Source organism: Botryllus schlosseri, chromosome 13 (genome assembly GCF_051294905.1).
Source record: "Botryllus schlosseri isolate E-star chromosome 13, Bs_hap1, whole genome shotgun sequence".
In the NCBI taxonomy this organism is placed as follows: domain Eukaryota; kingdom Metazoa; phylum Chordata; class Ascidiacea; order Stolidobranchia; family Styelidae; genus Botryllus; species Botryllus schlosseri.
Window position 1 is genome coordinate 18589432 of NC_137248.1, and position 144179 is coordinate 18733610.

General features: G+C 40.2%; 2 protein-coding genes and 4 long non-coding RNA genes across 12 annotated transcripts; 4 read left to right on the top strand and 2 right to left on the bottom strand.

The window, feature by feature from the left end:
* Positions 1-222: 222 nt before the first annotated feature.
* LOC145453466 (uncharacterized) lies at positions 223-8776 on the top strand. 6 transcript variants are annotated; one of them, XR_013919772.1, is made up of 11 exons: positions 223-453; positions 906-1004; positions 2466-2621; positions 2679-2752; positions 3306-3452; positions 3870-3948; positions 4782-4896; positions 5698-5773; positions 6305-6378; positions 7122-7531; positions 8657-8776. XR_013919772.1 is itself a non-coding variant. In XM_080331451.1 (11 exons), the coding sequence occupies exons 6-11, from the start codon at positions 3392-3394 to the stop codon at positions 7197-7199; spliced, it is 483 nt and encodes a 160-aa protein (XP_080187577.1). In that variant the 5' UTR covers positions 223-453; positions 906-1004; positions 1489-1550; positions 2466-2621; positions 2679-2752; positions 3306-3391; the 3' UTR covers positions 7200-7483. The 6 variants fall into 6 exon arrangements, 3 of the variants coding, with proteins under 3 accessions (XP_080187577.1, XP_080187579.1, XP_080187578.1); XR_013919774.1 differs by lacking the exon at positions 8657-8776 and having other exon boundaries at positions 7122-7320; positions 7395-7483; XM_080331451.1 differs by lacking the exon at positions 8657-8776 and adding an exon at positions 1489-1550 and having other exon boundaries at positions 7122-7483.
* LOC145453479 (uncharacterized) lies at positions 4125-6310 on the bottom strand. Its single transcript, XR_013919793.1, has 2 exons — positions 5904-6310; positions 4125-5302 (listed from the first exon to the last, which is right to left on the bottom strand). It is a non-coding gene; the product is annotated as an uncharacterized LOC145453479 (long non-coding RNA).
* Positions 8777-17644: 8868 nt separating the features above from the next.
* On the top strand, positions 17645-84648 carry LOC145453383 (uncharacterized). The gene is made up of 21 exons (XM_080331349.1): positions 17645-17893; positions 30729-30877; positions 35266-35301; positions 38879-39037; positions 39107-39191; positions 42059-42105; positions 45090-45128; positions 48881-48977; positions 61151-61183; positions 64747-64833; positions 67864-67924; positions 68937-69038; positions 72674-72803; positions 76415-76563; positions 76626-76807; positions 77415-77540; positions 78736-78840; positions 78910-79131; positions 79266-79420; positions 84200-84367; positions 84431-84648. The coding sequence occupies exons 1-21, from the start codon at positions 17844-17846 to the stop codon at positions 84508-84510; spliced, it is 2262 nt and encodes a 753-aa protein (XP_080187475.1). The 5' UTR covers positions 17645-17843; the 3' UTR covers positions 84511-84648.
* LOC145453384 (uncharacterized) lies at positions 22568-26670 on the top strand. The gene is made up of 4 exons (XR_013919747.1): positions 22568-23654; positions 24538-24957; positions 25340-25471; positions 26458-26670. It is a non-coding gene; the product is annotated as an uncharacterized LOC145453384 (long non-coding RNA).
* An 8146-nt stretch (positions 84649-92794) lies between the features above and the next one.
* Positions 92795-95799, bottom strand: LOC145453551 (uncharacterized). The gene is made up of 3 exons (XR_013919816.1): positions 94150-95799; positions 93520-93630; positions 92795-93171 (listed from the first exon to the last, which is right to left on the bottom strand). It is a non-coding gene; the product is annotated as an uncharacterized LOC145453551 (long non-coding RNA).
* A 10303-nt stretch (positions 95800-106102) lies between these two features.
* Positions 106103-124888, top strand: LOC145453827 (uncharacterized). 2 transcript variants are annotated; one of them, XR_013919926.1, is made up of 4 exons: positions 106103-106237; positions 107543-107669; positions 112986-113096; positions 124697-124888. It is a non-coding gene; the product is annotated as an uncharacterized LOC145453827 (long non-coding RNA). The 2 variants fall into 2 exon arrangements; XR_013919927.1 differs by lacking the exon at positions 106103-106237 and having other exon boundaries at positions 106598-107669.
* The last annotated feature ends 19291 nt before the right edge of the window (positions 124889-144179 follow it).

The following is a 144179-nucleotide window of genomic DNA, read 5'->3' on the forward strand; positions in this document are numbered from 1 at the left end:
GACTCGTGTCAAAGCTGCATCGGGGAGAGGCAATATGCGATTCACATTGTTTCCCATTATTACTTAGGGTAGTGACACGATGTCTGTGCAATTATACTTGGAGACAAACAAAGTACTGAATAAACATACCATTTCAAAAACGATTGTTCCATTGTTCACAAATTTTTATTCTGATCTGTCCGTTAGTGCATGTTATACTTTATAGCATCACCGTTCGGTCGAGAGTCCTCGACAAGGTCACAATCTTATTGAGATATTCCGTGGTATTAATTTCAGAGTTATAATGCTTTCCTACGATTGAATCCAGTTGATTGTCTATCTCACATAACTAGAATAAATTCGAATCTAGCAAAATTACCAATTCTAACCTTTAGATTAAACCTTCAAGGTAAAGTCATAGTGCACAGAGTATCAGTGGAGATAAACGGAGGGGTGGAATATCATATACAGCAAGTAAGGGGCTCTAAGCTTTCTTTAGGGTTATTGATGGTGAATTCCCCTCTCCAGCTAGTAAACCAACTACAATGTAGTGTATACTATGTATCGCCAATAGCTGTCTTTCTCTCCATTATCTATGTAGGCCCACAAATACTAACACTCTCTCCCCCTCAAAAATATGGAGCCTGTCCTTCGCAGGCAACGTTTTTCCGCCATTAAACTGTTTTGCCCATAAATTATACTAACCCTTTCGAATATGGTTAACGACTAACGAGGTAGTCTAATTAGTAATAGACTACAGCATGCTATTTCAGAATCTAGAGTGGAATATGGTGACAACACCACACAAGATTCTCTGTTTAGTTATTTCATTATTCTTCGCAGAAAGAAACGGACCGAGATTCCATAGGGTTCAGAAAGGTAGCTGTTGAGTGGAAACTTTTTAACACCTTCTTCTCTTTTTTTAGCTGTCTGCTGCATTTTATAGAGTAGAGGCCGTCAACGTGCCTATTGGAATATGTTACCCCACCGAATAGTGACCGAGTTGGACTACGCCAGACTTCATGGTAGGCAAGTTATTGTTGAGTCGGCGACACTACCAATAACTCCGTCAAAAAAAAAATCCGACAGAACCTTCAGGGGTCACTTCTAGGGTCCCTAGACTCAGTATTCACCCTAGTCCAACCGAATCTGCTTTGGTACAGGAGATATTAGATTTTTTACAAAATTTTTTGGAAAGATGACTCTACATTAGCACAACAAAAATGGTTATTTTTAGTCAACTTAAAAGCTTCAAACCTAGCCCCTACAGTGAAAACATGAGATTTTAGTCATAATAGCCTGTGGGTTGTCTTGAAAAAGTATAGCCAACCTGAGAAACCCAGGGTCATACTTGGAGACAGGACTTATCAAAACCAGTCTCACCTGTCCGACCAAAATATGTGCTGGCTAGTACAAGCTACCATCCTATACTGGGTTAGACACTAAATCTGGATGCTGGCAATCCTTGAATACAACCCTTTTTTTGGTCTGATTATGTTGTTTCTTTAGAGATATCAACCCCAGCAAAGTCAATCCATGAAAATCTACTTGCTTGGAAAACAGGGATTCAGGTAAATAATAATCATCACGGTTTTTAGTTGGTTAACTATTTAAGCATCATCCCGTGGTTGATACCCGGTGAGTTTCATATTGGTTTGGTATACCATTCAAGCAATTCCTATTTGACGTCCCAATGATGTGGACATTATCACCCAGACATACATAGTTGCCTACTTCGATTCGTAATTACCTAGCAGTGTTCTTGCTTGAAGTTGCAAGGTGCATTTTTAAACTATTGCAAAGTGACATAGCATTATACAGCTTTAATTAATGAAAATATCCAAAAATTATAACCACCTTTCGCACAATAACAATGTAATTTACCTAGGTGATCTAGGATATAAACTACTCGGTCCAGTTGTTGTTGTGTAAGGGCTCAGACTGACAGGTGATATATTGTAGAGTTTCGTACCGTGGTTTTTATAATAAAACCCGAATCTTGCCAGTTGCGATTTCGAAATAGGTGCGAATGTTGGCCCCCAAAGCCACCAGTATTCAAATGTTCGAATTGGAACACAAAGTATGTCACATCATTCATCAGGCAACTGTTGCGCATTGCAAAGTTCCTCTCAACTGACACCAAGTCAACCGCCGAATGATAGGCTACCGCTTTTGGCTGCTGAAATATGTGTTCATTTATTGAATGCCACAGCCATTGCGCCTGTATAAACGGCTGCCAGCCACGTCTGAGACTGTTAGTGAAAGTTGTCCAATGTTATGACCGAAACCCCATGCCAATACTTCATCTATCTTTTCATGGAGGCCAGTTAATCACCCCTATTGTCATTGTAAATTAGGATAAGTGGAGTTTTCCATGATTAGTGGCATCAGTGAACTGGTGTTATACGTATATTGATATTCTTGTATGCATATATATATATATATATGCACATACATTCCACAACTCATGTAAGCCTTTCGTTCAGACGTTCACCTGGCCGCAGTACAGAACCCCTTGACGAAGGGTGAACAGGTGGCCCCCCTTTGACAACTAAGAGTCAGACTTGGAAGGAGACTACCGGAGTGTTTCATCTATCCATCTACAATCCAGTGCCTTAAAAAAAAATCTTTTTGTACTCCTGGTAAGTTTGGAAATAGCTCTCCCTATGCTTGTACAAAACAATGCTTTTACTTTTTAGGAAAGGCTAGTTGGGGCAGCTTATGATGATAGTGATGGCCTTCTGACTATACATACATCTCATGCCGAACCGAGGTAATCCTGTAACTCAAACAAATCTTTATAACTGGTCACCCTTTTTGAATAGGTAGGGACATAACGGCAGCAAAATCATCACTAGTTGGCCTGCAATTACCGCCATACTAATAATGTTGTTCATCCAACAGTAAGCATATTGTCTTTTTCGCTTGTGACCTAACATTTGTAGATACAGTGAATCCCGCCTACTGCTCTTTCATCTACTGGCATATAGGCACAGAAAAAGGTTCAACACTTCCGGAAGTTTGAATTTCAGCGGCAGTCAAACATGGAGTAGACTTAATTTTCGAAACTTCATGCTAATTAGGTCATGGTTAGTGATGTTATTGACGGTACAAAATGTCTCTATAAGCTACTCCTTGTTCTGAATGCATTATCTAATGGTATAATGAAACCATGTTTGGAATTTGAGTCAGTTTCCATACTTGAAATATTAGAGCCCAGTACTGATTAGAAGCAATCAATCAATCCTGACTCAGTTTCAGCGTAAATTTAACCTGTCTCAGTACTTAATCAATACTTAACGGAATATAACTACGTGACTTTGCAGGTTTTCAAAGGGACGGAATCGCCAAGTGGTTATACTGGACAAAGTTCACCAAGTGTGAGATATCAGTATAGATCGCTGTTGCAGAGATGTTGCCTGGATTGCGCAGAATCCTTATGATGTCTACTGGACTGGCAGAAAGGAATTCAGGTAAATTCAAACCTAAAAATTTCCAGTGGCTTAACTATTTGGTAGTGACCACTCTTGAGATTGAGAGCTGCGTCATTAGACTAATTCCAAAAAAAATTTAACAGAAAACGTTGCAGTTTCAATCGTTCAAGAAATTATCGATGGCTACCTTATACAACACTTGTGCGATTTTTAACTAAAATGACGTAATGCCATAGCTAATATTATGCCAACACTATAACATCTATCCAGAAAGATTAGAAATTGCTTTGTTGTTGAATCTCCTTGGGTGTTATTTCCGAAATCAGTTCTAGTTTTATAGATCGTTACCATTGTGGGCAACCACAACCTTCTATGCTCTGTGCCCAAAGCAGACCAGCTGGTGTCTATTTACCTATCCCTGTCATCCTAAAACACCGCATGTAATTTATCATTCAGGCGTTGGCAAGACCTCGGCCCCGATCTACACCTACTCTCGAACTAGCCTTGATGTGGGAAAGATGTGGTCATACGACATGTAAGTCGCAAGCTACGATCATATAAAAATTACATTTCCAACTCAGACAGTTGCGCTTGATTATAACTATTGTATCTTAGTGGTAACATCCCAAACTGTAAGGAAAACCCACTACTGGAATCTCATCCATCCACTGGTACTTGCAGCTGAAAAAGTGACCAAAAGCTGTCAAAATGAGGTAGATCAGTATATTTCAAATACAAACAGTGCTAACACCACGGCTTCAATAGTGGGATTCACAAGGCGACAACCAGAAACTTAGCAGTTGGAACAATTACATAACACAGACATACAAAAACACGACAAGCCGTCCTTACAATATAGGCAAATGGCATTTGTTTTAGTCACCATATGAATCAGGCCTTCTGAGGTAGGTTTACACATGACAAAATTTTTTATTATTTTTTATAAGGCCACTAGTAATTCTAAGTGGACGAAAACTTTATCAATTGGCAACCTGGTTTACCAATCCAAGTCCATTGACTGGCCATTCTCTGTAGGTTGCCATTCTGAATCACTGTATGACCAACTAGAGTTACTGTCCGAATTTGCAGACAATACCCCTTCAAATTCATTTTCAGTTTCGCTAAATATTTCAGAGTTCATGCCGGACTCTTCATCAGAGTCACTAATAACTATTGGTTGGGATAGGTTCGAGTCCAGGTCCCAATTGTCTGGGCCCGACTCTGTGCCTTCGAATTCCTCATCAGAGCTAATAACTATTGGTTGTGACAGGTTCGATTCCCCGTCCCAGTCAGAGTCTGAATCACAGGCCGAGCCATAACTGGCTGAGTCTGAGTCTTCTAAATCGCTGATTGTACTATCGCTTTCAGTGGGATCGTCACGTTCGAACTCTCCAGGCTGCTCAATCAAGATTTCTGGATGGAACCAAAAATTTCTTCCAATAAGGACTCCACATCTACCTTGAGCTCGTCCTTGTCGGATTCGGTAAGTTCAGTCTGATGTTGTAGGCTCTCTGGGTCATCGGCCTTTGCCACTTTATAGAATGATTCATGGCTCGCCTCAATTCGTTCGACCTCCACTTGCCATTGTCCATAAATGATTTGATCCAGGGCAGATGCCGTAATAGTGGTTTCAGTATTTTCCATTATATTATGATGTAATATTCAATTATAGTACCTTAATTTAACAACACACAGATTAATACTCATGCCTCATACCCCAACAGTACGTGAGAAAGAAAATCAGAAAAGGCTTTCTTTTAATAGTGTCGGGCAATTAGAAACCATTTTGTACTCGTACGGGAGTAAACCGCTGTATACACTTGAACTCACCATCAGAGAGTAAGTTACACAGCGCGACCACAACTCAATCAACCGAATTAGCCCACATTCTGTTTAGGCACTCTCATAATTCTAGCCCACAAGGGTAAGTGATGCAGCATCTATGGTATTAATACAGATCGCCAGTGATACAGCAAAAAAAAACATATTAAGGACTGTTATTGCAATTATGTTTGGCTTTCACTGTTGACCTCAGATGTTAGTACAGAAGTGTTATCCCAATAAAGTAGAGTAGACAGACTCAAAAGGTACACTTGATTCAGAATCACAAAACTTAGTCGCGTGATAGTTATTTTTTAACTTATACCTATAATGAACAATTAGCGACTAATGAACTAATTCCCTCGAAAACATCCCCAATTGTGACAAATTCATCGACCATACCCCCTGAGGGAGTTCTTTAGGACACCCTGTTTCCTGTTAACCAGGTATTGTTTTTTTACAGGACCTCAAGCTTCCATTCGAGGTTGCCCCTCCCATACGGTACTTCAGCTCTCCTTCCGAACCTGCCATCCAGAGAGGTATCACCAGCTCTGACTTTTTTTGTTATAGGTTACATTTCTAGTTTGGATAAATTGTGCTCCCAAATCAAATCAACATGCCCTACCGAGTAGTTCATATACTTAAACGAATGGTATGATTCCGATAAACTTACCATCATAGATGCATGTGGTACCATGTGCAACCCTAATTACTGGGAAATACCTACAATTCTCAGGCCTCTGAATCCCTTCACTTGCAGGATGACCAGAACATTCCAACCTTCAGTGTGTCTATAAACAAATCATAGAAGCCACAATTTTTGGCTGCCTTTTTTTTTTTTTTTTGAAATGTAAACATTATGCCAATCAACTTAGCCTTCCCGGCACCGGGACACTTTCCCCACAGGTAAAAATTTTGGCCTTAACTTGGATTTGAAGTTTTCTTAGTTGAGAAGCCAGAAGGCCAAGATCCATTTACCCAGATGTCGCTGACATCAAGATAATCAAACTGTCCAATAGCCTATACATGCATGCTGTACTATCCCTGTTTGACCTATACTACGTTTTCAGACACGGCCCCAGATCCACCAGACTCAGAAAGACGCTTCCTGTCCAACGCACAGGCATTACCAAAAAAAACACAGGTAAAGTAGCTAGGTAAATAAACTTTTTTACACCTACGAAATTCATTAGAAGTTATTTACTATGGCACTCCCCCTAGGTAACTTTCATTCTGATATTAATTTTTAATGTGTTATTATTTACGTGCGGATTAGGCCAGCAGTTCAACCGTAAGAGCATCACTGAATTCTCAACCAGGCCTGGCCAACCAGAAAATTTTCATCTTTTCAGATTAGGTTAGAATTAGAATTAGGGCATCGCAGTTTTTACCAGATTAGATCAAAATCAGAACTACCGAATTCGCAGAACTTGGAATTTGAAATTAAATACAGTAAATACCAAGCTTGATTGATTTCAAACTACTGTGTATTCCCATGAGCATGAGATTGGTTAACGTCCGGACACCTAGCTGTGATTGCTTTGCACTCACCTGTTCGCATGCCTTACTATTTTATTCCACACTAGCAGAAAACCCGAAACGGCTTCGGCGTTGTACTAACATATGGTTATTATTCACAATTACCACCCTGATCGCACGGACGACGTAACGTTAAAGTAATGCGGTAGCAGTTGGCAACAGATTTCCTTATGCAAGAGGGACATTCTTGTTGACTTGGCGCAAAAGTGCTGCAGGCAAAGCATTTTCAGCAAAATAATAAATTAGATCAGAATTAGATCACTTGCATTTTACTCTAATTCAGTGAAATTAGACCACTAGAATTACCCAGTTATCCAAGTCTGTTCCCAACCATGCGCTCTTTACTAGATATCTCAGAACTGGACAGAGCCTCCTGCTGACCCAACACCGCCAGATAGGCGTGGCCTCAATCCGGGAATTCTGTAACGCACTCACGATTTCAATGCTGAAAAAATCTGGAGCACCAGGAACCTAGCGAAGAATCATCAACCCATCATTAGGGCTATTGCGCACTCTCGCTGATTCCAGGCCTCACAAGACGGGAATGGTGAACCTTGAATACATTTGCCGATCTCACAAACCCGAGCGATGTGAATGGGCACCTTCTCCCTGTTATTTTAGTCCTGGATAACTTCGAGGAACATTTTGTTGTGTCAAACGCCAGTATTTCTTCGTACGTGGCGTGGAAACAAAACCCAATTGATCGTGAACGTCTTCAATATTACAGAGAGTGGCGTTCCCTCCAAACCACAGATAAGGTATGTGGAGTATGGTTCCTATCATGCATGGCCCCACCTATTACTTAGCTAGGCCGCCCCTATTGTATGATTCAGATACCAGCTATCCTATTTATTTATTGTTATCCCCACTAATATCCACTAGCTAAGGCTGGGCAAAATTGAAAACCTGTGGGATTTAATTCAGAATCATGCATTATGTTCAAGTCGAACGAGCGTTTGAACATCACTCATTGTAATGTCACAGTAAAATGTACTGTTAAATATAATCAGTCTCGAGTACCTGAATCATGGTGCCCAGCCCCAATAATAGCATGTCTTAAATACAACAAAGGCCCCCCGTCAGCAATATAAACTTAATGTTTAGTGTTCAGAATGCCATTCTAACTTCGGGCATAGCTTCGCCCTAACACCATAAGTAAGCCCGTATAGCTATCTTTCATCCTGCCCTCGTAGATACTCCAGCGTACTGTTGTGACAACGCCACAGTCGGTGGTCTTATATAGAGGTTTTTCAAAGTAGATGTTAAATCAATTATTCCCTTTTTATTTTTTAAAGGCAAGGCTTTCTAATTTTAATTTTGGATTTCCTATGAATAATTTACTGGTAATGGATGTTTTACCAACGGCCATTAATGGGAATCTGTCACGAGTAAAAAAAAATCACAACACATTCACATTAGTCCTAGGCCTCATTTGAATTTTCAATCATACCTGTCATCTGAAAAAAACTCTCAACACATTATCCACATTAATCTTAGGACGCATCTGAATTTTCAATCACTCACTGGCATCAAAAAGCTCCCCTAAAAGGCTTTTAGCGGTTTTAATGTAATTTAGACATTAAACTGAGCCATGTAATGAGTTTTGTTTTGATTTTTTACACCAAACGCCAATAATTCCGTCTCCAAACATTCCTTTTAAAGCAATTTCCACCATTTGAGTCGCGAAGCACCCCTGCCAACTAAGCCCATTGCTCCCACCCTGCATAGTATGCCAGAGGTCCCCGTTTGCATGCAACAACAGGTCACGTGAAAGTAGAACCAACACACCTTGTCAATATTGTTTGCCGCACACAGTTTCCAACTACCGTCGGGCAATGGAATTAGTTATCATATCAGACACGTAATTCCTGTTGTTTTAACAGATTTATTGTCGGGACTTTGTCGCATGTTTCACGGGGAGCAGCACGTAGAATGTGACGTCATCAAAGGTGTCTCTTTAGCAATGCCTGCTGAATTTCTTGTAATGATAATTTCTTTCGGCATTGTGTTATTTATTGGAGGTCAGTTTACAAGTCTCCAAGGTCTTTCGTGGTAAAGTCACAGTCGCTACTGGAGTAGAAGTAACGTCGGGCCCTTTACTCAAGTAGAAATAAGAGTGGTGTCCAGAGAAAGTAGTCACTGCACGCCTTTTCCTGCCCCCAAACAACAACTCTCTAAGTCCGATGCATCATGAAAACGTGATCGGTTTGTAGGACAGGAGTATGTCGAAGTGGTTCGGGAATCAGACTCCCACCTCGGCCTAGACAATGCACACTGAATTAGGGTAAATAAGATAGTACAGGACAAAAAGCGACTATATATATATGTCATGGGGAGCGAGATTGATTGAATAGGTCAGTCGTGGTCCTGCAATATTGGGCACGGACTGCATTCAGTTGCCCGTATTTCGACTTGAACGCGGACAATGGACATGCTCGCCGACCGTCGGACGGCAAGTAAGAAGTGAACGGAAACCTTTAATGGCGCGATTACCAGACAGGCAGAAAGCTGTCCGAAAATCTTCTAGTTAGCCCACCATTACGCTATAGGGCTTCTACTGTATTAGCGTGGTCACCCAACCGGATGTCCCATATACCATGGTGTGTAAAAATCACATTTAGCTCTTGACGTACACCCCCCATTCTCGATGCTGCAAGTGACAATTCACCTAACAGATGCCGATGATTTTGTTCCTTTGGGAGTAGAGCATGGGAACAACGGCATCCGCTCGGGCTGCAACATCTGCTCAGAATACGGCGTCTGTCCAGCAATACACTAACGGAAACCGAGGATTGTCGTATGTCTGATATCAAAAACTGCATTAATCAAGCAAGAAATTATTTTACTTCGAAGCATGTTCGTTAACGCGACAAGACTGAGCCGTCCGCGCACCAAAATAATGGTAACGCTTTTGGCGAGGTTTGAGCTGCCTTGGAGTAAAAAATCATTCACCATTCCCATATAGTTCAGTTCAAACCTTCCGGTTGGTATCGTAACATTTTTTTTTATTGTAAGGATGGTTGTCAATTCAAGTAGTGGTACATTTCCGTAATCGAGTGGATTAGTCCTTATAATTACTGTGCGTCTTATTATATCGATTATTATCATAGGCGGTCAACTCAGTCAAGAAGGCCAATCTAGCAGAAATAGAACTAGCGACGAACACATCTACTCAAGTACGAGTAGACGTACTCCAATAATCCAAATATTAACCGGTAATATCATACTGGCAATTCCGCATTCACCACGCGCGATGCGCGACGAAAATTTTCGGCTTTCCTCAACTCTTATGAGATGCTCCGAAATCTTCCGGGCTATCCTGCCGATTGGGAGATTGAACTACATCTACCTGACAAGCTGAAAATAGCGAAAAGCAAGGTAGTAGCGAAATTCAGGTTCACCTAAGTAAGCACTTGAAGTAGAGGAACTACTTGAGTACTCCGGAATATTAGAAGTACTCCGCTATTGACCATAATCCACACAGTAATACCGGTCATGCCAACAAAACTACAAATACTGATGCAGGAAGAACTGAAACCTCGGGCCTGGATCATTCACACACTAAGGACGGGAACAATTCCATCCTTTAGGCCATTTGCCGATCACACTGTCGAATTTGAGGGTTAGTTAGAGACTGGTCGCATTAAGAAACCCAAGAGGGAGAGGTTCAGAAACGCTGCGGCCTCCGCCGAGCATGAATGGTTTTTTCTATTTTAAACCGCGACACCGTTCAATAATAAATAAGAAAATAGGCGTTTAACTATTGTATATCCTGCCCGTGCACCAACATTGTCTTATTGATTCCTGAGAACACGTCCATTGGACAGTAAAATGTAAAACCCCAATACTCGGCTTTATATATATAATTGAGGCTGGACATAGACTCCAATAGTTCCTATCCCAATATTTTGTGGATGATTACCCCCGCGATTTTACTGCATAACAAGCCTGCGAGAACGTTTTGTTTCTCAACCTTTTTTCTATCGCACACCACATGGGTTATTCGAGTGCATTTTACCATATGGCAAGTCACCATGTCATTTTGGCTCCAGATGGCACGAAGACTGAGGGTCCCCCGCTGGGACTCAGCCATCTGCCATGTGGGTATATATATGATCAAAATGTTGCCAATGCAGTAACCCGACCGAACTGGATAGACTTTGGAACCATGGTGGTTTCTTATGTGGTCAAGGGTGTACGAGTTTTGAACAAGGCTCCATCCAAAAGGTGTGCTGAGACGAAGATAAGAAGTTGGAGAATTCTGGTCTAGCGTAAGATCCTGATAATTCTCCAAGATTCTCACTCCAACCGCACACTTCATCGTTAAAATAAAACCTGCACACCCACGATGGCTTAGGCCTACTGGGATTCTCGTCATTATGTCCTGCATTTAAGGTGCCACAATATTAGATAGGACCATATATTTCGAAAGAATTTCAATTTGAAAAGGTAGTGATGGACTCGCCGTTGCCAAATATTGTCGAACACTTCAAAGTGCCCATGCGGGCCACAAAATATGCTTGCGGGCCACGTTCCTGAGATCCCTGGAATAGAGTGAAGTTGCCATATTCATATCGAATAGATGTCATTAGGTGTAGCTCAACATCTAGTTCTTTTTTTGTGGATTTAGCTTAAACTTGCTAAGCGCGGTTAGGTTCAAATCAGTCTGTGGATCCTTTTCAGGTGTCGCTGCGTCAGGGCTCCACAAGCTTCTGGAAATTCAAAGCTCATTCCATTGGTGGAATCTCTCCCCAGAAAACCATCTCATGCACCAAGGACTCGTGTTATAGGGCGCCGGTGAGTCGTTTAATGCATGCATACCAACTCACATACTAAAAAAGGTTTTTAAAGCGCAGAATACCACGGTATGGTGCCACCCGAACTTGTGCACAAACCACAGTCACTCCCTAATTCATGTAAACGTACTACATTTAGCTATTAATTGTACAAAAAACTATCCTATAGGCTGGAAATTGTAGAATTTAAAAGCCTCCAGGAATTTTGGGGAACATACTCCGTAATCAGCGTGAGTAGGCTATATAAGTGTAGGGCTTATATAAAGAAAATTTCGACCATTACTGTGAAGAGTACATTCATCAATTATTCAGGGCGTTCTGCTGATAGCAAGCGACAAATACAAGGCTACCCTCAATCCAATGCACAACCGGGAATTAGCCAACACTATCTTGCAGCACGACGATCGTCACAATCGATACTGCGAGCGAAACGTCCACAAACCATCCATAGTGATATCCAGTAGTAAAAAATTACAGGAAACAAAAGATCATCGACACACAACTTTGGCTTGCGTGATTTCGGGCTATAATTCTAACAAATAGTTGCAATTTTAGTTCAATTCCCAGAATATGAGTCGACAGATAAGGCCAACCGTCTTTTATTTTTCCGCCGCAAATGGTTATTATTATGACAAAAAATCATGCAACCTTTTCTGCCCAACCCTTTATGACGGTCAATTTTCATGGACCGAGGCCCAATGCAATTGATCTGCCCATCTCTATGCCGAACGCCTCCGCCAGAATGATTTAACTAATTGGCCCCTTGGTTTTACCGTTGTAGATGTTTCTGCGAGCACAAACGCAAAGTCGTACACCGGACGATGATTCTCGTTAACCTCACGAACAGCAAGAAATGTTAGCCTGCTACGCAAGGAGCGGAAAAAGGTTTTTAATTTTGATTAATGTTCCACTTGGTTTTCGCAATGTGCGAAGGCGTGTAAAAAATTTAGTGTCTGATCCTTGGGGCTGTCAACGCGTTGAACCCAGATTAACCTATTCCCGGAACAAAATCCGAGGTTATTCTGCGGCCTACCACGGTTACTGATGTTTTTTTTTTATTAGGACATCCGGGGTTTGTGACATTTTCCGTGAGCCTGTTAGCAACGACCCAATAGTACCTAGAGAATCCCTAGTTCGCTTGCGATCAATAAAATCCTCAATTATCAACCCGTGCAGTTTTACTAGGAATTTAACGATCCTCGCGGTGCCACAGTGCACGTTTTTTTTTTTATCAATTATTCATAGTAGACGTCAGTCGCGAGCGAGTTGGACCAAAAAAGTTCATACTAGCTACAGCTTCCCCATTTTAGAGGTTTCAAACTCGAACGTGTTTGCGGGTTAACCTACCATTTTGTTATGTACGCTTGGCAGGGAAAAAGAACCACTTCTCAAAACAACCAAATAATATTGGTTCTGCACCAAACATAATTTTGCTTATTTTAATGGGCATATGGCACTTGAATATAAGCACTCTCGCGGGCCGTATGCTAGAGGTCCATGCCCTATATCAGAGGTCTCAAACTTAAATGTGCTCGCGGGCCATTTTCCTAATTGTTATGGCGCCGCGGGTCGCAGTATCAATAATAGGGAAATCCAATGCATTTTCAAGTAGGCCCCATTTTACGGGACCCCGCAAACTGACATTCCACACGCATCGCAAAAATGTGATTTATTATTGTAAATTCACACCCGGCACGACAAAATAAGATTTTTAGATGTCTAGATAAAATTGTTGTTGCACCCGGCATAGTTTGTCAAAAATAATTGTAGACACCACGCCGGAGTACAAATGCATTAGGCATCGTAAAAGCCGCTACCTATAATTTCGCAGATAGCGGAATCTTGACGTGACACGATTATATGGAGAATTTTAACCTTTTTTAACACGATTAGAGCAGCCCCTTTCAAAACTCCCAATTTAGGTTATTTTCGTTCAGGCGACCTATATATCACCTCGCGAATTCAATATACCCAGTTCGAAATTTTGGATTACACCATACGTTAACTGATCTAGGAAAATAGCCGACACGGCGACGTCCACAAACGACAACGCAGTTATCACACCTATATACACATCGACTGTCTGATCTACGGCGCGAAATGAACTGCTGCAGAAATGTCGTTCACAATTACAAACAATGTCATAATTACAACGTTCTCGACTCCGTGACGCGATTACGCAGTGGTTGTGATCCACGGCCGCAACACCAACGGGCTGAGGGCTCAAGTCCGACCGGGGTCGACTCCAGAACCCCCGCCTATGCGTTGGAGGTTTCTCCAAGCTATTTGTCGACATGTGACCCGCGTAAGCGATGTCTTTTAGAAAAAAACCTAGTGGCGCACCACACTACAATCGGCGGTCACGGAATAAAAAAACAAGAAATATCAGCCAGGTGCGAATGACCGACCCTTGTGACCAACAACAATCATGATTTTACCACTGGTGACGCTAGGGTTTACCGAATCGCAAACGTCGATAATGCAATTCTTTTCGTTTTGACTAACATACGCCTAAGTTTCACTCTCGTCGTGCTGCCCTGTACGTGCCCACACTCGTAGAATAATATACAGACACTATTATTTAACGTAGGAAGCAGTTTGTGGGGAATCCCGGCAGACTGGGGCCGCGAGCCTTATTATTACTGGCTACACATTAAGTCGAAATCAATCCTCTTTCATCTCCGAACCTGACCTTACACGAAATGAAATCACTGTCGCCAACTTCCTGTTATCATTTCGTCGTACAATTGACCTAGAATATCTTGTAAATTTGTGTTTGCGGTAATAATGCGTACAGAAAATTATTATTACCAGTATTAGTATAATATTTATCATAATAGCCATTAGGAGGTGTCTGGTTCGGGTATCTAAATCAGATAAATTAATTTCTCTCACCGTATAAGCGCTTTCCATTATCCAGAGTGCGTGCAGCAGATGGGTATAGTTGCTTTCATTCTGGTTGCTTGTGAGCTTGGCCTTCCCATGGTGATTAGTTGATGATCCCGCACGGCTCTTTTCATCGTTCGTACTTGTTAAGTCGCCTTCTGCTGGTATTTCTGATGGTATGCTTAGCCTTACCTGAGGTCGGGTGTTGGTGATTTTCTGTATCGTCCTCGTTACTTTGTAATTGATTAATCTAGTTCTAGTGATTTGATCATTCGTGTGACTCTGTGATTTAGTTATAGGTCCGCGATTATTTCGTACCATGGCAGAAGTGGCTGTTAGTATGCTGTGCCCAGTCCGTCGTTGTCCAGTTGTAATTCGCCGATTTGGTTTATAACTTAAATCCCTCGCCCCAACGCGGGTATAGATACGTCTCGTAGTGTATCGTTCTATGGTAGTACTCGTACTAGTTAGTGTGCTACTTTTTACTTGTAACGTGGGCCGATTGGAATTCCAATTGTCAGCAAAATCAGTCACATTCCCGGTCTGCCTGTTTTCAGCTGATACCAGCTCGCGATTTCCACTTTCGGCAGTAACGTCACCTTTTTTTGGCGCGAACGTGGTTAGTTCTAGTGCCGTTGAATTTATGGCGGAAGTTCTGTTTATAGAGACTGTGAGCGTGGCTTTTTGTGTATTTTGAGAATACAATTCGCCCATCGTTACCCTTGTTATACTTATAACCGGTTCTGTCGCTTGAGTGAGTAAGCGAGACGCCATGGAAGATGCCGTGGCGGCCTGTTTTCCTTGTGTTCGAAGGGTCGGCGGCATGATCGTCGTTGCAGGCCCCAATTGTACCTTCGTACTATAAATTAATCCTACCTGAGATTCTTTGGCGGCGGCTTGTTCAGATCTGACGCTCAAGGCCTCCATAATCTGGTTTTTACTTACTGGGTCAGGCGTGGCCATTTTGTTTTCGGTCGCATGCATGCCATGCGTAAATGCTGTGAATAAAACTGACCGAGTTAATCCATCGTATACTGCCGGATCCGTTTCAGCGTTAGCAGTCGATATTTTTTGTTGAGTAACTGGCGAAGCCGGCATAGTCGTTAATTCGTGCCACGTTGAAATTAGCGGTGTCACTGTGCTGGTAGCAATATCTGCAATCGGTTCATCTGTGGTGCTACTCGAAACGGTTGTCGGCCGACTTCTTGTCGTTGTAACAAAATCAATCGTAGTTCTGGGCTCAGGAGTACTTACGACACCGACGATCGACCGAGAGCCAATCGTCACTTGATTTAATGAAGATACTTCAATAGGAACTGCTGGCAGTCTGGCCTTAACTTCCGGTAGGTCCAAGGGAACAATTCCCTGATGGGTTGTTGCTTCAAGATCGGCAAGTGGACCCCGATTCGTTGCTAGCGGTGTTCCGGTATTGCTTTCAGTTGAAGCGTTTGGTTCAGTATCCGGAATATCTCTTGATTCATGTACTGTAGTGAGGCCACTGATTATCAAGGCAGTGGTGGAGTCTTTCAGATTTCTTGAAAAAATAGAAGATAAACCCGCACCCGTTGAAGTATTTGTCAATGCACTATGGCTCGTTGACCTTGAACTGTTATTCTCCACCCGAGCATATGGTCTAAAATTCAACATGCCATCACATATCGTAGCCAAATAAACCCATTTGTGATGAAACAGGTTTAGGTCATTCAATTCCGCATTTCTTAGCTCTAGGGTTGCCATATACTTTAGAAACTGTAGGTTCACCTCATTAACAAGGCGCGTAGCTTTTATGGAACGACGTGTATGCTCTAGCTCACGTTTTAAACTCGCAAGTTCTTCTGGCGATATCGATCGTCCCGTCCTAGTCATAGTCAATCCAGTCGTGGTTATGCGGGTCATAGCCTGGGACAGTTGCCTAGTTGATTCATTCAAATAACGAGCTCCAAGACGAGAGAGCCAATCCTTAATTCCCTTGTTTTTCATTGATCCGGGCCCTCCTTGTGAAGCTGGTATTAGAAAAGTCTTCGAATCTTCGGGCTGTAAGCATAACGCTGTACCATTGGGAAATATTTTACTCGGACCCGATTCACCTGGCGGCAATATCGCATTCATTAGACCGTATCTGTAATCAGCGAAGACAGGCATATTTTCGATCAGGTCATAAATTACTCCCTTGAAAGCTAACGCTGTATTAATGTCACCCACGGGATTGTGACAATACCCTTTTAGCCTCTTCTTCAGGCATTGGGGACTATCATACAGCAGTGTTGGAAATGTTACCTGTCCACCAGCCAGCTCTCGCCCACGCATTTTAACCTTGCGGGCAAAATTTCCGTCTTGATACCGCCCATCGAAATTTACGTTTTCCTCGGTCATACTCGTTTCATTTCTGGCCTGCAGCCAGACTAAGTGTTCGTCCAATATAGGTGGGGCTTTGCCGACTGGCCATAAATTATAAGAAAATGTACCTCGCTCGCCCCCAGACAATTCTCCGACGCTTGGGTCTATCATCTGTATCACAAAATCGCGAGAGAAAATATTCTCAACCGGGTCCATCCCAGTAAACGTACAATTTATACAAAGTGTCGTGAATGGCTTTCTTCCGGGCAAAGTGCAGTGATTGAATCCTTTGTTCCCCAGTATATACCCCTTAGTCCCGCCAGTATAATATCGGCAGTCTGATATCACCGTCGCAAATCGGGTCAGCATATTAATAACTGTCACTTTATATACCGTCAACAAACGTGCTTGTCCCATAGGTAGATTTGGTGCATTTGTGTAGAATGTTTTGGCATAATAGGACAAGTGATTTGGGGGAGTATCCCGATCTGGAGAGTAGTTCCAGGTGTGAACCAGCTCGAGACTTTTATTGCGGCGATAGGTTATATTTTTCACAAGTGCGGCCACTTCCAGATCAGGCATTATTCTCGAAACCACCCTATCACAAGTACATTGTCGTTCAAAATCTCTAGTAATATTCCAATATCGAGTTTCATTATCGACAGGGCCCACTAACTTATATAATCTCTGCTTTGCAGCTTGCAGATAGCCGAAAACAGTAGATTGGGCATGTATTGGGAATATTCGTTGTGCCGTGTCCGTTCCAGGCCAGTCTTGCGCCAATAAAAATAGCTGATCGAGTGGGACGCTGCGCCAATCGGTGTTATTCTGAATTATAATTCCGGTCATCAAGCCAGGTTCGATACTATTTGAGGTAGGCCCACTTTGTATTTAGAACAACAGTGCGACTATCACTGATTTCATCAATAATACCAAAACCTGTCAATTGTGCTTGCGTTTGTGTTAAATCATTGCTATATGTCGACTTCTATTTATACAATTTTTTTCAGACCGCAACTGTCCAAACGGAACGTTTCGATGTAACGATGGGATGACGTGTATTAGTAAGAACAGGTTCTGTGACGGATATGAACACTGCAGGTGATATAACGAGTCGGCGGTCATTTGCGCCTTTTGTAACATAATTCATCCAGTTAGTCTTCAAGTTGGTGGTTCGCGGATATGTACGTTGGGAAACCGATAATAATAATCGACAGTATATCATTAAAAAGCCACCATATCCGCTATGAATAGAAGCGACAGTAAAAAAAACTGTTGGTTTTACATTATTAAATCAGGTATCTAGGCAGAAATCTATGTAGCCTGACGTCTGCGCAATAGCCCTAATTTTCTTTTTATAAATACGTCAGAAAGCAATCATATGCTAACAGTAGATCAAGAACTTTAGCGCGAAACCTTCATTATGAATTTGTCATTCCTGTCGTGATTATACTCGCACCGAATCATGTACAAATGTACCGCTGACTCAACATATTCGTGCAAGACAACCCCATGCGGTGAGTATGGACGTATTTATACTTGTTCGGAGTACTCACGCACTTACAGAAATGATCATGTAACTAGACCTGGGGTTCACAAATTATAGTGGTCGTGACCCGCCATGGGATCGTTTGTCTATTCTCTCGGCTCGCGGTGACGAAAATTAAATACCAATGCCAACTAAGAGGGTGCTATCAGCGAGTCATTTACAAGTATTTTGGTTCATTTCTTCAAAATATAAGAGAACACGACATCTGAGGAATGGGGTCCCGAAAAATAACGTCGGTCGAAGCGTCATTTTAAAGCTCTATTAACTATATCTAAAGGCTGGTGTCACGCCATCACTGTAATATGGTGACTAAAGCAGTGTTTCTCAACCGCTAGTCCGTGGCCAGTTTCCTGCCGGCCCGCCAAATATATTTGAATTTTATACCGTAATTTCAGAAATCACGAAGTTGTGCGCTAGCACCAGATAATAAAACATCAAATTGTAACCGTATTCAGGATTTAGGAACATTTTTATTTGTATGATGTCGCAAATGAGAGTTCATGGTCTACTTTGGGCGTGTGTCACAATGGTGCAAGTGACATATGAAGTTGTTTAAGAGTAGCCTACATCTCGTTTCGGACAAGTTATATGCGAAAGCTATTTTCAAACAAACTTCGGTAAAATTCGACTGTGCAAATAAGCGACATTTGGCAGTATATTGATGGCTATAGTACAGGGGTCGGGAACCTTTTTCGGTCTAAGAGCCATATTAACCCAATATTTTTAATTGTGACTCCGAAAGAGCCATACATGTCATTTACCTGTTGCGGCATAAAATCCGTGACGTATTGATAACAACATGGGATTCGTCGTGTGCGCCATATTTTTTCTGCACATATTGAGACAAACATAATGACTACGGCAGACATACCCTTTCTTTACCCACTGCAAGGTGTGACAGCCTACGTCAGTGACGTGGGGTCTACGGAGGTATGTGTGGCAGTGCTTCACATGTCGTCAGGGATGAGTGAAGGAAAATTGTGAAATCGGTAATGATTATTTTTGGGTATTTTCTATCGATGTTTATGGAGGACTATATTTTGATTATTTTCACTCCCAAAATCATGGAATTTTCATATTTACAGTTCGAAAATATAGCTCGAAAGTAACGCTAAGGCACAGGTTAGACACAGACAGGCCACGCCTCACCCTCATTATAAATAGCTCAAAATTAATATTCACTGATATTAATCGAATTGAATTGTCGCACTGATTCCCAAAATCTAAATATTGATAATCTTCTCAAGTATATTCGGCGTCACATAAATTGCGCTACACACCTACATTTAGGTCAGTGCTAGAAAGCTACCTACCAGTCGAGAACATGTCGGGTAGATCGAATTCGTGAGTGGTGTTAGTCGCCGGCACGACAACAACTTAAATCTGAGAATTTTGAAAATGGGGTATGAGCGTTTAACCTTGGTCACCCCACTGTCTTGACCTCTCAAAGACATGTTTATGCTGCCACGAGTGCACTTAATCTAGCCGTTATGAAAATTAATCAATATTGCAGCAACTCGTTAGTAAATTAGGTTCAAAATCACGAATTTGTCAAAGAAGGCATATCTTATACCCAAAAGAGTCATATATTGCTCGCGAGTCATAGATTCCCGACCCCTGCTATAGTAAATAAAATACTTGCCTTTTTTCCAAGGATGCCGAACAATCACAATCAGCAAACCTCGCCTTGCAGAAACTTCAAGAGAACCACATATTAGTATCTCGTATCAAAAAGACACCATCAAATGAAGTTACCAATGTTGCATTAAAGTTGCAGGCATTTATCATGATGAAATTTAGAGTCAATTTTGCTTTCCGAAAGTTCACCGGTTGTTTTGAAGTTTTCCTGGTCCCCGAGGTCAAAAAGGTTGAGAATCACCGGACTAAAGTGTCGGGAGCTTTATTTATATTGAGTGAGACGGTCATTTTTCTATACATGAAAATTACGCGTGACCGGTAGAGTTGTGTGTTAACAGTATAATACATAGTCACATGCTCGGCGCGAGCGAATGACTTGTATAATACAGATCAGTGCTTTTCAACCTTTTTGAGCTTCATTCGCACTTTCTTGGGAAACTAAATTTCATTCGCACAAGCCAACCGAAAATTGCTATACAAAAAGAAGATGAAGATACATAAGAACATTCTGTTCAGATGTGCAACAAATTGGCTGCTATAGTTTTTGGGCCATGAAGTGTCTCAATAAAATGTCAACTCTTTTCCCGCGTTTTGACTGCAACTATTTCACTAAAACGCTTCTCGGTCAAACAAGTTGTTGGATTTTGTACAATAACGCACACCATAGTGCTTGGATGGCCAGGTCTTAAGGACTCCTCTGCACTCATATCCAAAATACAGCGTATTTTCCGCGAGTGAAAAATGCTTTCAGGCAGGAATCGGTTTTAAGAGATGACACAAAGGTCCCGGAGGATCCAGTGCTCCGGTGATCCAAATGCTTGTGTTGGTTGAGGCTTGTGCCTGACGTCTTGGAAAATCAGGTCAAAATCATTATCATCAGGTAGAGTAGGCACATTAGAGCTCGCTACCTTATGATACGTTGCTCCAACTTGAGTTCTCTATTTTTTTCGATTTCCCATTTTTTGTCTCGCGAGTATACATGAGAAGAGGCAATGAAGTCATGATACGGTTTGTTCGGCTCTTCAGCTCAATCTAATTTGAAAAATCATATTAACCTTAAAGTAGCATTTTAGAATATAGGCCTACCACCAAAATCTGAATATTTGTTGGATCTCCCGACGCGAGCCTCGCCCATGAAAAGGAATTCATTTTTAGCATTACAGTAGTATATGCTACGATTTTACGGACATGTATGACGAACAGAACGTGCACACCACAATTCTACCCAACACAGCTCTATAAAAGATGTCTGACGCACGCAATTTCAAATTAGGGTGAAGAAAATTCCTCCGCGTGTCGCATTTGTCCTACTGTCTAATGAGATTACAAGAACGGGACTATTCCGTGCCGACAACGGAACATATCCATATAGAAAGGTTTGGCCATCCAGCGACAGTCATTTTTGGCCAAGGTTTTGTCGCCGCTGATGTTTTTGGCATCGTATCTTATCAGCGGCACCGTATTTTATCAGCGGTATGTTAACCAAAACGCAGACGGGGTTGGCCTCGAAATGAATGAGTCTCATAGGCCTGGTCTCGCTCGTTGCACAGCACACCTACACCAGTTCGTTCCAACGGTCCTCGTTCATGTTTCCCAGAGAAAACATTCGGACAAATCTTATCATGAATTCAAAATAAAGGTCGTCTGATTCTCATGATCAAGCCATATTTCTGCGTGGCTCGCTTATTAACTACAGTACCCAACACAGTGACCTTGGAGATGTAAAAACTATCGCAGGATTTTTTTGCAATAAATTCAACAAATATTACATAGATACATATTAACAGCTAGCTCTCGCACCGTGTCGACCCCAAATCATACCCATGCGGTCCATACTTAATAACCCTTGAAAAGGTGAAATTTGCGTTACAGTAACTTGCGAATGTGAGTCTGTAATCATGGTATTTACTACTATCCTCGTGCCTCACGCTAATCGAACAGTTATTATGAAAATATGATGATTGTTTGGCGAGAGAAAGCAGAAAATCAATCTTTCCAGCCTGCCGCTGGCTCAGATGGGCTGATATACTGTGTGTCTGCAACTACACCAGATTCCAAACCAGGGTTTTGATTACGTAAGAATTATATAGTGCGAAAACATTAATTTACGAAGGCTTGTGAGAGCTACGACTAGTGGTGCGTCCATTTAAACAATTTTTTACATTTGCGTCTCAACTACAACAGTTACACTGCGCTTGAATTTCCTATAAGGTCTATTTGAATTATTCTACGTCAGAAAAATGAACGATTATTCAGGATTTTTATTCGCACTCATCCGGATTTTTCATTCGCACTATTCGCACCACTTCCGTCATTAGCACTGCAATTTTTTTTATTCGCACCAGTGCGAACCGTCACGCAGGTTGAAAACCACTGATACAGATCGCTGTCTTTATTTCGCGTGACGCATATTTCACGTAGGAGTACTTGACTATATTTTGACTTGATGTAGATCAGCGGTTTTCTACCTTTTTGGACATGCACCCCCCTTGACGATGATCAAAAAAATTGCGCCCCCCTGAACCCCCTGCACTTATCGTCATGTCAAAAAGAGCACAACATTTAATACAGAGGTAGGCAACCTTTTTCATAATCACGGCCGCATTTCGATTACTTATGTAGCCTGCGGCCGCATTCCATGGCATAGCTGTAATGAATTAACTGGACGCAAAATACCTATGTTAATCTGACCAGTCCATATCCATTCCCGGTGAACTCAGGACTATTCTACTTTTCACAACGGCCTGTTGTACGCACCGAAATCGCGAGTGTCGATGTTATGAATAACTGCTGGGATTGCATATTGTTCAGATTTACGAATGAATTCCATAATTAATAGTAGCAGTATCACATATTTATTTCAAATATTTATCCTTTCTCAGCCGATTTGATTAGATTCGCCGGTCGGGTTCATGGAGGGAGTGCTTCCAAAAATTTAGTGCAAGTAATAAATAATAATGCATCTTCGGGTAGGTCGAATGTTATTAGTCACTTTGTTGCATGCTGTTATTCCTTCACCCCCCATCAGGATTGTCGATTGTACCGGTAGTGGAAATATATTGAAATCGTCCAAATATACACTGTAAAAAATCTGGTAGATTTACTGGTAAATCTCTGTAAATTTTGCAACGAATTACCGGTAGCTGCCAATAACTGTGCCTAGCTTGTAATTTTACATTTTGATATGTAATATTACCTCAATTTAGCTCTAAAGTCAAGTTACCAGAATTTCTTCGCAAAATTACTGACAGTTACTCGTTACTGAAGTTTACCAGGCTACTGGCAAAATTGATTAGCTTGAAAATCTCTGCAGACAATGTATATACGTGGAACTGAATGCTACTGATATCATTCTCGTGGTGATTTGACGTGATTCAACCTCGTTCGCGAGTCTGGGGTCTATCATACGGAAATTGCTGTTGGTCCTAGTACCAATTTCAGTATAGTACAATAGTAGGGTAAAAGAAACAACTGACAATCGTAGATACCCACTATATTATATTATAAGGCTATGGCTATACGGCCGGTCTCACTGGTTACATTCATTGTCACGGATAGGACTGATGAGTTAGAACATCAGTTTAGGATGTATAATATTGTTCGGGAAACTAGAAACATCAGCACCGCATGCCAAGTTGACCATTTGTTAATGGCGAACCAGGCGACCTGTAATAGGTTATAAGTAGGGCGGTTTTTTTTTGACATGTTAAAATTTGTCAAAATTTTGTCAAAATTGTAGCGTTAGGTCAAAATTTGTCAAAATTTTTCAGAAAATGAAGAAAAAATTGACGTCTGCATTTTGTTTGTATCGTTGATTTAGCACTGTCGGTGAACTTATAATTTGATATTTTACCGCTTTTAGCCTATTTTATAGGCCTACCGCTGTAAACGGCTAATCGTCTGCTCATTGTGAATCATAAACGGTAAAAAAAAAACTAATAGGTAGACATGGTGTTATGGTCAACGTGCCGCAATATCCTAACTGAAGGAAGACTTCTTGTGCATTGCATCATTCTTATATTAAGAAGCGCATGATGAAAAATTGTGATGTAGACAACATTGTCAGAATGAAGCAACACGGTGTGTCACCAACACCAGCAGTGTACGCACAACTTGAGTGTTGTCGGCCAACAACTGCTGCTGTTGAACGTCCTTGACAAGCTTCTTAGTAAGGACATGCACTTTCTACCCAAGAATGTAGGAAAGCATCTCTCGTTGTACTACAAAATATTTTAATTATTTCTACCATAACCACAGGAATTCTTCATAGGGTCAGATTTCGTTAAAATATTGTTTTTTTTTCATGTAAAAACATGCCCGTTTCTAAGCCAAAAACGTTTTTCAGGTCAAACTACTTCGTTAGAACGGCCAGTTCAAACCAGGAATGAAGATAAGTGGTGCAATTTTAACATTGTGTGGGAAAACACCTAATTTGCATACGTTAGGTCAAAATTTAGTCACAATTCAGATTTTTTAGGTAAAAAAAAGTCAAAATTTTGATTTTTTAGGTCAAAATTTTATTTTTTTTAGGTAAAAAAAAAACTGCCCTAGTTATAAGGTTACATTAGGTTACCGTTACGCGTTACGAAAAACAACCAACGCACAACTGTGACATCACAAGCAGCGTCTGGTTAAGTAAGTACGGTAAGTATAAGTAGTGACAACACATTGAATAAATATCCATTTATACGCAATTCAATAGAAAAGAAAGGGGCTAGAAGTAATGATACCTGTTTCTGTACGAAAAAAACTACCTAAATCAAACATTATAACGCAGTGGCCAGTAAATATTATTGGTGGCATGTCAGCGGATGAATACCACTTATTTCGAAATCGTGAGAGTGTCGTATCGTCGTCTGGCCATTATTGAGAATTGAGATTTGAGCAAAGGGCTGGGCGAAGCTTGTTGTGCTTGAAGAAAGTGGACACGATCGTTGAAGATTCCTAGGAATGCTGATTGGGATACGCATCGTACAAGGTACATTACTACATAGTATTCGTTACCGTGAATATCTACGACTGTGCACACCACCGGGATGACTTTGATTTCATGATTGAAATATTTCATAAGCCGCATTCTCTGTTCTATTTTGGGATGTTAGTCGACTTATATACTGACCTGTGACACCACATACTCTGCCGCGGAGTAGTTGAAACTGTTGGCATGTTAATGTCATTTTGGGGCTATAGCATAGAGATGTTTCCATTCACTGCAGGATTTGTTTGGCACACATGCCACCTCAAATGAGGAACCTTTTGCTTCAATACATAAGATCAGTGGTTCTCAACCTGGGGAACGCGAGAAATTGACTAAGTGTTTATTAAATCTGACTAAACATGTGTTTCGCAACCATTTTCAGAAGACGATTGTTGAAGAAGAAACTTATTTCGTATTCAAGAAACCTCGCCAAATTCAAACTCCAGCAGTCGCGCTCAACTTCATTTAAGCAAATTTTTGATATTCTTTGAAGATTTTAGAGGAATTACCACATGTAAGTCATTCATTACTTCATAGCTTTGGCAGTAGCCTAAAGCTCGTTGCGCTGGGTAGCTGTTGTTAATAGCTGGCGAACTGCACTGCGTAAGACAGACATAGATGCAATATAGCTTGCTCGGTTTCGCCCTCAATTAAGCTACCCTATATCAACACAATTCAATTCAATTCCAAAACTGATCTAATTGAGCATGGCAGTACAGAACGACGCCTTGTTCACTGTAGTCACCACCAGCATTAGGATTAGTCTCAGTGCAACCTATCTTGAAACAAATTGATCTCCTGTCCGATGTTTTTTTGCTATTTTCAAACAAGTTTGGGGAAATTTGTCAAAAATGTTAAAGACTGGAATGCGGATTCAAACTTGGCGTAAGACATACCATATGTATACTATTACATCAGGGATGGGCAACCTGCTGTCTTAGATGGGAATTTGTGTGGCTGTCAACACCTAATTCAATTAGTATGTGTTAGCATCCGTCGACATGCAAATTGAAATTACCCAATTTTTTTAGAGATTCTAATTATTTTTGAAATTTTCTTCGCGCTCCACGCAATTCAACATAACTTAATTTTTCGGTTCTAATATAGTAGCGCCCTTCTAAATCTGAGCAGGAATCAGAATCGTGTGCTCCTCACGAAAGAAATTTTTTTATGGTGCGCTAGGGCGATTTCAATATATTTCCACTACCGATACGATGGACGGGGGTCAAGAAATAACAGCATGCAATAAAGTGCATGACTAATAATAATTGGCCCACACGAAGATGCATTATCATTTATAACTTGCCCGCTGCATTTGATAAAGTAAGTCATGAATCTCTGCTATATCATGTAAACGGCGGAGCCGTCACCACAATATGTACCAGTACCAGTACTTCAAGAATTGTTATATTTTTGTTACCCTATTTGTCTTAGTAGTCTTTATAATGTCATATCTAGGTTAGGGACTTTGCTTAATATAGCGACTTGAATTCTTTTTAGTGGAACTGCAAGATACTAGCTACACAGAAGGAATGAGGTCGAAAAAAAGAAACAATTGGAAGTTTGGCCAATGGTTGGAGACCACTCGTGTTACTGCATGTCTCCTAAAGAAGAATTAGACCTCAAGCAGCAATACTTCCATCGATAATCTTCTCAACGTGAATCATGAATGAATATACAGTTTGTTCCAATGTCGTTTTGGGGTGTGAAGAAGCTTTTGCGATATTTTAGCATAGGGTTGCTTTGCGATAGGCATGGGATGTACGTGAATTTACAAGCTGGTATGTATGTAATCCTGATTTACACAGACAGCATGTATGTGGGTAGGCGGTAAAATTACAGTCTGAGTGGCAAATATACAGGGTAAAATGCAGATTGGATATACCAGAGGTGACTGTAACATTACAGTCTGGCGTGCAAAGTGAGATTACCGGACGAGTGTAAGTTAAATTTACATTGACTAACGGTAATGTTAAATTACCGCGAAATGTCTGGCTACCGTGCTTCCAAACATTTCGCGGTAAATCGAGGTTTTTTTTTACAGTGTACCATAAACAAATTTCTTTCGTGAGGAGCATACGATCCCGATTCCGCATCAGATTGAGAAGGGCGCTACTATGTTAAAATCGAAAAATGAAGCTATGTTTAATTACGCGGAGCGCGAAGTAAATTTCAAAATTAATTGAAATCTCTCAAAATTTTGGGCGCGAATTCGTAATTTCAATTTGCATGTCGACGGCCGCCAACTCATACTAATTGAGTTTCCTTCTACGGCCGCAGGTTACCAATCTCTGATCTAATATTATAAGCAGGGTTGCCATCGACATGGACCCAAAAATAAGGACAGTCGAAAAATTAGATTAGCATGAAAAAGCATTTTTGTACATACTTTGTATTTATACGAGGCGTGGCATATCACATGCTATACTTTTCGCCAGAAACAATCTGCTCCAGCAACTCCGTGTTATTAGAAAGTGCTTCATGGATCTCACGACAGCTCAGGTCTAGGTTTACCTATACTCAGGGCCGAACAGCACTTCGTCAGCCCCCCTATCCCCCAAAAAAAGAACCTTGGTCTTTCCCACTTAGGATGATAAACCAAACTCCTTCACCTCGTGATTAGAGTGGTCAACCAAGATGGAAAGAGGCCGTACACCAAGTTTAGACAAAACCATTTTTGAGCGTATGGAGCAAGAACTCCAGTAACAATAATGCTTGTAGTCTTGATCCTGGCCGAAGAAAACTTATTTGCGATGTTGGAATATTGCTTTGAACAATTGCGATGTGCAATCGTTCGTGAGGAATGATTGTTGGTATTTGACAGTATGGAATGCCCAGGTGCCCTCTGCAGCAGCTGCCTTGTAGTCTGTGGTCGTTGGTGCTGATCGACTTGTGGAACAATTATTCATCGACTGGCTCAAATTAATCATTATGACACACTTCTTGTATTTTGCGGTATCAATGTGAGTTGAAATTGCGGTCTTTCCTATGGAGTCCAGGTTAATGTCACAATTGCAGATATTGCAATGTGCGAAACACTCGCCCTTTAAGCTTCGTTAGATACCTTTGAATTCTCTCTCATAATCGCCACGAAAAACGTTTTTACGCCTGCTCATTTTAGCTAATCAGATTTAGCCTTATTAGTAGCTAAAACTATATGCGCAAGTGCAACATAATTTAGATAAATTTACCAATGATTTATAGCTTAACTACTTTTCAACCGATGTGTCGACTGCACTGCGTCTTTTTTCACTACTCAATATATGTTGCCTTCCCCGGAGCTTGAGCTTATTCTGCTGTAGACCAAACAGCAGGAACCTGGTACTGCTGTTTACTGCTAAAATGACGTCCGCTGCGGTAGCTTGGTACAGACTAAACTGCTATACCACCCACTGCCTTAGCTATCTCACCACTTAGAAGTCAAATCTTATTGTGTGTACGTCACGAGAGTTCCTTTCATTTATGATGTCATAAAATCTCGACGCAAAAGCATAATTTTAGAATATTATGCAACAGAGATACCAGAGGAAAACGATCGAAGTTCTGTAGTGGTTGGAAATAAGACAAAATAAGGACGCAAGTCGAAAATAAGGACATTTCTTAGAAATAAGGACAGTCGAGTTTTCTAAGACGTGGCCCTTCAAAATAAGGACAAATCTTAGAAATAAGGACGGTATGGCAACCCTGATTATAAGTATGGTATGTCTCACGCCAAGTTTGAATCCACATTTCCGTTGCTGAGTCATTAACATTTCTGACAAATTTTCCTAAACTTGTTTGAAAATAGCAAAAAAAACAACAACATAGAACAGGTCACAAATTAATTTCAAGGTAGGTTGCACCGAGACTAATGCTAATGCTGGTAGTGAATACAGAGAGCATCGCGTCGTTCTGTACTGCCATGCTAGATTTGATCAGTAGGGCAACTTTTTGCAACTTTTGCAACTTTTTTTTACAGCTTCCGGCAGCTTCCTAAATACTCGTAAGATATGTAGAATGCTGTTTTAGGCTGTTTGAAAAAATCTTACGGTGCAACTTTTGTCTATTTTTTTCATGCAACTTTTAGCAACATTTTGCAACTTTCTCGATTTTTCATGAAAGTATTTTTGATTTTGGTGAAATACACGGCCAAATTCGACTGAAACACCGTAAATCAGCACCGAAGTAACGCTTTTACGGGTATTTCGAGAGCTGAGCCGGAAATGTAACTTTCCACGGATTTCACTGCAACAAAAACTTGCCCTAGGCTGATCAGTTTTGGAATTGAATTAAATTGTATTGATTTAAAGCAGCCCAATTGAGTGCAAAACCGGTCAATCTATATTGCATCTAAGTCTGTCTTAGGCAGTGCAGTTTGCCAGCTGTTAAGAACAGCTACTCAGCGCACCGAGCTTTAGGCTACTGCCAAAGCTATGGAGTAATGAATGACTTACACGTGGGAATTGCTGTAAATCTTCAAAGAATATCAAAAACTTGCTCAAATGAATTTGAAAGCATCCTATACTCCGTTGAGCGCTACTGCTGGAGTTTGAATTTGGCGAGCTTTCTTGAATACGAAATAAGTTTCATCTTCAACAATCGTCTTCTCAGAATGGTTGTGATACACATGTTTAGTCAGAATTCATACAGACCTAGTCAATTTCTTGCGCTTCCTGAGAGCCTCCCGCCTCCTCCAGGTTGAGAACCGCTGATGTAGATAGAAATCGTTGCAAAAGACCGATATACGTTGCTATAGTCTTGATTGAGTTTCTTGGTCTTAGAACGGAGGTTAACGAGTTCATAATTGCTATTACTCTGCACATATAGCTGTCAGCGTCACACACAGCTCGTGAGTATAGGTTTGGGTGAAGGTGCTGACCATTATTTTAGTAACCAGCACGCCAAATTGAGAGGTGGGGTTGCGAAAGATTTTCAAATCGAAATGTGGGGTCACGGCCATAAATAGTCTGGGGACCCCTGATTTAGACTTTCCCATCTGCGACAGTAATAGTTTGTGAAAGTAAACTTCGTTGTTTTGTATTTTCTGACTGTCAAATAGAATGGGGTACTTGGAAGGAGTTGCTTCATTTTTATGGGTGGAAGAGTCAAATAGTCCTACGCTGAAAAAATGTTAAAAGAGCGTGGATAAGATTTGCTTGACGCTGATGATTACAATTTATTGTTTTTTTCGTTACTTGCCTTATGGCTGTTGGTAAAACGTGCTTGTTGTAATCAGGATATAGTTGTATTGGATACGTAACCACGGATATCAAAAACGCGATCTTTGCGATGTCTTTTTGATTTGGCTTGTTGCACAATGCACATGCTTATAATATGTAATTTTCTAGTTTATTAGAAACGTATCCTTTTCCAAACTGTGAATATTCAGATTTATATCACCTGTAATTGCGATCGCTATATAGCAAACGATCAAATGTGTCTCGCTCCCATTAAGTTCTGATATTTTTTCGTTCCAACTTAAGTGATAACTCTAACCGACGCATTCCCTGTTTGCATCAATTTCGTTCTCTTCGAGGTACACGCCAGGAAGGCACGATTCATGATAGCTGCAGATCTGAGAGAGGTAGCGATATTAGGCTACGGCATAATAAAATGTACGAGGTTACATGTAATAGAAAGTTAGTTATGATTGCTTATCGATATTTTCGATATTGGATTGTCAATAACGGATGACAACGTTTGTGAAGGTTTCACGCCACATGCTCATAGGATCCATGTTGGATAAGACAATAATTCCGAAATCTTCATTTCTTCCGATTAAATATTTTCAGTGATGGAAGCGACGAAATCACATCCTTAGCAGCAGAAAATTGGGGAGATCGAGCTTGTTTTGGAATAAGTACTGACGCACGGGGCTCGCATCGCCTATGTCAACTGAAGAGACAATTCTTCTGTGATAGCAAACCAATATGTGCTGATGGTAATATTATTACTGTTACCCGTGTAACATAATAATTCGAAGTACAATATTCATTTTAAGAAAATTGAAATGTTAGCTACCGTACGCTTTGAAATTGAAGATGTCATATTTGGGAGGGGATAGGTAATTCGCCACGCTTTTTATAGCGATTATTATGTTGTCAAGTTGTAAAGCGTAACAATCAGCGTATAGTTTCATTTTCGTCTGGTGTCTCTCATGGAGGGAGAGGGCTGCTACCACGGATCAGTGATCCGCCTTATATTTCTGAGTTTCATTTCTCGGTTGGAAGAACATTTAGGTAATTGATCAATCTTATTACCTAAATCACTGAATTATCGTTATTAATCAGTTGCCTTAATATATATATACAAGTCCATTGACTCAGCTTGGGTGAATTGAATACACACAGCAAATGGAGCATACAAAAACCTCGCCCGGTACTCGGACTCAAAACATTGCTCTGTTTCTGCTAATTCAAATATATTCGTAATGTTGTGCGGAAATATTTTCCCTCAGTTCACGAGCCGATTCTGCCGAGGGAATCTTGCAGCCTATAGGGACAGTTTTGCACCGACGGACCCAAAAATGAGGATATTCGAGTTATAACTAAGACTAAAAACAGTAAAATAAACAAGACAAAATTTTCAGTCCGATCGTATCCCACAAATGAGGTTAATGGGAGGTGGTGTAAATTTTGCTATTCATGAAGAATATGTCCGGAATATATTTGAATTTGGATCAAACCAGATGCTTGAATATGTGACTAGCGGTACTAAACTTGAATATTGCCTTCAGAACTACATTCATTGCATTATAATTTAATATCTCGCAGGCACTTCTGAATATGCCAATATATGGAAAATCAGCTACAGACTGACTTTACAACATTGCTTAGGTAGTACGGACACCTCATGGGAGAGTGGTTCCCGATATTTCAAAGTATCGCTGTGAGACACGGGAAACGTACATCATATTGAGCGCTGGGCAAAATGGAGTTCCACTCATTATGAAGTCATAACAGAATGTAATATATCAAAGTTCTAACATGTACCTTTTATGCAACCACAAAGAATATGATGCCTTTTATCAATCACATTAGATACTCTGGTATCTTTTCGACCATACCGATTTCATTGCACTTTGTGACAATTTCAAAGTTGCGTAATTGCTATTGGTTTAGCCCAGGGGCGGGCAACTTCTCCAGTCGGCGGGCCGGATATAGGAAAATTAAGTACTTGGCGGGCCGGATTGCTGAATCGATACATTATTCGCCCACTTATCCACATACACAAGGAATAAATCGTGTTTAATGAATGTATTTTAACGACAGCAATGTCACGTCAAAGCCATTTCTCGCCGATAATGACGAGATTATAATGTGGATTTGAGAACAGCATTGTCATACAGGCGCCACCATGTCTGCTTCTCTCTGATCATAGTGTTCTATATGGTGCCGACACAAGCAATTCTCACGGCTCAGTGAAATTGGTCTACGTCACACTTTCCATTTGGTCAAGGGTAATTTGACGATAGTTTTCGACCGACTTGCCGAATTATAAATTTGAATAAACGAGTATCAATCGAAACCTACCGCGGTGCTGGTTGCGAAAATAAAAATTCTATTCTGCTACAGGTCCCGGACCCCCCCCCCCCAATCAGCCTTAAATGTAGCATTGTAACGGAGTTTGGTATTGTGATACAGCCATACCGTCTGAGCAGCTCAGGAGCTAGCGCGCACGCACGAGAGTAAGAGTGTGAATGCTCAATATGTTGGGCAACAAGGGCCAATACGCTTGCGGTTTACTCTGCTCCGCACCTGCTCCCAGACGGCCTGGTTGCGTCACAATACCAAACTCTGTTACAATGCAACATTCGAAGCTGATTTTGGTGGGTTCCAGGACCACGAGTAGAATATAATTTATATTTTCGCAATCAGTACCGCGGTAGCTTTCGATTGATACCCGTTTTATCAAATTTATTGATCGACAAGCCGGTCAAAAATTACCGTCAAATTGCCTTTCACCAAAGGGAAAGTGTGACGTAGACCAATTTCACTGAGCCGTGAGATTTGCTTGTGCACACACCATATAGGACCATAGTGTTCTAAGGACCATAGTGTTCTAAAGACCATAATGTGGACACTATGATAGGACACTATGCTGTGATCAATCAACTCACCGTGCAATCCTTAATTAATATTTCAAGGCGTTCGGTAAGCCCGGTACCCCAAGTTTACCAATATATCAATTCATTAGAGCTGAGTAGGTGATGAGATAGCATCGTTGTTCATCTGTGTGTCCTATTTTATCTCGATATTAAATTCATGCGGACCGCGGCATCTACGAAATTTGAAAAGTGGCCTGCGACCCGTTTTGAGTTGGCGACCCCTGGCACAAACGGTGTCTGACAAAAGCCTACAAGTGTGCCGTGCTACGTGTCGGCGGTTACGGAATCAAAAATTAGAAATATCGGTCTGGTGTAAATGACCATTTTAGTCTACAAACACCATGATTACCATAAATGATAATAGGGTTGGGACATCGTAAATGCCGATAATGCAAGTCTTCTCGCTTCGACGGACTTACGCGCAAACTCCACTCGCACGCTGCGCAAAGTGCGCATACATGTATAAAATAACATACAGTCACTAAAATTTGATGTAGTAAGTAAGTAAGTAGCGGGGTATCTCGGCAGACTATAGCCGTGGGCCACATTATCATATAAGACGGAAAAATGTCCGCGGGCCGGACAAAATCCCTTCGCGGGCCGGATCCGGCCCGCGGGCCGTATGTTGCTCGCCCCTGCTTTAGCCGGTGACCCGAGGGCTGAAATTTATTTTAACTGATCTTAATCGAAATCTAGTGTCGCACTGATTGAGAAAATACAAATTAAAATCTTGGCAGGGCAATAGATCCACCCCGCAACCAGGGCTTTGGAGCCGGAGCCCGGAGCCGGAGCTGGAGCCCGTTATTTGAGGAGTAGCTCCGGCTCCGACATATTTCATAAGATGCTATTATATATGCAACAACCACATCTGCTGATTTATCATCATTGAACACCAGGCGTGAATTTTAATGCTATGCACACTTGCACAGCAATGGCACGGAGTAAATTGCGTTCTAGTGCAACTATGATGTTGTCGACAATTGACAAGTATCCAGTATGAAGTCACAAGCCGGCACGGCGGCACCTATATGTATTTGTTGCTACATCGGATGTTACTGACGGCTGACGGACTCTAGGTTAGTAGATTAGTAATCTATATAGACCAGGAATGGCCAACCTCTTCTGCTAAAGGGGCATATGCAATTGACGAACGAGTGCGCGGTTCACTAGCCACGCCAAGCGGGTAAAATTTTCTAAGTTTATAAATAAACTAGGTGAGTATTGCGGGTCTATTGTATACCACCCGCTAGGCTCAATTTGCAAGGACACGACTATTCGGCGTCTGGACACATCGATATCTAAGGTCTCCGATAATATGCGACACTCATTTTGTGCCTACATTTCACCGTCGACAATTTTTATGCGATCTCAAACGCGAAAAGACTTTCTTCCGTAATTGCGAATAGACTCAATCGGGCAAATTAGGCGTTTTTTCATTTTCAGTAGGGGGTAGGCTACCAAGCAAGAAATCGTGTGACAATTAAACACGCGAAGCATGAAGAAAATTTTCGCTACTATTTTAGTTTATTGTAATGTACGACGATTTACTGAAAATGTGACCGGACCCTGGATCTGCCAATGCGTCGGAACTGATATTTTAGTCATCAACATCCCAAGTGTCGCAGCCAGAATTGTAATTTTTGGTTGGCATTGCAAGCTCACAATCTGGGCAATTCATTTTCCATAATATAATAAGACATTAGCCTGCGGGCCACGCAAAACCCTCTCCCGGGCAACATTTGCGGCCCACCCCTGATATAGACAGGACCGTTCGATAATTTCAGAGGCGGAGCCGGAGCTGGAGCCGGAGCAGTGGTTATAATGCGGCTCCGGAGCTGGAGCCGGAGCTAATGTATGATAAAAGAGAGCTCCGGAGCCGGAGCTGGAGCAGTTTAAATTTACGGCTGCTCCAAAGCCCTGCCCGCAACAGTCAGAAAATCGGCATTGTTTCAACAATGGCAACGCCGCAGCACAATGAACATAAAAATTGCCAATTTCGTCAAGCGATTGTTTGGAACAATGCCAACTCGAACAATTAAAATTAAAACTCGATACAGATACGAGTACTTGAATCACTGTGCCCGGCTCTAATCATATTCCCAAAGTCTGCATCGAAGTATTATGCGTGAATTTTTATGCGCATAAATCCTAGATGAGTAAATAAGTACTACCCCAGGCCTATAATGCATTCAACAAATAACACGCACTCTTTCTGTTAACAGCTGCGGATGAACGCTTTTGTGGAGAAAGATTCAGCGGTAATACAAATTTTGGTAAACGTGTCGGTAGCCAATCTGTTACACTTAGAGAAGCTTGGAGTGGACGGTAGACTGCAACGAGCGTGAAGTTGTATCTCTTGATGTGAAATATTGATTGCTTCGCCAAACAATGACTGTGTCGGGTCTAACGGAACTAAAATCAATTCACAATTTATTTTGAAATAATGGCTGACAAAGTAAATTTGCCATTGGGTAGAAAGAAAACCATGAAAAGGTACAATTCATCAACTGTAAGTCAGGAAGTTTTTTCAAAAGTACTCTCGTAACATAATATAATGGTGTGAGACTCGTTTCTCCTGGAACGCCTATATTTATCAGAGAAATAAATTTACGAGGCATAGTCGGAAGCAGTGGTGGCTCTATACCAGTGCTTTTCAACCTGTGTGACGGTTCGCACTTGTGCGAATGAAAAAATTTGCAGTGCGGATGACGAACATGGTGCGAACGGTGCGAATGAAAATCCCGGATGAGTGCGAATGACGAAGGTGGAGCGAACGGTGCGAATGAAAATTCCGGATGAGTGCGAATGAAAATCGTGAATAATAATTGCTTTTCAAATAAACATAATACGAAATTCAAGGGCAGTGTAACTTTAGTTGTTGCGACGCAATTGTAAAAACTTGTTTAACTTACGACGCACCACTAGTCGTAGCTCTCACAAGCCGTAGTGACTTGATATTTTCGCACTATAATTATTACGTAACAAAAACCCTGGTTTGGAAGCTGGTGTAGTGACAGACATATAGCAGCCCGTCAGAGGCTGGGAAAATGGCGTTAAATTCACTTTCAGCTTACTTTCGCTAAACAATGATCAATGCTTCCGTAATACCTGTTCGATTAGTGCTAGGCACGAGGACAGTAGTAAATACTATCATTACAGACTGCCATTTGCAAGTTACAGTAACGCAAATTTTGCCCTTTCATGGGTTATTAAAGTATAGACCGCAAAGAGTATAATTTTGGGTCGACACGGTGCCAGGACTATCTGTCTGTTCGGCCTAGCCAGCCGAAAAAAGGGGATTTAGTAATTTACAGGGCCGTAACAGCACTTCGTCAGCCTTACAAAACGTTGGTCCTGGGCCCCCATATGGTGATAAACCGAACTTCAGTGAGCCAGCGCCAAGCGCGAAAATTTTCTATAATCCATGATAAAATCGGTCAATAAGATCGGGAATTGCATATATATTGCTATCAATGTCTTGTCCTCTCTGCTCACGTAATGAGTTTTACCGGTAGAGCTGAGTGAGGTGTCTTTGAAACTGTACAGTCCGTAAATAATGATTGAACATCTTCGGGCGGGTGGACCCGTTGATATGACTTCGTTACATGATGTTATTTCCTGACCTCCTGTCTGCTATATCAAAAATATAGAATCGCTCAAACGTACTAGACTGAAAGATCATACGGTTTCGGATTGGTATTTCTTCAATGGCCTATAATTTTTTCCTGCAGGATGGTATGGCCTAAAACGTTATATGTCTTTGTGCTTCGTGCCGCGGTAATGGCCAATTGGCCAACGCCGATATGCCCATTTCTATAAATCTTGCGTAGTTTTTCTTGGGGGAAGAGCACCCAATAATCAAGATATTTCGCGACTTGAAATTGCGCCTAGCGCGAAATATGTTTGAAAATATTGCATAAATTGGGTTTGGGGTGCGGCAGTTACGGCCCTTGTAATATAGCATCAATTCATTAGGGTTAAGTACATGGGTAAATAACGATTATGCAACATCCTCGTGTTGACGATTAAATGCGTATGATAAGCTTGTCGACGAGTCCGAAAGAGCTGTTAATTAGCGACTCCCTGATCTGTCGTGAACAATTGAATACCCGCCGTTATCAAGACATCGAACAATAAAATACGCGCGCTGACGAATGCGTCTTACGTACCCCGGCCAAAGTACGGTAGGCCCAAGACGCGGTAGTTAGGCTAGCGATATCTTTCGTATACTAGGCCTATTGCAGATGCGATTGTGCAGGCCAGCGATGATATCGTGCGCACCAAGCCAATGCAGATGCGATTGTGTAGACCAGCGATGATATCGTGCACACACGGCCAATTGCAGATGTGATTATTCAAGCCAGCGGAACTAGGCTTGTTGGAGACGCGATAAATCAGGCTAGCAACGATTGCCGAGCGCGCGGCAATAAATGACCTGATTTCGCAATTATCTCAGCGGGACGAATCTCGCTAAATGGTGAACTGATTTCGCAATTATCTCAGCGGGACGAATCTCGCTAGTTGGTATCACGCATTTCGTTATTTGGCCGCGCGCAACACTGATAATACGACTTATTGAATTGCAACCGAGTATTAGGGTCTGAAGGGCCATTTCAAATGGATGGGGTTTCACGTTTAAGGAGGGGGTTTCGCGTTTCTAAAGGGAGAATAGCACATTTTGAACAACGTCGACAATATTTTTAAACAGAAATGAATTTCAGTACTGGGCGTTCTTCTGAAAACAGATCCCGGACCGCAAAATATGACATCGCGGGCCTCATGCGACCCACGGGCCGCGTGTTGGTGACCCCTGCTTTAGGACCTGACCATCCAAGCACTAGTTAACTAGTAAAAGGGTGTTAGTGAAATAGCTGAAATCAAAACGAGCGAAAATAATAGCATTTTTCATGAGACACTTGATAGCTTAAGATACATAGTAGCCAATTTGTTGCACATCTGAGCAAATAAATGTTGTATTTTCATCTTTTTTTTGTATATCGATATTCGGTTAGTTTGTGCGATTGAAATTTATTTTACAAAAAAAGTTCGAATGAAGCTCAAAAAGGTTGAAAAGCACTGCTCTATACGATTTGAGGGGGGCTGGGCGAGACTTTTGGGGACCCCCTATCAGTATGTAATCGCAGTTTCGGGGGGGGGGAGGCTGCGTCCCCGTTTGCTCCTATCATAACCAACTTAATATCAGTGCGCCATATCAAACGGAATTATGTGATGTGTATATTACACTATAACACGGCCTTGGACCACGTCTGAATAGGATAGCGATACAACTTCTGCAGGCTATATAGATCACATAAATCTGGAAAGCTATCGGCTGACATTAGTAATATGCCAGCACAGCACGTCAAGGTTTGAGCCAGGCGCTGGATCATGTCATATCTATTATTGCATGGTCGCAACTTGCAAGGATTGACTAAATCAAAACTAAATACATCTGCAACATGCAGAGACTTGATTATTATCGGGATATGGGACTTTTCTAACAAATGCAGAGAATTGATGATTGGTTCATCTGTACGGAATCATCTTCTCGATTGGTACACGCATTTACACGTCTATTCGCTATATTCATTTAAAAAAGCGCATAAACCAAAGATTGGGGGCATTCGATCAGGCCTGGGCCTGGGCGAGCGCCCACCTCGCCCACCTCAAAAGTCACCACTGTTCGGAAGCAATCTAGACGTATACAAACGGTATCCTACAATACCATATCTGTAAAAATTTGAAAACTCAAACTGAAACAACGAAATTCTGAATTCTCGAAGCAAACCCCACCTAGTTAACGATCGTAGGCTTATTCAATGAAATTCATTCAAGATCATCTTGACAACGTTTGGTTTCGCTGCTTTGGATATCCAGGGGCAATCGTCCCTATCATTAAAGTTTGCGATGGAAAGTTTGATTGTCCTGATCTCACTGACGAATGCCTTTGCCAGTCTACTGCGCGACCCAAAATTTGTGAAAGACTGGAATGGGGTAATGAATATAATATTATTGAGTTGAAAAATACGGTTTGTTCTAATCCAGATATATTTAACATCTCAGAAGAACAAAAACCGTATCTTCGGTGCAAGGAATCGAACAATTCAAAACGGGTTGATGTCATTGCAGCACAGGTCTGCAACAAGACGTGGGTACTGTAGGTCAGCATATTACTGTATATTGTCTTTCCGGAAGGGTGACTGCAATGATATTTTCGTAACACCACTCCGTTGATTTTCAGTTATTCCTGGAATCCGTTGAATCCGCTTCATTTTACTCGAAAATAAGGCAATGAGTTTTCTTTACAGTACACTGTAGAAACCCAGGCCCACAAGTTGTGAGATCGTTGCGGTAATCATTGTGCTAAGACTGCGCGGCTATCAACAACAAGGCGTAATCAAATTATCCCCAATCCAGTATTTGAAATAAAAGAATGATATAATACGATGGTATCAATTTTACCATTGAAGTCAATCGGCTCGACGGTTGTTTATTCGTGGTAATCATGGTATTTGTCGACAACTATGGCCATTAACACCAAGCAATATTCTTCATTTTTATTCCGTAATTGCCACCTTGTAGCACATCCCACTTTTAGGCATTTTGTAAGACACCTCCTGAGCCATTGGTTCTCAAACTTTTAAGGACATCCCATCTTTATGATAGTGGAAAGTTTCGCGTCCCCCTCATTGTGATATCACAAAATATTAAAAATAGCAAACAGAATGATAGCAACTCCAAAGGTTAGTTTGATGGCATGGAAGGTTATGGCTGTTGAGACGCCCCCAAAGTTTGAAAACCACTGGCCAAAACGGATGAGATGGCGTGGAGGAGCCCAGATAAACCTCCTACACTTAAGTAGGAATTCTGCAGTTGACCTCGGTCGGACTCGAGCCCGCGATCCATTGGTGTTGCAGCTGTGGATTATACCACTACTCTACCTCGCCACCTCGAATCGACGTAATATAGGTCCTGTTTCAGAATTTGGACCTATTTTTATTTATGACAACTAGATATTCTACGTCGACAACCGTACCTACATATATACAGGACCGTAACTGCCGCATTTGGGGAAGGGGGGCACGACTCCCAAGCTTGAAGGGGCCCAAAATTCTTTCATGAATAAATATATAATAGAGAGCATATATTTCAAAATTTATTCAACTTTATTCAATTTGTTTGGCGCTACGCTACGCTTGATTTAATGTTACCAGATATCTTGATTATAGGGTACCTTCCCCAAAAATACACACGCAGTATTTATAGACATTAGCAGTTAGAGGTCGGCGATTGCTGCACCACGACGCACCAACACATATGAAGTTGAACGCCATGTAACTTTCGCATTCGAGAAGTGTGCCAGACCATCGGCACCCGGAAAACATTGGCCGGGAAAGACAGCCCTTATGCTGACCAAAAACTTCGATAGATATACCTGTTTGGTTGTCAGTAGGCGCCTTAATGACTGGCGTCGAATGTTCCTGTCCTGGCAATCTGAACCCAAAACAAGACAAAGTGCTGTTTCAGCCCTGCATATATTAGGGTTGTTCATGATTGACCAAGTCTCGGGAACCCTGGTTTTGAGTCAGTTCCTCTTAGGAAATTTTCACCTACTACTACTTAGTAAATATTGACAAATCTTAAAAAACGAACCAATTTCACCCAATGTGACTGACAACCCAATTAATTATCCGCAACTTAACAGATATGGTGAAACTATATGGCATTTACTCCGGAGTCCTGAACACGACTTTGGTAACCAGGAATAAACAATTGGTGTACTAACGTAAACGTCTCTTAGATGTAAACGAACATAGTGAAGGAGTTGCCAAGTACTTAATTTATTGATACTAGATTGGTCATAAAGAAGGGAGTGTCTTTAATTTTCGATATTTGCGGAGCTCCTCATATTTCCGAGCTTATATGGATTAACGCGTCGCTACAAAATGTGATTTGCTGATTTTTGGTCTACAAACCTAAAAATGGATGACATTTTTTCAACAATTCGTATATTCCGTCATGGAGTGGCGCAGACAGTTGTTGATCTAAGTCGTATGGCAGTGGTCGGGAACCTATGGCTCTTTTGGGAATAAGATATGGCTCTTTGACATTTTTAATTTAGTACTTCATTTTATTGATATTGCAGAAACTTGTAAGTAAATATACTTAACGGCCAGAATAATTATTCTCGTGGCAGCATAAACATGTATTTAAGAGGCAGTGGCATATCCATGGTTAATGGCTCGGACCCTTTTACAAAATCCTTAAATTTAGGTTGCTGTAGCGCCAGCGACCAATATCCCTCGCGAATGCGATGTAGGCCTACCCAGCATCGCGCGCTACGTAATCTTGAATTGCACATTGCGTTGGTTGATCAAGAGAATCGAAGACACGAGGACGCCTGTATGACAATCTAGTTTTCAAATACACTTTGTCTTCCTTATCTACGCCGAGAAATGAACTGCCTTGGAAGTAACATTCCAATTACAAATCCAAATTACAAACAACGCTTCGCTATCCACATCCAAATTGATAAGTAGGTTTCTAGTACTGCCGTTGAAATGTAGGTGCGTAGTGCAACGTTAATGTTACCGCCGAATTGAGAAGTCGATCAATATTTATTTTCGGAATCGTTCCTATATGTATATTAGGTTAATAACCGTTATTATGAATTCTGAGCTATTTACGATGAATTGTGCTATCACAGGATGATTATTAGCCTACGAGTTTTCACTGAGAAAATATGGCGCCCACGACCTATCCCATGTAGCGAGTTCGATTTATTACTACCATGACGTCACGAATTTTCAATTGTGATGTGGCAATTGATTTTCATGTATGGCTCTTTGGGAGGAAAAATGGAAAATATCGGGCGTACATGGCTCTTCAGACGAAAAAGGTTCCCGACCACTGTCGTATGGGATGTGTGTTATTTTAGATGTCCACTCATTCACGAATGCAAATCCAAATTAGTTTTTTCGCAGTAGCATGAAAAATACGTTTTTTTGTTATCAGCTCTGACTGCTCATTCGTTGAAAATCTAAAGCATTGTGAAGATGAAGGTGAGAGAATGAATTCGTCGTCAACAAACTAAACGTGTTACGGCAGACCACCTTACAGGCGAACTACTCACTCGCTCAGACATTAATTTATACTCGTCAGCTGATCCAGACGATAAATAGGTCTTTACAACTCGAAATATGTATGGTATAGAGAGCTACCATTTCCGCTCGGTCAGCGAACTTCGAAAGTTCAGAAGTTCGCATAGAGCAGGGGTGTTTAACCCTTTTGTTATTCACGGCCGCATTTTGATTACATTGATAGCGTACGGCGTCAATACAGCGAACATTTGTAATGGTAGGCTTACAATATTTTGGAAATCTAAAAAGAGGACACTTTTTCAGAAATTTGAGCCTTGCAAAACCGGAGAAGAATTCTGAAAAATCGGTGAATTTTTCCCACTTTGTGATCGGTTGACTAAAAAAAAAGGTCAATTTTTCGCTCAGAGCTTAGATCACCGTTTTTCACTCAGAAATACCCGCCGGAGCGTCACTTCTGTGCTAATTTATGGCATATCACTCGCATTTTGCTCTAAATGTGACCTAAATTTTCAAAAAAAGGACAAAATCTCAAAAAAGAGGACAAAAGGGTGTCCTCCGCGGACACTTTCAAAAAAGTAAAAAAAGAGGACAAATCCTCTTAGAAGAGGACGTATGGTAACCCTACGTAATGGCCCATCTGGTCGTAGCTACTGGGGACACATGCAAGCACTATTTATATTAATTTCATTGTTGTAAATAACAAATTGATTGACTAAGCACAATTCACTGACTTACTACATGTAGGGTGTTTCGTTCTTGCTGTTGTGTAATTACGACCAAAGCTGATAGCGTCATGCGGAGAGTTTAAATGCAAAGAATTACAACCAAAGACGTTATAATGACGTGAAGAATTGTATTACATGAAAAAGGTTCACAGTGCAGAACCCACCAAGGTTCGTTTGTGAACGCGGACCTCCAAATCCCAGAGGTTCACACACAGAACAAGAACGTGAACCTCACGTTCATACCATCCCTACTCTTTACGTACCGAAATCGCGTGCATTAATGTTATGAAAAATTATTACGATCTACTGTTTACCGTCACTCAGAGCGCGAAAATATTTTCAACTTCAACCGGTGAAGCTGATGGAAATTTAGTATGGCATGGCAAGTCATGACTCGAGTCATCCCAACACTGCTACCTATGCAGCTAATGTTCGACAAAACTCACTTGACTAGTACTAAAGTAACAAAATAGTACTCTAAATGCAAGTAAATTGATTGATTTCTTCGGCTTCAACAAAGGTGAATCTGTTTAATTTTCTATTTTAAGAGGATTTCTATGCGTTTTGAGAAGAGACGGTTTCAAAATCTAGCAGAATGAGAAATAAATCCCCACGTAATTGCAGCATTTTCAAATATTGTTTTGGAAATTGATCAAATCGAATTTCTGTCTATGTCATATATCTACTGCATGAAGACTCTTTTAACCCTTTGTAACCGGCCGGCCTACTGACAAAAATTTTACTGCATCCACAAAAAATAACGATAAAATGTCATCCATATGGCTTAAATCGACGCCCAATATATTGCCGTAAACCTGAAGTAGCCGCCTAGCGGTCTGAGATACTCTCACGGCTCAGACGCTAGAGGGAATAACGTTATGCGAGAAAATGTTTGTGATTTTATTGAAAATAAAATATAATTTTGTTCTTCTATATCTCCTGACGTCATACCTAGGCCCTCTTTTGGTATATGGCCACCTGATTGCCTTCCGCATGAATCTCTACGTTCCAATGATACATTACACGCTACTATAGCGCTTCATAGCCCAGCGCTACGATCTTGGAAAGGTAGGGATGATAAGCACAATCACGCGGCCGCCACCGATGAGTAATCGATTACGTAATCTCGTATTCTCGCTGAAGGCAACGCGCGTGCAGCTCTACATAACACAGTAACTGCCTGCGCAATTTTCCCTTAGATCGTATATATCTCCATGCTATTGAAGTGTTATCCAACCCCAGTTGCTTGTTATATGTAACTTGCAACTGCATAAGGGATCCGTAAGTATACACATATTGCCTTATTCGGCACTGCCCAGCTCCCACATACGCTCGAAAAGTCATTTCACGTTATACAATATTGCTTTATTTCACATCAATTTGAACTGTATTCTACACGGCTAGTGTTCCATGTATGATCAACAGTATTCATAGAAGCCAACAGTAACTTCGTGTGTCATCTAAGACTGATATATAACTGCCTCTATATGATGTTGTTATTACAGGCTCGGGTACCAAAATAGCCTAACTCGCACGCTTATTTGTGTAGTGTTGGGGCTGGTGTTGGCTTTCTTATACAAAACTAAGCTTCATGATAGGGATATTGATGAATATGTCAGGATAATGGCTAACCATACGTACAATTTGCTATTGCATGAAGCAATTGTACATCTGTTTGAAACTGCAGCGAGTCGGGTGATCTTACGCAGCCATGATTTTCACGTAATAAGCTATGCTTCTTTCACGTCAATTTGAAACATCTTCTACGTGCTAATCTTCGATATAAGGACTTTCATAGAATAGTATGACCAACAACAAGTCATAGAAGATAATTGTAATTGGTTATATCACGTCTAGAACGGAAGATACAATGGTTTATATTTCAGGCGGTCATTCACGCGAACATCATTATAAATTCAATTTTGCGGGAAACGTTTTTGCGTGTTTTATCTGCATTTCAAGCAGGATATACATTGCAATAATAGGTTATACATAGTCTGATGTATGCGTATTTATAAGAGCTATCCATACAAACCGATTGCAATAGTTTATGACCAATACAGGTCTAGCTATCTTCGATTAAATACCGACTCTTCTGTGTTAAACAGTCGCGGTCTAGTATACTAGACCGCCGGTCGCAAAGGGTTAATATTCATGGAAACTTTTTTCTACGCTCAACGCATCATACTAAATTGATTAATGTATTTTGTTTGCGTTCAGAGTCATCATTCTCTTCGTGCCGTATTACCGAACCTGTTGGTAAGTAAATAAACTCAGATTTCTTAATCATATTGCTTCATACCGAGCTAGTCTTCTTGAGGCTCTCATTGACTCCTGAAAATCCCACAAAACTATCACAGACAGCCATGGACAATAGGGTTGTCCATAATTTGGAAAATCTCCAAATTTATGCGTATCCATCTCTCATAGTCGAAAAACGTCAATAGACCTGCAATAAGCTCACGGGAAAGTCGTTAGCATTTGTCTAAATGCCTTTGAAAGTAGCTGCCGTAGAGTGGGCGTGTCAGCGACCATAGAACGGCAAGCAGACTAGTAATCACTAAATCACAGCGTTTGATTGGCTAATATGCTATGCTTCAATGATCACGACGTTGGCGGCTTGTTGATCTGCTGGTCAAGGAGTCGGCTCATGGCGGTGATTCTGTAAGCGCATTGTAGATTGGTCCGTACATAATGATTTAGGATTAATTCAGAACATGTTGAGTTACGAAATACATGATGAACAAAGAACAGCTGCTTCACAATATCTTTAAATATATGACTGGATGGCTTATTGTGAAGGTAACCGTTGTGGCCTGTATGCCTTGATTTCATTCATGGAAAGCGGAAAAATATTGCAAAGGCGCTTATGCAAGTGGCAACCGAATTTCTAGTTTCAGAGGGGATGTACCATCATTGAATACAAATATAAAACTTCACATTGACACTACTTTGTCTGATCTTATTAGGCTGTTGTCGTGGTATATAATTCAAGTCTTGAATGCTGTAAGGGTTGGATGAATCTGTCATTTATGCTTGGCACTTGTCAGATTACTGCAGCATAATGAATCATACCATCATGTGCTTTCAAAGTCCTCAATGATGCCGCGCATGAGGTCTAAAGACGAGCACAGACTATGCTGGTAGGACCAGCAAAAAGACAGTTTGCTTACATTGCCTAGCATGTCCTTAATGAGTCTTAGATTATTACCGGCTGCATCACGACTAATGCTTGAATCAAACCAGACATGGACATAAAAAAGATTGTATTGAAGCGGTGTGGTAGCTACTCTTCTTCATAAATCCAATGTAAAAGCTACCTGGTCGGCCCACATATCTTCTGAGCATACAGGATTGTGTCCATCTCACATGGTATGCTGCACCAGTTTGGTGATGTCTAGTATGCCTTAACTGCACCCAGAAAAACAGGACCTACTTGGCGTAATCTCAAGCATATCAGATAGGTATTTCTGGGATCTATACTTAGTTCTAGAAGTTCACAATCATTCGCTGTTTCACCTCTGTCATGCCTGCAAGAGGCTGTGGTTGCTCTAAACCTATCGGTACCTAGTTTTAACATTAAAACATTTAATGATCAGATGTCTCATTTTATTATCAAATCATCAACGTACAATAATGCGCTTACAGAATCATTGCCGTTAGCGGACTTCTAGAACTGGTAGAATCACATAGAACTAGTAGAATCACGTAATCAGCCAGCCGCTGTGGTAGTGATCATTCAAGTATAGCTGATTAACAAATCAAGAGACGTGATTTCGTGATTACTAGTCTTCTCGCCGTTCTATGGTCGCTGATACACCCACTCTACGGCATCTACTTTCAAACGCATTTAGACAAATTTTAACGACTTTTCTGTGATCTTATTGCAGGTTCATTGACGTTTTTTATCAATAATCTATAGAATGAGACATGGATACGCATCTTTTTTGAGATTTTCCAAATTATGGACAACCCTATTGGACAATTATAGTTATAGTTGGGTATGTGAACAGTTCTCGTCCATATATGTAGGCCTACCCTGTACAAAAATGAAATGAAGGATATCATCTCTATCCCGCTTCAGAAAACCTGGAAGAGAATTCCTGCGAACGCTGAGTTTGATATCATTGATAAGTAATCTCATTGTGTCGTTTATGTTCTTTATTATTTTAGCGCAGATAGAATCATTACTTTATATAATATAGGCTGTTCTCTACAATAAATTGCACCATTTATCTTCAAATTCGAAAAGTAGAAAAATCAGTTAAAGTTGCTGATCTATTCAAAGTTAGAGCCCATTTGCAAAAACAAGTAGAGTTTTTGATACTTTTTGCATTTTGTTGTTGGACATAAACCGACAAATTTTGACCGTCCATGATAGATGCGAGCCGAGCCAGGTCAGGTCGGGCGGCGCCTCCTGGTTTAGAATTTGTTGGGGTTTTATAGGGTCTTTTCATTCAATGTACAGTATTACAATACACATATGTATGTGCCTCTTATTTCCGATTTCGTTCATCATTATATGTAGCAGTAATCTCGTGAACTCCTGTTACCACTATATGAGGATATATTTTCATTTTGAAATGCGTAATTGTGGTCAAAACGATGTCACTCACTGTGGGCGTGGAGTTTTTCACCCTTGACCCTCTATCCGCCCTTACGAGCCACCCCGAAATTCGTAGTACCGTTTTGATTACTCGGACACTAGAAAACTATAGATCAGTGGTTCCAAACCTTTTTGTCTCCATTCCCCACTTCAGATTTATTCCGAGCCTTCATTCCCCACCAGGACCGTAACAGCACTTCGTCAGCCCTCCCCCCCCCCGAAAAAAACGTTGGTCTTGGGTCCCTCACATGGTGATAAACCCTTTCAGCCCCTGAGTGTGTACGCTTTCCCCCGTTATTTATCAGCTTCATTGGGTCTAATGTTCAGTGCGTCGCCTTATTTCGACTAAACGCGCGAGGCGCGAAAAAATAATATAGTCCACATTTGAATCGGTCAATATGATCTGAAATTGCATATATATTTGCTATCAATTTTTTATCCCCTCTCTGCTCACGTAATCAGATTTACCGGTAGAGCTGAGTGAGGTGTGTTGGAAAAGGTAAAACCCCTCAATAAGTATTAAACATCTTCGGGCGGACCCGTTCGTATATTGACTTCGTTACATTATGCTACTTCATGACCTCCTATATCTGATATGTCAAAAGATATGGACATCGCCAAAACTAAAAGCCACAAACGATTTCAAATTGGTATTGCTTTACTGGCAAATAATTTGATAAATTTGAAAAAGTAGCAAAAATTTCTAAAAAAATACTCTATAATTTATGTTAATTCACGAAATAATTTTGGGCCCCTTTGAGCTCGCCCCTCATATTGGTGGGTTCGAGGTGGGGCAGTTACGATCCTGTTCCCCACTACCCAACACTTTTGTCATCAAAGAGCAGCTATTTGCTGATTTGACTAGACAAGACACACAATCATACCAGTACGCAAGACAATCGCCTATAACTCCAACATAAAACGTATTGTGAACGTGAACCGATACCAGTAACGGTCAAAATATCACGAAAGCGTTATTTCACGTCAAACTAGTCGTCCTGGATGCGTTTGTGACGCCATCATTGGCCATCCAGAGTTAAAAATGAGGTTTTGTGAACAACGCGCAATATAATTTTCGATACATACATTGCAGAGCCGTTAACTGGTAACGGTAATTGCGCATGTAGACACCCCTGCATATAATTTTGAACAAAAGCGTCTATTCCCCACCAGAAACCATTGAATGTCCCACCATTTGGGAACCACTGCTTGTGATCGTCATAAAGGCTGCTTAGAGAATAGAATCAATGAGATTGAATTAAAACATTGATGCCATGCTTCATCGGTTTCGTAATTTATCACACCTACTTGAAATTGGTCCCAGGAAATATAGATGAATTCTCCCCACCGCATTCCTCATAAACAGCAACATAAAAATGTTTATTTCTTGTCATGTTCTTCTCAGGGATGAGGGCCTGCGACTATTACACAAGACACTCGAAATCATTTGCTACGTGCCTCCGTGACATGGTACATTGCAAAGTTTTTATGGACGAAAAGCCGTGAGTATCGCTTGAGTTGACATGAATGACTGTTGCGAGTTATATCCGTAACGCAATAAAACAAAAAGAGTTACGTTTGTTTATCATAGGGTTGCCATGAGTCCGGAATTTCCCGGACATGTCCGGAATTTCCCTGCTTAAATTGCGTCCAGGAGGAAATGCTGAAATATGCCTAAATGTCCGGAATTTTGAATGCTTGAAGGAAGCTGAAAATATTTTCGCAAATTAACATAAACAATATCTGATTTTTGGGTAATATTTATGTTACTTGAAATTTTTCTTCGCGCTGCGCTGCTACTAGTATTAGTTTTAGTGTGGGTACACCTGTCATTGCAAAAACTGCCATTAAAGATAAATTAGAATAACCATCATGTACTGATTGCAGACTGGTCATTCTAGGCTGAACTGCCATCTGCCTGGAGTTTTTCGTTGATATATCTCGGATTATCCTTGATTGGTGGATAATCGGCGATTTATCAACGAAAAACTCACATAACTCCGCTTCTAGTGGTCGGAATTGAGTCAAATTTGTTTTGCAACGTCTTTGAAGACAGCTCAACAATTTCATGGGATTGGCAGAAAAATTGGGAATTTTTTTTTTTTAATTTTCCTGTTTAAATTAAAAAATTCAATTGGATCTGCGGAGCCCCATACTTGTTAGAATTGAACCAAATTTGGTGTGCAGCGTTTTTTAGGGTAACCTGACGATTTAAGAGGTGACCGGCTTCAATTGAAAAAAAAAAAGTTATTTTTGAACAGCCCTAATCTATATGCATCGACACTCGACGGGAATGTCAAAAGTGTTTTCAATTGAACTTCTAACTCAAAGGCGTCTGAAGTAGTTTAGATTGCAATGGGTCGCCGTACCTGTGATTGGGATACAGACCGAGGTGGTCAAAGTAGTCAAGAAAGCTACTCAAGTAGAAGTAGAAGTAGCGACGAAAAACATCTACTCAAGTACGAGTAGAAGTACTTCTTCCATAGTCAACCGAAAATTACTTGAAGTAGAAGTAGAATCGACTGACTTTAAATCTACTCAAGTAAGTAAGTAGTTGTGAAAACGATCGTGATTCGTTCGTATGGATTGTAAATAAGTGTCAAGTGAGCTATGCGAAAGGTGCAGAGCTTGATTCATTTTGATGCATACAGGGAGATATCCAATTTTCGACAGCATAAGCATTCGTCCGCATGATGGTATTGATATTGAAATGCGATAATAATGCTCTGGTTACTCGAACAGCACGTTTTATAAAATATCATGGTATGGCGCATTCCCCCATATTATAAGGCCCGCAGTTTAGTCGAAGAGCAATACGGAGAAGTTGTATATGATAAGGTGTAAACACTTTGCGCGATTAGTAAACGTTAATAAAAAATATGGTGGATCGTAAAACTGCCATATTGTGTAGCTTTAGTTCCGGAAATTAAAGGCATTACTAAACTTGTTTTTATACTTCAACGTGTATGCTGTGTGATGTGATGTGATGTGTTCTATATGTCCAGACAAAGGAACTGATATTAATTTGAACTGAAAGTACATGATACTGATAATTAAGTGAAAGCGAAATATAAATGCTACTTCTAGAAGCGGAAAATATATTCCATGTCTTTAGTACAGAAAGTTTCAAAGGCGGTATGCTAAATCAGCTCGAAAACTGACGAGAAAGTCTGAGTCCACTCTTCCGGATTAGGACAAGCCATGGACTGCTAGATTACGACATGATAAGTTAATGCTAGATTGGGAAACGTCAGTTTTAAACGTTATGATGAGCCATATATACTGTGATGAAATATCTCATATGGGTGAAGGCCTGAAGGGCGTCAATGCGGTGTGAACGGAACCACGCCAACCTGCTACCTAAATTATATTCACCGATACTTTCGTGAATTCATACTGACTACTCCGTATCCACTGCGCGCGATGCGCGACCAAAATTCTGCACTTTACTCAACTTTTATGAAAATTAAATGTTGATACTCCGTGAAAACAGCCCCGAAATTCCTCAGGCTATCAACCTGAATGGATGATTAAACCAGGGTTGTAACCAAGTCACAAGGCTCTGAGTCACAAGTCAATCACACTTTTATAGTTTTGACTCGAGTCAAGTCGAGTCATTTCAATTCACCACCGAGTCAAGTCCGAGTCCAAATCAGCGAGCAGAGGGTCGAGTCCGAGTCATGGAAATATGACTCGAGTCCGAGTCCAAGTCATCGTGTTCACTGCTCAGTTTCCAGGTAAAGTCTTGGTAAACTCACTTAATATAACTCTGTTTGGTGATATCGAACGGTTCGCATTTAAAATATACCAATTTTCCTCACTCTTAGCAGTTTCTGGTCGCATTTTCAAGTACCAGTACCAACAGACAAAATCTCAATAGTGTGTTGGCTTCGGAATTACAATGAAATGTCGGTCTTGGCCGTCTGAGAGTCTCGAGTCAATGACTTGGTTCGAGTCATGCGGAATGACTCGAGTCCAAGTCGAGTCAATACACAGATTGACTCGAGTCGAGTCGAGTCATTTCCGTATTTTGAAAAAAAAAGACTCGAGTCGGGGCCTACGATATTCACGGCCTTATCTGGTACATTACGCTTGCAAGAGCTAACAGGCCGATGCTCACAAAACAGAAATTCGCGATTATGCGCGATTTCGCTTCTCGCTACCAGACGCCTCGCCTCAGATAAGCTGTATGTATTCGTACAACAGGTCAAATTAGTACCTTACCGTCAGAAAGTGACAAGAGACGCAGTTATCCACCGATTGCAGAAGTAGGCTAAGTAGTGAGAAAACACCGACATACTCATGTAAACCATTTTATTGCATGGTAAAATCAAGTCAAGCACGTGAAGAAGAATTGGTACACATGTCATATTAGAAACTCCTTGCAATAACCAACTTGTATCAAAAACAAACTTGCAGCATACAAGCTACGACCACAAGTACCGGTAATGAGAACGAAATGCATCACCGAAGTATGCCAGCTGCGTCTTGCTCAACTGTCGTTGTTTTAAAGTCCGTTTTTAAAGCATTTTTCTGACAGAGACATTAACTAGCTTCTGCTTGTTATTGAAATATATATATTCGCAATGATTTTGTCGCCAATTTCAAATCTTGATCTCGATGATCATAACATGCAAAGTGCAAAGCCCCCAAAAATAAAAAACGAAACGACGCAAAACTTATTCACTGCGACTTAGGGTGAGGGCAGATGATTTTATCAGAACAGTCTAGGATCAAAAATCTGTATGAAACAAACTCGGCAAGTGGTTCTGAGGGAGTAAGCAGTCCCCCACGATCTCGAGTAAGTCGAAATAGCGTGAACTTGCTTTCCAAGTTACCCAGTCAACTACAGACACCTTCTCACTGTAAGGAGATAGAAATGATTCGGTAATTTCAATAGCCACTTCTTCAATGACTTTTTTGAAATGGTAAAAATTAGTTAAGCTTGATGTCATATTTTAGGATGGAACAGAGCAGAATTATCTTTTCAGAATCGGTAACTTCTGTTGAACTAACCAGAAACCTCCCCCCCCACACATTTGCCTATAGCATGAGAATCGTCAACCAAGCATTAATCAGGTTCAAGAATGAAGCCATATATCTTCCGTGAGAGGCAAGTAACTTTTCCAAGCTTCAATAGTCGACTCATAGAATGGAGCAAGAGCTAAGTTGACATTCTGCTTGGATGTAGTAACGAGGCATATCACTTTTGGCGCTTTCCACAAATTTGAATCATTATCATGACATTCCCTGATTTTGTGAAGATTGCTCCATGCAATAAATCCGCTGGGTGATGATACACCTGAACAATCAACTGCGAATGAGAATGGAGGAAAGACAAATTTCCTGGCTCGAAAAGTTCTTCCAGTAAATCGTGCTCGGATTGTCTCGCTCGGATTTGTCTCATACATTTTTGAGATATTTCGGGAAGTTGAATAATGTGCCACGTCACATGCACCTAGTCATCATTGAATTCCATACCGTGGAAAATTACACATTGATTACCCTCTTTTGTACATGGCATAGCTTTCTGTAGTGTGGGACTCGGTCAAATCTTATAAACTGCTCATTTTATCAGACAGCTCAAAATCTTTTAACTGATCATTCTGAAATATCCTTCTCTTCGGTGGTTTTCTGCAGGGGGTCATAGTCGGAATCAATGAAGGCCGTTGCAGGTCATGATCCGATCGGATGGTATGAACTGGTTTTCTATCCAAGAGCAGTTATTTTTTCGAAAGCCACAGTCTTTAATGTACTTTGCTTCGAAGTGCAACGCACAAATCACATAATTCTTCGTTGGCTTCCAATCACGTCCATTCACGAAAGATATCCATTTTTTGTAACTCCAAATCCTCAAATGGAAATTGAAACGTTTTGTTTAGTTATCAAATATCCAGCCATGCAACCATAAGCACAGCATTTATTGACCATTATCAATTATTTTACCTTACCCTAAACCTGAGTCATCAAGTATATACAACCAGTCAAAATTAACTGGAAGAAAGGCCACATGAAGCTCACCACCAATTCTTCACCATATACATAATACGCACCATAAAGAATTATTAAACCACTGCATAGCGGTATCCTACGTCACGCTGTAAGCCGGTCAAAACAACAGCTAAACGTTTTCCACTATATACGGAATATCGTCCCTGGAGCATTTATCTAGCTCAAAGCTCAAAAACATCAACTCAAACTTGAGGGGTCAGCTACAGAGTATTTAAATCGCATTACTGTAGCCTGTCTAATAGTATAAGACGGTAAATTGACATCTTAAAACATAGCTATCAACCTTCAACTCGAAAACTCGCTTCAAAATGCGAAGAGTCCGGTATGAGAAGCGAAATCGAAACAATCGCCGATTGTCACGCTGAGAGTAATCGTCCTATCAAAACTTTCGCCCATTATTACGTCAAGAGTAATCGCGAATTTCTGTTTCGTGAGCATCGGCCTGTTAGCTCTTGCAAGTGAAATGTACCAGACAAGGCCGTAAATATCGTAGGCCCCGCTCGAGTCAAGTCGAGTCATCAGAAAATCGTGACTCGAGTCGGACTCGAGTCATTACAACCCTGGATTAAACTACTTGACAAACTGAAAATAGCGAAAAGTAAGTAAGTAGATCACAAAATATTATGAAGTAGAAGCGGAAGCAGCGAAAATCAGAGCTACCTGAGTAAGTATCAGAAGTAGAGGAAAACTACTTGTGTACTTCGAAAAAGTAGAAGTACTTTGTTACTGACCACCTCTTGATACATATAATCGAGATTTGGTTTTCTTCATGATGTTTACCAATCTCACTGGATCCTGCTGTAATCCTAATCTTATAGCCCGGTTCCGAAGTAATCGTCATCGTCATGCAGTCGAATATATTGATGTTACCATGACGTGGACGCAGCGAGACTGGACAGCTCACTGCATTTGGGCTACGTCATGCTTTCCATCCGACTTAGGACAACTTTACGGCCATTTTGACCGGCTTGCCCAGCGCTAAATTTAATAAAACGGATATCAATGGAAAACTGCTTATGTACTGATGACGAAAATTTAAATTACATTCTGCTCATGGTCCTGGAACCCCCAAAATCAGTCTAGAATTTTGCATTGTGATATAGTTTGGCGTTGTGGTGCTGGATTACTTTTAATCGTGGTATGACATGTGGTCATAGATGTATATTTCAGCTACGGGAACATCTCGGTGCACGACGTCTAGAAATCTCATTGTTAACTTGGTTGGGCAGCAGCAGTGTTCTTGATGATGCTATACATTTCGTCTATTCTCATCTTTATCAGATTTAAGTACGAAATATAGTGGCGATTATTAAAGTCAGAAATATAGGGATCCATATAATTATGAAGAATGAACTTCCCGAGAGCTATATCTATAAAATCAACCAGACCCACGGATCAATATCTAAGCTTAATACCTGAGGGCAGTGCTGGGAAGACTATAGCCATGACTTGACTCGAGTCACTTTTGAAAAATGACTTCCCTTGATATGACTCGGAGCTTCCAAAATGGGCATGACTCGTGACACGGAGCAAAATTTACGAGTCAATTTCAAGTCATCAAGTAAACGGTGTCGAATAAATCACTGCATCACGTGTACGCTCGAATTGTTCGAGATACGCCGTTGTCACTTGTGAGAGCAGCCAATCATTCACTGATTGTATATGTTACACTGATCCTCCATTGCTAGATCACAAATAAATTGACCACAAACTAAACGTTCACAGCTTACGTTGTCATAGTAATAGTACATAATTAATCTAAATAGCAATGCGTCTCTGTTTCTTAGACGGCCCTGTGCTTACGTTACGCAGTGCTCACCTTTACCAACCCTCTTGTATGATTTATATCGGAAAATATAGTTTGTGAGTTTATATTCTCACGACTGTGTAAAGGGATAGTGTAGGCTATTGTACCATATCAATTTGTTTCAACTTCTCTATCCTTCGTATTGAGTCAGTGGTTCTCAACCTTTTTGTGTTCGCGGACCCCTTATGCACCGTCATGGTCCTCCGTGGACCCCCCCCCAAGTTTTAATACAAATTTAGCTCAATTATCGTACAATCGTCATCTGTCTCGTGCAAATTTTTACTGTAGGTTAGTTATAGACAGCAATAAAATGACTTTTCTTGAAATTAACATCATACTATTTATGTGGAAAATGGCAAAACTTTTATTATTTTAAAGCGAATTATGCAGCTGCATTTTTTGAAATACGCGGTCGAGTCTTAAAAATATGTGTCGCCCATTTAATATGAACGAGTGCCAAAAATCCATTCCCACAAAGATGGTGGCGAATGTAGTAATAATAACGCGTAACGCTTCCGACGACACTCTCGGGTATGACCGCAAGTCGCTACATGTATGGCACCTAGGGTTGCCATACGTCCGGAATTTCCCGGACATGTCCGGAATTTCACTGTTCAAACTAGCGTCCGGAAGGAATTTCTAAAATATGCCAAATGTCCGGAATTTTGAAGATTTGACGACGCAGGCTCATCATTTTTTCGTAAATCAATATAAAAACCTTATTTTGGGGAATATTTATGCTGATGCATGATATTTTTCTTCGCGCTGCGCGCGATTTACTATCACATTTATTGATTTTAAGATGAAGACTACCACACCCTCGCAAAAACTGCAATAAAATATCAATAAAAACAACCTTCATTTTCTGGAATAACCCCAATTGTAATCGCAATTATAGGAGAACGGTATATTCATAGAGATCATTAAGGCCGTTTAATTGCTTTATTCAAAGATAGTGGTGCAAAACGTGGGGGTCGTTTGCCTTTATTCTGGGGTTCGCGAATATGTTGAACGTAATCAGCTTCCAATATAGCTCGTGAGTAAGTCCGGGCAAAGGTGCTGACTTATTTTAGTAATTAGCTCGTCAAATTTTGATCTGGACCACGGAACATTTTCAAATTGGAGATGGAGTCGCGACCATATAAGGTTGGAAACCACTGGATGTGGGGTGATTATAAAGCTCCGTGATGCGCACCGGCATAAGACTGATAAACGATCTTATCGGTTGGGCATGAACATGACTTAACGATGTACAATTACGCTCCCTGTATTTTCGAACTCATCGTCCTTTACAGCTAACTCTGATCGTGTGGGCGGAGAGTAGTAACTATCTATAGTAATATATGGAACAACCGAACAACCAATATTATTGACAGAATTCATTTAAATAATTTAAAAACCAGATGCATATAGAAACCAGATTCATATAGGCTATGGTGGGCTCAAAATCATTGTTGATTTGGGCGGGACGGGGCTGAAAACATGTGCTTTCGGTCCCGGTTACACAACACACAGCCACATACTCCTGAACCGGATCGTGACCACCTCTGGTCTATGAGCAAAAGCTTTGCTAGTGTGACGTCATACCTCATTTTAAAATCCACTAGTGGGCGATAAAGGGTGTCCGGAATTTGGGTCACAGAAATATGGTAACCCTAATGGCACCAAAATTAAGAAACAGATTCCTAATGAACATATACCGTCTAGCCCAGAGATCTCAAACTCAAATGTTCTCGCGGGCCAATTTCCAAGTTTTGAAGATGCCGCGGGCCGCAGAATCAATAATAGGGATATGCAATGTATAATTTCCAAGTATTTAAGGGGACCTGTCAGAGAGGCATTCCACAAACATCGTGGAAATGTAAGTTACTGTTGTACTATTCACGCTTGACACGGGAAAAAATCACAATTTCAAATATTTGAATAAAATTGTTTTTGTGCCGGGCATAATTTTTATACTTACCGAGTTATCGACATCATGCGAGAAGATGCATCATAAAACTGTCGGGTATTAATATTATGTAGAATAATTGAAAATCTACTGAAGATTTATCTGATATCAGAGCATTTGAGTGGTGTAGCCTAATCCTGGTTTTGACATAGTCGTGACAAGTATCGGCAATTTTTACTGTCATTGTCAAAGTCAAAATAAATCAGCGTTTGATTTTGCCCTCGATTATTATTGGAAGATATCAATAACAACTTAAATAAAATCAATATTGAGCCATAGTAATAGCATTGCTTCTTAACCTTTTTAGCGATCGTACCCCTTGTGCTTCAAATAAGATTTCTCGTAGCCCCTGTCCATTTTCAACACAATTTCTTATGGCACCTATATTAAAATCAGAAAGTCCATACACATAAAATCGCGCGTAGCGCGAAGACTATTTTCCAATGGAATAAATTGGCCAAGAAAATATTCCACAGCATATAGGCCTAATTCCACAATGCATCTCGTACACCCTGATGTGGTGCTTCGTACCTCGATGGGTACTACGGACCCTGGTTGAGAACCCCTGGAATAGAAATGTCCAATCGGCGAGCAACAGAGCGTACTACTACCTTATTCGCCACCACTAATAGCATGGATAAAGAGAACAAACAACACCCAGCATGTAACCAACTATGAGTCACGGGGGTCATAGAATACCAATAGTTGTCATACTGACCTGAGCTGGTCTTCTACAACATGGTAGCTTTTAAAAGTGATGTGATAGTGACGTTCTTTGAGATTTCAGTGAGTTTCATAGTAGTTTTAGCGTGAACTTTAAGCTCTTATATCTAAAAAAGATTGATGGCACTTGAATATATTTTTGAATACTTGAAATTCCAATATGCCGTCGCGAGCCGCGTGTTTGAGACGTCTGGTCTAGCCTAGCGTCTAGCCCAGTGGTTCCCAACGTGGGCGATATCGCCCCCCAGGGGTTGATTTGGCGGTTAGGGGGGCGACAATATTGAAGGGGGCGATAGGGGGGCGAAAACGGACGAAGGGGGAGATAGGGGGCAGAAAACAGGGAAGGGAGCGATAGGGGGCGATGGCGCGTGAAAACGGCTATATGGAGTCATGACCGTAACTCTCGCACCCCAAACCGCCCAATTGGGGAGGGGGGCGAACTCGAAGTGGCCCAAATTTATTTCGTGCATTAACATAAATTATATAGTGATTTTTTAGACATTCATGGAACTTTTTCAAAATGTTTTTGCGCTGCGCGCGATTTCATGTTGTTATATACCTTGATTTTGGGGTACCCTTTCCCCAACAAAAATACGCTTGATTTATGGAAATGGAGACTTCGGAGTCTGCCATTACTGCGCCACAGCACACCAAGACATATGAAGTTATAGGCCATGTAACATACGACTCCGAGAAATATGCCCGAACGATCAGCAGCGAGAAGACCTTGGCCGAAAAGGAATGCCCTTGTGCTGACCGAAAACTTCGATATATATACATACATATATGTTTAATTGTCCATAGGCGCCTCAACGGCCGGCGTCGAATGTCCCAGTCCTGGCGATCTGAACCCTACAGGACAACTGCCATCCCGTAGAGAAAAATTATTTGCTAGATTAGAAATACCAGTTTGAAATCATGTGCGTCTTTATGTTTGGTACGTTCTGGCGATTTCCAGATATTTTGACATAGCAGATATAAAAGGTCACGAAAAAGCACCATGCAACGAAGTCAATATATCAACGGGTCCACCCGAAAATGCTTCATTATTATTTAGGGATCCTACCTTTTCCAACACACCACACTCAGCTCTACCGATAAATCTGATTACGTGAGCAGAGCGGGGATAAAAAATTTAAACCAATATATAATATATGCAATTCCCGACCATATTGACCGATTCAAACATGAAACATATAAATATGTCGCGCTTCGAGCGTTTAGGCGAAATATGGTGGTTCACCAAACAGTACATGAAATAGGGTATAGGTGATATGTAGGGGAAAAAGCCCATTGGCTGAGTAGGTAAGGGGTGTGGTTTATCGCGCTATGGGGGCCCAGGACCAACGTTTGGGGGGCTGACGAAGGTCTGTTATGGTCCTGATTAGAGTCAAGTCGGAGAAATGACTTTTTTTTAGTCAATTCACGAAAATTTAGCTGCAAATGTGGTATTTCCAGGTCAAGCCGAAAAGTTGACCTTTTTTATTAGTCAAATCGCTGGTGATCCCAGCTTCTATAGGCATTTTTCGGTTCCCAATATTTGGGGGCGATGACCGGTGGGGAGCTTCAAAAGGGGGCGATGAGTCGAAAAAGGTACCTAGCCTAACGTCTAGCACAGTGGTTCCCAAACGGTGGGGAATTCCCCACTGGTGGGGAATTTCGGGATTTCTGGTGGGGAATAGACTCACTTTTGAAAATATATTTACAGTAATATTCTCCTTTATGAAATGTCGTTTTGATATGCCGACCGAATATTTCATAGCTTATTTACAATTCGGCGATTCATATCATCAGTGCCTCCAATTAGCAAGAATCGCCTGGATAGCAACACGCGATCTCCAGAATAGTTTTATTCATTTGTACACCATCATCGGTCACGAAACGTAGTGATGGAAAAATTCTGATTCGTTGTAATAAGAGCTCATATTGCTGAACAATGAATATGTATTAAAGGGATATCGTGGACTCGCTAATTGATAGCACATTCGGACTCGTTACAAATGAAATTACATATTTATGTTATTTCAAGTTCTTTTAGTATTGTGCGAAAGTGTAGTTAACGGCGGCTTATATATATATATAGCACGCATGAGTTCGTCAACATCAAGAAGTTTATCTGACCCATGTATTATTCGGCATTTTGCTGCGCGCTGGGGGAGATACATATAGATTTACGGAGGCGCGTTTACGGTTACTAGTTCACCGCTGCATTTATTTTATTGTGCGCTGATCAATTCCGGGGATCTTAACAATCACCAATAGCACGTAAGCAAAGGCTCGCAGAATTTTATTGGAGGTAGCACTTTAAAGGGTAGATATGGATATAGAAATTTTAGGTGGGGAATAAAGGCTCGGAATAAATCGGAAGTGGGGAATTAGGATAAAAAGGTTGGGAACCACGGCTCTAGCAGCTCATTTTGAAGTAATTCCGGAATAGCGACCATGTAAACAAGTTTTTCTAAAACCAAACAAGACATCTCGAAACAACAATGTTTAGGGTAATGGCTATTTGGGTCCTATATTTTGGTTGATAATAACTGGCTGTAGCATGTAGCTGTACTCACGTATTTTATTAGCACTTCTACGAGTGCGTGAGCGATACAACGTCTTTTTTGCTTGTATATTAAACTATATATTCGTTATTTGCTTGAAGATGAATGATCAAATAATTTGTCTTTCACACAGCTAGCAAAATGTAATGACTTTGAATCATCACTCATACTTCGAAAATTCAATTTGGCTTGAATTGTGACTTGACTCGTGATCACTGTTCTCCCTAAGCTGCGCGCGTGCGTAATTGCGCATTGCTAATACGGTCTCTGCGCACAGAACATCAAGGCTGCGCACTAAAACGTGGCCACCTTTTTGAGTCGTTACGCACTGTTGTCCAAGAGACCGCACAGTGAGTTGGTGAGTGCGCGCAGACCCGTGAAACTTTATAGGGCACATTTTCCGTGACTTGACTTGACTTGCCACGACTTGACTCGAGTCAAAATCTGCCATGAATCGAGATGACCCGTGACTCGAAGGTAGTGACTTGATCCCAACACTGCCCGCGGGCGAATCGAAAATTGAAAAGGAAAGAATCCCAGAGTTATCATTGAATATTATTATGACTTTATTCATTTACAATAAGATTGCATAAAGGGAAAGGTTTTGCAACTCTTGAAAATTTTTTACAGTTCCCTGGACTATCCTGAATTCGCAGAATATATGTAAGTATGATGTTTTAAGCTGTTTGGAGGAATTTTATATTGCAACTTTTTGCAACTTTTTCTATTTTTTCATGTGGCTTTTTTGTGCAATGTTTGTCAAGTATCGTGCAAATGAGAAAAGAGTAACTCAAATAAACGATATATAAAACTATTTCTATCATGGTGATTTCTTTGATTTGCCTAACAAAAGCTCAGTGACGCATTATAGCTGCGTCTAATTGTTATCTGTGACGCAATGGCTTAGCATCTAGAAATTTAACATCTTTTAACATCTTTTCGAGCTATTGATTTAGTTATAGTCGCCAACACTGAGTTTTGCTGCAATGCCTTGGGCCAAGTTTGCTGACCTAGGGTTTTGAAGCATGATATTTGATTTTTTTTATGGACGCAAGCTCACTCTGTTTGGCTTTCTGCGGATGATTATTTCCGCTTTGCGTTATTTTCCGGAAAAAATCATAATTTTGGGCGGTCTCAAAATCCTCCTTGAAGTGGGGACGTATCGAATTTGACAGCGCTGCCGGAGCTGACAGCGAATTGCTGTCATGTAGGTTTCAAAACCAAAAGAACATGAGAGTGCATGCATGATCGATTGAATAACGAAGAAACAAACGACGAAACAAGTAGATATCCCGCAAATCTTGAACTGTTGAGATATCCAAGGGAAACTTTCGACTATCTCATCCCCTAATAATTTAAAAAAATTATGAAATGCGAATATTCACTGCAACTTTTGTTAAAATTTAGTGCAACAAAAACCTGCCCAAATTATAATGCATTTCAATGTTGTCCCCAACCTTACGGAGTAATTGATGCATGAGTGCTTGACAGTTAATGTAGTCACTGAGGCCATGGAAGGCAGAAAGGCTTGGTGTATAATAGTACATCTAGAACTCCAGAATATTGAATCAGCAGCCGGTCTCTATAGCAGATTCTGCGATTTCTGCATCGAAACATGAGATTGGGTCGTTAATGGAAAAGTGTGCATATAAGATGATTCCTAATTCATTGGCAAAATTAATGTACCTTTCGAAATATTCATAAGATATCACTATGCTTTCTTTGTTTTAGTCGTAATCCTGGCGTTAGCCATGGGTATGCGTTGTGAGGAATACAAAATGTTAAACAGTAAACGTTTACGTTAGAATTTGGTCCATCAGTATTATGTCGCGATTCGGGTTGCTGTGGAGGCAGGGGACCGTTTGAGACAAAACTGTAATATGTAACCAACATGGAACGGTTTCGCATTGACATTTCTGTGAAGAATTACTTTTTCATTCATTTTTTCATAAACCCCTGACCGCAGTGCGCACTGTTTGTATTTCCTGAATTGAGGGAGAATATCAGCGATTTGGTTCCCAATAGTCACTAGAGCGAAACCATAAAACCGCACTGTCGGATGGTTATAATGGGGCCTATATGAACATACTCGACAAATGTTGTCTTGATAGATTTTTTATTGAAAGTATTTCTCGCTAAAAATTTAAACATTTGTTCGTCTGGCGGACCGGGTGTGACCCGCGGACCGTATATGTGTGACATCCTTGCTGCACGATCTAACAGTATGCGCAAGAATTACGCTATCCACATTTTACATTTGAATATAAATATAATATTCACTTCGTTTATGGAAAGATAATGCATACCTTTTCGGTAAATTTCACGAAAAACTTGGAGACTGATCAATTTTGTCAAAAGTCAATTTGAAACGGAAACTCAAGGATACCGAAAGATCCCAATGAGAATCTATGATGGTACGCCATTTTTCTTCAGCGCCCCCATAGCGACTCAGCTCACCCATATCGCTTCCTGAGCATTTGCAGCTACTTCACAATCCACATCGCCCTACTGTAGCAATGATTAAAAACCACTGATTTAGATTCTAGCCGACGATAAATGATCAGGAGGCCGTGACGATGACTCGGCAAAAGTGATGAAATTTTTATAGTGCTCATGTATATAGTCTTGGAGGAGATAAGCAACAGACGGAAATGAGACTGTGCTTGCTGAAAGTAATTGCATTTTTATACCAGTGTTTTTTAACCTGGTCGCCAGCGCCCACAAGGGGCGATTTGGATTTTGAAGGGCGGGCAAAGGGGAGAGGGCGATAGGAGGCGCTGAAGACAAATGGCGTAGCAGTAGAGGGTACAGTACGGACATCAGATTTAGAACAACAGTTCTACAAATCCCTGAGTTCTCATTGCAAATTAACATTCGACAAAATTTGTCAAATCTCTAAATTTTGAGTCGCGCCGTGCGCGAAATATATGCCGACAATGTTTGCGCAACATGTTTCCACGAATGCAGTGGTTCATTATAATTCATGTAATATTAATTGCGCGTACTTTTAGATCGCCAATCTCCCGTTAAAATACTGCCGCCACGCTTGCTCGGGTTATTTTCCACTCAGTGTTTCGAACTAGGTATTTCATCCCGAAGAAAGAGACACATTACCATTTTTGAGGGTTAAAGCCCTTTGTACATAGGTCAAATTGATTAACTAAATATATTTGTATTTGAAAGTTACAGAATTAAATTTTCAGAATATTTCTTCTTCGTATCATAGAATATGATACTGTTTAGTGTTGTTTCCCGCAAAATCACACGAACGTTATATAACATGGATTGCACTGCTTGGAATACATTCAAATTGAATCTAATAACTGGGTGCAGTACTATACTAAATGTGAACAAAGATTTCTATCACTATCTCAGTTGATTTGCTATAGTCACAGAATGCAATACAACAACAAGACCCAATACAATTAACGTCCCCGTATTGCCAGTCACATAGTTGAATTCGGGATGTGTACACCAGGTTCCAACCAGATGGTATAAGCCCGTACCCGATGGTTGTTACAGCATACTTGAGTTGATCCCTAATATAGAACATACATTTAATATAAATTTAATTTCTCGGGGGCGCGATTCGAGCTATTACCAATAGTGAAGTCCAAAAACCCAAAAGGACTGACCGAACTCGAACCCCGTGTTTTTACTGCCCACTTTACAATATGGGGGGGGGGGCGCCAGACTTACGCAATTTTCGAAAAAGAGCGCTACAGATAAAAGATTAAGAACCACTGTTTTAGACAGTTTGTCAGCCGAACGGATCATCAATGCTCTATGCACGAGGGTTCCTGAGATTGGCTAAATGAATTCCAACGTAGGTATAGGCTTGTGAATGATGGTTTCCTTTAGTAAAAGTTTCAGCTATTTTGTATTGTTTTCAAAAATTCAAAAATGACAATGAGTTATTGCGTTCTTTTTCAATTGTCAATGTCAGGGACTGGTGAAGCGAGTTTAATCGCACAATAAATTAATCACATTACGTCAGATCTATCAAATTCATTCTTGAACGTGACAACAGTGACATAGATATATCAACGGTAGCCTACTTTAAAGGTATTCGTCAAGTTCCAATGTATCTTCGTCGTATTCAAAATTCAAATCACGTTATTTACGTAGGCATGATGTGCTATATTTATAAAAACACATATTGAAGGTGGGACTTCAAATGAAGTATTATCGTTTATTCCTAAGTCTAAACAATGTGCATTTTAAAGGTTGAAGGACTTCAATACCGATTCTTCACGTCCTTGGATCACTTGCAGTGCAGCTTATTTCGATCTTATGTCTATGTGCTCCATCGGGTAAGTAATATAATTGCGCCAAGTTTTTGCAACACTCGCAAATTTTTTGACAGCTCCCGATAGCTTCCTAAATACTCAGAATTTATGTAGCACGATGTTTGAAGCTCCTAGTAGGAATACGACACAGCAAATTCTTTCTATTTTACTGCAACTTTTTACTGCAACAACTCTTATCAAATATTGCGCAAAATCTAAAGGAGTGATTTAATAAAAAACATGCTATAAAACTATATCCAGTATGTTTTTTTCTCTTTGATATGCATGGATTAGCTGCGTCTCAATGTTATTTAGAAAACGACACTTGGCTTGCAAGCTAGAAATTCAGCAACCCCAGCCAAGCCCGACAGTGCCTAAACTATATTAAAAGTGGTGGAAGTATGACTCCACTCGACTTTTGGCCAAGCCCGCAGGAACGGACACAGGTAGTGTCTAGTCCAGTGGTTCCCAACCTTTTTCGACTCATCGCCCCCTTTTCAAACTCTGCACCGATCATCGCCCCCCCAAATATTGGGAACACAAAAATAGGCATTGACTGAAATCACCGGTGAGTTGACTAAGAAAAAAGGTCAACCTTTCGGCTCGACCTCGAAATTACACTTTTCCAGCTAAATTTTGGTGAGTTGACTAACAAAATAGGTGATTTCTCCGACTCGATTCCTAAAGGACCGTTTCAGCACTTCGTCAGCCCCCCCCCCCCCAATACGTTGGTCTTGACCCCCTCCATAGGGCGATAAAGCAAACTTCCGCACCCCTCAGACCCAACTCCCCCGATACCTCTTTACCGCAACTTCTCGGCACAAATTGTTGGACTCTTTAGTTGCTGGGCTAAATTCGCGCAAAGCGCGAAAAATTTCTACTATTTATGATTGAATCGGTCAATATGATCGAGAATTGCATAAATATTGGTGTCAATTTTTTATCCTCTCTCTGCTCATGTATTCAGATTTACCGGTAAAGCTGAGTAAGGTGTCTTGGAAAATGAATGGTCCGTAAATAATAATTGAACATATTCGGGCGGACCCGTGGGTATAATGACTTCGTTACGTAATAACATTTCGTGGCCTGTCAGCTATGCCAAAAGATATTCAAATCGCCCATCAGTACTAAACTAAAAGACGCACACGATTTCAAATTGGTATTTCTGTGCTGGCAATTAATTGTTATCTGCGAGATGGCATTGTTTGTGGGGTTCTGATTGGACAGGACTGGAACATTTGGCGCCAGTCATTTAGGTTCCTATGGTCAATTAAATATATATGTATGTATCGTATATATATCGAAGTCGGTCAGCATAAGGCAGTCCTTTTCCGCCAAGATTTTCTCGTTCTGGCACACTTCTCGGAGTCGCATGTTACATGGGCTGAAACTTCATATGTCTTGGTGCGTCATGGAGTGATAGTGACTGACGCCGAGATGCTCATTTCTATGCCTCGTGCGTATTATTTCTTGAAGGAAGGGAATCCAATGAGCAAGAAATATGTGACCACGAAATGGCGCGCAGTGCGACGCCAATATAGCCATTTCAACGCGCTATCGCCCCCCTATCGCCCCCTTCGTCCGTTTTCGCCCCCCTATCGCCCCCTTGGCTATTTTCGCCCCCCTGGACCGACAAATCGCCCCCTGGGGGGCGATATCGCCCACGTTGGGAACCACTGGTCTAGTCTGTGGTGGTCAAGTTTTCTTGAGATAGTTAGGTTAGGTAAAATATGTGGTAATAAAACTTCTTCCGTTATTTTATAAATAAGACGGGAAACGCTGATGTATTTTAAGATGGCAGTCTGAGGGAGGGGTGGGCCAATTCTTCAGCTCGCTGTTCCCGTTCGACATTTGAATCCAGCCCAACGGTGTACAGAGGCGACCCACAATATATATGCAACTAACATTATTGTTGACCGATTTCATTCATTAATTTATGTTATCGATATTTGAAGAGCTTCTTGGAGGTACAGAACTTCAATATACAATTGAATAGTATATTCATATTGAAATGAACCCGAATATTTTCGGCTGACACTCGTCAGGGGTAATCGTCAGCAACTAGTTGCTACGTAGGCCTGGTGTGCTAATATTAACATTCACATGTGCACACGTGATTGCCATTCATATATTTATAAAAACACATATTGAAGGTGGGATTTCAAATGAAATATCCTACTAGCTGCTGACGATTACACCTGACGAGTGTCAGCCGAAAATATTCGGGTTCATTTCAATATGAATATACTGTTCAATTGTTATCGATATTGATGCGCAGTAAGATAAGTGACACCTAATCCGAATCGCTCCTATTGGACGACTAAAAAAGAGGCATCAACATTTTAGTGGCCCGCGCAGTGGTTCTTAAATCTCAAGTGGCCCTTTGAACGAAAAGGTTGGTCACCCCTGCTGCAAGACAAGGGTGGGTGAGTCATGAATCACAATTTGAGATATGAGCACAGTCACTGAGCTATTTTCTGAGGTATGCAATCAATTTGACAAATCGAAAGTAGGATCATTGTCATGATTCTGACAAAACTGTCAAAGTATGGAAGTATGGAAAAAGCATTCCATACCATACTTGGGAAATTTCCATACCATACCATACTTGCGCTTTTCCATATTCCATACCGGAATTTCGTTCCATACCATACCATACTATACCATGCCCTGCTTTTGAGGGCGAAATACTAGTACAGTATGGGAGCTGTTATTCTCTCCGTTGGCCTTTCTATTCCTCGTACGTGAGTGAACACTGAAGAGAGATTGTTGCGTGCAATGATGCTTCGTGTACTGATTGAATGAGACTAAACTCCTGGTTGTCAGTTAGGACACTTGTTTTCATAGCGAAGTGTGACTGACTGTTGTTATTATTTAAATTAATCATATTACCGCAACTTTTGGTGAAATTAGGTGCAACTTTTTCACGATTTCGATGCAACAGAAACTTGCCCTACACAATAAGAAAAGTAGCATTACACTTTCCATCATGGTTCAATTGATGTCTGTATAGTCAAAGTTCATATATTTACTGAAATGCAGGCTTATTTACAGGTACATCTGCAGCACTGCATCCTATCAGAGCGTATCGAGGATTAAAGAATGCAGAATCCCGGTAAATATAGCAGCACCGAAATTGAAAACAACCGTTTCTTAGTTTAGGTTTCGTTCATAGTCTAGTTGCAATCTAGCACTAATCATTGTTTGCATCTATACATGAAACACGTAGCCTAACTGACTTTTGATGATTGCCAAAGTCCGCATTAATATAAAGCCTACCCCTGAAATCGTGAATTTAATGCAGTGTTTCGTATCGTGCCAACGTCTTGCGATAATCTGCAATGTTTTGTCGAACTCCAAACTGTCGATGAATCACGAAAACAAACATCGACCATATACTTGACTGTATCACTGATACTTTTGTTATTGTTTTGGGTGACCAATACAACGTCTCGGAAAAAGCAATACTCAGTCATTTTCGCATGCAAGCTGCTTCCGCTTTTCCTTTAACATCCACCAGAATAGAGAACGCATGCCCGTAAAAATAAGTGACTACTTCAAGGGTAACTTTTGCAATAAATGGATAATTTTACATTTGCTGGCACCGAAAAGTTGCAGAGTTGTTTTGCAAAATTTTACTCCTTTAACTCGCTGTCGTGAAGCTCGATAATGTCGTCCATGAACCCAAATAATTTCGGCTGACACTCGTCAGGGGCAATCGTCAGCAACCAGTAGAGAATTGGAAAGAACATTGCATATCAACAATCGTATCACAAAATATGACGTCACCGACAAGGAAGCCTTGGAGTCGACTTTTATCAAAATCCGCCACCCAAGTCTGCGCCTACATAATGAGTTCGTGTACCATCCAAAAATTGTGCAATAAGCTTAAGCCGATTAGGTTAACGTGATATACAATGTTCTTTCTAATTCTCTACTGGTTGCTGACGATTTCCCATGACGAGTCTCAGCCGAAAATATTCGGGTTCATTACAATATGAATACTCCATTCAATTGCATATTGAAGTTCTGTACCTCTAAGAAGCTCTTGTAATCGAAGAATATTCGAATGCAGCATAAAATATTAGCATATTCTGGATTACCTGTTCAAACTTTTTTGAATATAGGATGTCAATGTAACCGATGGATTTGGAATTGAAGTGCCTTGCAATTGCACCTATTTCAAATGCCATGATGAACTCGACCAAAAGTATATCCTTGGAAACGCGGTAAGGGGTATTGTTCCTTGACTAGACCATATTGACGTAGGCCGGGTTTTATCTACATGGAGCCAAAACAGGATAACCGAACACATAGAGTAACTTCAAAACAATGTTTTTGGAGATACTTTGAATGTATAAGTTCTGTTTCATATCACATTACATATTTGTGCCAGAAATAATCTATTGCGGCACATCATTTGTTATTATAAATTGCTTCACGAATCCGAATATAGTTTAGTTCATTTTGTTAACATTTTCAGCGTTCGTACCCCTTGAGCTTTCCATAAAATTTCTCGTAACCCGTCTTAGAGTTCTGGTTTAAATTTGGCTGATTTAAATCAATGGAATTTACTTCCGGTTTTTACCATTGACTTATTTTAATTCCACTGCGCTGATTTGATTGATTTATATCTGCTCGTTTATTTACCGGAGAGATTCGTGAATGTTGTTTATTATTATACAACCATGTTGATTTTCATGGTCGTCATTCATTCTATGTTCTTTTGTTATTGCTATTGTTGTTATTATGAGTAAAAACCATAAACAAACAGGATCTGATTTGATTAGAAGCGATTAGAATCGGATGCAAAGTGATTTTTATCAGGACTCTACAACTTGTCCTTTTTCAACACAACTGACTCTATATTAAAGTCAAAAACACCATTGACAATAAATCGCGCGTCTGCGTAGACTAAAGAAAACATTTGAGTTGAGTTGAGTAAGTATGCCGAGAATATAAACCACGTTTTAATTGTTTGCAAAATAATTTTAAGCTCTAGATAGCGTAAAGGCCAAATTCCACAATACATCTCGTATCCCCTGATTAGGTGCTTCTTTCCTAAGGTTTCAATTTAAAACACCAATCGATTTAAAACAAACGTGTGTCAAACATGGTAGGTTTTTAAATCATGTATATCTTTGTTTGTTTACGTCATCACGTCACACAATCGATATCTATATATTGTTACGTTACGCTGGATTGACATTGATAATTGACAAGATATGGTAAATATGGATCCTCTGACGAGAAAGTCTTCCGATATTTGTCTTCAACGGATCATCTTTAGCCAGGACTACATCGGTATGCAGCATTTTTACGATCCGTGGTCATCATCATCATCATCATCATCATCAGCAAAACATCCATTCCAGACCAATGATATATATCGTCGTGCCATAACTGTTGAACCGACGACAATTTCGAGGGATCCAACCATTCCACATCGTATACGTCGTAGATATGTACGGGATATGGTTTTCGAATCCTGATCCAATTCTGTTCGATAAAATGGAATCCAGTTCCAGTCCGGAACCTGTTTCCGTCCCATGTTAAGAGCCGGATCCGAAAATATCCTGCATCCATTGCCCCCAGTATCAGTTTGCTCCTCTCGTCGATATATTTCTAATTACTACATGTCAAAATAAGTCAAAATTGTCAAAATTGCCAATAAGTCAAAATCAGATTTTTTTACCACCTGCATTTCGTTTGTATCGTAAATATTTGCACTGTCGGTGAACTTATCATTTGACATTTTACAGCTTTTAGCCGACTTTGTAGTCCTGCCGTTGTAGACGGCATATTATCTGGTCATTGGGAATCATAAACGGCCAAATGAAACAAATAGGTTGACATGGTTTCACGGTGAACTAACCAGAATATCCTAACTGAAGGAAGACTTCGAGGGCATTGGTTCTCATATCAAAAAGCGTATGATGAAAAATTGTGATGTAGACAACATTGTCAGAATGAAGCAATACGCTGTGTCACCAGCAGTGTACGCACAACTTCAGTGTTGCCAGCCTACAACTGCGGCTGTTGAACATTCTTTCTTCTGTAGGAAAGTAATTCTAATTATTTCTACCATAATGCGTGATGTAACTACTGGAATTCTTCATAGGTCCAGATTTCGTGAAAATAAAGTTTTTTCAAGTAAAAATTTGTCAGTTTTTAAGTCAAATAAGTTTTTTCAGAACAAACTACTTCGTAAGGACAGACAGTTCGAACCAGAAATGAGGATTAGTCGTTCAATTCTAGTATTATGTGAGAAAACACCTGATTTACATACATGACGTCAAAATTAAACTTTTCAAGGTTAAAAAATGTCACAATGTTGATTTTTAGGTCAAAATAACCCCTCTTTACGTCAAAAAAATCGCCTTACTAATTACACCTCGGCGAAGCATCGAAGTTTGCTGCTAGGGATTGTTCGACATAGCGATATAATGCTTAAGCCGTCGGAGTTCAAGTCCATACAAAACATCGAAGTAAACAAACAGAAAGTCACTTTATTCAACTAGTTATTTAGAATCCTGTCTTGATACGAATCCGGCAGTCGCTAAAATCTGAATCAAGTTATAAACTTCATATTGGGATGTCTAATTGGAGCTATATTAAAGGCTGGACTCCAGATCCCAGCTGTCGATGTTATCTTTGAGGTCGGTGAGGGGCTCTGGCGGGGAGGGTTATGTCATTTGCCATTTCGGTAGGTCGGAGAGAGAGAAATATATTATGACGAGTGGTATTACTTCTGTATACAGTTCATAATATATTCATATTGAAATGGACCTGAATATTTTTAGGCTGACACTCGTAATTGGTAATCGTCAGCAACTAGTAGAGAATTATAGAGAACATTGTTTAACAGTCGTATCATCAAATATGACGTCACCGGCATGAAATTTTAACCAATCGAGGCAAAGAGATCGCTTAATCTAAATGTACTGTTGACCCAAGCTAGGTTGACGTATTTTGATATACAACTGTATCTTGAAGTTCTGTGCCTCCAAGCAGCTCTTTATCAGTTCTGTATGATAAACATAGCAAGGTATCGAAAGATCATGGGAAGAAATGCAACAACTTATCCAAGAAAATAATATCATCCATCGCATCTGCTCGTAAAAGTAAAGCTGCCAGTCCGAACCAACCACGAAACATAGGTTTGGGATGATGATACCGAACATTACTAGAACATTTTGATCCTTTATGTGGTATAGTCATTATTATTATTATGATTAATATTGCTACAAACGAAAGAAGGATAGTGACGCATCTCGCATTAAATCTTTTTCTGTCACAACAACATACTTATTATAACTTTTACATTACTACTGACAAACCAAACAAGTGTTAACGAAAGCAGTTTGAGTGGACTCTAGAGACCCCAGAAATTTAAAAAATTCAGACCAAAAAATCGCGTGCTCTGAGTTGCAGAACCGCACAGCAAAGTTTGATAAAAAATGCAATTTTGAATTTTCAAAATTAAATTTGTCTAGGATGAGTTGCACATAATCCTTCAGAATTTAGCAACATGACTGACTGCCCTAGTACTTACTCGAACAGGCATTATATCGTAAAATGAACATAGCGATTATGAGGTCGGAACAATTTGTGGTCTTTATTTATAGCATAGCGACGCCTAGCCGCTATGAAAAGCTCATGATGGTGGGCGTGGCCCTTCCCAATCTAGACATGTTGAGGTGCTAGTCCCCTTGAAAGAATAGGGGTAGCTACAGATTCATCGGTTTGAGTATACATAACATGCATATTATATACATTATATATATATATATATTACGCTCCACTGCGAAGTCACGGACAAAAAAGCTTGGTCTGATTAAAGATAAATATTTTTATTTTCTAGGTATGTGACGGATTCAAAGACTGTACATCCGGAATAGATGAATGTCAGCCAGGCTGCATAGTTAGTGCATTTTCCGACGAGAAGTCGATGATTACAAACAAAGGCGTAATGGTGCTTGTATGGATATTTAGTAAGTCAAGTGACGAAGAATTCGCTATCTTTCTTTCCGTGTCGGTGATACGATAAAGCCGGAGTTCGCAGATGGAAACATCGTCATGCGAAAATTTTTTATCATATAGTAATTACCCGGAAGCAACCTTTTCTGTGTACCTTCTGCGTGTTCTAGGCATAAGTTATGTTTTCTTCGATCTCTGCGAAGCATTGAAGAGAAACTGCCCTCTCTATCAAATACCAGAACAAATACGCATATCGGCAATACGTGATAGAATGCACCAATTAATTATCAGGTTGAACTTATCTAGTGAAATGGCATAAAGATGTACCCAGAGTCATATCGATCACGCCCTGTCCCACACCGTTATGTTTCTTGTTATTATTTCATGCGCCAATGTTATTTTCTTCAAGGCTGGACGATTCAATAAATATTTCTCTCTCTCATTAAAGAGCCGCAATCGACGTCTCAGAGAGTCCCAGTTGCGAGTCGCAGTTTACCCATCCCTTTAATATATGACAGGAATTTAGACTCATACCGATTTTCGTGATAGTTTCGGGTAAGCACTGGGAAGTTTCATTTGCCTTCACGAAAAATCAATTGTCGGGTATATGTCTCGCGAGCAATTAAAACAATGATATCACAAGTTGATGTTCATCTGAATTTGGTATCGATAGCATCGCTTAATCAGGAGTGGGCAACATCTCCAGTACGTGGGCCTGATATGGGCAAATGAAGTAGGGGAGATGTGTTACCGGTGAGTCATTGGAACCGAAAATACTTGAAAAATTATCTGTTATATTCCCATGATTACAGTACGCGAATTTGTGTACGATTGCAAGCTGACAGAATCTTTCCTCATATGCCAATAAAACTCGACTTGTGTGAGTTATGGCTTCTGTGACAGATGATTTTTGTTTTGTGGGGTGTAAAAGTAAACTTAAATCGACGTAAGCATTTTTCTATATCACCTTCCACACTAAAAAAAACCAGACATAATTTTTAATATGAAGTGTAGGGCTTGTATCAGGGTATATAATGCCACATATTTTTTAATTCAATACCATCCCTGAGTGGGCTATTTTCAATTCAATTACAATATTTATAGGGTGGAGGCCTATGGTACCATGGTCAAGTCAAGCAAAATAGTTGGACCAACTAATCACCTAACAACCGAAATACGCCTACACATAAAGAGACCGCAAATCATAGTTACCCGGGGTGTTTTATCGCTATAACGAGGTATTTGAAAGTCAAAATGTCGATTTGCGGGTAATATGTATGAGCCATTAATTCTATAAGTTTGGGCGTAAATCGAAACGTGATTTTACGCCAGCATTCGAGTTGATACAATCCATTCTATTCTTGAAGGTGGTGACGAAACATTTTTCATTGACTTGCTGTACCTTAGATTATAGTACGCAACAAAACAAGATGAAAAAAAATCGATTTTATAAGCACAGGTCTCTTAGGTCCTATGGTCGTGTGCCTTTGGCCTCACCGGGTTGAGACCGATGATACGTTCGAGCAACAAATCTTGAACGTTGATATATATTTTTTGAAAATACTGATATTCATGTAAATGTCCGCGATAGGTAGGGCTTGGATCAAAGTATTGAGCCAGTAAAAGATCTGCAATTCTCGGCTTAAGATTTGAGGGCTAGAGATAATTTTGTAATTTTTGATCCATCGGTACCACATCTCCCTACTTGCCGAGTCGGATTACAGAATCGATACAATAATCGCTTATTTATCCACCTTTTTAAGGAATAAATCATATTTAATGTAAACTATAGGTTAAAACATAATTTAATGAATTTATTAACCTAATGTAGGCACTTCAATAGCTGTCCAAGTCAATCAGACATCTGTGGTCGATCAAAGTTGTCAACAACTTGTTTGAACTCTGGCTGTATGTCGGATGTAGAAACCCTTAGTAAAGACTGCACGTGAACATAGTTTATATTGAAACGGAGCATTGTCTTCATAATGTTCATGTTCGAATGTTTGATCGCAAATATATTTGAAGAGCTTCTTGGAGGCACAGAACTTCAATATACAATTGTATAGTATATTCATTTTGAAATAAACCCGAATATTTCCGGCTGACACTCGTCATGGGTAATCGTCAGCAACTAGTAGAGAATTGGAAAGAACATTGTATATCAACAATCGTATCACAAAATATGACGTCACCAGCATGAAATTTCGAATGAGTTGCTGACGATTACCCCTGACGAGTGTCAACCGAAAATATTCGGGTTCATTTCAATATGAATACTGTTCAATCGCAAATATATGTAGACGGGAACAGAAAAGCAGTTTCATTTCATGACCATCATTCCCAGGTTGGCAAACTTGGAATCATTCTGTAACGCAGAGAATTTGACAATTCTTTCAGATTCAAATTTCACTTTCAGGGTAGAAACTCTCTGCAGGCCGCTTAAAATCCGGTCGTGGGCCGTATGTTGCCCATCCCTGGTTTACATGTTTGAATAGTAGTAAACTGGTAACATATATCCTCGAACACAAAGAAAGAGTTCCGGATTACGTGAATTTCAATACAATTTAGAAAACATCATACCACTGCTTCGCCACGGGATGGGTTTCAAATGTATATATTTTGAATTATTTGCCCAACATATAGTTGCAGTCGTGATAACGGTTGATACCAATCTACCGCCATTATACCAATTTCACTTTAATTACGTAGAGCAGGGGCTCCCAAACTTTTGATGGTCGTGACCCCCAATTTCGATTAGAAAATGTGTCGCGACCCCACCCCTCAATTCGGCCTGCTGGTTACCATATTTTGGAATCGGGAAACGAGGACACTTTTGCAAAAATTTTCAGACTTACAATACGTTTGTAAAATCCGGAAAAACGGTAAATATACCACAAAATTGCGGTTGGTTGACTAAAAAAAGGGTCAACTTTCAGGCTCAACTCAATACGGTTTTTCTTCTAGATTTTTCGTTGGTTGACTCAAAAAAAGTGGTCGTTTACGTTCGAACCACGATTTCCTGTTTAGCATCATCTATTCCATTCTCACTCGAAACTATCAACCATCTTATTAGCTCTAAAAGCTGCCAAGGAGTACATTTAGGCGTCCTCGAAGCACATTTTTAAAAACCCGAAAAAAGTAGGACAATATGGCGGTTGGGGGCGCTAGAGCACTATAATTTTTGAAAGGGGGCGCTGGAGGAAAAAAGGTTAAGAACCACGGCATTATACTGTTAACACTACCGGCCACTTGTAGTTTTCCTAGAAGGGGGAATTACCGTCTTATTGATATTTGTTTTGTTACCGATCCTTTAATCTTCATAGTGATGGCCGGACACCAACTTTAAGTTACGGTAGGTGTCGCTTGAAAATGACGCTTCGATTGATCTGATACCTTGTTTATCGCGTTAGCCTTCCTCAAAAGCTGTGTGTTCTTCTGTTTTGAAAAATGACTTACAATATTCAGAAATGAGCAGACAATAGCATCCACTTAATTGGCATACTTGTATATAATTTTCGCCTCCGCAACCACAGAGAATAGGCAAACGACCACACTGGCGCCGCACCTATAGTTTGGGAGCCCCTGACGTAGAGGAAGATACTTACATGTGTATTCTATGTTTTAGGTGTTATTGCGATCATCGGGTGTACCTCAGTTGTTGCTTCAACGCTACATGGTATACTTACATCCTTCGGACTTCCTGCTAACTCGCCGCAATCAAACATCAACAAATTACTTATCATGAGTCTATCAATTTCGGACTTACTTGTCGGGGTATGCAATCGAATTCGAATTTTGCATTTTACCGACGTTTGACATTTCGCGGCCAATTACAGATATACACCATGTCTATATGCATCAAGGCCGTTGAGGTAGAAGGCAGGTATTGCGAAGTTGACACTGAATGGAGAACCAGCACCACTTGTTCCATTCTGGGCGCCCTGTTTATCATCGGCTCTGAGCAATCTGTTATGACACTGGTTATGATAACAAATTTTCGTTTGAATGCTGTGAAGAGGTATGGGCAAAAATGTAAATCTTACAATAGAAGAATTTAGTAATGCAAAAAAATTTATGAACGATATACCATTTATTCACTAATTCCTTTTATCGCTCCGCCTACTTTTTCATTCATTTTGAAAGCGGATTGGCTAGACCTGTTCAGCTAAAGGATCATACCATTATAATATAGCTCCTTCATCCATCCTCCAGATTAGGTTCGGTATATAATCACAGATTATAGGATTAAACGCGGTGACCAACTTTATATACCCTTTACCAATTCATTGCATGCATATTCAGGGGATATTCATTCTAAATTATGTTTAATTAACGCTAAATCGATTCCTCGCTTCTAATTTCACGGGTTATGCAATTCAAATCACCCTATCGTTTATATATTTTATTGTAAACTGCAACTGGTGTCGAAGTATTCTCGACACTCACGCCCTAACGGAGATTTAATGTGGAGACAACCCAATCCTCGTAGACATGTTCATACTTACGCGGGTAGGACATGGAATGGGACTCTAATTTGGCTAGAAACAGCAGCGTTGACTCCTCGTTTGCTAGATATTTCAATTCTCACATCTTTTGTTATTCATATTTGGTTGCAAATATTTCAGACCATTTGCCAGGCCGAAGCTCAAGCAGGCAATCGTGGCACTAGTGATTTCCTGGTTTATTTCCATCCTGATAGGAATAATACCGATAATGCCTTCTTTTGAAGATTACTTTCTGAAGGATGTGTCGTAAGTGAATTTTTGAAATCAATCGAGGATCTATGTATCGCGTGTATACACTTATTCAATACTTGCTTTTCATCGGCTTCCACCAATTCTATGATGGGCGCCGATTTGCATTTTTTCGGGAGAACGTAATTAGTAATATTCAACCATGCATAATGCGCATGTGCATTGCTGTATATGTAAATTGAGCACATTCAAGTACACTATATACAGCAGGGTTGCTTGAAAATAAATGTAACTTACTTGCCTATTAATTAAATTAAATTGTCTTTATACTAAATAGTAGAAATAAGTCCCGAATTGAAATTAGGACCATTATTTGAAATCATGGTACTCACGAGCGCAAAATTTGTCACTATCGCAATGACCAAGTAGCGTTTCTCGGAGAAAGAGAGTGAGCGATATCAGATTTATTTTCGTCTGCACCATTGAGGTGCGTTGAAGATGGAGTAGGTAAGGCTGTGGGTGTGTAGTCTGTACCATCATGATTTGTTTCCTCCCCGAATATTCAAGCTGATCGGAAGAGTCACGGATACCAGTTTTCACATCTGGTCGGGCCCGACCGCGACCTAATGATCAAGAGGCCGGACGCAGCACCGTTTCCCTATCTCGCCCGCTCCATGCCTGAATGGAAAATGAACCTTCTTCACGCGTTGTCATCGCATGAACTGCTGGCCTGTGATAGAGTTTGGAGAGAGAAATTGATAATAATGATTAGTATTGGGAATCATGACGCCGATTAGCTGAAATTTATCCGACTGCATTGCAATTGCTTCGTTGAAACAATGGCGATAAAAATTCGCGTATAGACTAATTACCTCACTGAATTCGACGATCACGATGAGGAAATGAACTGATATGCGGGTTGAGATTATAACATACAATTTGATAACCATGCTTCCTTTTGCACAAGCATAACTGAAAAAGCTGTTACGAATTGGTATTGTAACAAAATCCAGTATATTGTCATACACTGCAATTCGTCGATCGCACACGCGTGAAATTGACTACTGTTAACATGAGTGGGTTAGAACAATGACATGTAGGGCCTACATTGTAGGCCTATACCCTCTCTAAAATGTGAGATATTAATTTTTTCAATTTACTTTATTCGTCATTGAGAGGCGACAATATTGATAGCAATGTGTTGACAAAAAGTTGAGATAACAGCGCATTCAATATTTATCGTTGTCTCAAGGTTCAATGACACTGTGATTTTCAAAACAAAAGTCAATCGGAACGAGAGGCAGCATTTAGTAAACTGGCTAGGATTTCTGGACTTGATTCATGAGAATGGCGACAGGTAACCAACACCATTTCTTGTATATTGTCAATGTGGAATCACTATAAACGCGACAAATTTCTACAACAGGTCGGAATGGGGCAAACTGGAAAGAATGATATCCAAAATTAACAGATACAGTCCAATAAAATCTACGCACAAGTTCGGATATTATTCGAGTCACACGGTTTGCCTCCCATCGTTCTTTCCCGACCGATACAAAGATGGATCGTGGATGTACTCATTTCTCCTGCTGATGTTCAATTTCTTGGCGTTTCTCTTCATGCTCGTGAGCTACATAGCACTGTACAGGTATAGAGTCGTACGCACGTTAGGTTTGCCACCCTCAGACTCAAGAAACCCATTTATATTACATTAAACTTCACAATATCTTACTGAACTATATATTTTAAGATAAATATTGATGGCAATGCATGCAATCACAGAAAAGCCACCAACAAAAGGATTTTGGAATCATCAACGGCTCGCAACAAACGGGACGAACAAAGTGCTGCGATGCAACGCAAACTTACCCGGATTCTCGCGACGGATTTCCTTTGCTGGATGCCAGTCTGTATCATGGGTTTCATGCAATTATCAGGTATCAAAATCGAACTGGTGGCCTACCTCTAAATATTTCCAGAGCTCATATTACACGAGATTTTTGAACTGATAAGATCGACATGAGAGAATGTAAGGTTTTGCGGTAATGTCAATCCTTCGACGGTGGATGTTCTAGCTCAGTGATTCCCAACGTGGGCGATATCGCCCCCAGGGGGCGATTTGGCGGTCTAGGGGGGCGAAAATATCGAACGGGGCCATAGGGGGCGAAAACGGACGAGGGGGCGATAGGGGGAGAAAAGAACGAAGGGGGCTAAGGGGGCGATGGCGCGCTAAAACATGCAATTTTGGAGTCAGGACCGTAACTGCCGCACCCCAAACCTCCCAATTGGGGGTGGAGGGCCGAACTCGGAGGGGGCCAAAAATTATTTCGTGAATTAACATAAATTATGGAGTAATTTTTCAGAAATTCATGCAACTTTTTCAAAAATTTTTCGCGCCGGGCGCGATTTAATACTTTCATATATCTTGATTTTGGGGTACCCGTCACCCAACAAAAATACTAATGATTTATGGAAATGGGGGACTTCGGCGTCGGTCATTACTGAGCCACGACGCACCAAGACATATGAAGTTAGAGGCCATGTAACATGCGACTCCGAGAATTGTGGCAGAACGATCAGCAGCGATAAGACCTTGGCCGAAAAGGAATGCCCTTGTGCTGACCGAAAACTTCGATAAATATATATTTTATAGTCCATAGGCACCTCAATGGCTGGCGTTGAATGTTCCTGTCCCAGCGATGTTAACCCTACAGGACAAATGCCATCCCGCAAGGAAAAAATTATTTGCCCGTTTAGAAATACCAATTTGAAATCATGTGCGTCTTTTAGTTTGGTACATTTTGACGCTTTCCATATCTTCTGACATAACAGATATAGGACTTCAAGAAAGAGCATCATGTAACGAAGTCAGTATAGCAACGATTCCGCCCAAATGTGTTTAATTATTATTTAGGGATCCTACCTTTTCCAACACACATCACACTCAGCTCTACCGTAAAATCTGATTACGTGAGCAGAAAGAGGATTAAAAATGATAGCAATATATATGCAATTCCCGATCATATTGACCGATTCAAACATGAATTATATAAATTTGTCGCGCCTCGCGCGTTAAGGCGAAGTACGGTGATTACCACCAAACAGTACATGAAGTAGGGTATAGCCGATATGTAGCGACAAAAAGCCCACTGGGTGAGGGGGGTCTGATTTATCAACATATGGGGCCAAAGACCAACGTTTTGGGGGGCCTGACGAAGTGCTGTTTTTCGGTTCCCAATATTTGGGGGCTATGAACGGTGTGGAGCTTCAAAAGGCGATGAGTCGAAAAAGGTTGGGAACCACTGGAACCGAATACATCTGTAGAAGTTGATGAGTTTTCTATTCCAGTGATCGGCAATTTATCCACGAGGAGTTCGTAAACGTTCGCACAAGAGGTCAGAATCACTGGTGAAAATTCCAAAAAATTAATCAAATTACTCTCTTTAACCGAATCATGTGTTACTGCGTTATGGGATACGATTTAATGCAGGGGTTCTTAAAGTGTGGGTCGCCAAAAGGTTAAATTCGGGTCGCGACCACATCATAGCGATCTTTTAATATGATAACATACATATTTGCTGAATTTCTTGCAACAAAAAGTGCAAGTTGAATTTGGAAAAAAATCTTTTCCAAACAAGCATAAGTTGAATATTGTTCCAGGTCGCTGAGTTGAAAATGCCCAATAATCGAGACCAAGAAAATCGAGACCAATAATCGAGACCATGATCATGAAAATGTATCGAGCATCGTATGACACAAGTTGATTTGGTTTCTGATAAAGGTTTGTCTGACATCCACCTTTCGGGAGAGCTCTATCCCGGTTAACAATCATGCTATACTCGGGCAGTGCATATAGAGGAAAGGAAAACTGTTTCACAACTGTGAAAGAACTTTAGTCGTGGCGTGTTCAAAGTGCGGGTGTGGAAAGTCTGAGGGTGCTCCACGTGCGGGTGCGAGACTATATTAGACACATTTAATTAGGGTTCTACCGTTTCTGCGCTTGGGCAATTGTAGACTATAGAGTTGGACCAACATACGGTTGGAAAAAGTGCGGTGCCAACAAAATTGGTGGCGATAAAACCATATGGCGCACAAAATTAACGTTGCTGGCTTCCCAAAACCTTCGATATTGATATTTCTGGAAGTCGAAGTGGTCGGAACCTAATAGTCCCGTACTTGTAGTCTGATGAGACTCACTGTAAATATGCTACTCGCAAGGAAAATAATGCAACCAAGTTTGAAATCGGGTGCGTCGCATATGTTTGGTAGAACTGCGTTGCGTGCAACTGGTTATCTGCACCTTCTCTATTTCCTGGGTGACCGTATAAAGACGTAGCCTCCTAACATTAAAAATGCTTTATTAGATTTGAGTCGCGGTCGAGAAAGTCTAAGAACTACTGTATAGCGTATGAACTGCTTTCAGGTTTCAATTTTGAACATTAGAGTTTTCGAAAAACCCGCCTGCGTTAAAAAAAAATCATTTTCAAGTCGGTCAGCCAAGCGAAATAGTTGTAGTCGACTGCTTCAAATAACAACACATGTACTATACTCTATGACTAGCATAATTGAAACTATGATTTGATATCAGTTTCATGTTATTTATCATCTACCCAGAGTCCAATCCAAGCCAAGTTGAATTTTTCCTGTTTGAAGTATTGCGGCAACGCAGTTGACCGCCTCTGTTCGCGGTTCATCAAAGGCGACATTCAATCTCTTAGTATGAATGTTACGCATCATTCCTCGAAAGAACTCGTATATCCCTCGTAACTGCTCGGAATGCACCGCAGATGTAGCCATCACAGTGTCCTATTACTTTGCTGTCATCATATAGTCCAGAATCACTTGATGAAGTCCTCATAACCCCTTATATAATACAATTTGAAAATTGTAAGCTCACTTGGCATCAGAGTTGGATCAATTACAATATTTTAATTCAATTACAATTACAATTACAATCACTCAATGCTAAAAATATCAAATTTAATTACAATTACAATTACTGGTAAATATGTAATTAATTACAATTATAATTACAATTACAATTACTTTCAAACAGGTAATTGATTCAGTAAAGAGGTGTTCTTTGACAACCGTAGCGACGTAATTAGCGACAATCTCAAGCTAAACATGTTTCATTCCTGATATGTGGATTACCCTGTAATTAAAAAAAAGTTGAACGTATTCGAACTATTCCTAATCATGAGTACTGAAAACTACAAGCACAGTAAAATGTTTCAAGCGCTAGTTATAAGAACCAAAGGTTTGAGCGACTAACAGGGAATAGGCTACAGGACAGTCAACGAAATGTAATCAAACGATTAGGCTACTTAGAGCTGAGTCAGGATAATAAAACGTAATTGGTAAGGCGCCAGCGATAAGGATGATACTGATACGGTGCGTAAAATTAAAATAAATACAAAAGGAAAGAACCTCCTGATAACTAAGAATTACAATATTTTGGTTCGCATTTACATTATCACTTGCTCGGAAACTGTTAGAATGGATTTGATGAACATTAGGGTGCGAAAAGTTTCTGGCCAAAGTAAATTTGGCCAAGATTGGAGGTAAGATTGGGATAACATCTCTACAAATGCGTGATCACGTTTGATGAAGCCTTAGTTGGAAACTTGAATTTTTTTTTGCTATTGATGCAAGAGCCTCGGTACTGGTCAGAGATTTAAAAAAAACTTTGACCGTGGTGTAGGAAATGGTTCAGCACAGGTTTCAGAAGAGTTAATTTGCTGTTCATCCATTTTTGAAATATTAAGATTTGGTTTAGCCCACTGGTTCTCTAACTTTTTTAGACACGCCCCCCTTTATGACAGTGAATATTTCGTGCCCCCCTTATCGTCGTAGCACACAATGAAACCATAACATTAGCAATCCTTATATATGGTTTGATGGTATGGAAGGTTATGACTGTTGATGAGAGAATTCTCCAATATGAAATTCAGACTATACACCGAGCAATAACCATAAAACGGAGATGAATCGGGCTCATTGGAGCGTCGCGCCCCGTTCAGATGCTTTCACGCCACCCAAGGGGCACACCCCCAGTTTGAGAACCACTGGTTTAGCCTATATTGTACTTCACGGAGTTTTCTATTGGTACTGAAGTATGGAAAACAGTTCAGCGTGACTGAATTATCTAGTTATAACGCAGCACGCATAGAACACCGATGTAAATAGGCTAATTATTACATGTGGTGACTGTTTGCTAAGGCCTTAAGGCCCCTCGTCGTCATCCTGGTTCGTACCGGATTTTTACTGGTGTGACGAACAAATGATTGATCAAATTATTATTTTATGTTGTGATTGTCAGGTTTCCATGAAAATGTAATTGAGATGGTAATTTAACAAAATTTTGATCAAATTACAATTATAATTACAATTGCACAGAATAGAAATGCTTAATTACAATTACAATTAGAACTACATGAAAAAATGTAATTAATTACATTCAGCTCAATTACAAATTACAATTGATCCAACTCTGCTTGGCATTACCATGCAAATACTAAAACTATAATAAAAACCACGGTATTCTATATGCATTTTAATATGGTCATATAGAATGTCCTAAGTGCAATTTAGACATCGTGCCCACCAATGTATACTTCAATTATAGAAGGACCCGCTCCCCCCTCGTTGCATGTTTGAAATATTCGAAATACCGTATAGTTCAAGTAAGGTTACGGCGCGACAAACATCTACAGGTATGGAAATCCCGTTGGACGCATATCTTCCGAGCGGCCTACTCACCCTCCCGATAAACAGCGCTCTGAACCCATTTCTTTATTCCAACCTTCCTGATATCATGAACAGTCGAGGAAGAAGATTTATTACATATCTGGGACAGTCACTTCGTAGATGGAGAAATACAGGTCAGCAATCCTACTTGTACATTCATAAATATTGTACTAAAATAGTAATATCGTTCCCTGTAGGTTCGTCTCCAGAAGTACATCCTGCCCAATCCGAAGCTTTGGAATTAAACGTGATTCCAGTACCAGAGGCGACGTCGTAGAAATGGATTTGACTGACAAGTTAAAACTTGAAGCTAGATTACAAAATAAATAACCATTCATATTATAAAATGGACGTCATCTTGAAATGACCAAAGACTCACTTGTAAACAGCAATACTTCACTTTGAGTTTAACTTGCATGTATACGGTGATGTCTATGGTTAAGTCGTTTCGCGGAATAGAGCTATAACTACTCTATAGTATCTCTAGTGAATAATTGATGACTTTTATTTGCAAATAGTTCCACAAAACAATTTACGTGATTAACTGAGAATGGTTAATTTAAGCGATATAAAGATGTGATGGTCACATTCAAAATTATATGATGTGACAAAATTATCAAAACTGCAAGAATAAATACTATGCGAAGTCATCTTAAGCTTCGGAATGTAATGACAGCAAATTGAAAGAGTACCTCTATTCGCCTTGACTCGTACCGACTTTTTATCGTGAATATGATTTGAATTACGAAATTATTATTAAAATGAATTGAACGGCAATTTGGCTTCAAGCTTCCCGAAGTAGAGGTGAAAGGCATTTGCGTACTAAAAGCAATTAGGCAGTGTTTTTTAATGTTGTCATAGCGGTGGGAACAGGTAGTTATAATATCATACCAACATTAATATACTTACAGACTGTTTTCGAACATGAATTACTAAAATTGAGCCATATACAACCAGAGCAGTAGCTGTCGAACCCAAAGCCCCAATTGTGAGAGGCGAGTTCGAGGCCGGCCCAAAATTATTGCGTGATTCAATATAATTTATAGCTTATTGTTTCGGAAGATTTGTTCAAATTGAAATTTTTCGCTGTTCGCTGTTTCGGCCTTGCATACAATTAATAACCAGAGCTTGTATTGAGCGTAATAGTGTATATTGTAATATAGTGTATCACTTACAGCGACTGTAGGATGCCATTGAGCAAATTTATCGTGGATTATTCTGATATCGTTTCCAAATGTTCGTTTGAATGTACTGAGCCTGAGACCGGTCATTAATATTCATTTTCTAACTTCATGGGGATTCAGAAAATCGTTGCGTTGCCTGATCAAATGCTTCCCATGACGACATTTTTTCACATTTGTTCCTCTGTGTTTTGTAAACTCTCCTTGCTGAAGTTGAAGAATGTCGAACATTGTATTTCCTTCTGAAAGCAATAGTTTCAAAGCAGATTCGACATTGGGTCCGGCCTCATTGCGTTCATAAACCAAACAGCACCGTAATATCATAGTATCCTGCAGTGGTATGGAGTGGACGCCGGCTAATCTCACGACTCACTGAAATTGGGTTACGTCATTCTTTCCATTTGACCAAAGGCAATTTACCGCGTTATTTAAACATGATTGAGGATAGGGCTGGGAATAATGATTCAAGTATAGGAATCGTCATCGAGTATCAATTTTAACGAGTTGAGTAGAATAGTAATCTTTCGAGTACTGAAATTATACGCTCCTCGCCACTGAAAGTTTATTTTATTTAAAGTTTCGATACTATATTCCTTTGTGGAAGCCTCGAAACCTTAGTAGGCCGTATCACAGCATGCCAATCATATATAGTGCAAAGCTACGAACGTTACTGGAAATAATAGATTTCCGAAGTGATGATCATCCCACAACATTGTTACAAAGTGCACTGAAATCGGTATGGTGGAAACAATACTAGAGTATTTTTAATGTGACCATAGTGTCCTATATGGTGTGGACCAGTGGCGGCTCGTGACAATATCGGGTGGTGGGGCAAGGGCCGCAAGCGACTTGTTATCAATATGACGTCACAGTAGCGTTTTTCAACGTTCATGATGGTCACATGAATTTCCCGTAAACAAAGATTTTTAACGTAGGTGCCGCGAGAGGTTTGCCGGTGGCGTGACTTGAAGTGCGGTAACAAATGTTTTATTCATTGTTTTCTATTCAAATGAATATTTTACAAAATGTACGCGAACTAAGAATCGTTCCCATGCCACGAATCAATCATCAGGGTATCCTTAGTAGCATGCGTTATGATTTCGTGGTAGAGATTACGCAAGCGCCGAGTAAGACTATACCAAAAAATACACAGACCAACTACCTACAAAGAGCATTCGCATGACACCCTGTGGTGTTTTAATCGTTCCATGCTCAGCAATTCTGTAAAGTGCTGCAGCGCCTCCGACCCGATTTGTATATGGTAGGATTCTCGTCCCGAAAGCGAGTCAAATCGATTTGCCCTCGTTTTTCTAAGCCCGTCCGAAAGTGTTTGGTACACGATCCTGATGCGTTACGACCAGGGGATAGGCAATCAAAGCGGTGGCACCCATAAACGTAAAACATTATAAAAAGCCAGCTGTTATCCATGGAAGATTAATTACGAGTCTGCCTGCCATCATTCAAGCAGGAATCCAAGCATTGTGTTAAATTGAAATGCGAGCACATATCGCATTAAACAATTTCATGAATAAATTATTTCATCTTGATGAATTTTTTACTTTTTTTCCATAGCCATAACAAAATATATCGGTAAATTAACTGTCAGTGTGCCTCGAGTAATAAGGATGAAAACCACTCACTTTTCCTTAGCCATAGACATGGTTGAGTTACCTGGGCTCACTTGATTGAAATTATTCGGTAAGAACATGATGTGTACACTGTACAGTCGTCCGCCCACCAGCATTAATTTATGTCTTGTATAAGTATTGTGCGCGACGTGATTTCTTATTAGCAAAATGTTCAATAACGAGTTTATTGAAATCTGGAATTCCCAGAACCACGTCGTTGTGAATCGAGAGAACAGCCAACGCATTAAGCCTATCTTGGCCCATCCTGTTTCTGAGAAAGGTCTTGATACGTTTCAATGTGCTGAAACTGCGCTCGGATTCCGCGGATGAAATCGGGGTGGTCAAAATGATATTCAGAAAGCTAGTTACTGTAGCAAAGTTGATCGAAAGCGAATTTTCAACTAGGAATTTTGAAAGTTCACTAGTGGTTTTAACTTCCGAAAAGGATGTATTAGAATACAAACAAGTCAACTCGCTCTCCAACCGAGCAATGTCGATCATCGGGTAATAACGAGGCACGCTGCGCAGTAGTCCAGAAGGAAAATGAATTTTGTAGGCAGGGAAATTTCTCGGATTTAACAGGGCGAAAGTAACCAACTGGTCACTATTCAGACGATGTTGGATTTGGGACATCAGTATATCGCAACATTCGTAAGCCGCAACAAGCAGGTTTTGCACACTTATCCCACGACGTAAAAGTGTTGTGTCACCAGCGAAGTGTACATTCTCCCGAATATGCGAAATTGCCTCACAAAAGTGTGCAATACACATTTGCGCAGTAGTACCATCGGCCATACGCGACTGAAAAGTGCTGTACAGTGTATCGACGTGCATGAAGATGTCACAAAATAGCTTCAAAAAGAACAAAAATTCTTCGTCTTCCAGGAGTCGTTTAAGCCCCGCCGCTTCACGTATGGAAGTATCATCCCAGACAGGAGAGCTCTCAATCACTGAGAAGCATTCCAGAAGCTCCACCCTACTATCTGACACTCGTTGCACAACTCTGGATTGGAAGTTCCACCGTGTTGATACGCATCTCGGTAACCGGTGCTTGCATATGTCGCGCAATAAATCAGATCGCTTTGGCGAAACAGAGAAAAAGGAGGAGAACCCAGAAAGATTTGCAAAGAATATCTTGACAGAAGATATTCCTAAGCACATTTTTTTCACTACAAGATTGAGCTGATGCGCGTAGCAATGCAAAAAATGCGCATGCGGGTAAACTTCTTTCATTTAAACTTTTACGCTATGTCGCGATCCGCTCATGACTGCTGCGCCGTCGTAGGTTTGCGCAATAAGTTTCGACTCAACTGAATAGGGCTGTAATGTTTTTTTTAATACGTAAGAAATTCCGACAGCAGTGCGATCGTCAACAGCCACAAAGCTGTGGAATCGTTCGACTGGCATACCAAATTTCGTGAACCGAAAAATCACGACTAGTTGTGACAAACACGTAATGTCAGTTGTTTCGTCAGACTGAATAGATAGAAATCCAGCGTCAACAATCTCGGTAAACAAATGCTATAGATAGATGTGATAAATCGAATCAAGCACATCATTTTGATTAGTCTTTGAGGTACCCTTAGCTACTGTCGCGGTGTCGAGATGTTCGCGCAAAATGCTATCCATGGAAGCCGTGTATTTAATTAGATCCAAAAATACCCCCCTATTGAGAAAGCATTCCTTCTCATCGTGGCCTCGAAGGGGCAATTCATGAACTCCAATAAATTTAATGGCATCAATCACCCGAGAGAGAACATGCCTATTCTTATCTACAAGCTCATCGTTCTTGCAGACTGATACGCGATAACTTTCATTGAGCTGCGACATTACATTTACTCTGCCAAACAATTTATATTTAACTGCACTAGCCATGTGCACTTGGGATTTTTGGTGCGCTTTCACACGCTCTGACAAATGCTTCAGATCGCGATAACCAATTTTGTTCCAACAAGAGCCACTGCTTCCGGTACCGGCACTGTCGAATAAAAGACAGTAAAAGCAAAACAAGGCGTTTTTATCCTCGCTATAAGTAAGCCATTCATTTTTATCGAAATGCGCTGAAGAAAAGGCACGAGTGCGTTTTCCTCCGGCGTACGATTGGACCAATGGGCAATTTCTAGGCTGATACGGACCTAGTCGCTTTACCTCTAATTTTTGCTCTAAAGGCAGCTGGCTAAACGGCGTACGGAGCAAAGATTCAACACGATTCATGTTCGCACTTGACCTGACTACTTATCTGCAGAAATGGAAATGACTATAAATCGAGAGATTGCGTATGCCTTACTAGAAAGGTCAACGAGTTCGGACACATACGCAATTGTTATCTCATAGATTGGACAAGGAAATGTCATATTGAATCCAAAACATCATTCTGAAGAACTACGGATAGCATCCTCGGAATTCGGTCCCGGTACAGCTTGGGAGATTTTGACCTTGAGGCTGGAGATTGTCACACGACACATACGGCTTACGGTGTATAGTGTCTACTGTCTATATGTCTGCTGCAAAATCGCCTTCGGAAAATATATTACCGAATAAATACGTGGATGAAAGCCGAAAACTTGGTACACTGTTACATGAAATCATCGAGAAGTGGCCTCATGACCGTTTTCGGTATGGTACACTGTCAAAATTAATACGAATTGATCAACGCCGAATTTTGCGTAAAATTTACTGAGGAATAGGCTGATCAAGCGATAAGCTGTTAGCCGCCATCGAAAACGAAACAGCTATCGCGCTTGACAGGGGTTGTAATTGTGAGCAAATGGCCCGAAGGCCACCATTCCACGGTGAAATTGACATTGGAGAATATAAAATAAAACTAAATATTTGAATGCAAACCGAGGATGTTAGTAAACTGTTTCATGATATCATCATCTCATCACCTATCTCAGTATGGAACACAGATACACCGGCTTTTGCGTGAAATCCGCAATGCGTTAGGTAGGCTAAGTGTCAGATCAGCGCACATCTCTACCATACTCGAACTTGATAACGAAATTGCTGCCCTAATCATTGAGTGCCAACCTTGAGACTTGGCACAGCGTTCGATACTAAAATCAAGACATACCATGTAAAAGCTCATGACGGATCTAGCTAAGGAGCATCGTTAAAATTAATGGAGACCAATACCGGCTTTGCGTGAAATATGTTTGCGATACATGACGGATCAGCACACACTCGACTTTGGAAACGGAATTACTACCCTAAACTTTGAGTAGAAACCCTGAAACTTAGGACAGTGTTAAATACCACCATCACGACATGACATACCAAGTTTCAAGAATTATCATGGTGTGAAACACCATCAAAATCGACCTATACCAGCAAAGGTCGCCTCAACGCATATCACGGTATCCGAGTTCGGACATAGATACGATTGTTACATCACACCTTAGGGGCGACAGGCATATATGCCCCGGTTGCTCGGCCATTTTACGAATAGGAGAGAGTATATCACCGTTTCTTAATTGTGCGCGGCTTTGAGAGAATAGATAGTGAAAGCTTGTTATGAGCGCTACCGGGGCAAGCCCCGGCTAGGCATTCACAAAGCGAAAACACAGAAGAGAATTCGATTTTCGCAGAGACATTTGCAAGCGAAAGCACAAGAAGAACGCGGGTTTCGCTGTGATCTTGGTATATATTGTGCGCTGTGCGTCTATAAATGGTTAAATTGTTATTGAACAGAATTTTAGGTGGGGCAATGCCCCAGTTGCCCTATAGGACGAGCCGCCACTGGTGTGGACACAGGCCACATGGTGACTGAACGGCTCACTGCATTTTGGGTTACGTTATACTTTCTATTTGACCTAAGGCAACTTTACGGTCATTTTTGATCTGCTTGCCGAGCGCTAAATTCGACAAAACACGTATCAATGGAAAGCTGCTGCTGTACTGTTTACTAAAACATAAATTTTATTCTGCTCATGGCGTTGAAACCCCTCACAATCGGCCTCGAATTTTGCGTTGTGACCGAGTTTTTCATTGTGACGCAACAATTCTGTCTGGCAAAACAAGAGTGAAGCTAGGAAGAAAGAGCCAGACAGCATTGTTGCGTCACAATACCAAACTCGATCACAATGCAAATGTCGAGGCTTATTTTGGGGGCTCCCAGGACCATGAACAGAATGAAATTCATATTTTTTGTAATCAGTACGGTAGCAGTTTTCTATTGATACCCATTTGCTTGAATTTAGCGCTCGGCAAGCCGGTCAAAATGGCCGTAAAGTTGCCTTTGATCAAATAGAAGCTATGACGTGCACAAATGCAGTGAGCGGTTCAGTCTCGCTGTGTCCACACCATATAGGACACTATGATGTGACGGATAAAAGGCATTATATACTTTGTTGTGGCATAAAAGTTAGGCCTATATATTTGAACTGTGATATTTGACGTTCTGTTATGGCAGTGGTTCCCAGTGGGAGCAATCTGGCGTAACTTTTTCGGGGGAAATCTGGCTTTGGCATTGCATCGGAAGATACACTGGGTTCACAAGGTTTTTTAGATTTTTATGGTATAGAACTGTTAAGTAGAGATTAGTTCTTTACAATTGTATGTTTCTTTGGCGGATTTCAAGCTAGATGTTTAAATGCCTTCCGTAGCTATTACACCCCCGGATAAAGTGAGGCTCACGAGACGATTTCGTTGGGTCCGCGACGGCCTCTCGACCAAAAAAAACGTCAAGCCGAATTCAGCACAAGGCCGCTAGTGAAATTGTTTAACTTTTTAAGTCTACATATAGGCTAACGTGAAAAACATACCGTACCAAATTCATCGATTCAACTCAAACCCATAGCAAGGGGACTTGGTGATTCATTTTTCGTCAGCGGCTACCCGATCGGTGAAAAACAGGTCAAATTTGACTGTACTTTACCAAAGTATTGTGCGGTCCGTATTCGCTATTGTTCGGACATATCTGAATATGTTGGGCCATTAATTGCTCAGTCAACACATGGTTGCGCGTTAAAAAGCGCATTTTTTTAGTCACAGGCAACTTTTTCATAGGGCGGGGATTTTAGCTCAAATATCGCCCAAGGGGGGCACAAGACGAAAAAGGTTGGGAACCACTGTGTTATGGCGTCAAAATGAGCGACACTCGAACATTTGACTCGACGCGGAGCATAATACCAATACGTAATTCAGAATCGAATCAGTCAGGTACTCGACTTTGCCAGCCCTACTTGACGAAAGCAAAATCGGATAAATTGTTCTCGATCGATTGATACCAATTTTTATCAAATGGCGCTCTCGGCAATACAATCTAAACCAGTATTATACGTACTTTTGTGGCTTGTGGCAGCATTACAAGTAAGTTGCTTTTGGATATGTAAGTTCCAATCTATTCTGGTATCTTACCCAATCATCTTCAGATATTGGTGGATACATTCTTCTGACCCATTGCTGACTATGCCAAGGTTTTCCGGGGAATTATTGAAACATTTTTGCTTTTTGAATGTCTGCTGTCTGACAAAAACATATGGCAGTGCAGTGGCACATTTGTATCAGGGTTACTTGTGCATCCTTATTCTCTGACCAATACACAATATTTCAAAGCTGACATATATGATCCAATCGTACTTGTGATATTAAAGAAATTCAATGTTTCTGTGTCATCACGAATACTAACTATGAGTGTGCATTGTACAATTGTTACTGCACTTCAGACGTTGCCATTTCGAAGGATGCCACACTTTAGGATCCTTTTTGAGCTACCAATAGACATTAGCCATTCACTTGAGTTGTAATATTTTTATTGATCTTTATATTTGGCAACATACTAAAAATGTGTACGGAGCCCAGCAAAACAACATATAATTTTGCCTCAGGTCTCTCTTCGAATTGCTTCCAGTTACTTTGCATCCCCATTCCTTCGCATGAGCAAATCGACATGTGCATGCAGCAGTTAACTAGACTGCACAGATTGCACTCGCGTATATGCATAGGCTCATCTCAAGTCCATTTCATGTCAACAACGAAATGAGTTGTCCATCATCCGGGTATGGTATTGAATGCTAGCTCGGGAATGTTTGCTCCGGTACTGATCGAATTTCAATTACTTCCCATACAGGAATGGTGAGTTTGTTTTCTTGTGGGTTGAACAAAAATGTTTCAAACACATCCTGCAAACTGGAAAAATAAGTTTGTATTTCGACGACAAATTTTCCCAATTAGGTAATCCCGTAGAAGACATAGATCTAATTTTGGAGGTAGTTCAGAAAGCTACTTGTACTGGAAGCGGCAATGTTCGACATTTTGAGATCGGAACATATTGGCTTCGGCCTTGGTCTGCTTATGGTTCGGTTTTTGATGGTCCACTCGACCAATCGATCAGAGATAATGTATAGTTTCCGGGAACAAGTCCGGCTGCAACATCGATTCGAAATATAAGAGCCAGATGGGCTGGGGCAAAGATATTAGTGATTTTATTTTCTCATATATAGTTATGCAGTCAGTATAGCTACATTGGATACTCACGCTTGCGCTTACGTCTCTTTCGGAATTGTTTCTTGCAGTCGCTACGATTACCGGCCCGTGTGCAATAAACTGTAGCACAATGATTTTCAATCCACCGATACGCCTTGATACCTGGAAAATTTTATATTGTTAAGCAATCCATAAACTGTAACTGTAACTGTAACTGTAGCCGTAATAAATTGTAACATTGCCAATAGAATTAATACCGCAGCACATTACAGGACTCGACATATTCGATAAACTTATTGATAACAACTGGAAACAACTCTGACAAGCATTACTTGGCACCGGTGAGAGATGTCCCTGCACGTTTTGCGGGCGACCACACTTATTCGGCTGCTTATCCAAACAGCAAAAATGACATAAGATGTTGATTGTATGGGTACCACAAAATACTTCGCTGCTTTCTTGCATACTGTGTGATGACATCAAAGGTCACAATTACGACGACAAGAATCTTAATCCATGATCAGATGCATTGAAGTACATAGCAGAATGGCCATAATTCGCGTTATGTTAAATCTGATTTCAGAGAGTTGTGGCAAGCCAATATTACATTTTCAACACTGATAGATGGTCAATTTTGCAGTAGCCTACGTATGCTTCACACGCCAAGTTTGATCAACTTACTTTTTTGAGTTGAACCATCCCCGTAAATAGGACAGATGAAGTACTGCAGGACTATAAGAACCCCAAGTAGACCTACGAGTTGTCGCATCGCGTCTGGTCGGCTCGTATTTCGGTTTTAAGTTAAGTTATATCTATATTGTCTTTAAACAGGAAAGAGTGATCAGCAATTGTATATAAGCACGAAGATTCCATCACATGATACTGCATGTTCTACTAAAATGACATGACGCATGATATTAATACTGTACTTACTGAGTCACAGCCTTGAAACTTGGTACGGTATCATAATCCGTCATCGAGATAAATATTACGAAATTTTGTTATCCATCACCGTGAAAAATTAATTAAAAAATTACACATACCGATACTAGCTTTTGCGAAAAATCTGCAGTCCGGTAGGCTGAATGCCAGATAAGCGCGCTCTCTGACTTTGATAACGAAATTGAGAAGGCAAGTGAGGAATTGCATCTGTATTTTCTATCGATGCATATGAATGACCAGATTTTAAACATTTTACTTCCAAGATTACACAATTTTCATATTTATTGTTCGAAAATAAAGCTCGAAAGGGAAGTAAGGCACACGAGAAGCTCACACGGGCCACTTAGGTGAGGATGAGGACACATATTAAGCCTAACCTATGATAGCGCAATACATCATAAATAGCTTGAAATTGATAATAATAATTAGTAACCATCGAATGCAACTGCCGCACTGGTTCCGAAAATATAAATATTAATCGACTTCTCAATTCTCAAAATATTCGAACATCATTTTGCGCAACACGCCTAGGGGAGATGTGGTACCGATGGATCAAAAATTGCAAAATGATCTCTGGCCCTCAAATCTTCAGCCGAGAATAGCAGATCTTTTGCTGTCTCAACACTTCGATACAAGCTCTACCTATCGCGGACATTGACATGAATATCCGCCTTTTCAAAAAATATTTATAAACGTTTAAAATTTGTTGCTCGAACGTGTCATCGGTCCCCAACCGGTGGGTCCAAAGGCACACGACCATGGGACCTATGAGACATACGCTCAAAAACTCAAATTTGTTAACTTGTTTTGTTGTGTGCTATAAGCTAAGCTACAGCAAGCCAATGAAGAATGTTTCGTCGCGACCTTCAAGAATAAAATAGATTATATCAACTCAAATGTTGGCCTAAAATCATTTTTGGATTTACGCATAAACTGACAAAATTAATGCCACATACATATTACCCGCAAATCGATATTTTGACTTTCAAATACCTCGTAATAGCGATAAAACACCACAGGCAACTATGATTTACGGCCTATATATGTGTAGGCGCGTTTCTGTTGTTAAGTGATTGGTTGGTCCATCTATTTTTCTTGATTTGGCTATGGTACCATAGGTCCCCCACCCCATAAATATTGTTGTTAACTTGAAAATAGTCCACTCACGGATGGTATTGATTCAAAAAATATGTGCCATTATATACCCTGATACAAGCCCTATACTTCACATCAAAAATTAAGGAGGGTTTGTTAGTCTGAAAGGTAATATAGAAAAATGCAAATGTCGATCCAAATTTACTTTACACCCCCTACAACGTAAATCATTCGTCACGGACCCCATAACTTACGCAGGTCGAATTTTTCTGCATGTAAGGAAAGATTCTGTCAGCATGTAATTGTAGACAAATTCCCCGAGTGTAATCATGGAATTATCCTGGAGAATTTTTCAAGTGTTTTCGGTCCCAGTGATCCATCGGTACCACATCTCCCCTACATTTTAACACCGGTACTTACAAAGCTACTTACTAATCAAGAACATGGACAGTGGACACTAAAAGCTATGGCGTCGTTTGTAATTTGAATTCGTTCCTTTCTCGCTGTAGATCAGAAAGTCAATGCTTATTTGAAGTCTGTATGACAATACAGGCGCCGCGATGCGCGGCATTCTCTCTGATCATTTGATCAATCAACGTAGCGTGCAAATCCGAGATCTCAAAGCGTGCGACGTAGGGTGCGTCGAACTCGCGAGTGACGATTGGTCGCCGGCGCGAAAGCAACATGAATTTTGCGATTTTGAAAAGGGTGCCCGAGCCCCTAACACTGAATACGCCACTGTCTTGACCTCTCAGAGTAATGTTTTTACAGCCACGAGCATAACTATTCTGGTTCCAGGAAAATATACCAAGAAGTCATCAAGTTGCTGCAACATTGATAAATTAAGTACAAAAATCAATATTTGTCAAAGAGCCATATATTATACCCAAAAGAGCCATATATGGCTCGCGAGCAATAGGTTCCCGACCACTGCTCTACACAGTGGATTGGGTCAAAACGAGCAGACGGTGCAGCTATAGCCAGGAGTGAAGTAGCCTATGTCCAGCCCCAGCTCACGAGTTCGAACAAATATCGCTGTAAATCAAGGAACTAAGATCGCAGTCCATCAAATACTGTGAGGAAAGATAGAATGATGAATTCAAGGAATCAGATGATAATCCGCAATATCGTGAGATATTCGCTTCGCAAACAATCATGTCAAGCTGCAGCATATCCTCGCGAATATTCTCATCGATCTGATAAGATTGCAAACAGGCCACTGTAGACTCCACTGGCTCATTCACTGAATCGGATGGCAACTCACCACACGGGTTTATGCGATACGTGCGACATCGAGGTAACGGCCAAGCACCTTTTAACTGATTGCAAACGCTATTCAACCCCCACGATCACATAAAGACGACAGCGGCGAATCTAGGAATACCGTTTCAGCTCACAAAACTGTAATCATATCCACGGATTTTTCTACCAGTAGGCCGAGCTGAATTCGTTATCTTACGATAATAGATTTATCAGACTCTTTAGACCTGGTGTGAAAGGCCATAGTAGTCAAACACCATATATTACAACACTGTCAACAACAAACAGTTCTTGTATGCCACGGACGCAAACAAATTCAGGAAAATTCATGTACATGGCACGCAGATGAATCTGATCCTGGAGAGAACAAATTCTGCAACCGCGGGCGACAGGGCGGCATTACATAACACATCAGAGTACAATGAAGGTTGTTGTGGTGGTTTTGCCCCGAACTAAGTTACCACGCTTTTCGTTTTTTTCTGGTGCGGCCAGACGCACTGAAACTGCATCGAATATGTATGAGCCATAATTTCAATTATGACGTGGAGTGTGTGTATATACGGGGAATTCCTGCAAAAGCACACATCGATGTCAGGCTACTAAATACTGCACACTACATTCCAACAGTACCAAACTTTTAAATTAATTGGACCCTGCAACACGGATAAACTAGACGTGGAGTACAACGCCTGAATTTTGATCGACATACTGGTTGATGGGAGTTTCATGATTGTATAAAATAAATTAATTTTCCGATTTGCTTGTGCACGTAAACCGTGAATACAAACGCAAATAGTCTGAGTTTGAAAGCTTATGCAAAAACATGCGAAAAAGTCTATCGATCAATGAACTTTTAAACTAATCTTCAATCGAGTGTGACAGCTCGATAATATAACGCAAAAGAAAGAGAGAGGTATTTATTGATTTGACCAACCCCAAAGAAAACAACATTGGCCCATGAAACAGCAATAAATGAACTTAACGGTATTGGACATGGTGTGGCCGATATGACTCTGGGTAGGGAAATCCTTTAATTAACCACAATATGTAATAATCATGCAAATTTTTCCAGTCCCGAAGATTTTATGAAGTGTAAAATACATCTGAAATCATAATCCACGTTAATTCCACGAGGGTTCGGGTGAATAAGTTGCGTTATGAGATTGATTCGGCTGTCTAACGAAATAGCAAGTATACTCCGCAACAACAATACTCCTGGAGTAATTTCCCGAAAGTATTCATGCATAGAAATTTACTATTATTGATTAGCCATTGATTGCCCATCACCTAATTGGGAAATTATATTCCTGGAGTCGTTTCGTGGTCTGTTCAAACGACTAGACTCGCCCCTGAAGCCCTTCAAAATCTGAACGTCATTCAACTCAAGCCGGATATTTAAAAAATTCATTGAAACGCAAGCTGACAAGTGACGACGAATGTCAAGGAACCTATTTCAAATAGTTATCCACATCACAGCGCACAGTGAACGAGATGGTACATGAATTATCTTTTGTATGCTGCTCATCTCCTGTCGTACTCCAGCAGACCAGTAATGAATGCTCTGACGTTCGTATGTTATAATGGTATCCACCTGGCGTGAATAATGGAGTTACGTAACAGATCGGGTTGCTTCAAACAGACGAGAGCTATTTTAACCCAAATCAGACCCTTGTAAATCACTTAACGGTACGTCCGGTATACTTATCACAGGATCCTTGTCGAGTGACCATGTATTTCGGTATTACATAACGAGGGACGCATCGCTGGAATGATATGTAATGCCGGACAATAACTTGAAATTAGCGAATCTATATCAGTACAAGCTAAATACCGCGAAACAAACATTTCTTTCGGGCTTTCTACTAGCTTGATCATTTCCTCACCATAACGGCACCATTAAAGACATGCAGACAAATATTCAAATGAAATGCAATTTAGTCAAGTGGGGACTAACAATGGATTTTATGTGAATCTTCGTTTATATCAGTGGTTCTTTACCGGGGTTTCTTGCGCTAGTCCCTGAGGTTCCATGGAGATCAAGAAACATACTTAACTGAGACATATGATTTGTGATAATACGCCCGTCTCCGTGACGATTGGTGGCAGGCAGTTAGGTCCGATCAGTATATCAGTAGGAACAAGCAGAAGTCACAACGATTTGCAATGACTTGCAGATTAGAGTAGGTATTCCACGGTTTGGTAAAAGTAAAAAACCGCAGGTGTAAATGCTTAATTGCTTATCCGTATGCCGCTGACTCTTGATATAAGGGGCACACGGAAAGTCCTCAAACTTATAAAATATATTCACAATGAATGTACGATGTACGTTCAGTCGTTCGTACGTACGTACGTACATATTCATAATAGTGCGGAAGCCAGGTGACTGACATTTTAAAGGTACTGACCTAACTTTGTGACGGAGTTGTTTGTAACATCGTGAATGTGATATATTATGAAAACGTGTCACGGGATAGGTTGTGAGCACCCCAGCTATTCTCTTGTGTGGATGTGGGTATAGTATAGCTGTCGTTTTAAAAATTCATTGTGGGGTTGAGTGCATATGTGATTGGTAATCCATGGCAAAACAAGCTGAATTACTTGGTGTAGTATTGTTGTACTTCATCCCCGAACACTGGAATCAAGTTACCTTAGTCAAAAGTACCGACACCTACTTATTTCGTTACAATATAAGTGCTGTTGAATGTAACAACATTGATCACAATATCTTCAGTGAGTGCTGTCAATACGGCTTCAATTTGAATATAAGAGATCAACGGGGATGGCCTCATGTTTATTTAAGTACGGTCGCATTGACACGATCGACCGCCGCAGACGTCACGATTGACGAGTATGTCCGCCTTGACCATCAGTTTATGGGTATATTTTCCAAAAGCCATGAACAGCAAATTTGCATTTGCAATCAGGTGATATTAGCATTGCAAGCATGGAAAATCTGGATTCTGGAATCCGTGATTTTAACCTATTTTACTGATCCCGATCCCGTGAATAATCTTTTCTTAATCTTGGTGTTTCTAGAAAGCATCTTCCACAACTGAAGTGTCGTCGTATTTCTTCTTTCCCATTTTAGCAACCCCACATTATCACCTGATTGACGTGAACTCTCTACGTTAGTGTGATATGAATACCATGACCCCGCCAATGTTCTTCTACCTTTTTCAAGTTCATTGAAGGCTTTTACATCACACCCACTCTCCATAATATATCGAATCGGTAGTACTCCAAATCAGAATAACGACGAGAGACGAGATCTGTTCCACTTTTAGTGAGTCAAGTCATATCGCCTATAGAGCGAAGCGCAAAAAATTCAATAATTCATCGGACAATATGATCGTGAATTGCATATATAGTGCTAATAATCTTTTATCATCTCTGTATTGCCCGTACATAATAGTGTAACAGCTTTGGGTGGACCCGTTGTTATAATGACTTCGTTGCATGATGTTATTTCGTAATTCCTGTCTGCTATGTCAAAAGAATTTGCAATCTCAAAAACGTACTAAACTAAAAGACACACACGATTTCAAATTGGTATTTCTTCACAAGCCAATAATTTTTCTCTACGAGTTGGCATTTGTCTTGTGTGCTTTAGGTGCCAGGACAGGAACATTTTTACAAATCATGCGTATTCTTTTCTTGGGAAGTTCTGGCCTACCCGTCAATCAAGATCAAATGGGTATTTGGGGCGCGGCAGTTACGGTCCTGCTGATAACCAACTTTCCATGAAATTTTTCACGTATCTCGCAAACACACCGACTCAATGCACCAATTTTGTATTACACACAACCTTTTATTATTGGTACAGACTATGTTGACGGATATTTAATAAAGCCGATTACAAGGTGAATAATGAACGGTCGCTCCCGACGGTGCGAAATCTGTTGCCACGTAATCGGATTATCCACTACATATTTGCTAATTGCCGATTTTATGGCTGTTATCTGTTCTAATTCAAGCGTCGGAGGATAAATTGAGTTTGCTTGAACCTCCAATTGATACTTGCTGATCTGCGTATAGTCCGAATTTCATATCTGAGAATTCTCTCATCAACAGTCGTGAGACCCCGTAACATTCAATTCTCCGTTGCTATCGATAGCAATTTGGTTGCATTCTTTGAAATTACGATGAGGGATCACGGAAATTTTCACTGTCATAAAATGGGGCCTTTGTGGAAAGTACGACAGTCACTGATGTAAACCTCTTCGAAGACATTTTATTTCAGATTAAGGCAGGCAACGGAAGACTATTTCGTTGAAGAAGGTATATTACCCCTATTTACAATTGTCAATGCCCCTCAACTGTGACGTTACAGCTGAAGATGATGACGCCATGGCCTGAGAAAACGTGTTTCAGACAAGGGCCATGTTTCAATCATGTTCGCTTTTGAATGATTGTAGTTTTAAATGCAGCGGTGATTATAACGGATGTCTTTGTTTCATTCCCAGCCAATGCTATCGGTGTAAAAGTAAATATTTTAACAATTACGTCAATTAGTGTCACATATTTTACGGTACGTACATGATATGAATACAAAAAATCGAAATTTCGGCTTGTTTATGCTTTCCCGTTCATATCCAATGGTGTTACATTTACTTGTTCATTCCAAATGATCATTTATTAGACTTTACATAACATCCCAAGCCACTCGTTATGTAATGGTGAAATACGTGGTCTTTGTATATGCGATCAGAATCAAAAGATAAGTATACCGGGTGAGTCATCAAGTGTCTCAGTATTGCGCAGCCTTATCTGTTACTTAACTTACGTAACTCATACACATCGGAATGCTACCATGGAAAAGCATGTATGGGAGGACGGCCGGCATGAAACTGACTCGCTGATGTTTTCTCAAGACGAATCCGTACGTTGGAGTTTATAGATTTGTACTGTTTGCGAACCCTTTTATATATGTATATGACTTTCAGGATATGACGAATGAATCTACTGGCATTGTAACCCACTAACAAGCATAATCAACAACACCAACTGTTCCTGCGCAGGATGGTGGGGCCAACATGAAGAAATGACTGATATTGGTTTAGATAAGGAACGGGCAACATACGGCACGCGGACAGTTTCCTATCTTACATGATAATGTAGGCCCCGGCCCCAGTCTGCCGAGATTTCTCGCTGCTTGCTTACTACGACAAATTTTAGTGACTGTATGTTATTGTATACGTGTGTACGCAGTAATCTTCGTAGAAGCGAGAAGACTTGCGTTATCGGCATTGACGATGTACTCAACCCGAATGAATTAATATTTTGGTAAATTTAGGGCACCAGGCTTACCGAACGCCTTGAAATCCTAATTAAGAATTGCACCGTGTGGTAATTGATGAGACAGAGAGACACACACAAGACGCCCCCTGTCTAACAAAGCTGTTCTCACATCCACATTGTATTCGTTATTACCGGCAAGAAATGGCTTTGAAGTGATATTGCTGTCATTAAAATACATTCATAAAATACGATTTATTCTTTGTATATGTGGATAATTGGGCGAATAATGCATCGATTGAACAATCCGGCCCTCCAAGTAGCCTACTTAATTTTCTATATCCGGCCCGCCTACTGGAGAAGTTGCCCGCCCCTGACATGGATACATAAGTTTTTGTTTGTTTTAAATGCATTCATAAACGTCCGGAGTTTGAATTGAATGAAGATCCGACTTTTCACTCTGTTACCATAGATTCACAGTTACGGAATATGCACTGGTTAATGCAGTGTTTATTCATCCGCGGGTCCGTGTCTACTTTGCTGCAGCTCAGACAAATATATAACTATATTATATCTCAGTAACTAGAAGAAAGAACTTGGACGCTTCTCCAGTGATTACCACTGGCTTGTGATATATATGGGATGGAATTTATTTATATGCCACCAGCCCACCAAGTTGGATGATTTGGGAATACAAAAAAGTAATTAAACCGGTAAGAACTGTATCAGTACCATGCAAAGTGGTCATTAATGGAGTATATTCTGCTTACTTTTCCGAAGTTCTCGAATGGTTTTTATCTACTTGCAGCCGTTATTCAATTTCCGCTAAACTTCCAATATAGTCATGTTTTGTGACTAACTAACTTACTTTTCGCTGAAACAACACAAGATTGCGACGAAATGACAAGATAGGAAGGAGCCCAAACTACTCATTGTAGTATTTTAATCGGACACCTACCATTGCCAAGTACGAGATCGGTGGCTCCTAACGACCTCCAAGAGCCTGCTGCGCAAATGTCACGGGATTGATGGAGGTCAAAACCCACATCTGGTTCCTGTGATTCGAGGTCACACGCCCGTCAAAGCCATCATTGGCTGTAGACAACTAGGCACGATCAGTAATCGAACTTTGACTGATTTGGTGGCACATCGTGTTCAGTGTGTGCGCATAGTGAGATCTCGAATTGAAATCGGTTCTCTGTCCTTCTAACACTCCGTTTTCATTTCGAATATTAATTAGCTCTTATGCAGTTCCGCGATATATATCACGCAGTTATGGACACTTTTCAAGGCGAAGCCTCGTATTTCTTAGCTAGTTTTTGAAAGAGAACTGTAGAAATCACACTGATTTGAGATATATATCCATTAGAGTCATTTTGGTTTTCGTGTTAACCAGCATGTTTCAATGGTTTGATCTCTCAACCTCGTGATTGATGCACGGTATAGGCCCCGTCGCTTATCTATCCAAGTTACGATTTACACAAACCGTTCACAATAATTCGGATGAATGCCGTTATTGGCATTTATTCCACTTCACAACTACAGGATGGTTTAGCGTCCGACTTCATGATCGGTAGCTCGTGGTTTCAATCCCTGGTCGGGTTAGATCAGAGGTCTCAAACACGCGGCCCGCGAGACCATTTTGTGCGGCCCGTGACAGCATTTTCGATTTCGAAGTATTCGACAATATTTAACTCCATTTTTTTAAATTTGAGAACTTTAAATTCGCTGTAAAACTACTCCAAATGCCTGAAACTACTCATCGAACTTCACTAATACATCACTTTCAAAAGTTACCACGCAGTTACGTGACATTACTTGCTTATGATCGTAAAACATGACCCATTGAGGATTCGTGACTGAAAATTGTGATTTGGACTTGGGCGCGACCTTCTGCAGAATTTCTCGGACTCGTACTCGTCGCGTCAAACGTTACAATCAGAGAAGGACTTTTGTGACTCGGAATTCCGTTACTTGGTACAACCACGCACGCAACAACCCATGGTGTCCTATATGGTATGGACACAAGCAAACCTTGCGGCTGAGTGAAATTGCTGTATGTCACACTTTCCATTTGATCAAAGGCAATTTGACGGTAATTTTTGACCGGCTTGCCGATCACGAAATTTGATAAAAGTGGGTATAAATCGAAAGCTACCGCGGTACTGATTGCGAAAATATAAATTTATTCTGCTCGTGGTCATGGAGCTCCCAAAAATAAGAGTTGAATGTTGGATTGTAAGTGAGTTTGGTATTGTGACGCAGCAATGACGTCTGGGAGCAGGTGAGGAGCATCGCAAGCTGCAAGCATATTGGCCATTGTTGCGCAAGCGATTGAGCAATGAGCATTCACACTCTCAGTCTCGTGCGCATTTGCTCCTGAGCTGCTCAGACGACATGGTCGCGTACCCATACCAAACTCACTTACAATGCAACATTCGAGGCTTATTTGGGAGAGTTCCAGGGCCATGAACAGAATAAAATTTATATTTTCGAAATCAGTTCCGTGATAGCTTTCCATTGATACCCGTTTTATCAAATATAATGCTGAACAAGCCGGTCAAAAATTACCGTCAAATTGCCTTTGACCGAATGGAAAGTTTGACGTAGACCAATTTCTTTGGGCCGTGAGATTTTCCTGTATCCACACCATATAGGACACTACGAACAAACTATCAAACTGGTATGAGAACTGGTAAAATATTAAAAGGTCGTAGCTTGCGTTTCGTTGCTTATTTAGATATCTAAGCAGGTAGGTATGACAACCACCATTGGCAATATGTTATCCCTTTGATGTATAGTTGGATACATCCGGTATCATCTTGGGTATCTTTATATATGTCATTATCGCCAATTTAATGTGGCGAGTATTAACTAGTCGTAGCCTACGCTTCACAGCCGTAACACCAATGGATTCGTCGACGATTGCACATTTCTATTGCTATTGCACAGTATCCATTATGTTCAAGTTGTTATTGATCTGTTTCAATATTCGAAGGTAAAATCAAACGCTGATTCTATCTGACTTCGGTAATGACATGATTAATATAGCCGAGTTATCAGGAGTACGCCTATGCTCGAAACCAGGAAATAAGGCCTACTTTTGAATACATTGAATTCCCATATTACTGGTGCCGCGGCCCGCGGCGCTATCAGAAAGTAGGAATTGGCCCGCGAGCACATTTGAGTTTGAGACCTCTGGGTTAGATCAAGGACCTGATCAGTAAAATTTGTATCTATGGCATCCTTGCTTGGCGCTCTGTATTTCCCAGATATCATAGTAGGTGGCACAAGAGTTGGAAGGCCCTGCAGGGCTTCCTTCTCCAGCGACATATGCACAGATTGTGTGCAGGGTGTAGTACCGATAGCGTTCAAAAAGCTCGCTACAGCGATGAAATATCACATATTCCTATAACATATGACCTCTTCTTATGTGGCCGTCTTTCGCTTATATTGCTTGATTTGACTACTGTGCCATTGGTCCCACTTTGTAAATTGGGTGATTGAATTGAAAAATTCCACTCAAGCGTTGCATTGAAAAAATCAAATAGATGTCGTTAGCATTTCACAAGCTTCGCATTGCACATTAAAATGATCGCTGTTTTCTTCTTGTTGGAAATTTCAAATAAAAATGTATGTGTCCATTAAAATTTATTCCACAACTTTCAAAAAAGGACATATATGCCTCAGTCTCCAATGCTCGGCTGGGGGTAACAGCATGTGAGGAAAGTTTCTGCCAGCACGTAATTACAAACAAACTCACAGAGTTCAATCATGGGATTATTATCATGCATAGCTTTTCAAGTATTTTCAGTCTCACTGTCTCGTTGGTCCCACATATCAGTATGTACATCGTTAGTCGGTTTATATGCCGCAAAACATGAAGAACAAGAATATAAACCTCCACGGCGCTATTGCATCCCGTTAATTGAAATGCTGAAACCATGTACAGTTTATTCAGTACTCGGGTTCCGAGAGATACTTATCCCATTGATAGGGAGTCAGTCAGCTTTTTCGCGTTGGTACCAAACGATAAACATATAGATGTTACACCACATCCTGGTGAAGCGTCAGACGTTATATAAAGCCGAACTATATAGTAAGTTAAAATTAGGAAACCTATATTTGCCATAAGTACGCCTAGGGAAGCAAGCATCAAGTGTCTCGTGAGGGCCTCTGCCTGGCCTAAATCGGTAGCAAGGGTGTGTCGAAATCCAATATCCGTTACGTTATTCGGGTATACGATATGACTACTGCAAAAATATGATAGTGATCGGAAAAGTCAGAACTAGTCCAGAAAAGGGAAAGACGAGACTAGCTATTGAATGTTAAAGGTAGACGCCCTGCCCCTCCAGTTTCATGCAAAATATGCGGAACTGATATATATTGGCATGTAGCCTATATAACTTTGCATGGATTCGGTTATCACTAAAGAGTTGAATGACTTTCGGTTTTCATAGAGCATAACGTAACCGACGAGTAAATGGAATGAATTTAGTATATCGACGCCATATCACAGTTTTAAAATATGTAGTATGCGATGTTTAACAATAAGTTTAACAGTAAATCCTCGACACCAAACCATATCACGTCAGGGATTTCTAACCATGACGTGCCCTGACTCCATCCCATAAATCAACGATTTGCGCGAAAATTTTCAATATATCCAATCAAGAGCGCGAATGGTTGTCGTAGATTATGCGATGATTATGTTATTAGAAAAACAAAGGCGATGTATCTTCGGAGCATATTTGAAGAAATTACAAGTTAAATCCACAAGATAACACAGAAAACACCTAATTCCTGACATTAGCACAGAATGCCTATAGGTCGATCACCTATTTATTATGTCTATGTGATGTGAGTTTAATCTACAACTTCATACTCTGAGTGACGCTGACATCAATTGGGAAAAACCTCCAGCTCTAGTCGATGTTTGATTGTCTATTATGGAGCGGCATTTTACCATAGAATGTTATATTGCTGCGATCTTCCAATATATTTTGATGGTTGGTAATATAGGGTTGCCATACTTTCCATCGGCAACCGAGAATACTTTTCTCATCATAAAAGTTGGTCATATGATGTTGAAATATTCACTGGAATCTTCTTACGTTGACAAAAAAATAAGTGATTACTTCGATTTCGCTCCCGACTTACCCGCTCTTTCACGTTACTTTTGAGGCGTTGACTAAAAAAGGTCATCACCCTAATTAGTCTCCCGGATGACCCGCTCGAACGTCCAAATTACCTATTTCGCATCATTTATGTCGGTTTTCATTTGACCCTGTCCATTAGTCTAGCCGTAACAGCTGTAAATGAGGACTAATCGCGAAAAAAACGGCTATATTGCGGCTTCGGAGAACATTTCAATTTCCCGCAAAAGGAGGACAAATCTTCCTGAAGGACCACACATGGCAACCCTAGGTATTACAATGCTTTCATTACTTTTGATGTGATATCCATAGCATATTTTCCTATTATTAGAACATCCAGGAAAGATAGCGAAATCTTCATGATTTAACATAATCTCCACTTTCAGTTTCTTCTCCAATTTAATCGATATTAGCGACAACCAACGATGCGAAAAATAGCCGGCCTGTTGGCTTTTCTGATACTTCTCCAATACTTCAGTTGTCCCATTCATGCCAGTGACTCGACTCGAAAAAGTAAGTGCAATCCTATCATGTTTCCTAGTCACGGTGTGATTGCATCTGTTTGTAATCCATAGGTTCGTGACCGTTACTAATGAGCAAAACACTTACGCTAATCTGCAAGTCTTAGCGGAACTCGAAATATTTACCGTATTGATCCGTCGAAACGCAACAGCATAAAACCATTTATTTAATCACAAACAACCAGAGATGGTCCGTGACGGAGTATTTATACTTTTTCAATGTAATGCAGTAGTTTTCCGCACCTGGCAGTACTTACTCGGGAAAATCTAATTTCTCCTACTTTTACTTCGTATTATTTTGTGATCTACCAACTTACTTTTCGCTATTTTCCGATTGTCAAGTAGAAGTAGTTTGATCCTCCCATCAGAAAGAAAGCCTTGGAAATTTCCGGGTTGTTTTCACGGACTACCAACATTTAATTTTCATAAAAGTTGAGTAAAGCCTACCTAGAATTTCCCAGAAATGGAATGTGATAGATATGTTTTTACGAAAGTGTCGGTGAATACAATTTAGCTAGCGGGTTGTGTGGTTCCATTCGCACCGCATTGTCGCCCATATGAAACATCTCATGACTGTGAATATGACCCATCCAAAAGGTTTAAAACGACGCTTTCGCAATCTAGTAATTACCCATCATATCGTAATCTAGCAGCCCTTGGCGTGTTCTAATCTGGCGAAGTGTACTCTGCGTTTGTTAGCCTTAGACCTGTTTTGTCAGACCACTGTTTAAACTTTTTGGACAAAAGACATGAAATATATGTTCCGGGGTTTTAGATATAGTTTTAAATTTCTGTTTCAATTCCCAGTATCACACTTTGAGTTCTAATTAGTTTCAGATTTTCTGTATGAAGAGCATACACGTTCAGTATAAAAGCAAGTTTAGTAATGCCTCTAATTTCAGAAAATAAAGCTACACTATATGGCATAGTTTTTATTAACGTATACTAGTGACGCAGTGTGAACACCGTATCCGATACAACTTCTCGGTATTGCTCTTCTACTGAAGTACGAGCGTTATAATAGGGGGGTGGGCGACATGTCATGACATTTTCTAAAACGGGGTGTTCGAGTAAACAAAGGATTGGTATCCGCATTTAAATATCAATACTATCATTTGCATCCCATGATGCGGACGTAGGATGCATCCAAGGATGCATCAGTATGAATCAAGCTTTCTATACCTGCCGCCCAGTTCAATTCGCAGGTTTTGACAGTCCATGCGAACGAATTATGACTATTTTCACAACTAATTACTTACTTCAGTAGATTTAAAGTCAGTCTATTCTACTTCAAGTAATTTTAGGTTTATATGAAAAGTACTACTTCTACTAGTACTTGAGTAGATTTTTTCGTCGCTACTTCACTTCTACTTGAGTATCTTTATTGACAACCTTGACCACCTCTACAAATGACTTTAAAAATATTCGAGATGTATTTGTCATTTCATCAGAAGTGGGTTTAGATTTCGAATTCCAACCTCCCCAGCATTTGCCACTGCAAATCGCGTACCAAGACAACAGTCACAGATCATATTCTGAACGGGCCTAATTAGCTGCAATCAATGTCAGCATCCAAGAAATCATAATAAAAGTGTAGGGGAGATCGCAGTGTTGCCAACTCCGGATGGAAGAAAATCGCTAAAACTGGTATCAAAAATCGCTGGATGTCGCTAAATATTGAGAAAAAAGCGCTAAAAAATAGCGCTAAATCCACATTAATTGCTAAAGGTGTTAAATTGAACCATTATTTCAATACATTCTTCTCAGCTATATTTCACTCGTCTGGGGCCAAAGTCACATACCATATTTCTAGTTCATAATACGTAATAGTCATCTTTAAGCGGGAAAAAACGTGCAGCAGTGCATTTCGATAAAGCAGATCGCTTTGCGCAATGATCGCTATACGTGACCACTGACCAGGTTTGCAGGTATAACCGCTCACTATATAAGCGCGCCTTACTCGATGCGCCCGTAAATACGTAATGCGATGTACCGTGGAAATGCGCTTGACTTCTTCTCTAAATTGTGTTGGAGTACTTGAACACGGCATGCGACTTGACACACGTGTACACGACATGTGACTTGACCCGACACAACACGACTTGAACCGGGTTTGCCAGCCACTATACGTAGAGACATTAAGAAAATAATCCGAGGACAAACCCGGAGTATGAACAGAGGGGGTCAAAGCAGTCATGAAAGCTACTCAAGTAGAAGTAGAAGTAGCGACCAAAAAATCTACTCAAGTACGAGTAGAAGTACTTCTTCCATAAGCAACCTAAAACTACTTGAAGTAGAAGTAGAATTGACTGACTTTAAAAGTACTCAAGTAAGTAAGTAGTTGTGAAAACGATCCTAATTTGTTCACATGGATTATATAAAGGTGCAAATAGAGCTATGCGAAAGGTAACGAGCTTGATTCATATCGATGCATACCAGCAGGTAACCAATTTTCGATAACAGAAGCATTCGTCCACATCATGGGATGAAAATGATAGGATTGATATGTGAATGCGATACTTATCCTGTTTTCTCGAACAGCACGTTTTAGAAAATAGCATGGTATGGCGCCATCCCCCATATTATAAGGTCCGTAGTTTAGTCGAAGAGCAATACGGAGAAGCTGTATAGGATACGATGTAAACACTTTGCGCGATTAGTAAACGTTAAAAAAATACGGCGGACCGTAAAAATGCCATATTGTGTAGCTTAATTTCCGTAAATTAAAGGCATTACTACACTTGATTTTATACTTCAACATGTATGTTATCCAGACTAAAGAACTTATATTAATTATAACTCAAAGGATATGATACTGGGAATTGAAAATGGAACATAAATACTAGTTCTAAAAGTGGAACACGTTTTTCATGCCTTTAGTCCAGAAAGTTTCAAAGGTGGTGTGCTAAAACAGGTGTAAAGCTGAAAAACGTCAGAGTCCACTTTTCCAGGTTAAGGCGCGCCATGGACAATTGGACATGCTAGATTGCGATATGACGAGTAAATGCTAGATTGCGAAACATCAGTTTCAAACGTTATGATGAGCCATATATACTGCGATGAATTATTTCATATGGGCGAAGGGCGACTATGTGGTGTGAACTCAAGGATATTTAGTTCTAGTAGTATATCTAGTTCAGTGATGTGAACGGAACCACGCCAAGCCGCTCCCTAAATTATATTTTGTCGATACTTTCGTGAAATCATACTGGTAACGCCGTACGTCCACTGCGCGCGAAGCGCGACGAAAATTGTGGGCTTTACTCTACTTTCATGAAAGTTAAATGTTGATAATCCGTGAAAACAGCCACGAAATTCCTCAGGCTATCTTCCTGATTGGACGATTGAACTACTTCTACTTGACAAACTGAAAATAGCGAAAAGTAAGTAAGTAGATCACAAAATATCATGAAGTAGAAGTAGAAGTAGCGAAAATCAGATCTACTTGAGTAAGTACCAGAAGTAGAGGAAAACTACTTGAGTACTTCGAAAAAGTAGAAGTACTTCGTTACTGTTCACCTCTGAGTATGAAATATAATTAATCTGGTCTTAAACGAAAGCTAGTGTCGCACTGATTCCAACAATACGAACTAAATTCTTGTCAAGACAATGGAACGACCTCAAAACAGCCCCCAAAGTCTGAAAATCGCCATTGATCAGTACAATCGCTGGACGAAATTGGTCATTGATATGTTCATTGTGTTGCGGCGGTGCCATTGTTTACAAACTTTGAGGGCTGTTTTGGGGTGCATGGTTCCATTGTCCGGACGAGATTTTATTTTGTATTTTCGAAATCACTGCGACAACTATAGTTCGATCATGGCCAATCATATTAAATTTGAGCGCTCAGGTCGCCAGATGTAGCACCGCTATTCTGCCAATTATGCTACTCAGCGAGAAGAGACGCTGTTTGCCTATGCGTAACCGCCTGCAGTTGCGTATCTACTACCCAAAGTCACTCAACTATGACGAAACGTCCGAACGTATTTTCATGGAGCGAGAAATGTTGCACAACTTGATGTCATGTCAGCCAGAATTGATCTTTATTGGTTATTTTCGTAAAAAAAAGCGCTAAATAATCGCTAAATACCTTTTAAAAATCGCTAGATTTATCGCTAGGCGCTAGATCCATATTTTTTTGGCGCTAAACCGGATCAAAAATCGCTAGATCTAGCGCGAAAATCGCTAAATTGGCAACACTGGGGAGATGTGGTATCTATGAATCAAAAATTACAGAATCATCTCTGGCACTCAAGTGTTTCGCAGATAACAGCAGAGCAGAACTTTCGCTGGCTCGACACTTTGATCCAAGCCCTACCTACGGCAAATATATTCATGAATATCCACTTTTTCAAAAAATATTTATTTAACGTTCAAAATTTGTTGCTCGAACGTATTACACTGGGCAACAATTTTGAATGAACAATTTGTTGACTTTGTTTTTGCACTTGATTTGGGCTAAATTTGGCTTGCTGATTCCAAAAATGCCGCGTATTTTCTTCTATCATGTCAAGTTTTTGCTCTACGACATATGCCGCAAATATGCAAATTTTCACGAATGTAGCCATATTTCTTTTTCACACCATATAGAAATCAACACTATTATTAAATATTAAGTTAAATAGCCAGGGGATCAATTGAATTATTAAGAAAAAAGGTAGTGGTATCGATCTAGGGCTAGGCCGATGCTTTCACCCATTTTTTGTTAGAGAATGCAATCATCCGAGGATATTTCAGACATAATTCAAAGCAAACTGCAGGATATGTCAAGAAACATAATTAGTATTTAGTATCTACTAAAGGTCCAATGCCACATTCAGCTTATCCAATGTAACTTGAAACTCCTATACGCTCCCTAATATGGATCAAGATGAAGATCTTAGGGATAGTAAGCCTAATGCTGAAGATTTTGAAATCGAAGATGATTTAGAACAGTGGTTCTCAACCTTTTTTAGACACGCCCCCTTTATGACAGTGAAAAATTTCGCGCCCCATTTATCGTCATATCACAAAATCCCACCGGGATGCTAGCAACCTCAACAAATTGTTTGATGGCATGGAGGGTTATGACTGTTGATGAGAGAATTCTAAAATATGAAACTTTGTCTATATATAGAGAAACACGCGTGAATTGGAGGTACTTGGAGAATTTAGTTCAAATGGTCCCATGAACTATCTCCAAAACCAGAGAAAATTTTAAAAAAAACAAGGATAGATTCGAAATCTGTGTCCCTCAGAACCTCCCAAACCATTCTTAATTTGTCTGCATAAAAATATGGTTTGACAAGCGTGATGTGTTATTTTCCAGTGATGAAGGCGTATCGCTTGATTCAACGTCGGTGCACTGCAGTCTACTGCACGCAGGCTAACAATCGTAGCGACTGCAAGACTAAATTCACAAAAAGAATCGAGCGCAAGTGTAAGTTATTATGCATTGAAATCTTCGTAAATTGACCATGCATGGGCCATACTTCGCTGTCATCTTGGGAATACATTCCGTGGTCAAATGCCGCAATGTCTTATTGCGAGTTGCAAATTTGCAATTTGAAATCGATGGATATCGAGTTAGATAATAAGTCCCACATCGCGACTTGTTTCGGAGTAGTGTAGTCGCGACAAAACGGCAAAGTCGTTTATGTCGATTGAAATAACTGTACAAGTAGGCTACATAATTGATTTCAACGAATGATTCACAATTTCACTTTAACAAAGAGGAGGCGGGTGAATCTAGGACAATGCCGTTGCCAGACAATTGCAATATTGAAACTATATCTCAATCCTTAGAGTGCCCTGGCACAGAAATTACCGGTAGTTCCCAAACCGCATAGCCATCATCACTTGACTAAAGCGTTCCAACTGTGTCCAACGGCCTCGGGCAATACTATAAAATTACCGTTTTCTCATAATTGCGAATACAGTTAATGTCAATTAGGGAAATTATGCATAATTTCAAAATCATTCCTCACAAATATATGTCGGAAAAAGAACATTGCGCCCACTTCATTGAACTTGCTGGAAACCGACGCGCTGATATTTCCCACATGTTGGACACGAGGTACATTCGTAAGGAACAGATGAGGCACCCGCTGGCCTGATCAACAATATATATCAGGATCAGCACTTATTTATTCATTTCGGTACCTTGCTGACACACAAAAAAGTACAGTGGTTGCAAGGTTGCTAACCTGAGATTTCCACTTTTTCTTATATGAATCCATCTTTTCGAACATGAATTTTATCATGAACACATAAAGAACAGGCCTAACTGATGCCTCCCATCAAGATTCACACAGAATCGCAGTGTTACACATCACCAGAGTACACACATTAGTTGACACTTGACAGCAACGCCGGGCTTCCTATACTAACTAACAATGAAACAATAAACAGATTTATTGTCCAGTTTTTAAATTGTGAAATGATAATGATTTATTCAGAAAATTGATGGGTAACTTTTGTATTTTACGTGACTTATTATTTGTAAAAACGTGGTGCAAAGTGATTCATGATTTATTGAAAAATATTAGTGGCTAGGCAATTTAAATGGGATATTATGATTATACCATACTGTCTTAGATACTATAATTTAAAAATGTTTAATTTTCGAAAGACACACAGAAAATCAATTGCTGGATATGGATATTCATCTGTTTTTTATATTTGTTGTGAGAAATCATTGAAATGATCAGTAGGCCTATATTTCAACAAAGATAAATTATAACTTTTTTTTCGGTCGCCGTGGCGATCCAAATTTTATTCCAGAAAGAATTGCAATACAAGGAAAGAAATTATATATATATATATCTATCTATTTTCATTCACACTTCATCATTCAAAAATTTTCAGACACAGTATATTCATTTATGCGCACATTCATACCAAACCATTCACACAATTGCAATCTTTGCGGTCTATGTTCCTCATTTCGTCTCATCGATCGTCATCTGTCAAGTGTTCATCGGTTCGTCGTCTCGTCCATCCGTCCATCATCAGCCGATTTCTTTCTCCCATCGTCAATATTTCGATATTTGTCGGTCGAATTGATTCCCGTTTGTTTTCATTGAGTTCGTATTCTTATCCGTTGTTATTATTCTTTTCTTCAGTATTTTGTTTATTCTCTCTATCAAATTTATAATTTGCTCTCTGTTATTCTTCTTGTTTTTTCGATTTCCCGTTTGCGTTGACGAATTCGGTATTTACTCGATGGTACGTTACGATTTGCTGGGCTGGAATCTTCGTTTCGCTTGTGATTGTTCTCCTTGAATGGAGACAATCGGTGAGGTCAGATCACATTGTTGCGCGTGTCTGCTGTCTGGAACAATTCAACTCTTCACTTTTTAACAATAGATGTTTCTTGGTCTAATTTAGGCTACTAGTAATTCTTTCAAATTTGCTCCAAAATCTTTTTAATGGTATTATCTTGTTGCTCTAATCATTATCTATCGTTTAATATCACTAATATTGAAAAATTTCAAGAAAAAATTTTGAGTACCGGTAATGGTATTCTTGCTAAGTTGGCAGTAGCCGCCGTTAGCGAATCGGGCTGTTTCACTTATTCTAGTTATTTTCTTTGGGGCTAATGCACGATGCAACGTAACTCGTAGAAATGTAAGGCCAAGGATATAGGAGTATGTGCATTTTCCGCCCGCATATCTGCTGTCACGGGGCGCACTATACCCTATGACGACGGTGTGATGCAAATGATCGCATGATCTCATGCATGATCGCAGCTTCATATGATTCATATTTCCGACTGTTAATCACCGAGCATATGGATATTTTTCACAAGAGCTTCCCTCATTTTAGATTAACAATCCATCGAATATTAGCCAATCTCCAGGGCATCAGAATTGCGCCAATTTTCGCTTTGCAGATCTAAATTATACACTAACAGGTTGCGGCATTATGCTACTCAGATAGTCAATTCATATTTACCATTATATACAATAATAGGACGTTCAGAAACTCTATTTTGCGTTATTCGCTATATACTATATACATGGATATACGGTACTATATAACCATAGAAATATAGAATAAATCACTTTATTTCATAAATTTTAATAATACACTGTGATTGACTCCTAGCCCCAAATCACTTACGGATCGGGAATTGACTATATAATCCCAATTTGAGCATTGCTTATTGCGATTTCAAATGTAAGGCCTTCGGTCGATTTCCAGTCTTCACGTTTAGTAGTGAACTAAATATATCGACGATACATTCCTATCAATTCACCCTTTGGTCTGGACGTATATAACATTTGCGAGTCAAATCATTTTATATAGAATCTCATTACGTTTGTAGCAATTCTATTTAGACGTTTGTCCTATCGCATGACCGTACCTAGACGGCCATCACTCTCCCTCCACTTTTTTTAAATGGTAGGCTATTTTATATAATTCCCTAATATACTACGCTTTTTTTTAACTGTGAAACTCTGGTTATCGGCTTCATCGCTGCATTCAGTTGTTCTATCCCTCTCAAATTATAAGGTGAACACACGAATCGAGGGATCGATTCATCTTTTAGTTCTATTTTACATGGATACTTCATGGCTGGTTTCCCCCGCAAATGCCCGACAAGATCTTCCAATTCTGTGGCAAACGGCTCATACACCGCTCTCCATGTTTTTTCGTCTATAATAGTATTGGCGTCGTCATTAAGATCGGGCTGTTGGAATGGCGCTTTTGACAGCAATACGGATTGCTTACGAAGTTCTTCCAATTCCAATCTAACCTCTATATCCGATTCATTTTGCAATACATATACCGTTATTGGACCATCAAATACCTTTCGCGGGAAATATTTTGGCCTTTTATTTGTCGTTAAAAACGAGGCAAATAAATCTCCACTATGAGATTTTTGATGCTTCGGTACGCCTACGTCAACATCCACTTCGGGGCCTATTAGATCGAAAAGATCTTGCGTCCTAAAACTTTTCGACCCGTCGCACTCACATTTTACACCCAATGGGACCAAATTCCGTGCCTGCACTTCACCACTATTTTCAGCGCATATCCTAACGGCGCTGTCACTATTAAATTGGCACGGGTGCGACTTTCCAATTTCTAACGACCTAACATTCGAAACAGCTTCGCGATTGCTGTTTTTCACGTTATTTCCTTGTTTGGCCAAAGTTTTTATTTCCCGCCCTTCACCATCATATTCTATTACGGCATGTGTCGACAATGAACACGGAACACCTATTTCGGACTGAGCCAGCTCGTGACTTGCAATTGACGGGCTCTTTAACACCGTATCAATTGAAGGCAGCGGTATAACCTTGTCTATCCAATGATATCCAATAATATTTAACGGGACATTACCACACGCAAAAGGAATTGAAACCCCATCAATTTCTATATATATCAATGACTCTACCAGTGACGATCCACCTATACCTAATATTGTCGATGTATAGCCAATTACCCGCGTATAAAGCTAATTTCCTCTACGATCGGATAATTATCTGCCAAAACTTCAATTTTGTAGCTTAGTCAAATCATAGCTGTCCAATCGGGAATTAGTCTACTATTCCAGAGTACTACTCAAATTTTTTTTTATACATGCAGACATATACAACGTTGTCTCTACTTCTACTTGAGTATCAACGCTGACTACTTTGACCAGCGTAAAATTTATTTCCTCTATCTAATCAAGTTATCCGGGCAAACTAAATAGAATCGAAGATAATAATTGTTGATGCGCCTTTATATCGACTTCATGGGCATCAGCAGTGGACAATGTAGGCCTACGACATTTTTTAAAATACTATCAGCAACTGTATCGACATGTAACATGTATCGGAAAACAGCTATCATGAACCAAATAAGCAGCCTATTACCGGGTGATATCAATATTGTTTCTTCCGCCGTAATAAATTGTTTTTTATCGATCATTTTTGGACGCTGAGAAGGTAATACTACCTGTGGCACCTTCTCTCGATCGTGGGGCGTTAAAAAAGTCCCCTGTACAATGTGATGATTTGCGTTCGCATTGAGCGACACTCTTTCTGTCATTGACCGTGGTGTCGGGTGATTTCCAGATTCCAACTTCATATCTTCTGTGACTCCGGGCGACGACTGAAGGAACCCGTACGCTCGAAGAGGTACCGCTGGTTCGACTTTTGTCCGCGTCTGCATTTCTAACGGATTTGAAACTCGGCCTGTAATTTCACTTCTGGCCACTCCAGATTTTGCTTGGCTCCTTAAGACTGGTTCAAGCGAATCGGCAGTATTTTTGGTACTCACTTTCCGGACGGTAGTCAAATAAGTTGTCGCTTGTTTGACGTCTCTTCTGGCTTTTTTGAATAGTTTTGCCGTCTTGTGTAGAATGGACGTCACCTTTTTCACGAATTTTGTTTGATGCTGGACACGAGCTGTCAGCTGACCTTCATTAGCCCGAGTCGTTAGCTGCCGTTGTTGAGTGGTCTTCATCAGTTGGGTGTTTTTGCGAAGGGTGCGAGTATCCTCTTTACGTTTTCGTAGCCAAAATAACTTCATGATTGATTACCGCTCACCTCCCCACTCTTCAGAAATATGTGAAAGTCCACTCTCTTCTGAAGACGAATATTCCAGAAGCAACAATGATTACCAGGCGCCTTGAATTACAATTCCGTCGGGTGCCTCCATATGTGTTTGTAGAAATATCTTGCCTCAAATCTTGTTAGTAGGAAGATATTGTTTTTGCCTGGTTCTTTTGCTTGTAATCCAATTTGGTGAATCACTGTTGCAGGTAGAGTAGCCTTCGAAGTGTCTTGAACTTTCAATGACCTTAGGGTCCAGTCTTAGCTCGCATATTTGTACGTACTTGACCTTGGTACCTTAATACAACCAAATACTCCAATAAGACGTCACACTCAGATAGAGATGTTACTATAGCAACAATACATTCATAAAATGCATCCAACTGTCACTAAAGTTTTCTAAAATCGTGCAATTCAACACATATGCGATCCAGACCATATTTCAACAGCAATTCCACGTATCCTATACTCTATTTCATGCATTCAATTGACCCAGGGCCAAAGCATTCTGGTGAAGGGCTTGTTACATCTTCATATTATCGTTTAAGGCTGATCAAGGTTTTTTGTGTATTTGTATAATCTCGAATACACTAGGGTGTTACTTATCTAATTTTATGACAGTTCTCCCAAGCAACTTGTCTTGGTTTTATAACCGTCTAACCTCACTCAAGTGTAGGGGTTCTAGTCGCTGGGGCGTGGACTAGTTATGACGCATACTAAATAATTCACACAAAATCACACAATTTTCAATATACATTGATCCAAAAAAATGCAATAATTACTTACACATATATACGTAATCACTTTATTGACCGTTTTTTCTGGGGGGACGCAAAGTGTAGATATAATAGGACGCACAATATATAATACACACAGTACATATATCGCCGATTCACCGTGACGCCTTTTCACTGTAAAAGTTCGCAGACACCGAAAATGGCAGAGCCATCATTATAAAGCAACTTAATATTTGCATGTATTGTACATAACAAGTACAGATAAACCGTGATTATCCTCCATACGTTATCCTTCGCATTCGCTTCAGACACCTTTGTTACGCATAACAAGCGTGTCAGATTTGGGTTGTATGTAGGGTGGTTTTCAATAATCACCTATCGGTAGTTGGTTGACCAAAACGATCACCTAATGTTATTAATGACCTTCTTCGAGAAGTTATCTGCCTAAGGCCCTATGTACTCTGTCGTAATTATTTTCTGGGTTACAATACTGACCTTATTCCCAGAGAACATTAGATAATGTTTCCTTATAAGGAATATTGGTGGGTAATCACACCTCTGTTGTTTGACAACGACACATGTGTGATGAAAGGCGTCTTATGGGCCGCCGTGGTAGTTACTTTCAACTTAAACGAAAGCTATACGGCTATCGCTAACATATATGTCGTCCTAATTTTAAAGGCATGCTTGTTCCTAATATCGGCATACTACGGATATTCAATTAATCCAGTAAAGAATACAAGCATTTACAGTTCAAACATAAAATTACGCCATACACTTAAATTACCGTGCCTCATCTCCAATTTAATCTTTGGAGTGCAAAATAAGCAAGTCAAGAATTACGAAATATAACGCATTACAGGCTATACATTAAAATTAGTACTTCACCATATAGGCGAATATACGATTCATAATTGTTTACAGATTGCGAATAATGATACAAGACGAGTAGCCAATATTACTTGACACAAATTGACACCATATTGCTTTAAAAGGGTCATATAAAAACACCATAAAACAGAGTCTAATAACTCGGTTCACAAGCATTATGTTATTTCGATATCTCAGCTCAACGTGGATTTTTTCTAACAAAATGACATTCAAACATTAATACAATGCGTCAAGACTACTTACTACAACTATACACTTTTGGTAAATATTATTTTTGATTAGCCTATATCTAGGTACTCGATCCTTATCCATTATGAGCTCTTAGTACTATAAAGACATATTTTATTCATTTCCGAAATATGCTCAATTTCAAATCTTCCACTTATTACGACATCCTGACACTGGTCAACAACATCTTTACAATTAATACAACTAATCTCGTTCAACGATGCTTCTACTGGCTAAACACGGTTCATTTGTCATCATTACATTTGCATTTTAAGCTCCGACTATAGACTTCTGATATCCCCTAACACTATCCTATTTCTCGAATCCAAAAAGGTCTGGAATTACCGTCCTATGTTTAGATCCGCGCTAATACAATAATGACGGCGACTAAAGTATTATCCTATATCTAATGTGTGACGATCAACATATGGCCATATGTCCAAGCTTCCGGTATTTAAATTCAGCTAACTTCCTCATCGCATCACTCGGGCATTTAACTTGGTGATGTATTTTCTAGTTTATGATGTCATCAACCTCAATTTAATTTCAATTTGGGTTTCAACAAATAAAAAGATTCATATAAACCTTTTGTGTTGCATCGTTACAGTCCGTAGATTTTGATAATATTCCGTGATATCTCAAAACATACACAACGGTCGAAATTTTAGATAGCGCCAATTAGCCATAGTTACTATGCATTCATCAGCGTAACTATATCCTAGAATTACGGGTCCCTAATTGTGGATCTTTTGGTTATCATTTCTGTGATACCACGGTTTTTCCCGCTTCTATACCGACTCGTTGTATGTGAGTCTTTATTCTACTCGCGCCACATTATAGTTCGCCTGCAAACACATTTACATATTTTATATCGGTATTTGTGATAAATTACATCGGTATTTGTAATAAATAACATAAATTCACGGGGCTCGATTTTATAAAACTACTAAAGTAGTATTAACACCTTTATTTCCCATTTCTGCCTTAAAAGCAGACAGGTTAATGTAATTTCCACCCGGTAAAAAGCAGTGTGCCCATTAATAATTTTCCGTTTATGAAACGGCGGATTTTGCCTGAGCGCCGGGACCGAAATACCGTTGTCTTAGGGCAGATCGTGCACAAGCTCCTTTTCTTTTATTAAGAACGCTAGTTCGTTCTTAAAAAACGTTTCATCGTTTGAATTATCGAGTATCTGGACTCTTTTAGCAATTTTCTTCAATATCTTTCTCATTGTTGATTTTAGGGCCGAATTATAATTTTTCACTTTTTTATTAATTTTGTCAAGGCCGAATTTTCCCTTCATTATTTTTTTAAGATACTTATTACTGTCCAATCTGTTTTGTTTTCGAGATATTCGTTGTAGAATATTGTATCTTTTGTTAAATGCTTTTGATGCATCAGTCTTTTGAATCTGTCAAAGACGTTTCTGGCAAATCTACATTTGACCAGTATGTGCACAAGGTTTTCTTCTTTATGGCCACAGAATTTACAATCTGTTATTGTTATTCTCTGTGACCCTATGTTGGTGATGTTCATTCTGCGGATTTCTTCACCCGAGAAGTAGCCCTTGGCTGCCACTTTCATGTTCGTGACTCTCTCCTCGTTTGTTAGAGGATTCTTATTTCTGTTCTCCGTTGTTATTTTTTCCCAGTCAATCTTTTTCCTAGTGTCTAGGGTTATTTCAGGGAGGTTTGGTGCGTTCTGTATTCATATTCTTTCACATATATCTTTGTGCTCCGCATCTACCCATTTTTCGTTGCTCCACTCGAGCTTCTTCGCTGTGTGGAGAATTCTGTTTCACTCTTTTGTGACAGATTCGCTGTGAGGCGATGAGTCTGTAAACAAATAATAACAATGGTCAACAAAATGAGGAAAAAAATGGCAGAACATCTGAGAGCCGTTTCTGGGGTTTTCGAGGTTGCTGATTACGAATATCACATTGGTTTTGCCAGATTAACTCTTGTTCAGAAGATATTTATACCCCTAGAAAAGCCCAGAATTACTGTATTTACCCTTGATTATTTCACTTGATAGAGAGAAAATCGTAGTTTTTTCTTTTTTAATACTGTGCATAAATAAATAATTGACTATTAAGAACCCGCATGTCGTTCTCAATCACTCTATCAATATCAAAATGACCTCTATGGTGCGAAATATTTGTTTGTCAAAAATGCAGTTTATCAAGCCTAAAAATTGTACTTTTGCACAACGGAAATACATACTCTCCTTTATCAATTGCTCATTCTACCAAGATTAAAGAGGAGAATAAAGCTATGAAATTTGTCCTTGAAAAACTCAACTACAACACTCATATGCGTCTCATTTCGTTTGACTTGTAAATGGATAATTTTCCGCTGAGTCAATAAAGTGCGTATAACTATAGTATCCCTATCAAACAAGAAGCTTAAATCTGGTATCTTTGATAGATTTCAGATTCGAATACGGATGAAAAATTCCAATTTTATATTAGCAAGGAGTTCACTGCATGGAATTTATCCTAAGATGTAGTAAATAAAACTTTTTAGATGATCACAAAGCTCCCGACTACAAACAGTTGGTCCGGAAATTCGTATCGGCATATGGAAAACTTGGAACAAACATCAGCATAAAAGTTCACTGCCTGTTGTTCAGTGTTCAGTCATCTTGATATATTTCCTCATCAGCTTGTTGATTAGCAAGGGGAGAGGTTCCACCAAGAAATCAAAACAACAAAAGAAAGATGTTATGGAAGATGAGATAAATAACAACATATTATTATGGCAGACCATTGCTGAAACCTTTCGAGAAACTGGACTAAATTGCTTACAGGCGAAAATCATACAAAAAACAATTGTGCTCTAAAATACATGAATAATATTATATTCCAACTAACTATTTCAAATTTACAATAGGTGGTTGACGTAAATCTGATTGAATTAATGCCTCGTTATTTGAGAGTCTACTCTAGGTAAATACTATTTACTAAATAGCCTAATTGTATACAAGACTGGAGTTTGTTCCTGTACATGATATCAGTGAAAGTATATAACTATGATAGTTCTAATACCCCTAAATACAAAGCTATTGGGGTATTTTGATTTAAAATAGTCTCCTGTGTGTAAAGTAACGAGTAGATTGAATTTCTAAACTTTATAGTACGACTGAGCCAATAATTTATCCAGCCATTACAGCGAAAACGGGAGAATTTTAACAAAATAGCCCATGGGTTATCTTCAAAACAAGAGCCGATTTGAAAAAACTAAGGTCATATTCGGATATTATATATCCACTTTCAATTAAATAAAAGGGCAAAAGAAAACAGGAAGCAAAAGAACATCAAGACAATCAGTTTTGGGCCCTTGTTAATCGCCTCCAGCGTGGGCTGTCGTGGGCGTCTTCGAGCGATAGCCCGCCTTGCGCTAGCTCGGTCTCTGTTGTCGAGCGTCATGTGGTTCTATTCCAGCCTCCTCTGCGCCATGGCTCCGTCGGAATGTGGTTGGTGATAGAGGCGGCTGGTTGATCGTCTTGATGCCGCACTAGATGACCGATTAGGCGGAAGCGTCGTTCAGCAGCCAGCAAACGGCATGGGACCTTTTTTGTGAGTTTGCCCAGTGCATTGGTCGATATGTGCTCCGGGTGGTGGATGCCGAGTGCGTAGCGGAGGAGCGCATCGTAGTTGGCGTTGAGCGTCTTAGCCAGCTTTTCTGTCAGCGTGAGTGCTTCTATTCCGAAGAGAAGAACCTGCTCGACTGTTGCACGGAAAATGCGGGTCTTGAGCTGGGGTGAGGCACTTGAGTGGAAGAGGCAATGTAGCAGTCTTGCCGCGCCCCAGGCCTTTACTCGCCTCGCCTTCAGTGCTTTTCCGGAGTCCGCGGCGTCAATACCGAGGTATACAAAACTCTTGACATTCTTGAGCCTGACTTCTCCCAGTTGAATTGGTGTCGCGTTCTCTGGCAGAGCTGGTATGGCCAGAACCTCAGTCTTCTTGGCATTGATCTGGAGGCCAATAAGAGCGGCGGCTGCCTCTAGTTGGTTGATCCGGCGCTGTGCCGATGCGGTATTCGTGGCAAGCAAGGCGAGGTCGCCTGTGTAGGCAAGATACCTACGTGGATAGCCTCGCCAGTCGTATGCGTTCCTTGCCGTGGCCGCCATTCAAAGAAGTTCGCGAGTCCGGATCAGTGCCCTTCAGAACACACAAAACTACTCTTACTTCGTCTGCCTAAAAATATGTGTTGACCAGTGTGATCAATATGGTAAATAATAACATTGGGTGAAAAATAGATTGAGAAAATTGGCTATTTCTGGAAATTTATTCAAGCGTGTATCAAACTGGCAGTGATTCGCATTATTCAATACCGAATAAGTAGCTCTCGCGTTCAAAAACGTTGATGACTCTCGCAGATCACACTATATCAATGAAATGATCATAATAGTATGTTCAAATTATTATGTCAAACTCCGCCACTGTTTCGTACAAAAAGGATTGTTGGCATCTTGTAATGAAAGATTTAGTACTCTGGTATAGGCTACTCGAAATGTTTTTTTTATTTTTTATCTCGACCAAAGCATAAAATTGCGTCGTTTAATTAATTTACAAACGGCACCATTATTAGCAAAGCACTGGCTATTTGCGGTATAAAACTCTCTATGTTCAGTTTGCAGAATGTGCATGAAAAGCTTCTGCAACGCTAACAAGAAATTAAACTCCCCTCTTCTACATGGAAGGTAAGGAGAATTTGGACCGCACCAAATCAAGCATTTCCGAATCACCGCGGATTTCAATACCAAAAACGAAAGGATTCAGTACGAGCTGCATTTCCAACTCGAAATAAATGTGAAAGACAGGACCATGCGTGTGTCTACAATACTCTGATCAGTGACGTGCGGTGAGGTTCATGACTGGCGAGGCACTGACCCCCCTCCCCCCCCCCTTCCGTACACATACACACATACAAGCGTAATGTAAATACCAACATCAGCAAGAGAAAGCAGGTCGACGAAAGTATTTTCTCTGCGCCTTGATAGACGTTACAATTCTACATTTCACGATATATATTTCATTTTATCTTTTAGTCAAGCGTAACGGATGAAATGAAAACCAGAAAATATTTTATTTATGGTCCTAATTTCAGTTTTCCATTGTCCTTTGCTCTTCCAATCCCCTGTATCAGCAAAACGAAATAAGTCACTCACTAATGACATGAGACCAAAATGATTGAAAACATCATTCATACTGTCGAACACCAGGGTTATATCCATGATAGGGGAAGCAGATTTCATTAGAATAATATTCGCAAATATATAAAACCTGGAAGGTTAGCGAATAGAGTTTGCGACCTATTTCTTATTGCATTAGCCATCTTGACACGCAGGCTATCCGGGATCCTTCTTGCCATATGATCAGCATATAAGCGATGCCTTACGAAATCCTAGAAGTGTGCTGTACTACAACTCGGCGGCTACGGAATCAAAAATAAGAAATATCGGCCTGGTGTAAATGACCATTGTAGTCGACGAATACCATGATTAGCACAACCGATATTAGGGTTGACTACATTGTAAATGCCGATAATGCAAGTCTTCCCGCTTCGACGAACTTACGCGCAAGCTTCACTCTCGCACGCTGCGTAGTGCGCATGCGCATACATGTATATGTATATAATAACATATAGTCGCTAAAATTTGACGTAGTAAGCAAGTAGCGGGGAATCTCGGCAGACTGTAGCCGCGGAAGACGGAACACTGTCCGCGGGCTGGGCAAAATCCCTTCGCGGGCCGGATCCGGCCCGCGGGCCATATGTTGCCCGCCCCTGCTATAAGGGGTATTCGGTGCATAATTTCCACGAAGGACTTATTTGACGAGACCTTGCAGACTGGTATTCCACAAACATCGTGAAAATGTAATTTACTACTGTACGTTTCACGCTTGGCGCGAAAATAATCATATTTTTTAAATATTTGAATAAAACTTTTTTGTGCTGGGCATAATTTCTCAAATAATGACTTATAGACATCATGCTAGAGGACAAAGGCATCATGACATCGTAAAAGCTGTCGCGTTATAATATTGCAGCTAGTGGATATTTGACGTGTCACAATTATAAGTAGAATCTTTCAGAATTTACCAAAGATTGATCTCATATCAAAGCATTTGAACATCAAGCCTAATCCAAGTTTCTGGTATAGTTCCGATATGCCGGCTATTGTTCATTTCGTTGCCAAAGTAAAATTAAATCCGCGTTAGATTTTCTTTCTATTGGAAGTTTGGAACTGATCAATGACAACGTTAATATAATGATTAATGTTACATAAATATTAATAGAAATGTCCAATCGCCGATGAATCCATTGATGTTAGAGATGTGCGTAGCGTTTCATTACCTTACTCGTCAACTTTAATTGGCGATAATAACATGGATCAGTACTTTTCAACCTTTTTGAGCCCCATTCGCACTTATTTTTGTAAAATAAATTTCATTCGCACAAACTAATCGAAAATTGTTTTACAAAAAGAATATGAAGATATATAGGCCTAACTACGTTTTGTTCAGCTGTGCAACAAATTGGCTACTATGTAGCTTAAGCTATCGATCGTGTGTCTCATTAAAAAGGCAACTTTTTTCGCTCGTTTTGATTTCAATTATTTCACTAAAACTCTTCTGGGGTAAACAAGTAGTTGGGTTTTGTACAAGAACGTCTACTAGTGCTTGGATGACCAGGTCCTAAAATCTGTTCTGCACTCCTATCCCAAAATACAGCCTATTTTTCGCGAGTGAAAAATGGTTGCGGGCAGAAATCGTTTTTGAGAGCGGACACAAAGGTCTCGGAGGCTCCAGTTCGTCAAAGGGGTGAAAAACCCGTGTGTTTTTGTTGAGGCTTTTGCCTCATGTTTTGGAACATAAGGTGCAAAACGATCGAGGAGAGTAGGCACAGTAGAGCTCGATACTGGAAATGGTGTAAACCTCTGATAGGTTCAGGTTCGTGTGAACGCGAACCTTTTTGTAAGGTTCTGTGTGAACGCGAACGTTAACCTCATGACGTCACATTGCTAATTCCAACCCTATATTTCAGTGAAGGGATACCCTATCTTAATGCACAAGATACCTAGCGACAACTCGGGCCACATAAGGCCACAATGCTGAAGTACATAGGGGAGACCGGGGTTAGTTGTTACGATTTTGTCCATTTCTGGCCTCACGGATTTTCTACTCGCCTTGCGCAAATGATTTTGTTACACAGTCTTCACTTCGCACCCACTTACTTTTACAAAGTAGAATGGAACTTCAAGCTCTTATACGTTTGGAACTATTTGCATTTTAAACAGGCGAGTTTTCTGTCATAACTTACCCCGAGATGGGGGCAAGTTGTGACTGGAGAGGAGGTAAGTTGTTACATCGAAATTGTCAGCTGAAAACTCCATATCCACAATAAAAGCATTGTTGTAACCATGTGTATTGAGAACGAAACGAAAGAAAAATCAAACGAAACAGCAAAATATGAAAAAAGTCATTCAGTCCTTGCAAAAATCACACACGTAGGGTATAGAGCGATCACTGCATGCTTCATGCGCCCACTTTTGACATTCATTGCATTTGACCCATACTTCCTCAGACCTAGAGTTGTCATATGTGTCATGGCACAGTAGGCAATGATTGTTACTAGCATCTGTGTTTGTTTTGTCAGTGAAAGCTAGGTTTCTTTTTGTTGCTTTTTTTGTTTTCTTTTTGTCAATCTTAGAACCTTTTGCTTCCTTCGCCAAGTGCTCCTCTTGGAGGCGATGTCGTTCAGGAGTGCTCGTTAAGATGGAGGAACGGCGCCTCTTTCTCCCACCAATTTTTTTCTGCCTGGGTGCGGCTTTGTTGAAAGGCCAAATCATCTCCGGTGTCGTCTTGATACCAGTGGGAAAACTCGGCACTGTATCCTCCATTGACCTTGGTGCACCAACTGCATTACTTGATGTGGCAGGCTCTCCAGAGTTTTCTGGTGCGCATGCCTTGCTGTTTGAAGTAGAAGTCTCTTCCAATTCTCCTGGTGCATTTACAGCGCTGCTTGAATCAGCAGAATTCTCATCAATATTTGCTATTGTTGGCATATTTTCCTCTTCTGGCATGGGCAAATGTATCAACTGGGGCAATCAAATGATATAATAATCCCATGAAATCACTATCTGTCGTCGCTTTGCCAACAATTTCGACGAGGACTTGCAAGAGAATTAGGCTTACGCCTTAACGGTCTAGGCCAGACCGGAGAATGATTCGGCGTCTGAGTATTGCTATACCTTGATATCAAGCAGAGTGTAAAACGGATTTCTGTACTTGCTACCGATATCACCCCTTAAACAAGTTATACAGCAGTAGCCAACACCCCTATCGCACGGATTTTGTTTTTATGATACAATAAACATATAAAATCAATATTAACCCCCGTACTCCTGCTAGATGTTTTACATCAGACAACAATAATAAGTTCATTGATTGGTTGAATTAGCATCATTCGCTGACTACCTACATATAGCGTATTTCACTCTTGATGTTGTGTGATTGCGGGTCAAGCTCACAGCAGAGAGTCACTAAATATTCACAAACGGAAAGCTGGATATTTCGAACAAAGTTTTGTAACAAAGCAAGCAAATTGTCGTCAAGGTGCATGCTCGTTTAGTGCTGATTTTTTTTATACTGTCAGCGCCATGCATACAGTGACCCGCAGTTGAAATGCAATAAATTTCAATAAATGTGAAAAATGTTCACAGTGCAGAACCTACCAAGGTTCGTTTGTGAACGTGAACCTCTCAATTTCCGAGGTTCACACACAGAACGCGAACTTGAACCTCGCGTTCACACCATCCCTACTCGCTACCTTATGATACGCTGCTCCAACTTCTGTCTCGCGAATATATGAGAAGAGCAAATAAACTCGCGATACTGTGTGTTCGGCACTTTAGGTTAATCTAACTTCAGAATTCATAACAGCTATTTAATAATGGTAAAGCAACTTTTAGTCTACCACCAAAATCAGAGTTTTTATGGCATCTTGCGACCCGATCCCTACCCATGAAAAGAAGTTGTATGCTACGACTTTATGGACATGTATGACATACAGAACGCGTACACCACAACTCTACCCAACACAGCTCTACAAAACATGTCTGACGCCCGCAATTTTAAATTAGTGCAAATGAAATTCCTCTGCGTGTCGCAGTTGTACTACTGCCTACTCTGCTAGAACGGAACCATTCCGTGGCCATCCAGCATCGATAATTTTTAGACCAAGGCTTTGTCGCCGCTTATGTTTTTGGCACCGCATTTTATCCGCGGTTTGTTGGCCAAAACTTTACGTCTTCATGTGCCCCGACACAGAAGGGGTTGGCCTCGATGTATTACAATTTTTCACGTTATTGTGACATCTTTGGTTTAAATTATTTGCATCTCAACTTCGGACCACTCAATGCAAGGCGCTGGCATCATAAAAAAATTCAACACCAAACAAGGATGCACCTTGTCAATCACACAATTTTTGCTTGCTTTGTTACAAAGGTTTGCTCGAAATATTCAGCTTTCCGTTTGTGAATATTTAGTGACTCTCTGCTGTGAGCTTGACCCACAATCACACAATATCAAGAACGAAATACACAACACGTAGGCAGTCAGAGAATGATGCTTATCCAAAATTCAACCGATCATTGAAATTGATATATATTGATATATGTCCAATAGAAAAAAATCCAACAGGCGTGCGGGATCCATTTTGATTTGATATGTTTATTGTATCACAAAAACCAAATCTGTACGATTGGAGTGTTGGTTACTGTACAACTTGTTTATGGGGTAATATCGGTAGCAAGTATAGAAACCCGTTTTACACTCAGCTCAATATCAATGTAGCAATAGTCAGACGCCGAATACATTGTCCGATCTGGCCTCGACTCGACCGTTAAATAGGGTTACCATATTTTGGAATTTGGAAAGGAGGACACTTTTTCAAATTTTTCAGACTTACAATACTGGAGTAAAATCCGGAAAATGGTAAATTTACCACGAAATTGCCGTTGGTTGACTAAAAAAAGGTCGTCATTTACGTTCGAACCACGAATTTCCTGTTTAGCGTCATTTATGCCCATTTTCACTCGAATGTATCCATCATCTTTCCTCTAAAATCTGTAAAGAAGGACGAATTGTCAAAAGGAGGACATTTATAGGGCGTCCTCGGAGGACATTTTCAAAAACCTGAAAAAGGAGGACGTATGATAATCCGCTTAGATAGCTAAATACGCTACGCAACGCAAGCTACAACCTTTTGATATTAATATTCCACATAACATTCTGATAGTCTTTTGCGTCAGCGGTTGTATACCAAGTCACTGCGTTCCGAGTCACAAGTCCTTCTCTGATTGTAACGTTTGGCCCGACTCAACGCTAGTCATTTTTATTTTATCACCCATTCAGTCCGAGTTCGAGATATTCTACAAAAGGCCGCGCCCAAGTCCAAAGCACAATTTTCAGTCACGAATCATCAACGGGTCATGTCTTACCATCATAAACAGGTAATGTGACGTAGGCTAATAGCAGATCTTACACCGCAGGGTAACTTTTGAAAGTGATGTGATAGTGAAGTTTGAGGAGTAGCTTCAGGTTTTCGGAGTACTTTTTGAGCGAATTTAAGGTTTTCAAATCTAAAAGAAAGATATATGGCGGTTAAATATTGCCGAATACTTCAAAATCTAAAATTATCACAGGTCAGGCACATCTCGCACCGCCTCACTCGCCTACCCAGACCGCAAATCACTTGTCGTTTCATGGAATAATACTACTGCTTTAGAGTATCTCTAGCGAAAAATTGATGACTTTTATTTGCAAATACCTAAAAAAAATTAACGTGAATAACTGAGAATGGGTAGTATAAGTGACATAGCGCTGTGATGATCACATTCAAAATTATATGACGTGACAAAAGTATGAAAACTGAATAAATTAATACTATGCAAATTGCAAAGTTATCCTAAGCTTCCCAGAAGGGATTCGGAATGTAATAACAGCAAATTGGAAGGTAACTCCTTTCCTCTCGACTCCTATTGACTTCTTATCTTGGTTATGCTTTGAATTATGAAATTAATAATAAAAGGAAACGAACGGAAATCTGGCGAAGTAGACGTGAAAGGCATTAGCTTGGTAAAGCAATTGGGCAGTGCTTTTTAAATTTTTATAGTGGTGACCAATGTTCCGTATCCGCAATCTCGAAATTCAGCAGCAATTACGTCTGTGAGATGAAATAGCAAGACGTAAGTAAAATTCACGGGTAAACCGCAAGCTGAGTGGCACAGTGGAATGGTAGTGGAAACGCACTAGGCTCATGACTTGAAGGTCGATGTATCAAAACCATCTTCTGCTATGTGGGTAACGACCGCACAGTGGTTAATAGCTCTAGTTGTTGCCGCGATAACCCGGATTCGAATCCTGGTCACAGCATATTTGTAATTGCATAAATATCATTGGGTTTGGTCTCATTGCGTTCTTAAACCAAACAACACCGTATTTTCATATTCTCAAGTACTGAAATTAGACACTCCTCGCCACTGAAAGTTAATTTATCAACCAAAAGTATAGTTTCGATACTATTTTCCACTGTGGGAGCCTTGAAATATTGTTTGACCGTATCCAGCATATGAAATATATAGCACAAAGCTACGAACAGTACTGGAAATGAGACATTTCCGAAGTCATTTTCATATGATCCCACAACATTGTCACAAAATGCAACGAAATCGGCATGATCGAGAAAATACCAGAGCATATTTAATGTGATGGATAATAAGCATTATATTATCTGAACTGGCATGAAAGGTAGGCCTACATATTTGAACTTTGACATAACACATTCCGTCATGGCGTCATTATGAGCGAACATTTGACTCGACTCGAAGCATAATGCGTAATTCAGAATCGAATCACTCATGAACTCGATTTTGTTAAGCCCTACGTGCGGGGTGCGGAAAGCAATATTTGATAAAATTGGCATCAATTGAAGCTACCGCGGTAACCACAAGCCACAAACCACAAACGCAATGGCCATTGCTGCGCAATCGATTGCTGCGTACTGCAGTACCATGGTTCCTGAGCAGGTGCGTCGGTGTTCCAGACGGCATTATTGCGTCTCAATGTGAAACTCCGTGACAGTGGAAAATTCGAGGCTGAGTTTGGCGGGTTTCAAAAACATGATCACAATAAAATTTATATTTTCATAATTAGTGCCGCGGTAACTTTCTATTGATACTATTTTATTTTATCATTTGTCGCTCTCTGCAATACAATCTGAATCAGGGGTCACCAACCCGCGGCCTGCGAGGTCATATTTTGCGACCTGCGACCGGATTTCAGATATCAGAAGAATACTTGGTAAAGCTTTTTGAAATGCTAAAATTATTTTCAGTTTCAAAATACTGCTGTTGGTTTTCAAAATAAGCTATTTTCGTGTGCCCAGCATCACTATACCTCACTGGCTTCGGTGATGATAATAGCAAACCATGTAGGAAGAATTAGCTCATATGAATGGGCAGGGCATGTTGCCTTGACGTAGAATGGCGCAGACACTAACAAGAGCAAGACGCTTAACAAGCAGGGCATGGTATGGTATGGCATGGTATGGCATGGTATGGTATGGAAGTATGGTATGGTATGGATCGATATTTTGGTATGGAATATGGAAGAATGCAAGTAGGGTATGGAATGGAAGATTTTAATCTATGGTATGGAAAGACATTTCCATACTTCCATTCCATACCCTACTTGCATTCTTGATTTGGGTATGGTACCATAAGCCCCCCCCCCCCTATAAATATTGTAATTGATTAGAAAACAGTCCACTCGAGGATGGTATTGAATTATAAAATATTATAATATTATAATATTATATATATTATAAAATATGACACAAGTCCTACACTTCACATTAAAAGTTATGGCTGGTTTGTTAGTGTGGAAGGTGATATAAAAAATGTATACGTCAATCCAAATTTATTTTACACTCCATAAAACATAACTCATGTGCCACAGACCCCATAACAAACGCTGGTCCAAGTTTCTTGCGTGTGAGGAAAGATTCTGCCAGCGTGCAATTGTACACAAATTTGCGTACTGTAATCATGGGGTCACCGAAAATTTTTCAAGTATTTTTGGTCCGACTGTCTCATCGGTACCACATACGTGAACCCTTAAAGGAAAGAGAGCACCTTATATTTTGATTACCAATACACCGGCTGTTAATTTGGGTCAATGAAGCATACTTGGCGTTGAGTCTGAAGCTAATCTTGGTGGCCAAGGTAGGTTGTGATAATAAAGATGATCTTGAGTAAGTACAGTCAATGTTTGATTGATGACTTTTATTATTACGCCAATGCAGGACTTACAAGGAAAGAAGTGATTGGAAACGCAATGCTCTTCATCGGAGCCGGCTCTGAAAACACCGCAAACGTCATGACAAGTTTGTCGCACAGTTTAGCGTTTCATCCTGAGATACAAACCAAGTTGCAAGCTGAAATCGACGCAGTGTATCGCGTCAAGGCACCGTTCTAAGTCACGGTTTCTTAAATATTTACGTAACGTTTCGCATTGACAAGGGGGGCTTCGAGTACGAAACTGTGAAAGGGCTCAAATTTCTCGACATGTGCCTAAATGAGACGATGAAACTATATCCCGCTAGTTTGATGTGAGTGTTTGTTATATTCAAAACAGTGTGATGCTTCGCTATTTTTACCGTATGGCGAAGCGCAACTATTCCTCAAGCCAGGAGTGGGCAATTATTTTTCCACGCGGACCAGATGAAAAGCAGAAAATACGTCGGCGGCGTATTAATTGTACTTCTAAATTGAAAGCAGTGAATTACATTGTTAATACATGGTGCTCAGTGGATGTATTGATATTGGGAAATGAGAAAGTCACGTTTATTTTACAAAAGATAATAATTTTTGTCCGTCATAATTCGAAGCAATGGTAAACATGATAAATTCAAAACTCGTTTTAACCCACATACACGTTATCTATTAGGACATTAAAATGTATTAGGGAATTAGGGATAATACAAAGCTTGTCTTCGTCGCTGCCTCCCGAGCAGCTTGGTGAAATAGCGTTGTGTTGAAGGATGGTCTCCGTCTTTTTTCCTATATTACCGACGTAAATTATCCTCCATGGCGACCCACTTGCCACAAAAATAAAGGAAGGGTTCACCCTTGACGTCAGTATACAAATACTCGGAATCTTCTGGAAGTTTCAGCCGTCAGCCCTCACCTTATTTTTTTACATGCCCGCCCCTTCATATCGTTTATGTGTAATGAGGACTGGTAAGCACAAGCTCTGATGAACTTGTTTTATGAATTAGAGATTTCGAAACGTAGATCACGTAAAAATTTGAAGCACGGAGTGTGTAAATGTGACAATGGCAACAAATAAGGTTTTGAACTAAACTATATGGAAATAGTGACTGCTTATGACTTTAATTGTTACGGTACACTTTGCTATATTGGCTTTGTTTTTAATCTGGATTACTCGTACAATGTATGTATAATAAGAGACGTAATCGCGGCAAATAAATATACAAGCTTAATAGTGAACGAACGTCCAGTTCACTTTTTACAGCCTATGAATTTAGTCCATGGATTAACATTAAAAAGAAATTCGATGTTCTATGTTCACAGGCCGCTAAAAATCGCGTCGCGGGTCGCACTTTGCCCAGGTCTGCTTCAAGGCGTTGATGATGTGCTTGATTTTTGACGTACGCTTTTTAGAAACTTGCGTGTATGCAGAAACGACATTGTCGTTAATGGCCCGCGTATTCCGAAAGATATCGCTGTTCACTTCCCCACGTATTTTCTCGCGCACGACCCCGACTACTGGGAGGATCCTTGGCAATTCAAGCCAGATAGGTTTGTTCCCAGTTATGCGTCCGTCTATTGTTGTGGTTCGATACCTTCACTAACCTGGCGAACCCTGCCAGCATTCTATGAACATTCAATGTCGCTCAGTGACAAAATCAAAATACTAGCACATTACATATCTAGTAGCCTACATTACTTTAAAATACTGAAGCACAAAATGAATTGCGCAGCAATAGCATCGGTAAAAGAAAAAAACCAATAAAAAATGATTAGCATAAAAATCAATAATATTATATTGATTACTATTCACTTCGAATCAGTATGATTTCAGTTCCCATTCAGAGACACGTTCCAAAATGTGCGGCCGCACCTCGCAAAGTGCCTCGCAACCGCCTGATACAGATTGCTGCATTGCAAATGATCTTATAAATACTGGACATAAAATAGGAATTTCAAAAGGACGGGTATTCTATTTCGACCCCAACAGTCCCCTGCGCATAAGACCCATGCATACGACGCACCACCACAACAAGCGTCGAATTTCCTGTATCCAAAGATGGTTAAGTCGGGCGTGCCATCACGAATCGATCAATCGGGATGGGTGTCTGGATATTCACTGAACCCCTGAGACTGACTCAACGAGCCTTGGTTGAGAACAACTGGTCTAGTGGTCACACTTTTATTCCCGTGTATCCTTTTGTGCCAGAATGGAAGATATGACACAGATCGACTCGATGATGTTCCAACCGTTTGGTGTGGGACCCCGAAACTGCATCGGAATGAATTTTGCGGAAATGGAGATGAAAGTGGCGATGTGTCACGCCCTGCATAAGTACTCTTACGCACCTTGCACGTATACGCCGGTATATTTGTAGTGATTCTACAAGAAGTATTATTACTAAGGCTGGGAGATTCGATTCCCTGTCGAGTTTTCGAGTATCATACGCACTGGGAAAATTTAAAAAGCTCAAACATGTGCCTCTCATTCGACCACATCAAAACATAGTCAGGTCAACTTGATCAGAAATATATTGGTATGTGCAGGCCTACCATAGATATGAAGTAACGCATAGTGACTGACGCTGGACACACTGATTCGAGTAATCTAATCTGAATCGAGTGATAATTACATCGATTTGAGTCCGACACTGAGAGTTAATTTCGCAACGAGGATTATAGTCTCGATACTATTTTGTGTGATGGCTGTAAACCGTGATTTGACGTGACGCAGAATACGAAACATAGAACAAGGCTGCAAACCTACGTGGATAGTTTTTTTTAAGGTTTGGTTTGGGTGACCACTAAATAGTTTTAAGATACCGCAAGTGCTTCATTTAAGTACTAAAATATAGCCATATTTGCCTAAACGAATTATTTATTAGGCTACTGGCAGTCAGTGTTGGGATGACTTGAATCATGACCTGACTCGAGTCAGACTCGAGTCACATTTTTCGTATGACTTGACTTGACACGAGTCACTTTGCTAAAATGACTTGACTTGACTCGGCGTATCAGAAATGTGGATTGACTCGTGACTCGTAGCAAAATTCACGAGTCAATTTCAAGTCATCAAGTAATAGACGGAGCCGGTGGCAAAATTTACCGACTCCACAGCTCTGATTGAGGGGTCATTGATTCTGAACCGATGAACCAATATAGAGTTAAAAATACAAGCAATAAGGCGCTGTATCGCTCACATATACGTAGAACTGTTAAACTACGTAAGTAATTCCATCGCTTCAGTTTATAGTTAGGCCTACCAGCCAAAATAGTGAATAGAGAAACGAATTGATGATAAGATGCAATACATTAATCATTTACAAATTGATGTGATGTATTTCGACCCCAACAGTCCCCTGCGCATAAGACCCATGCATACGACGCACCACCACAACAAGCGTCGAATTTCCTGTATCCAAAGATGGTTAAGTCGGGCGTGCCATCACGAATCGATCAATCGGGATGGGTGTCTGGATATTCACTGAACCCCTGAGACTGACTCAACGAGCCTTGGTTGAGAACAACTGGTCTAGTGGTCACACTTTTATTCCCGTGTATCCTTTTGTGCCAGAATGGAAGATATGACACAGATCGACTCGATGATGTTCCAACCGTTTGGTGTGGGACCCCGAAACTGCATCGGAATGAATTTTGCGGAAATGGAGATGAAAGTGGCGATGTGTCACGCCCTGCATAAGTACTCTTACGCACCTTGCACGTATACGCCGGTATATTTGTAGTGATTCTACAAGAAGTATTATTACTAAGGCTGGGAGATTCGATTCCCTGTCGAGTTTTCGAGTATCATACGCACTGGGAAAATTTAAAAAGCTCAAACATGTGCCTCTCATTCGACCACATCAAAACATAGTCAGGTCAACTTGATCAGAAATATATTGGTATGTGCAGGCCTACCATAGATATGAAGTAACGCATAGTGACTGACGCTGGACACACTGATTCGAGTAATCTAATCTGAATCGAGTGATAATTACATCGATTTGAGTCCGACACTGAGAGTTAATTTCGCAACGAGGATTATAGTCTCGATACTATTTTGTGTGATGGCTGTAAACCGTGATTTGACGTGACGCAGAATACGAAACATAGAACAAGGCTGCAAACCTACGTGGATAGTTTTTTTTAAGGTTTGGTTTGGGTGACCACTAAATAGTTTTAAGATACCGCAAGTGCTTCATTTAAGTACTAAAATATAGCCATATTTGCCTAAACGAATTATTTATTAGGCTACTGGCAGTCAGTGTTGGGATGACTTGAATCATGACCTGACTCGAGTCAGACTCGAGTCACATTTTTCGTATGACTTGACTTGACACGAGTCACTTTGCTAAAATGACTCGGCGTATCAGAAATGTGGATTGACTCGTGACTCGTAGCAAAATTCACGAGTCAATTTCAAGTCATCAAGTAATCTGTGTCGATAAAAATCACTGTATATTACATAATGGTCGGATTCGAAACGCTGTTGTAACCTGTGAGAGCGACCAACCGTTCAATGATCGTGGGCTTTGCTGAGCCCCCATTGTTTTCTCACAAATAAATTGACCGCAAACGAAGTGATCGAAGCTTACAGCTTACGTTTCGTAAACAAGTAGTAAAGTAATTTAATAGCAAAATGTGTATTTCGGTTCTCTGTTCTTACCCGAACCAAACCTCTTGTTTTATTGAAATTGAATTCGAATATAATTTATATAGCCCTCAATCATTGGCGCAGGCTCGAATTCTATCACACCAATTTGTAAATGATTAATGTATTGCATCTTATCATCAATTCGTTTCTCTATTCACTATTTTGGCTGGTAGGCCTAACTATAAACTGAAGCGATGGAATTACTTACGTAGTTTAACAGTTCTACGTATATGTGAGCGATACAGCGCCTTATTGCTTGTATTTTTAACTCTATATTGGTTCATCGGTTCAGAATCAATGACCCCTCAATCAGAGCTGTGGAGTCGGTAAATTTTACCACCGGCTCCGTCTCCGACTCCTCACATTTTCAATATACCGACTCCGACTCCAGCATTATTACCAATTTACTTCGAAAATTATATGCCACATTGTCGGTTGAATGACTATCATACAACCATTAAACATACGCAAACATATGATTAACGGTGGTATGCTAAAATGATTCATTGTGGCACAGCTCGAATTATCCACTATGCAATTAACATGAAAAAAAGATTTGCTAAATATCCTTCCTTTTTCAAGTTTTTATAACATGGACTCTCTAATATCCTGAAATGTATGAATCATTCAAATATGGCAGATATCCAATCCTGTATAACAAAAATGTAGATAAAAAACCCAAGTGTAGCTTTTGTGTATGAGTAAGCAACTAATAAAGAGTGAACTTACTAATTCTGTCATTGCACACTATCCTGATTACAAGCACACACACTCTTACTACTAGCCTACTTACTAACATTGGTCATAAATGGAATTTAGTTAAGTAGTCAAAGACCATAGCCTACGTCTAGTCTACATGTGTATTCAAGGATTGGGACTTGCAGTCTTTCTTAATCCTTTGTTCGACCCAAACAGCTAAGCTACACTACAAATATTTTCAATTTTGTCAAGTGGAAAGCATCGTTTGGTCGTATTTACATCATTTTTACAATTTTACAAAACCAGCCGATGCATTTGCTCTGTCACAGTATCATGGTATAATTCCAAAAATTGCATCAATTTTGACTGCATCGCGAAAACGCATATTGCGATCTTCTTCCCCTGTGCAACTGAGTTGTAATTTACAAGTAATGACAAATTTTATCTATATCAGGGGTGGGCAACTTTTTCGGCCAAAGGGACACGTGAGATTTACGAACCATTGCGCGGACAACTGGAATGTTGAAAGCCTTTTTTTAGTCGTCCGATAGGAGCGAACCGAATTAGGTAACATTACAAACAAGACTTATATTAATACGCTCTAAAATTGATAACAATATCTCATGCAACTGTGCAGTGCGCAATCAGGCCCTGGTCGCGCGAAGCGCGAAATTGTTTTGCAATATGATGACTGAATTATATCAATAACTATGTTGCTAACATACATTGGGGGTCGCATCTGTATACCACTGGGCTCATTTGGCAAGGACAGGATTATTCGACGTTTAGACATAGCAAAATCAACGGTTTCAGTGAACATGCCTCTATCATTTTGTGCAAATGTTTTGTCGACGATCTCGCTGCGAGTGCATATGCGAAGCCGCATGTTGGACGACACGTTATCTCCTAACTGCGAATATAGTTAGACTCAATTCTGTGAATAATATGTATTTATAATTTTCAGAAGGGGGCTCAAATACTGAATGCAAGAAATCTAGTGACAATGAATCATGCGAAGTACCGAGAAAAATTTCAAGTCAACTAAATCTGCTATGAAATACTCTACACTTTTTGGTCATATACGAAGATCTGGCATAAATGTGGCTGGCCCCTGGATACGTCAATGCGTCAGAACTGTTGTTTTAGTCATCATCAAATTTCGCGGTCATGCTAATCAAATTTTGGTTGGCCTTGCAATTGTACCTGATGTCATAAATAATTTCGAGAATTACCTCGCAGGCCACACCTAACCTTCTCGTGTACCAAATCTGGCCTGTGTGCAACAGGCTGGCCGCACCTGATCTGTATGGTTATTAATAACAGTGATTGGTGGTACATAAAAATTCTATTGAAAATTCTTTGAAAGCAAATGTTTTCATGATAGAGAAGTTGGAGTCGGAGTCGGAGTCGAAGTCAGAGTCATTCTCACAAACTCCGACTCCGACTCCGACTCCAGTCAGTATTTTCCCCACGACACAGCTATTATAGTTTTCACGATTCCGACTCAGACTCCAGCAAGCGAAAATTACCCAGACTCCGACTCCGACTCCACCGACTCCGACTCCACAGCCCTGCCTTCAATCTGTATTTCAGACAGCTAGCAAAATGCAATGACGTAAGCATGTCTCATACTTCGAAAAGACAACTTGACTTGACTTGACTCGACTTGACTCGAGTCACCTCCAAAAATCAAGTGACCTGACTTGACTCGAGTCACCTTCCAAAATCCATTGACTGGACTTGACTCGAGTAAAAATTGGCAATGACTCGAAATGACTCGTGACTCGAAGGTAGTGATTTGATCTTGCAGTGCGCAGTCACAGAACAAATTTTTCAAAGTATATCTCAGGTACCGTTTATGACATCATAAGCGTCATAATATTTAGTTCAGGTCAGAGAAGGAAGGGAATCCCGAAGGAATAGAATTAACTCGAATCTAGGTTTCGCAAGAAAAGCAGTTTTTACGTTATTTCTGATTTCAAACGTTACTTCAGGACAAAACTTAATCTCTGATGATGCTGTACAAACCTGCTATGAATTTAAACTACATACAATCAACGCAATACAAAATGAATTATTCGACAAGGCACATCTTTCATGATTGTGACAGCGACCCTGCCCAACACGGCCGCCGAACAAGTTTGCTGCACAATCAAACAAAGTGTGCTTGTTGGCTTCTGCTTGTTATGTTTCCACACTTGCAAACTGATCATTATGCGCCATAAATCAGAAATAAACATTAAGGAGTATCGAAGGTGCACTTCTTTTCTGAATAACTCTTTGATTCAAGCTGTTACCTGTACCTCCACTTATTCTCTTTCCGAACGTGAACTATTGATCGTAGGCTATACATTCGTATTATCGACAAGATATAGCAAGAAACAAACATTACTTTTCAACTGTAGTTGCAATCCAAATTTTGGGAAACCGCTAGAAAAATTTTCGGGAAAGTTTCGGTCCCCTAGAACACCATGAAAAAACACTGCGGTGGAAATGACATATAGGCTATATGAAGTCGTTATCAACCCGCAGCGTCGTCGCAATTGCAGTGAATGAGGCATGGTCGAAAAATACTTAGGGTTGCATTTAAAACAAAAATCAGGCTCATACAACATGTTTTTGAAAAGTATTTACACAATTATGGCATAATTATACAACTTTAAAAAAAACATTTTTTTTTTCAAAAACACTTCACTGAAACGTAGGGTTGGAATTAGCAATATGACGTCACGTGACGTCATGAGGCTCACGTTCGCGTTCACACAGAACCTTTCAAAAAGATTCGCGTTCATACGAACCTGAACCTTTCAGAGGTTCACACCTTCCCTACTAAAAAGGAGGACAAACTGTCAAAAAGGATGACATTTCGGCGAAGGGGGGGGGGGAATTTCTTGAAAAATTAGACAAATCCTCCTAATGGAGGACGTATGGTTGGATTTAAAACAAATGGTGTTTCAAAAAACTTTGTTCGAAGCATATTTTAAACAGTGTTTTAAACTAGTGGTTCTAAGCCTTTTTCACCTCGCGGACCTCAAAAATTTCCAAAAATATTTGGCGGACCGGTGGACCTTCAAAAATTGACATCAACCCAAAATGTAAAGTATGAAACCGTTTTTTCTTCACGTATGGTACTAGAGAGTGACATTTTGAGGATTTTGTTCATGATAGTATTCATGCGATTTAACGGTAGTAAGTCTGCTGCGTCGAGGTAAAATTCTTGCGCCCATTTGCCCAGATAAACGTGCTAGCGCCGAAAGTTAATTACAGTCTTTCGCGAAGAAGGCCGTGGATTACCCAGCCAAGTCAACTCGAATAATATTCTTCTCTTCGGGACTATCTAGAGAAGAATGGTTTCGAAGTCGGACCAAGTCAGTGTTGGAATAAATCGAGTCAACTTTTTTAGATGACTTGACTTGACTTGACTCGGCGTCTCTAAAATGTTGATTTACTCGTGACTCGAAGCAAAATTTTCGAGTTAATTTCAAGTCATTAAATAATCGGTGTCGACTAAATCTCTGCACCCGTACGTGTAAAATGTACACTGTGCAGTGTACATGCTCTCGACACGCTTATATTATATGTGAGCTACCTGCGGTCATTCCACGACTGCGCAACGACTGCGCAGTGCGCATTCACCGACTGCGCAACCTGGTTTTACTCAGCCTCCGTCGGCAAGTCACAAATAAATTGACCGCAAACTTAGTGATTAGAGACGGCGATGTCGTAGACTAATAGCATTTTATCAGCTAGCAGCGTCTTCTGCTCAGAACTAATCTTAACGAACCTCTTACATATTTTAAATCGGACTGATATATTAGTTTATACATTTATATTACTCGTCAACGATTGGCACAGACTTCTATTGTATCGTATTGGTTATGTAGTTAGATGGTGGATTGGATCACATCAATTTGTTTCAACTTCTGTGATTTCCTATTCTGTAATATATTTTGCGGACAGTTACCGGCGCGGACTAGTTTTTCTACGTATATGTGAGCCATAAATGACCTTTGTTGAGTGTATAATTACCTCGAGATTCGTTACTTGATAATTCATAGTAAGTTGATCTGTACTTGAATCATCTCACAAAATGAAATGGCTTGAATCGTGGATCGAACTTCGAATATTCGACATGACTTTGTGACTTTTAGAATTAGAATTAGAATTAGAGCTACACAAGTTTTTCCAAATTAGATTAGAACTAGAATTAGAGCTACAAAGTTTTTTTCCAAATAAGATTAGAATTAGAATTATTGAATTTGCAAAGACTTGGAAATTGAAGGAAATTGTGATTGGGAAACGAATACAGCAAAAATTAGTTCATATCAAATCACAGTCCATTCTCATAACCACGAGAATGGTTGACGTCTGTACACCAAGCTTGGCTCGTTTTTACTATACCTTGGGTCATCGCAATCACCGCCGGGAATCTGATTTGAGATTTTGGCAATGCGCGAAATAAAGCATTTTGATATGCTAAAATTGATTTCAGTTTCAAATTATTGTTGTTGTTTCAAAATAAGCTATTCGCCTGTGCCTAACAGCACTATTCCACACGAGCTGAAACGGCTTCGGCAATGGCAACAGCATTCCATCGATGGATGATCTGCTGATATTAGTAAGCATATTGCCTTGAAGTGCAATAGCCCAGACACTGCCAAGACAGAGACGCTAAGAAAGCGACATGGGACGTCCCCACAAGATCAATCTTTAGTATGAGAGTCTTTCAGCTAGTAACATGTTTATTGTTTAGCCAGTCCCAATATCGATTCATTAGTCGCTGCAAAGCGTTGTCGGGTATGGCGCGCAGCTCATAGTTCAAAATAAAGTACGTGACGTTTATGATCATGATATTTCTTGTTGTATTCGTACTACTTTAATAAAATATTACTTTTGTGGTAACCATGAGCATCGCCCATGTTAGTCAGCACGGCATTGTACTGACGTAAAGTTTCAAAAACTAGAATGTTGTTCGCAGACAACAAGCTATATACTATCCTAGCAGGTTAATAATATTCGTCACAATAACTGTTATGACTGCACGGTGTAAGCCGATGGCGGCTTGGCACTGCATTTCCGTGCTAAGGATATTCTTGTTAATTCGCTGCAAAATGCCTCGGACAAAGAGGCATTTTCAGGAAAACAATAAATTAGATTCAAACTAAAATTAGAGCAAAGAGACATTTCACAAATTATATTAGAATTAGAATTAGAGCATATAAGAACATTTCACAAATTAGATTAGAATTAGAATTAGAGCATGGAAACATTTCACAAATTAGATCAAAATTAGATTACTGGCATTTAGCACTATTTTAGTGAAATTAGACAACTAGAATTATCTAGTCTTCCAAGTCCATGTCAAGGAAGAATCTACCTAACACGCGCTCGAATCCGTTTTTCAAAGTACAGCACTAAAAGTAATA

Coding starts and splice junctions, on each gene's coding strand:
- LOC145453383 (XM_080331349.1), top strand. CDS start 17,844: ATGACGTGTATTAGTAAGAACAGGTTCTGTGACGGATATGAACACTGC. Junction 30,878..35,265: donor CAAACCAATATGTGCTGATG/GTAATATTATTA, acceptor TTCTGTTAACAG/CTGCGGATGAACGCTTTTGT. Junction 77,541..78,735: donor TACTTTCTGAAGGATGTGTC/GTAAGTGAATTT, acceptor CGTTGTCTCAAG/GTTCAATGACACTGTGATTT.
- LOC145453466 (XM_080331451.1), top strand. CDS start 3,392: ATGTTGCCTGGATTGCGCAGAATCCTTATGATGTCTACTGGACTGGCA. Junction 3,453..3,869: donor ACTGGCAGAAAGGAATTCAG/GTAAATTCAAAC, acceptor TTTATCATTCAG/GCGTTGGCAAGACCTCGGCC. Junction 6,379..7,121: donor CATTACCAAAAAAAACACAG/GTAAAGTAGCTA, acceptor GCTCTTTACTAG/ATATCTCAGAACTGGACAGA.